Source organism: Lathamus discolor, chromosome 5 (genome assembly GCF_037157495.1).
Source record: "Lathamus discolor isolate bLatDis1 chromosome 5, bLatDis1.hap1, whole genome shotgun sequence".
Taxonomy (NCBI): domain Eukaryota; kingdom Metazoa; phylum Chordata; class Aves; order Psittaciformes; family Psittacidae; genus Lathamus; species Lathamus discolor.
The window spans coordinates 101,438,077-101,558,155 of NC_088888.1; the positions used below are offsets into that span (position 1 = coordinate 101,438,077).

At 40.5% G+C, this 120,079-nt stretch overlaps 2 long non-coding RNA genes across 3 annotated transcripts; both read right to left on the reverse strand.

The window, feature by feature from the left end:
• Window positions 1-16,289: 16,289 nt before the first annotated feature.
• Window positions 16,290-23,098, reverse strand: LOC136014438 (uncharacterized). Its single transcript, XR_010612703.1, has 3 exons — window positions 22,999-23,098; window positions 21,264-21,452; window positions 16,290-16,667 (listed from the first exon to the last, which is right to left on the reverse strand). It is a non-coding gene; the product is annotated as an uncharacterized LOC136014438 (long non-coding RNA).
• A 12,804-nt stretch (window positions 23,099-35,902) lies between these two features.
• On the reverse strand, window positions 35,903-119,103 carry LOC136014437 (uncharacterized). Of its 2 annotated transcripts, none has more exons than XR_010612702.1 (5): window positions 118,848-119,103; window positions 95,176-95,263; window positions 90,869-90,999; window positions 40,315-40,423; window positions 35,903-36,943 (listed from the first exon to the last, which is right to left on the reverse strand). It is a non-coding gene; the product is annotated as an uncharacterized LOC136014437 (long non-coding RNA). The 2 variants fall into 2 exon arrangements; XR_010612701.1 differs by lacking the exon at window positions 118,848-119,103 and adding an exon at window positions 95,408-95,740.
• Window positions 119,104-120,079: the final 976 nt, after the last annotated feature.

The following is a 120,079-nucleotide window of genomic DNA, read 5'->3' on the forward strand; positions in this document are numbered from 1 at the left end:
AAGATCAGAGACCTACTTTATTGCTGTCATCCGTCTGCCAGCTCAGATGGACAACTTCATAGGGCAAGCTAAGCAATACTCAAATCTTTTTTATACTGAGAGTGTCCTGCACTGAAGATATGCACCTCAGAATTTCAAAGGAAGTGTTTTACAGGTAAAAACTGGAAGAAAAAAGGTAACTAAAAATGGCCTTCATTTCATTAAGATTTCCAGTCCACACCTTTTCTGCTGCTAGCCCAATCTGAAGGAAATTAGCAGCTCATAATGTCTAGAACAGCTTCAAGCGTCCCATCGCAATAACGCCATGCTTTCTTTAGTAAAACATCCCATACAAGAAGCAGGCTTGGCTGGGGCTTACCTTTCCCAGTATAGTGGGTCATGGTTATGTTTTTGTGTAAGTTACCAAAGAAAAATGTTATTAACTGTTATTATACTTGTACATACATAAACAGAATTATCCTTTGTTACCTTCCTTTCAAATTTACTGACACTTTCTACAGAAGCTTAAACAATGTCTCTCAGGACTTGTCAAAATTCAAGGGAAGGAGTAAACAGCAGCTTTAAGATTCTGGGTACTTAAGATTCTGGTGCACACAGTGCACAATTCCTAGCTTCTGTAACAGTTTCATAAGCCTCCAGAAGTTCAAAGTGATAAAGTAACTAGACTATTCCACAGTTGTCGGCACAATGCGGTATCAAAGTCCTATATTAAAATGAACAACCATCAAAATAGAGGAATGAATTTTAAGTTGTAGCCCACAGGAATTTCTGCATCGAGATCCCACTAATCTTCAGAGTTCTGCATGGAGTTCCTTGTACAAAACCTTTGACATTTAGCTTAGTATGGTAAGTTATGACAAGCAGAGAGGCATGGCTAAATTCTGCCCTCAGTTATGTCTCAGCAATACCATTAGCTTCTGTCAACTTGCACAGCCACAGTCAAAATCAGATCTGATCATTTGACCAGTGTGTAACTCTCACAGCACATCAGTTTCAATGCGTCCATTTATATGCTTTAAAACCAAACACATAACTAGCACTTGGATAAATTTGGAACCAAAATGAAGTTTGAGATGTGTCTTCTTACGCTAGGAAGAGTTCAACATTTAGATTACTGCCAGAATACACAATTCTGACACTATCAGATGAAGAATGTCATGAGATGTTTAATTACCAAAATTAGCCAGAAATACTCAGGTTTTGGGTCTCAACAGAAAAACATGTGAAAACTATACTGAGTGTTTAGATTTCGTGAACAGCTTCTCTTTATTTTTCATAAGTTTTGATTTTTTAGTGCTTTGGAATAAATATGTGGGTTGTTTTTGGGTTTTTTGTTTTTTTTTTTTTGCATTCCAAATGACAGAAGGAACCATTTAAAGTGTTGTGGTGAGCTTAAAAGACTAAATCAAGTTCAGTTTTCTTCCATAGCTGGCTAGAAATAATATTTGCTACCCAGTTTAAGTAGCAGTTTAATTTCAGAAAAAGTTGCACACAAAACATTTGGCTCTATGAAATATTCACAACCATTTTTCTTGGCTTCTGTTCACTGGCGGGCAAAAGGGCTTGGTTTAAACATAAAGCATGGATTTCATGGTACCTCTTTGCCATACATGGACAATGATGGAGACGTACTTATTTACAGTGCAATCAAGACTTGAAAGCTACAATTTACAATAAGTGATAGAACACAAAAGGCAAACATTGTATCTGCTGCCTTTACCACAAAGATTTGTCCATGGTATTTTCCTGCTGAGCACTTGAGCTAAAGCTCAACCAATGAATCATCTACTGTTGCTTCTGTAAGTTGTGCAGTTTGAAATGTGCTACTTTTTGGCAGTAAATTTCTGATGGCTAAAAAAAGAATGCAAACCAGACACAGTGAGGCCATATCAGTGAATTTAATAAGAGGTAAGAGAGCTAGTGCTTCTGGGAGGCATGGCATTTGTGAACCGTGTCAAAATCAAAATCAGAAATACAAAACCAGTGTTACCTGGCAGGTTTCCATGCAAACTTTTGATATTTATAAGCAAAAATATCTCAAAAGAAGCATGCCAACTTGGATAAAGACATACATAAATATAAATGCACTCATACAGTGTAAAACTCCATAAATCTGAAACAGAATTGTGTTGGCTTTGTTCAGGCACTCACTTGGCACCTAAATTTTAGGCACCTAGTGACATTAAGTGCTTAAATTCCCTTTACAGTCAGAAAGAGAAATACAGGTGTCTTTGAAGGGCTGCAGAGAGAAAGGATCTGACCATTAAGCAGACTTTTTTCTGGAAACCTTCAAAGTCACCTGTCCTTTTCTGTTGACTACAACAGAAAGTGGCACAGTTACTCTAGGAAAGCTACTTCACGAGATTCATAAAATACAGGAACAAGTTAGATGTCTAAGTACAGCTAACTAGATCTAACCTTGATTTCTGATCAAGATAGGGAAACTAATTAAGCTGCAGACTCTTACTGAGCTGCCTGTGTAGTACAGGAAAAAGAAAGTAATCTATGAAATCAAGTCCAACAGAAACACCACTAATCAGTGGACTATTTACCAAGAGTATCACAAGGTATGACAGATGCCAGAAACTCAGGGATTCCAGGCTGGTTAGAGCTGCAACTGCACAATGAGAGTATCCATGCTTATAAAACACCGAAATCACTTCTATCCAACTCAAAGAATTTACATTCTCAACCATCAATAGTACCAACTATCATTAAGTTTGTCCAGCAATTTCTCCACCATGTTTTCAGTAGCTCAGAAAATCATTAAGCTTTGACCACTTAAGCTGCTTCAGACTGAATTTTGAGCTGCCTCTAACAAAATATTCTTTCAAAACTTCTTAGCCAAAACCCATCAAGGATTTCCAAGAGTTCAGCCAGAAGAGAATACATATTTTTGTCCATTTTTTAAAAAATCTGGCAGATTTTATTCTTTCAGTAGTTGACCTCCCCTCCCTGTGAAAAGACATAATACCAGACAGGGACCCTTTATGTCAAGAACAGGCTATCAACTCCCCCTAAGAAAATCTACTCTCACAACAGCGCTGATTGTCCTCTAGGGATATAGGACCCCCTCTGTGACTACAAACACCTTTCAAACCAGCTAAGACCATGCTGATACTAATATTTAGCTGTTTCAAGTTGGAAAAGTTGGACAAGCTATTTTGATATGCCACCTATTTTCTGTTTAAATTAGCCTAGAGAAACTCATTGCATAGCTGATGAAAAAAAAAGCACTCTGTAGTAAACTGGTGATACATTCAGAACGCTCTAGTTTGGCAGCAGTGGTTATGCTCATAACTTTGAAATGTTCAGTCACTTTCTAGATGCGCTCACCTGACCTCAGAGTCTTTCTAGGGCAGCTGGGCTCCTAACTTTATCAGCTCTGTAAAGGCGTCCATGCTCAGAGATTAGGGGTACTCCTTTAATACAATATCAATGTGAATTTTTCAGGTTTAGCCTAAGCAGAGGTATAGGATAAACTGAAAAGGTTACTTTTACACTCAAAGGAGCCTCCACAGGCTCAAAGATATTCAGGGTGTGGTTACACCAGCTTAACTTTGTCTATATAACCAGTAAAACTTTCCCATGTCAACGGGGCTTTATCTTCAGGAAATCTAACTGCATGAGGGAATGTGAGTTCAAGGGACTCTAAATTACTGTATGAGCATCTTAGATTACAGTGAACCATGAATTTGGCTGAAGTGCATTGAGTACAGGAAGCATTATAGTCCTGCTTAGCTATGGTGCTTTTTTCTGTCAGTGCTCAAGCCTAGCCTACTGAGGGATAGCACAGACAGATCAAGTATGCAGCACTTTGGCAGAAGGAAGCCAGACAAAAATTGGTTTCAGTGGTGAAGGATAACAGGGCTCAAGAAACGTCTCCCTGGAGTGCCACAAACTGAATCACCAGCTTGGCTCTCAGCTCACCAGCTTTTACTACTGCAGCTTTGCTCTTCCCTCACTGGGGCAGTGCAGGCAGGTGTGTCGTGTGTGTCCAGATTACAGCCTTTGCCCTCACAACTTGATTTCCTCTTTTACACAGGCTCTGCTTTAGTACCTAATCTTGTGTTTAGGACATCATGCTCTGTTGCTATGGAAGTTCATGAGATGTCAGAGATTTAGAATAATGACTTCACTATAGGTCTAGAGCTGGGGGTAAGGGAGGAGATTTACCATGAGAGAAAACAGGGCTGTAGCTGTGACTACTTGATTGCCAGCATAAATGGAGATGTTTTCTGAGCCCAAAATACAGCCCTAAGGAAAGATCAGAATGTGGTCTGAGGAATGTTTTGTGTTTCATCTTCTCATGAGTTTTTCTGAAAGACATAGCTTACACTCCTACTTACTTTTTCAGGTTTCTCAGAGCATTACGTTTCCTTACCTCCTCCCGTCCAGCCCCTCACACACTTTTCAAATGAACTACATTTGTATCTATGGTAAAGCAAGTTAAATTCCAGAGCACTTTTCTATAGCCAAGCCATCAGTTTTCCTTCTTCCTTGCTGGAATCTGGTGTTTAAGGCCTTATTGATTGTCCTGGTTTGTAGAAGTGACATCTGTAAGTCCCTATCTTGTTTGGTAATTTTCAGTCTAAATCTCAACTCAAATCATCTCATGATAAATCCTTTCCCTCTTCATTCTCACCCCATCTGCTTTCCCTAAGGAGACCATAATTTTCCGTCTTCCAAGCTCATCTCTTCGAACAGCAAGGAAGCTGTCAGCTGTTGTGAAGATTTGTAGGGCACTAAATCTTATACATTAAACATTTAAATACATTTATCCAGGTAAAACATTTTGAAGCAAATATATAAACTCTGAAGGTTCATATGGCATAATGATTAGCAACCAGATACCAGTGAATTTCATCTTCTTTATTATCATTATTTTAGCACTATAAAATCTCTTTTCCATATATCAGAATGCTTGGAAAAATGCTCTACTCAGTTTATCTTTCATCAGCTTCATCATTTTCATTACTGATGTAATGGCTGAATCCAGAAGTCATCAATTTCATTAGCTTAAACACCCCACAACACGGATTCTGACCCTCACCTGTCTACAAGAACATTTCTGATGAAGTTTCCTTTCTAAGCAGATATAGCATCAGAACTATCAAAACTATTCACCAAAGAAGTACAATGTGTAAAAAATAGCTAGACTGCATTCTCCTGAATGTCCTGAGTTTCATTTCAAGGGATAATTCACAACATGGATTTATTCTTTGTTCATGCAACTTCGTTTGCCCATTGCCTGAGTGCAGTATGAGTTGTTCACCAAATCTGCATGCCAGGATTCCTGCCTACTGGAAGCTTTTAATATCTGCCAGCATATCAAAACAAAATTGTTTATTTGTTTTTTTTTTTTTTTCCAAACAGACTACTCTTTATTAGTTAGGAAAGAAAAGGCTCAGAAATTTTCTGGTATAGGTTATATAAGTGTCAAGCCTGCATTACTGACTGTTTTGTGAGCTGTTATTTGTATCACACAGCTGGGTGCTGGCAGGGTTAACAGGAAAATACACAGAAGAAATTGCAGGAATCTGGGATAGAAAGGGACTATGAAGTCATCTGGTCCATCTTTTTGCCAATATAAGTCTGTTCCCTACAGTATATTAAAGTACAAGCACTTTAAATAGGCTTTCTTAAAATGAAGAGGAAGCATCTAAAGTTAACAGCCACAGGTGTGACCCCAGAAGGAGGAATAGGTGGCTTACAGTGATCCAGGGTAACCCTGTGTTGTTGCTGTATGGAAGGATGGCTGGAGAGCCTCCCTGAGACCAGCTAATTATAACTGGATTACTGTGTCCTGAAATGTATAGGCTTTCTCAGTCTATTTGTTCTCAGTCTGCTCTCCCTTTGGGAGGAGCAGTGGGATGTTAGCTTATTCCAGTTTCTGAAACTGGAATATTTCCTCTTATTTCCAGCCAGGCCTTTCTTGAAGCTGTAGGATTGTGCTGTTAATTGAAAGTTTTTCTTCCTGGAGGGACAAATTCAGCATCCTTGTCCTACGGCACAGGAATGAACCTGCTGGCTTTGGCTCCCTAGTACTTTAGTCAGACTTCTGTGCAGAAGGCTTCTCCACAGGTACTAGTGCAATCAAGGACTGCAGAATCAGGCCTTGAGGTAGTAAGTCTAAATTTAACTGCACAACACATCTCATGTGCAGAGAAATACATGTGGTAAACCACCAATGATTCATCATTTGCTTATTGCAGAAAACAAACAGGTTTTCTTCTGAGTCACACACATGCTAAGAATTTTTTCCTTCTCAAGCAAAACGAAATCCAGTGTTATTTTTAGGCCGGGTGAAAAAAGTTCAGATAAAACAAGAGCTCCTTGAAGCTGCTCAAATCAGGAACTGGAACATAAGCTTATTTGATGTCCTATGATGTTTGGAAATTTCATTTTCCACCAGATGCTGTTGCAGAACATGTTATTATATAACTGGGGGCCACAGAAGATGATAGAGTATGGATATATCAGGATCTATTTGAAAGTCATGAGACTATTTTCCTCTTTCCCCTCCCACTTTCAGAGAATCTGAGTGAGCTGCTGATAATAATACAAACATGTTACATTCAAAACTGACCTCAGTTCTAATGAAATGTGCCCACTTGGTCATCATATGCCAGCATAAGAGATTGTTCACTTTTTTAAATGGGCAAAGTATCATTGATCTTGTTTCTGGAAAGTGACAAGAGCACAAGAGGGAAAAAAACCATAAATAATTAAATAAAGAGACAACTGAAATGACTGGAGAAAGCATTTTGTTTTATCCAACATTGGAGCAACTTTGGAACTTAATTTTTTTTTTTTTTTAATTTTTTTTTTTTAATAAGAAAGCACTATTTTAGACCTGCATGCTTTTGGGCTTCAGACTCTGAATTGGACACAGATTCTTTTGCCATTAGTTTAAGAAACATCTGTACTGCCTGTCACAGACTTCGATCTTAAAGCAGATAGAGGTGTGTGATACATATCACCCCAAGAAATTCCACGTTCTATACTGAGGGATGCTGAAGAAGAATAGCAGATAAAGTTGTCAGCAGGTTCATATGAAAAATCCTTGAAAAACTGCAGACTCCCAACTTCAGCTGGAATTCAGGATCTGTTTCAATGACACATTCAGTATAACTATTGCTGAGAACATCCAAGTCTATGACATAAGCAGTATAGTGTAGGCTCTAACTAGAAATGTGTCATAGAGATGTAAGTTAATTAACAAATTTCATCATTTTGTTCAGGTTCACTCAGCACAGGCCAAGCTGTTTCCCTTCGTAGAAAACTTTTGAGATCTGTGTTGCTGCATTTGGCTACTGTCATCTTTCCATATATTGTGTTTTCTATATCATCCGTTAACTGACACATCATGACAGCTAGTATATATCATTAATGTAGTGCTCTGTTAATACACAAACTGGGGAGTAGACTTGGCAAATGGGGAGGAGGAAGAAGTAGAAATGTTCAGCTGAAGCATGGAAGAGAGAACTTAGTGGCAGAAAGGGATTCAAATTGCTGTCTGTGGCAATGAAGTGAAGTTTGAGACAGCAAGTTGTGCTGAGGTGGCAGCCAACCTCCTAACTAAGACAGCAGTGGTAAATGAAATGACAGATGAAATCACATAACATGGAATCTCAACATAGAGACAACTTTGAAAGCCCTAAAAATAGTGTTTTGCTACATCTCTGGGGTAAAATTATGTCTCCAAATGAAAGGAGAAAGGTAAAGAGCAAGAGGAAGGCAATAATTTGACAATGCCTTCTGAGAAGGTTCAGGAGAAGTGAGGAGATGAGAGAGCAAGAGCTACAAAGGTGGAAGGCAACCAAGAGGAGAGTGATGGAAGACAAGGAGGAGCATATATCAAGGGAGGATATCAACAACAGCAAAAAGTTGAAGAGAGTTAAAAACCAGTTCAGATGTTCAATAGTTCCCCAAGGAAAGAGCTTTGAAGAATGGAGTGTTTGAAGAGCAGAAGAGGGGAGGGAGGGCTCTGGATTTTAGTCAGACTTCCTGAGTCAGGGTAGTCCATAGGTGTGTCTAGAAAGGAACCTGTGGTGCAGAAGTTAGCAGGGAAGTTATGTGAAGAGTTAAGTGCAGAGGAAAATAAAAAATAAGAATTAACAATGGACTATGGATATAGCGGTCTGAGGAGCAGGTGGAATTTCAACAATATACCTTCAGGGTGTTATGCAATAGTGAGAGAGATGGAGGAATAGGTAGCCAGAAATTAAGAGTCCCAGTGAAGGCAAAAGATATAGAATTAGGCAATAGGCTTGGAATTAGCCTGAGCAAATGTACATATTTCTAGGACACAGCTAGTCTTATCCTAATGCGAAGAGCTACATGCATTGATGAATCACACTCTACAAGTGCCACTTTCCTTTCATTAACTACAGAAGAAGCCCAGATACAAGGTTGTATGGGGCCTTGGGTGACATGGTCTAATGTGAGGCGTCCCTGTCCACGGAAGGACAGACAGAACTAGATGATCTTAAGGTCCTTTCCAACCCAAACCATTTTATGATTCTATGATTCATGTCAGAATCATAGAGTGGGCAGGTGGGAAGTGAAGAGACAGACAACCTGATCAGACAAAACCCATTTCTGCTCCAGGTGCAAGCACACTTCCACTTGTGCAGTACTGTGCCCAAGCAATGCAGGTCCAGATGAGAGATTAAATAGCTCAAATTCAGCCCCAAGTGAAAATGATTAAACTGTTTCCAGACTCCAGCTTATAAGTCCCCATTCAGCCGATGGGCTGGAACATGTGGATTCACTGCTCGGGTCCTGGAATCTCTGCATCTGGTTGACATGACCTAAACTACACCATCTGGATACTTGAGAAAAAGCAATGCTTCCCCACTCGTAAGCAATATTTTTAAACTAACAAGACTTTCTTGGGGGAGCAGGCCAAAACAGAACACTAGCTTGGAAAAGCTGAATAATTAACAGTTGAAAAAGCTCTCATCTTTCACAGTGCTATGGCAACGGCTCTGAACCTTTCCTTCTACTGTAGCTGGGACTGGCTACTGAGGAAGTCATGATTATACCTTCCTTGTTGTACCACTTCCAGCTCAGTGTCCAAGCTCGGAGGCATTCAGGGACATGCAATTTCCATGACTTTTACTACTAAGCCTAGCTGAAATCACCAGACAGGAGACACAAGCAAGGACAGAGAAAACAGAGCAGCTCCATTTCCTGCCATTACTGGTCTGCTGAGAGTTTAGCAGACAGGGGTGTAGCTCAACGCGATCAGTCAGGAATAAGAAGAGATGGCAATAGTTTCACTAGAGACTAAAAGTTCCCCTGTACTGGTTGGAAGTGGAGGTTCATGCCTCAGATCCTAAGCAGGACTGCTCTGGACTCAGCCTCATATCACCACCCCTCTGACACTTTGGCAACACCTAAGCAATGGAGTTGGAGCCTGTAGCACAGAGACGCACTCCCTCCTCTCTGCTAAAGGGAGAATCCTCCTATGCCTTCTTCCCTCCCCTTATCCTTCTCCTCTGTGCCTTTTCTGAGAGTCCCTCAACCTGCTGCAGGGTCTTTTGCCCAGGCATTTGAAAAGTTGTGCTATCAATAAAATCATTCTAGAACAAAGAGTTTTAGCCTGTTATGTAAAAGAAATGCAAATAAGGCCTTGGCTAGCCAGCAAAATTTTCACTTGTTCCTTTCCCTGAAGGCATTTCTGCCTACTTGGACCTTCTCATGGTTTTCATCTTTCCAACAGGTGTTAACAATGCTGTGCACTCTTTTGTGGTTTCACACACCTTAGGGCTTCAAGCCCTGAGCACATGGATTAGGCATGGAGCAGAAAGAAGGAACATGGCAATGCTGAAGGGAGAGCGGGCAGCAAAGCATGAAGGAAGCATTCAAAATGAATGTCATTGTCTTTCAGTTACTTTAACACTTAGATACAACATAAAAAGTCCATTTCATCCTCTTGCTGTACGAGGTGAACAGCACAGATGGCACATGCAATGGTTAGTCTGTGGGAGACTCCAGCAGGCTCAGCAACTGCATTTAAATGCCACAGGTGGAAGACTGGATTTAAATGGGAGCCACATTTGCTGGAGCCACAGATAAATAACATTGTAGGAGTCAGCAACAGGGATACAGAAGTGTTTGCAAACATAAGCAGAGAGCATCGACATTTAAAGGCAGGTATGCTGGTTGTGAAGCAAGTGTCTAGATGTCATTGGAGCGCCTGGAACAGCAACAGGGGCAGGCAGCAGGCCCCATCCCAGGTGCTGCATGCTTGGCACCTGCTGACGTCAGTGGAAGTTCAAGGCATTTAACACCTCCCAGGACCAGGCTGTGAGAATGACTTCCAGAAGGAAACTATCTTGGAAACAGATCATGCGCTGTTAAATGTAGCATAAATGCAAAAAGGGCAGAGCAGCGCATGTTGCAGAATGTATCTTCTTCAGTGCAGTATCCCCAAGCTGTGAGCTTATTCACTCTTGGCTTTCTCTTTCCGCTGTCTTATCTGTTATGTTGTTGGCACAGAGCTGAGTCCATTGGGACTGCAGAGCTGGAACAAAACGGTAAATGTTCTCCAGGTTTTCTTTACTTACAGAATTCCCTAACTCCCAACCTACTTAAGGGGGAGCCATGAGCTAAAGTAAAATTATAGTTTTGTCTTCTTCTCAAGCCAGATACCTCCAGAGGGAATTCTGCTCTTACTGTACTTTTTCTCCAGAATTACTACCACCACCAAAGCACCTTGCAAAGAAAACAGGCTCTTTCTGCTCCCTGATGAAGGTTTCAATTAACAAAGTTAGATTAAATGAACGTTTAGTCAATTCAGTTCTGTTCTTCCTTATACCGGTTGTTCTATGCACTGGAATTTTATATTTAATCTTTTATAGCCAGTCTGAACATTTATATAATGTTATAAAGTCTGCAGCTGTTATATGTGATTTGGCAAAGAAAGAAGCATGATTGAGAAAATAAAAAAAAAAAAAAAAAAAGAGAGGGTTAGGTCCTTTTATTTATTTTTAAAAATACAGAGTTTCTAGTTAGTAAAAATAGTACTAAATGAAGCAGCCTCAATTTCAAACTTTTGTGGCTTTCTGAATTATTTCAAAGGTTTGTAATCTTTTCTAGCAGGAAAATTAAGCAAGTATTGCTTATTGCACCAGGCATAGTGAAAACATTCAGTAATTCAGTGGCTTTCAGGGGTCTATTCTCTCTGTTGTGTTTTAACACCCTGGACTGCTGCTTTTTGGATACCACAGACAAAGCAATCTTCTTTTCTTAAATCAGGAAAGAGGTTTTAAATACATATATGTATGATCAACCCATAGGATGTCATATCTTACATATGGACAATTATCCTAAATCCGTGTATCCTACTGGATACATACAAACAGGATATTGCATCAATTGGACCTCAAAGCTGCCTTTAGTGTTAAGAACTGAAACAGACTGAACCTCCAGAGCTTGATAATTTTGCATTACATGTCATCATTGTATTCACTGCAGGTCAGTATATTTGCCTTGTTTGTTAATTCACTCTATATACAAGTAAAATCCCAGTGGATGTTGCCTTCTCTTTTACTATGGTAAAGAAGGCTACTATGATAATAGCCATAAAAACAAAACAAAACAAAACAACAGCTTTAATTTTCTTCTGAGATACTTCTTATTTACAGCCTGGCTTTACTTGAGTTTAGTAGAGGTCAAAGCTGCTCGGTACAAAACAGAGTTGCTGCCCTATGGCATAAATGTATAAATCCCTTTTGAGAGGTAGGACAAGACCTCCGGGTCCAGCACAGAACATGAGATGAGCGGGTCTACTAGAGGCTATGCCCTTGGTCCTTTGGTCCTAGAAAAATGTTTTAATCAGGCAAGAAATAAAACAGCCCTAGCATCTGCTCTGCGTCAGGAGGAATAGTTGACTATGTAATGTTCTACCCAACTTGCCATAATAAGAGCAAAAGACAACTCAAGCCTCCTTCAGTGCTGTGGAAACATTCTGTGAAGACAAGAGAGCTGGGAATCAGTGACATCAACCATGGCAGCTAACAAAGGGTTCGCTACTTTAAGAAGCTCCCCAGTCTCCATTCTCTTTGCGTCCCTGGAAGACGGAATGAAGAACAGGACAAGAGACTCATAAATACTCAACAAACAAAATTTTAGCACTGCAGAAAATAAAATCTGAGTTCCGGTGTTAGAAATGCTGGCAAAGTTTCTCGTGGATGTTCAGTTCTGTCTGACCAATATTCACATGAGTAGCCTAGAGGATAGAGGGAGTATTCCAGCAGAGGCAGGAGGTATTTCATAATTCATTATTTAATTAAGGGATTTTAGTCTAGTCTCATGGGAAGCACAGTGGAAGATTAAATAGCTGCATCCCGTATCTGTTCACATTCAGTTTTTTTTCGCATATGAATTGTTTGTAACATGCTGGACTTATGTAAAAAAATAACATTGAATGGAGGGAAAACAAGAAAGGGTCAGATGGACTCAGCTTCATGTTCTTCTTTTCTTTTTTTTTTTTTAATAAGCTAATACTTGTGTGTTTGGGAACAATGAACTAAATATGGATTTTGCTCAGACAAAGACAGATTCAAGGTTAAGGGGGAGACTTTTGTTGTATTACACAATGCTCTGGGATAGATTATTGTTGGTCCTTGTTGTGCAGATGTAGCCATGGCTGATTATCCCTACTCCCAAACCTCTTTACTCACCCGCACTGTTTGGTTTCCAAGAGAATGATTCTCTAGTGACTGATTTGTTTCTGCAGAAACGTGTATGTAAAGTAACTTATTTTACAACTGTTCACAACTGCGCATCCTGTACCCTTAGCAACAGGCAAAAAAGGGTTTTACAAAGCATACAGTATTCTGCAGTAGGGTTTGTTGGTTTTGTTTTTTTTTTTTTTTTTGTAAATATTGTGGATAATGTGAACATTTTGTACCTTGTCGACATGAGGATAAAAACCAGAATGGAAGTTATGAAAGGAAAATTAGCAGTGGGACATCCCTTAGTATTACTGAAACAAATCCAGAAAAATACGTTTTATAATCTTTTATATCCTTGAGTTTCTGTAGCGCTTATAAAATTGTACATTCAGTTTTAAATTTGTCGTAGTTAGTGCTGTGGGCACCAAGGAACTAGCTCTAGAGTAAGGAAGTTACTAGCACTGAGTACCTGCTATGTAGTGGGATAGAGGAGGGGAATGATGTGAATCAACAAAAAGACAGGTAAAAGAGTTCATAAAAAGAGAGACATACATTGTCTTCTTCCTGGATGAAGTGACAGCTCTGCGTTTCTTATATAGTGGACTGAGTAGTTCCCAAAGAAGTTAAAGGTTGGTCCCAGAAGTGTACTGTGTTTGCAGGATGCTCCTCGAGAAGAATAAAATTAAGTGACCCTATATAAAATGATATCACAAAGAAACGGTATTCAAAATTGCTGAGTCTGAACACTGGTACAGACACTTTGGGAAAAAAAAGTTAGAAATGAGCCAAATTCCTTTTTACACAAGGAACAAGCAAACATCTTTACTCTGAAATCCAAGAGAAGGCAAGAAACAGATCTGAATGTCTCTCGTGTTTCTTGGTGAAAAGAAGGGCAACAAAGAAAGGGGGGGTATCAAAATCCCAACATACTATAAATATGTCATAAGAAGGAAGAGGCGGATACTTCCTGATGGCACACTCCTGGAGCATTCAAAAAGCAAGATCACTGCTGTAGACCAGTGACTTTATTAGACTTACTGTCAGGTGAAAGGGAGTCATAGAAACTGAGATCCAGGAAAATCAGATAAGGATGGGAACAAAAAACGCATGGCTAAAACTAGAAAATGTAAGGCAAGAATATACAGGAAACAAGAACAAAATGTAGCTACACATTATAAATCAGAGGAAGACAGAATTTCACTATTTAGAAAGAAGAAAATTCCACAGAAGTCTGTTAATTGTTCCACTGTTTCCATTTCTTGTTAATTATGACAGCACTAAACACATACTTAACCAGATGCTTATGTTTGGTTGAGTTTTTTTGATTGAAAGATAAGATGGGGGAAAATACGTTTAAAGAATGGAAGATGTTTCATACTGCCAAGTTCACTGCTAAGAACTTAGCTAGAGCAACCTGAACCAGTCCTGATTATTTTTGAGAATTCATGGATGACTAGGAATCTTAGAAAAGCCCATCCCATCATACTTTAAAAGTAGGATTTAGAAGGCCAGGGAGCCTAACTGTCAGTCATTATTTAAAGTAATCAAAAGATACAAAGAAAATAGTTAAAAGAAAAATTTGAAAGGAGAATTCTGTAGGTGTTTCAAAAAGAAACCATATCAAGAACACCAAATTTCTTTTCCAGATATGATTGCCAGCCTCCTGGGTATAGAGATTGCAGAAATAGTCCTTGCAAGATGTCCTGAACAGGCACTACTTCTTAGAAACAACTAAGGAAGCAGAATTTAGATAAAACACCCATAAGTTCTTATAGAACTAATTGGAAGCCCTACCCTAAACATACCTATCAGTAAAGGGGAACACTTAAAGATAGGGGTTATAAACATGATCTTTATCTCCTACATGTATGACATTAAGGTGAAAAGGTTGACAAGCACTTGGGCTAAAAGCTGAGAATTCAGTGTGATCTTGGGAAGAGGAAATAGTCCAAACAGGATAAGTTCTTGAAAGGCAAGTTGCAATAGTTTATGTGAAATCCAGGCATCTAGGACAGATGGGGTGAATTGCCCTCTAGAGACATCTGTGTCTCTGCATTACAACTAGATGAAGCCCAGGGAACTGCATAGACAAAATGCTTAGGTTTTGAGTGGCTTTTTTAAGGTGAGATAAATTCCGGTTCCTAAGAACTGAAATGCAGATACGAAGGGAGAATTTTTGTGGTTAGGCAGCAGTTCAGCAGGAAAGATCTCGGAATTACTGCAGATCTCAAACTCATGATGAGTCAAACATGGTGTTTTGCAGAAGAAGCAATCCTCATTCTAGGCTGTACAAAGAGGATAGTTCCATAAAATAAATTGACTATTTATTTAGCCCTTTTCAGAATTGACAAGGCCACATGTTAAATTCTATGCCCAGTTTTGGAGGGATAGCAGAAAGAATCCAGAAGGGAGAGCTTCAGAAAACATCACCCGTTGATATTCCCTTCAACCTTGCCGCTGTATACTTCTTTAGCACAAAAAACTTCTGTCAGCTGCATGATTCACTGAATAAAATATTACTGGATATTAAATAGTTCTAGTAAAATAATGTATGTAACAGAGAAAACTGGTGTTTGAACTGTGGAAACCAGTTGTAAAGAGTCAATCTTGGCTTCCCTACGCAGGAAAGCTTCCTCCAAAGGCTATATTTACCCTGCTTGAAAACTATCTTGCTGGCTCCTGAGCAGATTTCTCATAGCTTGGGGAGAAGTCTGTGTATGCAGATGTTGAAGATAGGGATGGGATCAAATTCTTGCTTTGTGTCCACATGAAAAAGAAGAACGAAGCTCACAGGCTGCAGCTCTCCAGATCTGTCAGACTGGCATCTCTCGCCATCATTACACTTGCATTACAATTGCTGTCAGAAATTATTTATGCCAGAACATGAATTCTGTGGGTGAAGACAGAATTCTGGGGATGCTCAGTGTTGTATCAAAATCTGCTCACAGCTACAGTGGAGTTGTCTTACAGTTGGTCCCTTGGTGGGGTCAGCCTAAGGCCAAGGATGTGCTCTGTCCAAAATTCTCCATTCATCCTACTAGGAAAATGAGGGAACAAGTCATCTAAACAAGGTAAGGCTTTTACTATCCCAAATAGAGTTCAGCACATGGACTGCTGCCTGTACTGGAAAATTTGAAGAGAAAAGCAGCAACTGAGAGAAGTAGGATGCCTGATGCTGATGACATTATATATGTCATCTTGATGACCTGATGAGGGAATACTAATTGCCTTGATACATAAAAATGTTGAAAGCTTTTAGATCTGAAATACTGGAACTGGGTGGGAATCTGACCAGAAGTTGCAGTACTTTGGGTTAGTTTGGATTTCTTCCAAGGAATATTTCAAGACTTTACAATCAAAGTACAGAGCCTTTGAAACATCTCGCAACACAGTGATGGCAGTCATTCCCTCTGTGAGGCACAACCACCATACAAAGCACTGCGATTCTGAATTATTCATCAGTTATCTCATAAAAGCTGCAGAGAATACACACTGTGCCAGCTCATCAGCTGGTGTAAATCAATACAAATCCAGTGTCTCCCACATGAAGCCCACTAAAAGCATTAAAAGCCACTTAACTAACATTTCTGCAGTACAGATTTGTTTATTTAATAGAGCCAAAATACAGGCGAAATGAAATATTTGTACAGGATGTAAAGCCAGAGGTGAAGCGTGCTATGGCTTTTAGCTCCCCTTTTTCTCACCAATGTTTAGCACACAGTGGAGAATGGCTGGAATGACATTGTGGGGCTAATCTTGCTTTCTTGATCCAGGGTGCTGGTGATCTCCATATGTGCTTTGACGATACTGGGCTCCGAGAGTTCTTCTGCTCCCTGAGAGCAGGGAGAAGCTGCAGAGCTTTGGGAGTCTCAGTCTTTCTCTTCCCTTCCATTCTCCTGGTCATAAAAGGATTTTTCTCTTTCAGATAAGCTCCATATATCACAAAGCACAACCCTTCAAAACATACAGGTTTTTCTCCTGTATTAAAAAAAAAAAAGGAGAAAAAAAATAGACAGGTGTCCACAAAAAATTTCCATGCATTTTTTTCTCTTAAAACCCCATTAGTTGAACATTTCTCCAAGACCAAACATAATAAACTAGAACATAAAATAGCTAAGCTCTGATTCACCAAGGCATTCAGTCACATGCCAGACTTAAGGTGCATGAAATGACTGTGCTTTTTGCATGTTAAAATACAAACTCATGCATTTGAAACACAAACATTTTAAAAAGAATTAGAAGGGAACTTGCAATGGCGGTATTCATAGGTTGCTAGATACATACTGGAGTTTAATCTTTATGTAAATCTAAAACAGGTCTCTGATCTTAAACTGAATTACTCTCATTTTACATCATGGTTCATTACTTTAACACAATCGATACTCAATGTTAGAAGCCTCTTAGTGGATGTAAATCAGTTTTCCGTACATCAATTACTCTTTCCTGAAGTCTTTTCAGCTGGGCTGACCTTTTTACTAGAAGATAAACTGTTATATATTTGAATATTTGCATTTTACAGTCTTATATAAACAAATATTTTCAATGTAATACTTGTTAAAGCTGTAAGATCACAAGTTCAATACTTTATAAAACAGCTGTTCTTTTAATACAGTGCTTTAGACACTTCAGGCATTTAAAGAGAACATAAAGTACTAGCCAAAGAAAAGAAAAGAAAAATAGTTAATATTCACTTTCTGTTGCCGCAGATGTGTACAACATAAATTTTCAGTCTTACAATAAGAGTTTTTTTGAACAGCTTTTTTTTTTTTTTTAACTATTGGTTAATAGCAATGATTTTTGCAGAGCTCTCAGTAGCAACACATTTCATAGAGTGCAAGTAGATAAATTAAATAGCAAGAGATTAATTGATGAAGAATTTTTGGCTATGGGTATGTGAATATGGATAACAGAAGTAAATCTTGATGGGCTTCTTCCTTCTTTTTCATGCTTTTTCCTAGCAACCTGCCTTTTTCTCTCTTGGATGTAGGAGTTGCAGTTGTTTTGTACATTTCTGCGTAAATTTTGCTGCTTCGTCACAGAAATGTACAACCACCATTTTAGAAGACTTTGACCCATACAACAGAAAGGTATATAGTCGTATATTGCCTGGCCAGAAAATTAGTGGTCTAGGTCAGACAGTGGGTCCTGGTTGTTAATAGAAGGACAGAAGCTCCAGAAGGGTCTCTGGAAGTGCTCAGCACCACACTGACAAAAATACACCTTGTGATTTTTTGTTTCGTTTTCTCATTTAAGATATCAGCCTAAAATCAAATGGCAGAATGGGCATGTCCAAATAAGGTGAACTATTGAATATTAGTTGAAGATAAAATGTTCTTTAATTACATTTATTTCAATGTCAAGTATTTGAAAAAGATTATAAACTCAGTCAGTCATAGATAGATTCGTGGACTTTTGTTACTCTTTCTTCATTATTGTTAACTCAAACCATATCTTCCAGAAACATCCTCAAGGTTAATTTTCACACCATAGTTGCTGAAGCATCCATCTTTGCCCTTGTTCTCTATTTTTTGTGTCTATACACACATCCATACTCCCTAAGGCCTGAAATCTTTGGAGCTAGAACAACCACCTCTTCAATCATGTCCCATCATTATGAATACTTTAAGGACAGTCTGTTCATCTTTCATCTGTCTGTAACTTGACACAAGTAATCAAGTTGGAAAAGCAGAGCTTGCTGCTTCAAGCCATGCCCTGCCACATGTTGCATGTACTATATATGGGCAAAGCAGCCATCTACTGAAAATCCCAACTGTAATAATTGAGATCATTAAATCAACTATGCAAAGGAACATGAAGTTCAAGACCCTTAGAGACACTGGTAAATATTTCCCCACCCACCCCATCTTGCTCATTACTGAAAATTCATGAGAACTGTCTGAGTGGAATGCTTTGGTTTGAAGCCTGATTGAATCTTGGACAAGATGCTGCACAAAAAGCATTTTCTTCCAGCAAACTACCAATCATACTAACAGTTGTTGATTTCAGATTTATCACTCCTCTTAAGTGAAAAACTATCGTTACAGCTTCCAACACTAAGAAAATCTGCCAGAGGTAAGAGACATAGTGAAGATAATTAGGATTGAAGGAAATTGATTTTATTTTTAATGAATTTTGATCATGCATATATTTATTTCCCTACAGTTATTCCCATTTTATTGATGCCAATCTTTCCATCAGCAGTAAATAACAATCTGTATTTTAATTGTTCTTTTTCTTACTAGCTCAGTTATAGGAGTCACGATTCTTAACAGATTCATAAATAAAATAGCATTTTATAACATTCAGTTCTGATAGCTTGCCAGATAAGTCTTCAGGAAAGGATACCAGTTGTCTACAAGTGCTACATTTCATATGTTTTCAACTATCCCTTCTCTGAAAAATTTTATATATTGATGATGGCATTCTTGAATTTGTTTTAGATGGAAGGAAAAAAGTCAATGATTATTTTCAGTTGCAGGTTCAAATATAATCTTTACAAGCTTTTTAAAATTAAGAAACCAATAAAATTGATTGTATCCTTGCTGATTCCAAAGTCCAAATTAAAGGAGTTTAGCAATAAAGTTAAAAGCATAGAACAAAGTGATCAGATTTCATAAAACATGAATTGATAAAACCTGTTAAAATATTAAACTGTAAAATTTTCCCTATGACTTTAAAGAACGCTTCATTCCACTTAAAACTGGTGGGAATTTCTATTGCTTTCTGTGGGTAGAGATGGACTTTGCAGTTTCCAAGTGTGATTTTGTTCTTTTATGAAAAGAAACCACCAGTAAGGCACTGAACTGAAAGAGGAGGGGTTGTATGTTATTAAAGTACCATGATATGTTACCTAGTTTTCAGCCAGAACTCATTTAAATGTACACAAAAGTGTAAAGGTAATTATTTCAAAATCAGACTCTGAAATTCAGCCTTAATTTGGCCACTAAGAGAGGTGTCCTGCTATTACAAAACATTAGGTGCTCTTCAGCTCCCTTTTTTTTTCATAAATAACAACTGGTAAGTTTCTTGCAAAATAAGACTCATGAAAAATCCACCTTTGGAACATAACTGTTAAATAGGACAAAAGAAATCATTCCAGCTTTCTGATTCTCTCCAGGAAATGGCTGTTTTGACACCACCACCTTCCAAAGTGAAGAAGTGATAGACACTTTATAAAACCTTATTAGCTTATTACTATTGCTTTACTTGAAAGGCACTTAGATACTATAGTGACAGTTACATCACCTTAACCAAGACGTAACATAGATATTTGTGTGACCTGAAGTGACCAAATCCCAAGATAATAGGCTCTCGGAGCTGCAATTTGGGTTATTTTACTTTGTTTACAGATGGTAGCATTTCAGTAAGATTTTCCAAAGGGAAAAGAACTATTTTAGCATGCAAAGTGTTTTGGGTTAGGCTCAGAATTACCTCATCCAACACAGATACAAAAGCAGCTATGATGAGAAGTTTCATAATGTTCCTTCCACATAAATGTTTCTTTTTTTCGGTTTTCATAACTTGGATTTTTCTCAAGCCACCTGTAACCCAGTCCTCTCAGAAGTCTCCTTTCCTCTCTTGTAGGTGAGTTCATTTCAGCACATCACTGTTAGAGGGCATCAAGGTTGGTTTGGGGCAATTGTGTATCTCCTTGGTTACAACAGGAAGCCTCTTACAGATGCTAATCATGTTGGCTTCCAAAAGGTACTCAAGTAAAATAAAGAAAGCAGGAGGATGTGAGCACCACCTGCAACTAAGTGCTTTGCTGAGCAAAGCAATGTATTTGTTTCAACTATGTTACTACCTGCATGCTGAAGTAATGAGAGACACAGCTATAAAATCAGGAGGGGAATGAGTTTCTCTCCCCAGCAAGTAATAAAATTATCCTGAGATTCCTAGTATATAATAGGGGGGGATGGAGCCAATTCTAACCTGTAAGCACATATATACAGGGGAGACAATGGCAATTCTGCCAGTGTAGGAACTAGTTTGTTCCCACCTTATGCACCCCCTTTTTGCAGGATAGCCAAGGAGGATAAGAGCTCTTTGTCCCTTCTCCCAGCCTCAGCTATCCAGAAAGGGGCAACCATAAATAGACTCCAAGCTTTTACCAGTAACTCATCTGACTTCTGGACCTTTCCTTACAGAAATGGGCTTGGTATTTAAAGGAAAATCCCCCATGTTTTCTAATCATTTGCAGCAACTAGAACTTGAAGATCATTATAAACATCAGGCTTGGCAGCATACTAAAATCTCTTTCCCCTATAATATAGCTCATGCTGGAGGCCTGATCCATTGGCTTCTATTTTGGGAGGTGAAAGAAGGTAGTCACTGGAGCACTATTAAAAACAGAATTTCTTCAAGATATTCACATCACTTAAATAGGTCATAAACAAAGGCAGAAGGAGTATTTACAGTGCTATTAAAGTAAACAAAAATAGTAACCCACAGGTAATTATGAAACAGATTGAGTCTGGCAGGTGAGCTCCAGCAGTCTGGTTTTGATTTCCAAATGAGGGATTAGAGCCAAGCTATAGACCTGCCATAATAAATTAACTATATTCCCATACTTACATGGCTTGTTTCTTTTCACTTCTACTTTCATTTTACATTAGCAGCATTTGGCACTCTGATGTAGAAACAGGCCTTCTCATTTCTTAATCATCTCTGAGCCCAGAATTGGTTTTATGGTGGAGCTACAGCCACTGCACAGCATCCAGCTTGGGCCCATCCTGTTAGTCCATACCTGTCATCCATACGCAGCTCAAGAGGAACAGAGAAGATTCACTTACATTTTTGAGAAGAAACTGCTTGTTAGTGAAATTATCAGTCCCAGGAGCAGAAACTGCGCAGGAAACAAAGTAAAAACCGGCATAAAAACATTATGATAGGACCAGAAAGTGGTACCACTCAAGTGGATGGAACATGGAGGAACAAAGAGGAAAGGTATCAGCAAGTTTGTGGAACATATTTACAAAAGAAATCTGTTTGATTTTATTTTCTACTGCCATCTTGAATATAAGCTGGAATGTCTCTTCAAGGGATGTTCTTGGTAGCAACACAGGCACCAAAGATGTCTGGCTTCATTGCAATCCACCTCTGAAGTAGTCTGCATGTGAGGGATGAAGATGCCAATAGCTCAGGACCCCTTCATACAACCTTCATATTGGCATACCCACCCTACTGACTGCCAGGGCTTCATCCTGCATGCACTGCTGCTGCCCTTGCTGCCACTGCCTGGCTCCAAACACAGTGACTGTAGGTGTGAGTACCTATATTGTGAACACAGCCTAGCTAATAAATCCCAAAAAGCCAGAAGTGCTTCCAGAACTGGGGACTTACAGACTTGTAGTAGTGATGTGCCCTTGGGAGATTTACTCACTGCAATTGGCATTGTTTTTTGAAAAATGTATTAGCTGTGAAGACAGCAGGCAGGGAGACAGTCTGACCCTGGGGTCCAAGGTGAAAATCATCAATCCTGTGCAAACAGTAGCACTGAGAACAAGTGCTAGCTACTTGGATAGCAAGTAACCCATGCCAAAAGAAGGAGCAAAGGAAAGGACAGCAGGTATGATTTACCCTTTTGACAGACAACTGACATGTGGTCTTTGCACTGAAACGCCTGCTTGAACTTAATGTGCATCTACTTCGATTCTTTTTGCTTAGACCAAAATCCATTAACAAGGCCCAAGAAGTTAAAAACTGAAAAATTACCTAAATTAATTACTACTGCCAATTTTCAGTAGTAGAATCATTAAAAAAAAAAAAAAAGCAAAATGGTGATTTTTTTTTAATTTAAATTTTACTACAGTTAAAATTTTAATGGATAATCTAAGCTTATATGAAGATTTTGCCAAACATTTTGTTGCATTTGTAGTTTCAGAGCTTCTCATTTTTATAAGCAAGTATCAGAATTCAAAATTATATTTAGAAGTACAAATATGTTGCTCATATAAACTCTAGTTTTGATCAGCAGCAACTGGCTCTGCCCAATGCAAAGTTCTTATTTTCAAAAAATGACAGAACTTGGAAAAAGAAAATGTCATACCTATAGACCTTTCTAACCTACCAACCTTGCAGCAAGGTCAAAAACACATCCCTAAGAGGCTTTTTTAACTACCCACCAGGACCAGTTTCAAAGACTCCTTATTCACAAAACCTTACAAACCCACATCTTCTTCAGCGACAGCTGCACCAACAAAGTTCCTGGCTGAACTTTGTAGATCAGAGCAGTGTGCCTGGCTGCCCATCGTGCTTGGCAACACTGTCCTAGCTTTCCACAGCCTCCCCCCTTTCTGTTTATACCTACCTACCATCTCCTGTGCAACACCTAGACTGTAAACTCTTCGAGACACGGAGCAATTCTTCTGCTGCATATTTCTACTACATCCAGCACACTGGGCTGCCAATCCACAGATACCTCCTAGGTGACATGATACAAATACAGACTGTGGTCACAGTGTTGTTTCCACCAAAAATATGTGTCATGCTCCTACTGAATATGAAGGATGAGAGAAAGAACTTATTAAATTAGTGCCCAAAGATACATGCTCTTTACTACCTAAAAGTAGAGTGATGATCTTATTAAAGCATTTGTCAGTTCATTCCATGTTAAGAGAACAGGCTACGATCCAGTAAATAGTTTTTAAAAAAAAAAAAAAAGACACAAACTAAACCACTCTACCTTGTGTGAACTGGTACAGGTTCATTACCATCTTCATCACTTTTGTAGACTGAGCTGAAACTAAACACATTTTATCTTTGTGCCTGATACTGTTTACATTTGAGGCAGAAAACATTAATAATGTAAATTTTCCTTGAAAAAGCCAAAGTGCTGTATTAATACATTATTATTACATAACACCTGAAAGTGCAGTAAATAAAAATAAGTAATAGAGCAGAAAATTGTTCCCCAGGAAAGGAAAGAGAGGTCTTCTTTCCAGAATGGAGCTCTGTGCTGGCACTGTCTGTGGATCTCAGCAGTGACAGTGGAAAAAGCATTGGAAACCCACACTGATCATTTAGAGAAAGTTTTCTCCTACCGGGAATTAAGGGAGAAGAGTTCAGATTTTCCACTGGAGTGTAGACAGACTACAAAAGCCAGCATCTGCTTCCTGGTGCTCACAGCAAAATGGGAATAGAAAAAATGACCATCTCAACATTGAAGAAAGGCAATGGGTTTTGTCACAATATATCTTCCTGGTGTAATCTGATGTCACAGGAAAGGTGGCTTAGAAAGTTAACAAAAATAACCAAAGTTACAACAGCTAAAGCTAAACTGGTGATACAGTCAGTGTTTAATGTCCGCTACATGAGATTAAGAATTTGTACTGTGTGATAAACACCTTGTCTCTAACTGTGGGGTTTATGCATCCCCTTCTGAAGCATCAGGTGCTGATCACACTCAGCCTGGTGAACTGAAGAGACTATGAGGCTGAGCCAGCAAGAAAGGCACTGTGTTCCTATTTAGAAGCCAGAGCTGGGGGAAATCCCATTGCAAAACAAATGCAAACTGAGCACAGAAGTCATCTGTTCACACTCATGCTGCTGAACACCAGCTTACTGTGGATGCCAGCTTGAAAACATACGCTCCCACATCTAATTTCCTGCCATAGATGGGCATCTCTGCTGACAGCTCTGAAGATGCAGTATTGCACCCTGAAAGAATGCCTGTCTTCTTTTTGTACACAAAATATGACAGCTTAGTCATGTATTTCATACATGTTGTGGCTCAGCTTTTGAAATCTTTGGTACTGCCTATGGTCACTCTGTGTGATGACTGACCCTGCTCTTGGAAGATACCAAGTCCATGCACATGTATATAAGCACCCTCTTTTCCTTCCTATAGAAATCCCTATCTGAGCAAGAAACACCAGTTTTCTTAGGATCACAGAAACCTTTCTCAAGGCTTTAGCAGACACTTTTCCAAGGCATTTGTTCCATGTCTGGAGAATGCTAAAACGGCATGAAAGTATAGTCTTCATAGAAACAGGTTCTCCATTAATGCAGCAGGCACCTTAAACTAAGGATACATAAATAAGGAATCCAATAGGAGATTCATTATGAAAAGCCCAGACAAATCCAGTGTTAGCATAATTGGACAAATGGATAATCTATACAGGAATAAGGTCATGAAACTTTTTTAGGTAGCTGGAAACAGATTTGAACTCCTTCACAGTCACTCTATCATGGTTTTCCAGACCTCTTTCTGTGTGACAGGGAAAAGAGTTTTACCTCCTTGGATAAGCACCTTCCATGCCTTTCATGTGATAGCTAATGGCAGGCAGCTCTCTAACCTAGAGGCTGTCAGTCATGAGGTTCAATTCTTTAAGAGAGAAAATTTTGTTGCAAATATGATAAATTTACTTCTAAAAGAACCCTCAGATTTATTTTTGTTGCTGAGGACTAAAATATCTATGAGATATTTTGCATGACCTCTAAGTCTGCTACTGCAAGCAAGTTTGGTTCTTCCTGACAACTCTGAACTTAATCTGTAACAACTAGAAATACATCTCCCAACTTGTAGCCTTACACTCATGTCTGCTGTAGTTTCTCTGCTAAATGTTCCTCATGAAACAGATCATTGTAAGACTTGATCTTTTCCACCCAACAGAGCCAAGTCCAAATTCCTGATTCTTGCTTCAGTACCGTTTTTCTGGTGTGGGAACAAAACTGAGTGACAAGTGTTAAAAATTTAGCAGATGTAGCACTTCTCCTGAGCTAGTGTAATGTATTTCATGGCTGCTACCCCACCTCAGACAGGGACAGTGGGTACCACCTGTCCTGGGTTCAGCAGGTGACAGTGGAATTAGTCATCCAGATTTGGGGTCAGTCACTGGATAATTGTGTAATGGTGCTTAAATGTTGCATAGGCCATCTGCTTTCAGGGGGAAAATTGACTTGCCATATTTGATACTGCTGACGGCCCTAATCTGTTGCGTAACATGGTGGGAATAAAGACTGAAGTTATACTCTGGAAAATCAGGAATCAATGTATGCAGTTTTCCTCCCTCATATGTTATTACAACAGGCAAAGAAAGCGGTTCTGTAGCAACCATGCTGCAGATCGCTTTGCAGATGAAGCAATTCACAGAGATTGTCTGACTTGCAGTAGGATTTTTTTTGCAAATTATGGTAAGTAACTCCAAAGGAAGAAGGAGGAAAGGAAGCGATGGCTGACATAACCATTTTGGTCTGTACAAAGAGAGAGTGAAACATTATCTAAAACTATGCTCTTCTCCAGTCTTAAACACAGGCAATGATCTATTGGATGGAGCTCTCTAACACTCCATCTGGTCAGACTCCTGCAGACTGTGAACACATTTGTACTGGTAACAGACACATTTTTTTTTTTCCATGTTTTGTTTGTAAATGCTAGTAGGAGAAGGCAAGTGCCCAATAAAATAGATTATTTGATTATTTTCATTGAGCTGTTAACAAAGATGTGATTACAAGCTCAATGCTTTCTAGAACACAGCCAGTAAGGGAAAGAAAATTAAATCTGGAGTCAGAACTGCAAGAGTAAAACAGAAAGGGAGTTTGCTGTCCTTATTTTTTTCATGGATAAGGTTGGATGAGGGCTTCTTTCTGCTAAATATGCAGTTGGGCAGATCCTGTCATCAGCAAAGCTTCACCAAGTTCAGTATATAGAATTATAGAATCATAGAATAGTTAGGGTTGGAAAGGACCTCAAGGTCATCTAGTTCCAACCCCCGTGCCATGGGCAGGGACACCTCACACTAAACCATCCCACGCAAGGCTTCGTCCAACCTGGCCTTGAACACTGCCAGGGATGGAGCACTCACAACCTCCCTGGGCAACTGATTCCAGTGCCTCACCACCCTAACAGGAAAGAATTTCCTCCTTATATCCTATCTAAACTTCCCCTGTTTAAGTTTTAACCCATTACCCCTTGTTCTGTCACTACAGTCCCTGATGAAGAGTCCCTCCCCAGCATCCCTATAGGCCCCTTTCAGACACTGGAAGGCTGCTATGAGGTCTCCACGCATATGGCCACTCTTCTGCTAACTTCATCTGAAATTTCCTCTAGGGAATCTTTTTTAAACTCTAAATATGTAGAAAATAAATAGCTTTCAGGTTTCCATAGATCTACTCTATGTGTCATTTGTTTTTGTGGAGAAGGCAGGCACTATTCACCTGCAATTTGGGCAAAACTAAAAGAAGTGTGATGCTTGAAATTAAAGTTCTTGCTGCAGCCTGGGAAGTTTACTTTGCAGGGCAGCATGACTGCGTGCTTATTTTACATTTCCCTAAGATGTACTAAAGCACACACAACTACAAAAAGATTGAAAAGCTACTACCCTTCACAGTGTTTCAGTTGACCTCACCTGTTCCTATAGCAATATTGATGAAGAACCAAAAATAAGCAAAGGGTTATAATGTTCTGCAGCTTTTGACCACAGTAAATACGAAAAGCTACCTTTCAGATCACTGGAAATGCCTTTTGAATAGCTAAGACATGATGATTAATTAACTCATTTTTCAAGTGTTCATTTTTCATTTCATCACAAAAATAGCTAAATCAGAGTGTATTTTAACCCATTACCTTTTCACCGTCACCCATGGCAAAACCATCCTCTCTTGACCTTACCTTTTCAACTTCCTGCTAAGATGTGTGTTTAATGAAACAAAAAACTGCCTAATTTTCAAGCTCAGATCCAGCTCTTTCCCTATTACAGTCATCAATTTCCTTAAAACATCATCACAAAATCAAAAGGGACCCTGGGGACCAGTGTCCTAACCCTGTCTTGTCTGACAGATGGAAGATTCCTTTCTTACAAGTCCAAAGCTCAAGGTTGACATGGGTCCTTCAGGGAACAACACTTTTTTTTCCAAGCCAGTACCAGCTCCAGGTCAATGTGGCACTAACTATAAAAAAACTAAAGTCTTTTCCTGTTCCTCTGTCAATTCTCTTTAATGTTAACCTGAAGGGACTGCCCATTCCTCATACAATTGAACTAAAACCAACAAAAGTGCATCCACGCATGCTATTTTATGAGCTGAACGTTTGACCTCCTTCATTGTTGCCTGGTTTACTCTGGACAGAAATATCCAAGTTATTTGTGTTTGGCCAGTTTCCCCCTCCTAGTTCCTTCAATGCTCTAACTAGATGTTAAAGAACAAACTGGTAACCTTCACTGGTGCAGCTACTTACCTCTAAAACTCAATAATTAATCCCGCGTGGATGACAAATGCAATGCAATATATTCTCTACTTGGCTGCAGTTTGAAGGAGCATGGACTCCAAATTAGTGAGCTCTTTGGGTTCATTCTGGAAAGCATATGTTTCCCTTCCATCATTCAATCCATCAAAATGCAGAAAAGGCCTGGGAAAGGCACATGGCATGTTTTGATATTATTCATTAACATTAATGTCCTTGTTATAAAGATATGTTTCATTTGCAGGTAACAACAGCCTTATGGGCATCTGGGAACACTTTGAATGATTGCCAAAAAAAAGAAATTTGGGTCATAACTAATGATCAACATCCCCTTTTAATCAAATGAAGCCATCATAATGTGTCAGTCCTCAGGGGGAACAAGGACCTTTCACCTTGCTGGGGCCTGCTGAGGCCAGCAGTAGCTACAAGCAACCCTGGCAAGTGGTCTTTTACTTTAGAGAGGGGAAAAATGGAATCTATCCATCAATACACTCACATAATGTATAAAAGAAACCATGTCTGATCAATGGGGTAGTGATGTTGCCTTCAAGTTAACCTGTGCATTATGGAGCACCCATTTAGGGCTTTCCTGATATCACTGCAGATCTCCCTTGGCACTACTGCTGGGTGGCCGTTGCTCTAACACTCAGAAGCCTCCTCTTGGAACAGGTCTTCAGTAAAAATATGGAGTTCTGGCTGTAGCTCCAGTGGTTGTGCAAACAAGACTTAAAGGCATACCCTGGAGCTCTGCAAGGACTGCTTTCCCTCTGCAGTGTTGGTTCTACAAAGGGAAAGTGTCGTCAGGTGAATGGGTCAAAATTTTCCAACTTTTTTTATTCTGTAATCAGGTCACAATTTTTTTGTAAATAGCTTTTGAGTGGATTTAGAAACAAAACCAAAACCAGTATATACCTAAATGACACCAAAATAAGACAAAGAAGTTGATGATTTTTCAGGAAAAACAAACAAACAAACAGACAAACAAAACAACAGAGCCCATAGCTACAAACATGACATTCAGAAATGAGAGCTTCAGGTGACTCCTGGTCACTGCTGTCAGACAAACCACTCACTGAACTTCTGCCATTCTGAAGAGCTCCTGCTGCTGTCAGGCTCCCACAAGACAGTGTAGATGCCCTACAGAGGCAGACAAACCCAGGGCAGACAGCCCATCCTGCAAGAAAATAGAAGTACGAAGCAACTGAATGTTTTCAAGTGGACAGCCTTCTGCCAAAAATAATGATTGGTAAAAAAAAAGCACCACATAATTTCATTGATGAACACTTCTTTTTTAAGTATTCTGACAATGCAGCTCACTGCTGCAAGGGAAAAATAAAAATAAAAATAAATTTAAAAATAAAACCTGAACCAAGTCCCTTAATTACAAATGAACCCACAATGAACATGCATCTCATGGAGATGAGAAAGGAGAAAGCCGTGCTCGGACCACACGTCCCAGACTCTTGCTGCCGTTGCCTTGAATAATTTTTAGCCATTAAAAATGGCTAAAACATATTTTTTTCTTTTACATCCCTTAAAATTAATGTAAAAGAGAGATTGCTGATGTGTCATTGCACTTCACAATGCAATGAAGGAAGGAACAACTGCCCTACAGGTACCCAAAAGCTGCAGAGCAAATGTTTTGGTTTTTTCTGAGGCATCAGAGAAAAAGGTTAATTAAGTACTGTGCTCCGTATTTTGCTGTGAGATTTTAGGTAACTGCATTCTGGCTTTTTTCACTGCCACTCAGAGCCCCTTCAGTGAACTATAATATTTAATCTGCAGCATTGCTCCATCTGAAATTGTTCCCTAGATCTGCGTGAACCTACTGTATATCTCAGATCGCTCCCTCGATAATCCCCCGTCTATCAAGGAAAGCAGCCTTCTGGTGAGAGCTTTTCTATTAATTTACCCTGGGAGGTGGGCATGGGTTTTTAAAACCCATACTTCTAAGCAGCTCGGTGCCCCTTTTCCTGCACCATCAGATCACTGCCTATGCTGTCATATATTCACGGCCATCACATTTCTGCTAGGTGAAGCTGGGCTGTCACCACTGTTAGACATAAATGAGATCTAAGCACACATATATTAAGCATGTTGTTTAATGAACAATTTTATCCAACTGCTGCTGCCAAGAGGTGGCTCATGTCATCTTGCTGAGGTGGCTCACATACAGTCTCAAATTTCCCCACCTCCCTATAGGTGTGTGGCAAACAGGACTGGTAATGCTTTTGCCAGCAAAAGGAGGGATGTTTCCTAGAGACAAGACTCCATTTCTCAGTAGCCATGACCCCTCTCAACCTCTGGTTTGAATGAAGCCTCTGGGGCTTTTCCAGAGGAAAAGGCACTGGAGGTGCCTGGCAGGAGCTGGCAGTCCTGCTCCAGGCGCTGGCATTGTCTCAGAAAGGCAGAACAATTTTGTTAGTCATAAGGCTTTCTAGCATCAGGTGTTGAACTCACCAATCATGTCTTTATTTTAATTACTGAAAAATAAACCAGCTACCAACATTATAAGTGATGATTAGCCTGACTCAGACTGCACTGAGCCAGTGCAGAGACCCCAGTACAAAGCCCCCATCTGCTTCCCTCTGGCTTGAGCTTAGTTTCTGAATAAACTAAGGGGCAGGCAGCTCTTTTTAAGATCCCTTCCCAAGTTATTGCATTTTCTAACTAAGCATGACATTAACCACCCTGTCAGCACTGTGTTAGCTCACAGCATTTTTACGTTATGTCTCCTAGCACGGCAAGAGCAGCACAATATGGGAGTTTAATATTTGGAGGAAGGTATGAAGCGGCACATGCTAGATTTGACAGGTTTGGATTTGGCACTGTTTCTCAATAGTGGTGCTTTCTAACAGTCCCTTAAAAAACACTGATTTGGAGAGAAAGTACGCAGGCCTGCCCTTACGCCCAAGGCACTAAAGCCAGTTGGCAGGCCTGTCCTCCGGACTACTAGTACTCTTGAACATGAGAAGGCTATTGCATTTACTTATGTCTCCTTTCCAAACTGGAAATGTTTTTGAGCTTCATTCTATGCCTGGCTTTTGTTTCAGTTAGAAACTCGGGAAATCAAAAGAAGAAACATTTAGCATTTGCAGCACACAGCAGAGATGGGGGCCTGAATGAGAAAGGACAAGAAATGATGGCAAAGCTCATGCACTCAGTAAAATCTCCCAATTACACTTCCAATCCCCTGCCTTCACAACATGGTGACAGTTTGCCCACTGAGTATTTTCAGTGCAAAAAGTCCCACAGGAAAAAAGAACATTTGTATTAAATAGCTGCTCTGAAGAGAAAAAAAAAATCCCTGGCTGAGTGATAAAATCAATAAATGTTAAAGCATTGCAGATAATTGCAAAATGATGTTTGCTTTATTTAAAACCACTCCTATATTTTGGAAATTAATTCTGCAAATGTTGCATGTGAAAGAATAAGCTTCCCCAGGAGCATCACTGAATATGATGGACGGGACTAGGAAAGAATGCACAATCATGTTTTCTTCCTCCCAGAGAGAGGGCATAAATCACAAGTTCCTCTATAATCCTCCTACCAAGGCCCCAGAAGGAAAGGTAAGAACTTGTCATACCTTTAAAACTGGGTTTTTCTGGTCTTCAGCATGGTTGTTTCCACTGGGCTTGCAACAGGCTTGAATGCATCCTTGAATTTCTGAGCACAGCAGAGGAAACTCAGGCTGTATTTTTGAGCTGGGGCTATCCACAGGGCTTATACCTGTGCTTTTCCCCATCCAGCAATCTTCCTTTCCACTTCAGTCACTGCCAGGCCCGTATTTCAGAAAGAGAACATCTTTTTAAACCACCTTGCCTCTGATTTTGGGCACCTCCCATTTCCATTTCTTGGTAGCATTTCTCTGCAAGGCAGAGGTCAATGCAGGCATGAGGGCAAGGCAAAGTCCAGGTCAAGATGCAGTGCATCTACAGGACATAGCACAGCAGTATGCTTTATCACACCTTCCCAACATGGACCAGTTTCTGAGTCAGATGACACTATAAACCAGGTTAGCATCTCCTCAGCATCCATAGTTGGTGAGTTTGGAGCTCAGCTCCAGTCACAGGCTGAAGCAGAAGCATAGCCAGAGCAATTTTCAAGAGTGGAAAGAGGCAAAAGAAAGAGCACAAGAAAGGTTTTGCTCTGTAATATGTCTGAATATTTTGAAGGTCTCTATTAACAACTGTAGTCTCCCTGCTGCAGCAATTGAGTTGAGGAAATAATAGTGGAGATTAAAAGGCATTTACCATTCAACCTCCTGCAACCCTGACATTCTTCAGTAGAATATGATTGGAACTGGGCACATCTGCTCTCAATAACAAACATAAAAATGTCCCGCAGCATCAAGGCCTGAAAAACTTATAGTTGGGCTAAAAGAAGAGCATAAATATGTATATCTGTAGACTTAATATAAATTTAATAGTTCAGTAATACTCTGTGATTGGGACCACACCATGTTTTGTAGTGCTTTGTCTCTTGGAAATGCTCAGGAAATGCAGGGAGGTAGAAAGTCAATCTCCACCTGAGGTTAAGTACAGCCAGCCTCAGGTGACATGCAGGTGCAACAGCAGAGCCATCTCCTAGCCACCTCCTAGCCACCACCAAGCACAGCATAGACCAGCAGCTGAGCCCTCACACCTTTAGACACCTTCCCCAGGGCTGGGGTGGCACTGCGTGAGGACACCTGAGCTGTAACCCTGCACTTCTGGGTGCAATTTGCTGTGAGAAGCGTGTGTTGATACTGAAGAGAACTGAAAATATAACCAGTGCTGGCTTGGCATAGGTTCTTCTGCACCTTGCAATTCAGTGAGCCCCTTGGCTTTGTTTGCCAACAAAAGAAGCCTGTCATTCTGGGGACAAGACTGCAACAGACTGAAAGATGGAGCATGTCCAGTCTCTTTGGACACAGCTGCTTGAGCTGAGGCTGTGCTATGAATTAAAGGGTGTTGCTGATTCATCCCATTCCCACTAACAAATGAGAGTCATCTGTCTATCCTGGACTGTTCACTGAACAAAAGTTTATTTTTAACAGGTACTGGTTAAAAATAAATGCATACATCGTACAAATGAGTAAAGCACTAAGTCCCAAATTGGTATGAATGTGCCCTGAGAAAAATTAGCTAGCTTGGATGCAGCAGGAAACCTGAGAGCCAGTCCTTCCCTTACACTGGAATAAATCAGGAATAACCCCACTGAGATCAGTTACTGTTTCTACGAGGAAGAATTTTTAAGGCTCTGATTGAGACCATGCTCCATTAACCTAGTAGGACAATCCCTTCAGAGTTTTTATTGCTATCCAGTGTTCACAAAAAGAGAACTCTGACAGCAAGGGTTTCAATGCAGGGTTTGTACCACCTTTAGTGTTATAAAAGTCTAATGCAAGCTCCTTGTTCAACCTCCCACTTAAATAAAATGAGAGAAATGATCATGTCCAGCCCACCCTCTTATCGGTCTCAACAGCTGGGTAAAAGTGTCCCTTGCAGGTGCAGATATCTCTGCACTGACCATAGACTTGGACCAGACACCTGAAGTTTGGCAAGATGAGCAATATCTTAAGTGATCACAGCAGACACAAGAACTGAACTCTGTTCCTCTCAGCAATGATAAGAGGCTCCATGTGGCTGAAGTAAAGACTGTCTAAAAAAGGCTGCTAACAGAGCATTTGGGTAAAAGTCAGTGACATGCAGCAGAACTAACTAATAGTCTTGCATGGCCTGGAAATAACACATCAAGGGCACCTACTCTGCAGTTACTCTGAGCTGCATTATGGCTTACAACCGTCAGGAAAGCTGCACAATATCAGCCACTGGATTTAGTCTGCTTCAACAGAAAACACATTTGTACCACATGGAACCTGACAATTGCCCTCCCTGGGCTTTGTCATGGACGCTGTGGTCCTTTTACATACACGAGCAGAGCGGTGCAGGCACATGTGGTCTCCTACCCCAAGAGTTGACATCCCTAGAAGATGTGCAGCATAAGAAGCATGGAGGGGTGGGAGACAACTGAACGTGTCTGTTTAAAACAAAAATAAATAATTGGCACATACATTTGGATCAGAGAAACAAGGCAGAAGCACCAGTAATTTCCCTTGAACATTTCTAATGAGCAGATGGCATGTGGTAATTTTGTAGTGGGACTTTGAAGTGACCTGCTCTTTCAAAACATGAGACTGAAACAAACTTTTAAGAGCAGAGCACTTCCTTCCTGTTGTCTTTCACTTCAGGCAAGCAGGCCACAGAGAGAGATGTGCTCCGCTTTCTCACCAAGCGCTAAAAAAGTCCCAGCTGTGTTGCTCTTTGCACTAAGAATTAGTGTGGGGAGCCTTTCAGGGCAGGCACCGTCTACTGTTCTGCCTGTGAGCTCTGCCTCCACTCTAGGAGCATGGCCTCACGGCACTACCACACTCAATCTCGTACAATAATGAGGAAAGATCAAACTGTGGCAGCGTGGCTGGTGTTTCCTGAAGACCCCAGATGCCTCTGCTTCCCACCCTAGAGGATAGGCCTTCCTCTCCTGCACCCACCTCCCCTGCTACTCAGGTGACCCCATCATCTGCCCCTTCGCTCCATAGGCTGCTCCACACAACATGCTAGGAATGGGGGATTTGTTGTTCTGGAGATGGTTGCTCTGGAGACCTGCCACAGATAGGTGCAGGCGCTCCTATTACCAACAGAGCTCTGCCCAGGGGAGCAAACTCTGCACATGGGAGCTATATGAGAAGAAAGGAGAAGACTTGTGATATGGGCAAGGAGAGCCTCACATGCCCCTGGTAGTGGACCAGCCTTCTCTGGACAGGGAAAGGGGCCACAGTTTTTGCGCATCCTGGTAGGCAGTCGCCACACATTTACTTGCTTTTCTCCATGTTGGACAAATGTTTTCCCACATTTTTCACTCCTAATTCCCTGCATTCAGATATTCACAGGGGTCATTCAGTCCTTCTCTTGCTGCAATACTAGGAGTGAATTTCACCCATAGAAAATGCGTCTAGGAAAACCTTTTATCAACCGAAAACAAGCCAACCTCCAGTACACAAGGTGGTCAGTAAACGCATATGTCCTTGATTTGGAGTAGACCAAAGCATTAATTTGCTGTTGTTAATTACTTAATGCAACATTTTGTCCTTAACTGCTTACAAAGAGTAATAGCCAGTAACTACAACTTAAAAGGGGGCAACTTTGGGTAGAGAGAAAATGTTCTTTATGAAGCATTTCCTGTGTCCTTCTGAGTGCCTTATCTGACCAGCATCTTTCACTTTTATTTACATTTTATCTTCTTTAAGAACACTTGTGGTACGGACTGAGTCATCAATAAGGGCACAACATGAAAGGAGGGATGAAAAATAAGCTGTCTTAAGAGCACTACTCTGCAGGAAACTTATTAGCATTTATTGTGCTGTATCAGGTTACCAGAGTTGAATGGAAAGAGCAGAGTTTATTTAAGTGGCACAAAACACAACTCCCTGGAAGTCACATCCAGTATTTTGAAAGTACATGATGGAAAAGGACATAGGAGAAATCCCTTAGATTTTGCAGGAGCAAGTAACAGGTACAAGTTGGGGGTTGAGGGGCAGTGTTAAGGCTCATGAGAGCCTTAAGAAACAACTCTTGGATAAGGGAAATGCCACGGAATTAGGGAAGAAGGTGTAATTTACAGTGGGAGAATTCCCAGGGCTATCACATTTATAACCTACTTGCACAAAGTCTACATCTTATCATTCACCCCCCAGCTCCTCCCCCCAAATAAGAAAAAGAGACATACTTAAGAAACAGCTCAGTAGATTTCCAAAACTGATTTCTGCATCTGGAAGACTTCTGAGCTTTTTCAATGGCCAAGTCACAGACCTCACTCCCACATTAATAGAAGCTGATTGCTACTGATGTAGACTGCAGGAAAACCTTAGAAGCCTCTCTTTAGGGGTAAAGCAGGATATATACTTACAGATGACATGCATGTGCTGCCATAAGCAAGTTATACAACTAGAAATGAGGCTGGATTTACAGTTTTGAGCTCCCCTTTTCTTGGATAATGATAAAGCGTGCATGGGCGACATTCGACTCTGAGAAAGCAAAAATAACATGCAGAGAGACGACTTCACCTTGCTGTAGGAGAAGATTTTATTCCTCCCTGACTTTGTTCTCTCTAAGCAGAAGGTCATGATCCGAACTTCCATTATGGCTGTTCAAAAATGCATCAAAGGTTCTATGGATAAAAGAATGTTATTTTCCAAAACCACTGGGACACTTCCTGTCAGTTCACATAATTGAGTATTACAGTATTTAAATTACAAATTGAAGATTATTTTTACAGGTGTCATTTTAAATATAATATGAAATTTCTTGACATTACCTCAGCCATGCTACACAACCCAGCTGCACTTGGACTTGCATGTGTGATGCACATGGCTGAAATTTTGTCATATTACATCATGGGCTACAAAAACACACAGTATAAATAGACGATGTAATATTTGAGAGAGCAAAAACACATAGTGCTGGCCTCGCTTTGTGGAACTCCAGATCTAATACGGACGTGGAAATGTAAACTGTTACTAGAGTTCAGATCAAAAACCTTTAGGAAGGAACGGTCGTGGAGAAGAGCAGAGGAGAGCAGATAGACGGTCCTAGGTTGCCCTCCAGTGGGCTCCCACCCAACCTGCCTCCCACTGCACACTGGCTGATGAGGAAAACCAGCCCGCAGGATTTCACCAAGCCGAGCAAACGGGACAGCTGTAGCCCATGAAGAAGACACACGCTATTCACACTGGCAGATCTGCAGACCGACGAGAAAAACGTTAACTTAATTAAGAAAGAGATCTTTAAGAATGCTTTTGGCTTTCTATCCGCAAATTGAAGCTAGCAGCTGCAAAGAATTTGCCTTCAACTGTTCTAATTTAATGTGGCTTTCTAAAATGCTATTATCTCCACTCTGTAATTTGTTATTTCATTTTTATGGTTTCCAGCAAACGCCATGTCTGGAAAGGAAAAATCCACCTTTTCTTGTTCTCTGTTGTGACTTGCAATTTGCTTTCATTCTGCATGAAAAACTCAGTCCCCATCGAAGAATTCTAAGCGAAACAAGAAAAATAAAGAAAACAAACTGTCAGCAACTTCCTAATGTTGGTAACACAAAAAATGTCAACAATACTCACTAGGTAAATTAAAACTCCTCTGCCCTTTTTCTACTCTCCTCCTAAAGAGGAACATGAAGCTTTTAGTCAATTCCAACGTTTTTAAGCAGTTCCAGATCCAATACTTGGTGACCACAAGCTAGGCTGAGTGGCCGGGCAATAACTTACAGAAATTGCCAAACTCAGAAGCAAGCAGATGACATTTCATCTGAGGTCTGTCCACACAGAATAAGACTCTGATAATTGTAAGATTAACTAAGCAATTTTTGGTTTCTTTATGGCTGGGCTACTCCTCAAAAAACGAGCATAATTTCAGTGATTCAAGGAATAGATTTGTAATAGAAAAGGCACTAAAATATTGTGAATTAACTTTCAGGTGTTAGCATTTCAATGCATATATGGCTACTAAAATAAAGGACCATAGAAAATGACCACCTTTGTCTCTTAAGACAGAGCATTACACGTAAGTGATTTCAGTGCAAATATCCTTATTCCGTTCACTACCTATGTCTTTTTCATTTTTTCTTCCTACAAAGAGGCATAAAATGAAAAATAAAAAAAGTTCTAATTTCTCTTCAATTTTTTTATGTTTTTTGGGGGGAGGTTAATACAATCACTTAAGTAAAATGAAAAAAAAATCTTGTAACGGTCCCATTCTATACTAAAAGATATTTTTAAGAAAAACTATGCTTTTTAGTGCTAGGAAGTTAGGGCTGTCTCCATGAACAAAGTTTACTCTTTAATTGAAGACAGAAATAAAAACTATGCAAAAATAAGAGATTGAAACAGTTTCTTGTTGTGAAAGGAAGGTAACTCGAGGCTACCCTGGGTCTAACCTGGAAAATGAGCATACTGAGATGGGTCTGATATTAGGAAAGCCCAGCTGGCGATATGTGGGGGTCACAACCGAGGCCACAGTCTAAAACAGAATAAAACAGGAGAGGGAGCTCTCATCCATCCTGTCAAGGCGGGAAGGTGCTTTCGGGTACTACACTGCAGGTTGAAAAAATAAGCCAGGAACCCCTTAAACAGGTGAAATGTTTAGATCATAAAACTGAAGCACTGATTTTCTGGGACTGAAGATTCATTATTGGCAGGTAACCACTGATGTGATAATTTTGACTGCACGGTTTTACCCAAAACCAAACAAAATTGGGGTGGTTTGGGGGTTGTTTGGGTTTTTAATTGTTCGTTTCAAGGGTTCCTAACATTGAATCACTGGAGCTGAGTCTGAGCTCAGTGATGTTTGGCTTGTTCACATCTGAAGTTCAAAGTGAAAAATATCAAGGAATGGGAGTTCATATGGATGAAACCCAAAGCAAATGTTTGCAGGAACCTCTGAGAAATGGAAGTGCTGTGTTCACATAGTTCTAATTATAACACTGCATTTGTAGGATTCGTATGAGTTAGGGCCCATGGAAGAAAAAAATAAAGGAAAGCTGACTTAAAGGGAAGGCAAAATACCATATGGAATTTGGATTGGAATCTTCTAATGTGAAGGAAATCTCCTGCAGAAAAGTGGGAACTACTTAAAAAACAGCTGGAGAGACCACAAGTGAAAGTCATCCTGGTTATAATCTAAACACAGAAAAGGGCAACAAAGGCCATTTCAGTTAAGCAAGGATATAAAGTCTTATACTCTGTGTGCAAAAAAAAAAAAAGCCTAATAAGGGGTCTTTAAAATATAAATAGCACTGGGAACTACATACAAAGTAGACAGAAGCTAGTCAAAATGAGTAAGATATGAAGTTCTAATGAAAGGTAAACTGCAAAGGATAGTTCTGTTAATCATAAAAGCCTCTTACACAGTCCCGTGGCAAAGACAAGGGAAGGCAGAAAACCACACTATTTAAAATTATAATGAAAGAGATGGTGCATTAGACCCACTTTTCATGTTGAAATTATATTGCTCTTGATTTAAAGCATAGTACAGCTTTCAATATTTTCCATCATGAGAACATTTGTTTTCTGCTCACAATATGAGGGACTTTTCTCATCGCACTGTATCCACATAGAAAAAGGGACAAGCTATCCAGTTACTCATTCAGACACCCCGGACAGCCAATAAAGGTAGGCATTAAAGCTAAGCAAGGTGAGGCACCTCTTTTGAGGTGCCTGTCTCCCACCTTAAGCTATGGAAAGCTATGAGGTACCTAACATTAGGTATGAGGACATGACCCTGTGTCTTCACAGATATAGTTTTAATCCAGTTATAGATTTTCAAGGAAATAACCTAATGACTTGAAATTAATGAACCTTACTGGTTTACAGAAGCCAGGGGTATCACAACCTCAGAGTAGCAAATGGCAGTTGAAAGAGTAATGGGAAATTTGTACCCAGATGAAAAAAAAAAAAAAAAAAGAGAGAAAACAAAACAAAACAAAAAAAAGATCAGCCTATAAATGGCATTCTTCCACAGCAAGCTGATGAATTGCATCTGTGAGTCATTTTTCATGGAATGGTAAAGCTACAAGGGGTAAATGGCTTGTTAGGCTGCAGACATGCTCAAAGAACATAGCTGGAAAAAGGCTCCTAGGTAGTCTTTGCAGTTGCAGTGGTTAGTTCTAGAGCTCTCATTATTTTCAACCGTTCAGTGTTATGCCTTTCCGCATCAATTGCATGGATTTCAAAGAGTAACAACATCTTTGCACAGCAAAGGCCAACCTTCAGGTCTATCTTCTTATATTTCTGAAGTACAAATATGCATTACATGAAGTGTAACCTACGTGATTTGCAAGAAGGACCTTGCAATGATCTGCTCTGAGACCACCAATAGGGAGAAAAGCATTTGACAACCCAGACTAGGGCTTAACCCAATATCTGATGAAAGCCAATTTTTTATAAAATTTCTCCATTTCATTTTAGTGTTGTAATTAAAAGACTTTTGAAAGCAAAATTGCAAAGAAGCTTGACACCTGCTCCAAAACAGAGTCCATTTTGTGGGAAAGCTCTTCAGTATTTCAGTGAGCAAAAAGCTTTTATTTTGAAGTTGCAACACGAGATTGTTGACCTGTGGAATCCTGGCTTTCAGTGACACTGTAAGAGTATTTTGCACTTGAGCAGGGATGCCCAGAGTCAGTGTGACAGAGTTGTCTGCACAGTGTGGGAGGTGGCACTTTCCTATCATCTGTAGAAAGTGTAATATGGAGGATGCTCAAAATGTTCTCCAACTCAGCTGTGGGCCATTTTTGTGAGGTCTTATTGTTAAGAACTCACAAATCTTGAACAACTGTAGCAATTACTTTCACCAGTGTATTGAGTCCTGTATCTGGCCTAGGAGCCCAGAAGCAAAAAGTTCATACACTTACATACTTTCTTCACAGGCAGCCATGGTCTAGCTGAGCAGCTCCCTGAAGGCTGAGCAGTGTTCCTGGATGGTGCTTCTTAAAAGACAGTCCTTTTGAAATAGTGACATGACTGAGATAGATTAACAAAATATTCTGTTATCTTACATGTCCATATAAAATAATAATAAATGTTGTTTACTAAGTACTTGCTATCAAAATCCTTAAGGCTCTTGAAAACACATCTCAAACAAAAGATAACAGAGCTGGTTTCACAAAAGCCCTCTTTCATGAACTACCAAGACAAAACTATTAAATTCCTCTGAAACAAGAGTTTTGAGAGCTCCTACTGTGTAAGGTCTACCCACAAGTCCTCAACGTCTGTGGGAAACTTTCCACTGACATGCAGGTTCCTTTCATAGGGCACAGAGAAGGAAAATGTCCCAGATATACAGGCAACATTTGTGCTAAAAGAAGTAAAATTTGCAGTTCTAAAGCCAAGGAAGTAGAAAGGCCAAATTCAGGGCACACCTAAGTCACAGCTCAGCTGATGATTTTCTCAAAAGCTGGATATCACTGGAATGAATAAGTCAAATGGGATACATCAGTGGTGTTATCAGTCTTGTGGCTACACACTGAAATGCGCAGTTTGCAGTAGAAATTCAAGTAAATGATCTTTCAGGTGCAATGTGATTTCTTTTTTTCCTTTTTTTTTTTTTCAGAAGACTTTTTTGTATTTGTTTTGCATAGCCATTAATCAGTGCAATGGAGAGGAAAAAAATCAACCAGAAATGGAATATCACGTAACAAGCCTGCAATTAGCAGAGTAAAGAGTTTGTTATTTTTGTACTTTTTCCCACTGTATGACCTAACGGAACACTAGCAAGCATTAACACACCACAGTTCTAGCAAGAGCACTGTGGTCTTTCACAACGCGCAGAACCATACTGGAAGTCTCTGCAAATTTAGCTGTTGTAGAGCTAAAATGCACTTGATGGCTTGTCCATCTCAATTTGTCATGAATCGTACGTCAAGAGCTCAGTATTGATGAAGACAACTTATGAGCAGTCATGTGCTTGGACATGTTCCAGTGCTTAAGCATAATAGGACTTTTAAGGAATTTAGTTCTATCTTGATATTTGAAGAACAATGCAAATAATATCAAGTTTCAGAACCACAAGGAATGCTTAACACAGAGCCAAACCAGAGAAATGTACAGGTGTCTTTTCCTGATCATTTCCAAAACCACCCTGTCCCTCTACATTTCTAGGTTTTGCGCATTTGAGAAAAAAGGGGGAAGGCAAATGCTTTTTGATTAGCAAAACTAAGAAGTTGTGCAACAATGCAAAGGGAAGATCAGAGCTCAAATTCAACATGCTGGATTGCTTGTCTCCTTCAATCCTATTCACTAAATCAGCAGCACTGAATTGTTATGATGACAGGAAGAACTTGGAAAAGGAGGAAGGTTGTGCTAGTATTGAAGACAAAAAATAAGTCTATAAAGTGATTGTCAATCTCTTTCCAAAGGCAGAAGAATCTGTCCATTAGAAGAATTAATAACTTCTACCTTCACTGAAAAAGGATTAATTTGTGCATATTATACTGTCAACTATGAATACACATTGTTGGGGCTTGTTTGATTCTAACCCAAAATCTGTGTCAGATAGGAAACTTTTCCCAGCAATAAAATGCTTCTCACATAAAATATCCATTACCACAAGCAAATATTCTCCCTGGATGTTTGCAATTCGAATTATGCCATTATGAGAGCTTGCTACAAAACCGACTACACATTGACTCTTGCCCAGATTACCAAAAGCATTTATGCGCTTGGCTTGCATTGAAAATTAGAAGCTTAGATCCCTTTGAGACCCTGAATTCATAATAAAGTCAGATCTGAAAAACAGTTCTTACTGAGAAATCAGAACATGTCATGAGATTAAGGCATACTCCTATTGAGAAAATAAATACGATCTCACTGAGATATTAGCAAAGCAACTTAAACACAAAACAATTGAAATTGTGCAGTTCTTTAAATAATTTTGATTTTTAAAAGCCTTAGCAATCGTCAAGCCATAAATCTCAGTAATAGCCTTACCTTGTCTGAGTCCTTGAAAATATTAAGTATAGTTTGCAAAAATGTTTTAGACTTATAGCCAAGCTATGTGCTTAGGGAACTTAACATCAATACCCAGGAGAGCTAAAAAGCAGACTAGTGACTCAGAAGGAGTTAGGTTAGGAACTGAGGTTTAGCAGATATAATGAGGTTTCTCTGGAGCTTCAGAATGGTTCATCCATGCAATACTGAAATTTATCTCCATCCATGGATCTTAGGTAATGCTACATACAGCATGTTCTAGTTCACCTGGCCCTACATGGGGAAGAGATAGAGACAGGGCCATGGCTGAGTGACCCTTCATTCAAAACTGCAAAATAGGTGTCTCCTTCCCCAGAGAGTTCCTGGTATAGGAAAAACAGTGGTGAAAGTGATCTCATCCTTCTCTCAAAAGTAGGTCGATAGACAGCAAAATCTGCAAGACCTTTGTTGGTGGGGTAGGGTCTAGTGCAGCCATTGGTACTACAGGACTATTATTATAGATACACCCTGGAGAGTAAGAGTCACTGGACTGAATGCGGGCATCCCATGACAGGGAACAGTGTCAGAGAAAAGTCTCAAGCATAACAGTTGTACAAGATGTCTAAAAGAGTGTCTGAGATTTAGGTATCTAATGTCCACATATTTACACAGCTTGGGCAGCCTGAAGGCTGTTTTAAGTGACTTGGCACCTTTGGGAGGAGCACCTAACTCCCTTTGATTTCAATAGTGATAACTGCCTGGGTATTTCTCCTTCAAGTCTTGAAGATATTCAGTGCCCAGAAACCAGCTCCAGCACACAACCAGACACCTTGGCTGAGATATACCCCATTCATTTTAAACCTTTTAAAGTTACGTGCCTAGTCTAAACTAGCCACCAACCTCCTTTCTGAAGTCTGTATGAAGAGATAAATCTGTCCAGGGAGGAATTCACTCCATTTATCCTAGACATTTCTCTTCATTTATTTTTTGAGAAATGGTTTGTGTACTGCTTTGCTGGAGTGTGGCCCTATCTGTTAGTACTGTTTCAGCTCCTGCAGATCTCAGAATATTGACTCCTGAAAGTATATTCAGCTGCTGAATGCAGAGGTGCTTTTGAATCATGAGTACAAGATTTTTTCACTCTGTCAGAATCTTGCTTGTAAATTATCAGCAGAATGAACATATTTTTAACTGTTTTTCTCTTAGTTCAAGAGTTAAATAAACTTTTCTGTGATCTGTAAGTATCTATCAAGCTCCTATTGTCAGTGAAAAATTCCTTGACAAAAAACCTAAAACTTCTATTTTTTAACAATTAGCTGTCTTGTCTTCTTTTTTCCACAGTAGACAAGAGAAGATCTAGAAAGTTAGAGGTGCTCTTAACCTCAAGGTTACTAAAAAGCAAATGAATGCATACAAAAAAACTAAGAAAAAAAACTGAACTGAAATTGTGCTACAAGGAATAATCCAAGCAGCATTTTCAATGTAAACCTTGACAACCTTATGTTGTCTTACAGTACAATGTTTTATATATGCAGCTGATATGCATTCAATGTGTCATATTTTTGGATGTGATAGAAAGAAATTCCAAGAATCGTTCAGCCAAAGGTAACTGTAAGTATAATATGATGTGTGGGTATAAAAACTGAAACCCCTTATTTTGTGAAGCACTTCACAGAAGATTTGAAAAATCCATCTTCCATTAGAGCCAAATTCCAACCTCAGATACACACTCAGGGCTCTCATTAAAGGCACTGGGAGCCAGAAGTACTTTGTCGAGGACAGACTTCAACCGATTTTGGTATTTATCCTCACAGAGCAACTCTACTGAAACCTTGATTAGCCAAATGGAACAGAGACATGAAAGTAGTTTAGATTAACAGGGTTTGGATAAGTAGGAGAGGTTTTAATGTTTTGTTATACACTTTAATAGATGTGACCTTAGGCCACAAATCAGCAAGGCTCCTGGGCACATGCATAACATTAACCATATGAGTAGTTGAGTGAAGTCAGCAGAAGTATTTGCGCTCTTGAACACAGGCGTATGTGTAAATACAAGGTAAAACTTGTAACCGGTTTTCAAGACTGGTGGCAACTAAGGACTGTGTATTGCTCTGATTTATTTTTTACTCTAAACACAAGCATAAAGCAAGTCCCCCAAGACAGATACTGCCTATTTACAAACAAGTGACCCATTCATGCCAGCTGAGTAAATGACGCTAAACCAACTAACTTTGGGTACAGGTGAGGAAAATCTTAGCAACAATTTAAAACCTCTGCCAATACTTAGAAAAGAAACACCAACAGGTCTGGTGGGGTGGGCTGAAATGCTCAGAAGAAATTCATTCTTCTCCTGAACCTCCAGACCAGAGTATTGAATTCACACTGATCTTTATCCCAGTTTCCAAGGAGAATGAGGCTATTGGAGGACCTGTCTATATTCCAGCCTCACTCTAATAACATTTGCACCAAGCTGTTGAGGTCCAGAAAGTTTCACAATGCCAAATGCTGTGGTAATGGGACAATAAAGTAATAAAGTAATTTTAAGTTTACACACTCTTTTATCCTGAAAACCCCAAACTTGCCTTCCATTGATAACTACCACATTAAAAAACATTAAGGAGCATTTGTATGTGCTAGAAAAGGCACATGGTAACCCTATGAAATCTAAAACAGGGATGACACAGAGCTGTAACAAACTGAACCTTACCCCAGCATTAGCTGGTAGCTTTTCCTTACAATTAATAATAATAATAATAATAATGATACTAGGAGTTGTAGTTTCCCATTTGAAGACCTAGATTATTTGCACTGATTCTTTAACATGTTTCATGCTTCACAGCAGTGTGCATAGGAGTTCACTCCTCCCCACACCATGCTGTGGGATGCAGCCACATTCCCCCCCCTACATAGCACTTGGAAGATCGTACTTGGAAGATGTGCCAGGAGAGTCTGTCACACTGGCATAAGGCTGGGGTATTACATGATGAAAAATCTTGGTCTAGATCTATTCAACTTCATCTGATCAGTAGGAGGGAAAGATTGAAAACAGAAACAGATCTCCTTGTGGACATTTCCAATTGCTAACAAAATAGGTATGTGCACAAACCAGCACATCTAAAGTTTGGAGAGATGTCCCTTTTTTTTCTGTTGTATTACTCCAGTCATACCAATGCTTTACTAGTAATACTTTTAATAAAGCTTCTGGAAAAAAAAAAGGAAGATAAGAATCCAATATTAATCTATTTTGGAAGAATAAACATCTGTGCCTTATGGGACACATGCATCAAGCTTAGTTTAGCTGCATGACAGCAGGATGGTCAATCTGCCTTTTCAATCTTAACTCCCACTGTGAGGTTATTACTGAGAAGGAACTGAGGAGAAAGGCTATTCCTTTATTAAGGGAAAGCAACTCTGTATGTTTTAACAAATATGGAGATACAACAGAAAAAAAAAGGGAAGTCCTTTTGTTAAAAACCCATGAGTTGAACCCCTATATAAGGACCTTTTATTGGAGCAAAAGCATGTCAGGGAAATTGGGAGCACTGCAGTGAAAGCAAGTCATCTGGGGGAGTATCCGAAGGGGACCTACAAGGATGCTGGGGAGGGACTCTTTGTTAGGGACTGTAGTGATAGGACAAGGGGTAATGTGTTAAAACTTAAACAGGGGAAGTTCAAGTTAGACATAAGGAAGAAGCTCTTTACTGTGAGGGTGGTGAGGCACTGGAATGGGTTGCCCAAGGATGTTGTGAATGCTCCATCCCTGCCGGTGTTCAAGGCCAGGTTGGACAGAGCCTTGGGTGACGTGGTCTAGTGTGAGGTGTCCCTGCCCATGGCAGGGGGGTTGGAACTAGATGATCTTAAAGTCCTTTCCAAACCTAACTATGCTATGATTCTATGTAACAATTTGGTGTTGGTAACAGCAGAACCATAACAGAGAGAGGCAATGCATGCCCTGCCTGTGTGCAGGCTACATCCTCACATCCCTCTGCCTTCAGCAGAAACTCGGTGTGAAAATACACAGGAAAGCTTCTTGCCTGAGCTAAGAGGGAAGTTGTAAAATTTCAAGGAAAAAAAAAAAAAAAAGGTCCTGGGGCTGCAATGAAGAGAGAATGAGGAAAAAAGTGTTAATGGAGCGATAGCAGTGACAAATAGGAGAAGCAGATGACAGTAAGTGCAGGTAATATAAGCCCTCAAAAAAAAACAGCGGTATTCAGTCACGTGTTTAATTTCTGCACTGCTTTCTTTTCAAGTCATCCTGTCACTGAATTCAAACATCTGTATACCTGTCACAGATCTGTATCAGGTATAAACCTGACACAGGTCTGCAGCCCTGTGTCACTGGGGAATGAAACAACCACGTCCCTGTATTTGCGAGCTCTCTCCCCTCATCGCAGCTCCCATTGGGATAATTTGCGTCACTGATTCTGCTTCAAGTTTTGGGGAGAGCAATAATGAAAGAAGCAAGAATGGAGCCCCTGGAAGTGCTCCCAGAATGTTGCAACTTCAGTGCTTTGGGGGAAAGGGAGCAGGAGGGAGGCATGAAAACAACACTAAGCCAGGAACCATTTGTGTGAAAAGCTGGAAAGCAGCTCATTACTATTGTCAAAGAAATTTTTGTGATTATCTACACACAAAGGATTTCATTTTTTTCCTTTTACATATTAGACAGCGCTTTGTGATGGAAGGCATTGATTGGGAAAGGCACAGAAACTGCTTCTTTCCCCCCCTGGGTTTCTAGATAGGGATCTTGAGCAGTAGCATTTGCAAATTTTATGGGGAATCTTATTATTCCATCTGACCCTCCTTTGCTGCTGATAGCACTTCACAGAAGAGTCACATGTGAATGCAGGAAATCAACCCCATAGACCGCTAATCAAACAGCTCTTGAATTAGATTTTGATACAGCGTCACAGAAGATTAGTCAATTATTGTTTCATAGAATTCTGTGACACTGTCCAAAAGGGAAAGCCTGTTAGCTCAAGCATCTATACATAACGCAGCAGATATACAGATATAAATCTCTCACTATATATATAGAGAGAGAGAAATATAGATATAATTTAAATAGGATTTAAAAAACTGCAGGGATAGCAGAATAGTATGTTAGAAAAAATGTCTACCCTGACAGAAAGGTCAATCAATTTTTATTATACTTGCACAACATGTAAGATCTTAGACCTTCAGGCTACATCTGCAACGTTTTATACATTAAATGTACCCTGGACTGTTTTCTATCTCAGGGGCCAACTGGCATGGGCTGTTCCACATCCATGTTCTCCAAATCTCCTGTCCTCTGAATCAGGATGGTTACATCCAGACTGTCTGCTGGGATTAATCCTGACCTAATTCCTGAAATGCCTGGGAATTGCTCAGGGTAGTACCAGTCGGCTTGGGTTGAAAGCACGTAACAGATTTACTCTGACTAAACACTATATCTAAAGTTCCAGTGCACAAGCAAAGTTCTTGGCATGGTTTGATTTACTAGTATACACATATCCAAGGAAAGCCCAAAATCAGGACCTTACGTAACTTTACTGGATACAGCAGTTTCTGAGAAATGAAACATCATAAAGGTCCTGAATCTCACACTGAGAAGTGTGCAGTTTCCCTGGGGCTTTTATGATCTTCAGGAGGAAAGCTAGCTGCTCTTCAGTGAAAAATCCTCCTCAAGTATTTCTGAGGCCCTCAGGATAAAAGTATATAACTATTTTACCTTGATTCATGGATGTAGTACTGCACACTGCTGACCTTTGATATTATAATATGTGTAGCTAAACCATAATTCTTAGATTAGCCATCTATTGCCTACATGAATGTACATCTGAGCTCTTCAGTTCGTTCTCAAGGAAGTGCCATCAATTTCATTTTATGGTAAAGAAACTGAAGTAAAGAACACACTAAGCTCTGTGTGAAGGAATTTGGTGACTTTGCCTCCATGTCACAAGTGATCTGGGCACCCTCAAACCCCATGTCCAGTTGAGTCTCCAAAATAACCCTGTTACCCTTGAAAGTGCAATCCACATCACCTGCCTAGAACATGACAAATTTGGAAACAGAAATGCCAGGTCTCAAGTCAGAGCCTTAGCCGTAGAACAAGCTTCCTGCCGTCTTACTCTCTCAGACAGATTTTAGGAGGAAACAGGTGTCACAAGCAGTTTTCAAGCAAATTTTAAAACACTGTCATTTCTAGTGTTTTGTACAACTGGAGCAACAGCCCAAAGCTGATTTCAGACTTTGTAGAAATAAGGTCCTCCACACCAAGCATGAAAATCAGACTCCTGTATGTAGGATCGTTTCCAAATGAAGCTTCATCATGCCACCTCTCATCCATCTAACCCAAGAACACAAAGTACTATTTGCTATCCTCCTTTTCAGCCTGCACAACTGTTTTTTCTGGCCTGTATCCACAAAGGGGAAACATAACAAAAGAAAAATCAAGGATGGGTTATAGCTCTGAAAGAGATTTAATGACAAACACATTGGCATTTTCTCTTTTATTTTTACATTTTATTTTGGCAGTTTCATTACAGCATTCTGCTAGGTGACATGCTGGACTTTGTTTAGTACAAAATAGCCAAAATCTATGATGTGCTTCTGCAGTGCTGTACTGCTCCAATAGTACTTCGTGACTTCCTCTCTCCACCCTCTTTTGTCATTCCTGATCTTGAGGAGAAATGTCCAAACTTTATAAAAGAGGTTTTGTTAATTGTTAAATGCTCTTTTTTTTAATTTCTTTTTTTTCTCTTGTCCCCCACACTAAATGAATGCACTTGGAGGTGCGAATATTTCAGTGGGTCACATTAGTTTACAGGGAAACGAAAGAAATGAGATGTGGCTGATTTTCTAGGAAAGGTTAGTACCTCTTGCCTGGGAAGCTGCTTTTGGTCATGGAAATTAGGATTATAGATTATTCTTCTGCTTCATCTTGCATTACTTGAACATTAAAGTGAGATAGCTAAATTGGAGCCTATTCTTCATCTATAACCAACAAATGCAGACAGACACACTCATTGCCTGTATAGGGAGCTGAGGAGTATGAACCCTTAGGCAAGTTGGTCTCATGCCTAAAGTTAGATAGAATGAATCCAAGCTGAAGGTCTTTATTTTGCAGTTTGTATTATTTTAATATGATTAAAGCATCCAAGGCACAGGACATGTATTTTTTCCTGACAATGGGAATAAAAGAATGCAAAGACAATGGGATCTTTTGAGATATAAACAGGGGGACATGGAAGAAAAGTCCTAGTAAGACCATCCCAAGAGCTTTGATAAAAAGGTAGAAAATAAATTTTAAAAAATAAGGTATGGAAAGAAAGCTGTAAGAGTATTTCAGGGGTCTGAGAAGTCTATCTCTATTAAAAAAAACAAAAGTTCACCAATGACCTATGCAACACATTTACTATATATTACTCATAAGCTTTTTGTAGATGGAGACCTCACAGCAGCCTTCCAGTATCTGAATGAGGCCTATAGGGATGCTGGGGAGGGACTCTTTGTCAGGGACTGTAGTGACAGAACAAGGGCTAACGGGTTAAAACTTAAACAGGGGAAGTCTAGATTGGATATAAGGAGGAAGTTCTTCACTGTGAGGGTGGTTGAGGCACTGGAATGGGTTGCCCAAGGATGTTGTGAATGCTCCATCCCTGGAGGTGTTCAAGGCCAGGTTGGACAGAGCTTTGGGTGACATGGCTTAATGTGAGGTGTCCCTGCCCATGGCAGGGGGGTTGCAACTAGATGATCTTGAGGTCCTTTCCAACCCTAACTATTCTATGATTCTATGATTCTACAAAGAAGCTCTTCCCTGTGAGGGTGGTGAGGCACAGGCACAGGTTGCCCAGAGAAGCTGTGGCTGCCCCATCCCTGGCAGTGTTCAAGGCCAGGTTGGATGTGACTTTGATCAACCTGGTCTAGTGGAAGGTGTTTCTCCCCATGGCAGGGGGTTGGAATTAGGTGATCTTTAAGGTCCCTTCCTACCCAAACCACTCTATGATTCTGTGTTTCTATGATCCCCTTGGAATACACTGACCAACTTTTAAGCATTAACTAAAGATGTGCTTGCATTAAAGCTTTAGTGATATACACAGCAAGAAGGTAAAGAGTGGCCAGAAGCTATGGCAAGCCTAGTTTGGAGCTTATTTTGACCTGGAGCAAACTTTGGAGCACACTGCAAAGCACCTTCATCATGAGTTGTTACTCATTGGCTGCTGAAGTGCCATGGTTCACTTATGAGTATATTCATTTGCTGGAGTTTGTATGTATCAAGACCACGCGGTTCATAGGGATAAACAATCCTTTTACTTAGTGTATAGATCTACCGGAGCAATTTTATCTTTACATTTTGCTTAAGTTAGTTGCTTCTTTAGAATCAGTAGTGAGTGTGGAATGAGAAAAAGTGAGCTCTATTTCTTTTTATTCCAGGAAACCAGTTGAAGCAAGAAAACAACTGTTCCAAAAGAATTTTTCCACATATATATATATTTAATTTGTATTTACTAATTCAAATAAAGGACAATTTAAGCCCTGTTCTTCTAGCTTTAGAATTAGATGTATGAAAAAGAAATTCAATACAAGTGCTGATAAAACCAGGACATTTAAGATTAAAAACACCTTTGGTCTCTCCATCATTGGATATCTTTTTATTTTGAAGGGGTTTTTTTGTAACTCTGATCCTGCTATGTCCTTGAAATTCTCTCCCCAATTAAAGAATCAACAATGGTGAAAAACTGTGCTAGGATAAAAGGTTCTTTTATTAGAATAAGTCATCTGTTCAGCATGGTGGAATTTTCATTTCATAACATCATGTAACTCTTTAAGTCTTTGGTACTTAATGCAAGGCAGCTGTGCCAGTGGGTTCCTGGAAATTAAAAAGATCAATGAGACAGTTTTCAGCACCAGAGTGTAAGCTGGTTAAAGCAACTATAATAAAAGTAGAAAATCAAACAACTAAGTGAGTGGATTATGTTATATTTCTCAGACAGTTTTGTACCTCTCTAAAAAGTGTATCATGACAAAGAATTATAAAGAAAAGAATGTGTGGAGGCATGGAACAGAAGCTAAAGGACAGAATGAAATGCGTGTGGATGTATCTGAAACAGGTTTTTACAGGCAAAACTCATCTCTGATTATCAGATAAATTGTTTATGGCTAAGGGAAATATAGTGAGCTAAACGATTTAGTTTTCACAAAATAATTAAAAAAATTAACCAACGGAGCCACACTGAGGATTACTATTTACAAGAGAAATAATAGAGATTACCGTGACTTTTACCTGCTTAGCTGAAAAGAGGATTACATCCTGGGAAGGGGGAGCTGTTGGTTTTATTCTTCCACCAAGCATCTTCAAGAATAAGTCTTAATACCTATTTTATTTCCATTAGTCATTAACTACCTGAAAGCTGACTTAGAGTTGCAAGTGACAGAGCTGAGGACTTCACCAATGCAAATTTTCACAAGAGGTGATTCTCAGCAATAGGAGAAAAAGGATGAAAGTTAGCAGTAGTAATTTTAAGCCACATATGAGCAAGGACGTTGCTCTTGGATGCTCATGTTAACTGTCTAAACTGAGATTCTGAATCAGCCTGGGAGGCTGCCGCTTCTCTTTACTTTAAAAAAGCCTTGTAGACCCAAGATTATAGTTTCTAGACCTTAGAAACAACTTAAAGCCATCCATACGACTATAGCTAAAGGAGCTGTGCAGCAGAACCGCTTGCTTGAAGTTGTAGGCCCATTGGCTGGAAAAGATTAATATGAAAAAGATCTGGATAAGTTGCTAAATGGCAATATTGAAGAGCTAGGATGTAGATGGGGAGGTATTTCATGCAAGAATAGGGACACATAAACACCACTGTCAAAAGCAGCATCAGGACAATATTTACTGTACTATATTGTATAGTCTACAGTTCTGCTGACCCAAAACCATAGTTTGAGTTCTTGACAGGTGACTTATGACTGGAGAAGAGAGGAAAGGAAAGTCATTAGGACATTAAGAGGGAAAGAAGAACATGTCTTATGAGATGAAATTAAAAAACTTAATTTGTTTAGTCTAGCAAGTAAAGTCTGAGAGTGGCGTGCTCCATAAATACATCAAAAGAGTAAGCCCAGAGAGGAATAAGTACTATTTAACCTGAAAGCCAGATTTAGCACAAGAATTAATTAGCAACAAGTACATGACATTTGGCAAGTAGAAGAAAGTTTGTAAATGGATTGGGGTTCTGTGACAGTTTTCAGTAGCAAGAAACCTAGCTAATTTCAGGATGAAGCTTGATCCTCTTAAGAAACGTTGGCTAAATTGTTAGGGGACAAGGGATCATGAGCCAGGCGTTTCTTCCAGGCCTATTTCTTTATTTCCCCTCTACCTAAATCAGAAGTGGTTTCTCTAGAATTCTTTCAGCATGATGACAAACTGATGGTTAAAGAAGAAACAGCCAATATTGTTTATTGGGATGTTCAAATAATAATGAGTGACCTTTACAGAAGACTACCATGTAAGCTTCATACCTATAGCAAAGACTACCATGTAAGCTTCATATCTTTAGTAAGATACACTAAAATTCTAGTTTTCAGAATATAATTACCCATTTGTGCTCTTTCTCTTTTATATATGAAGTATCTGGCAGAAGACATGTTGAGAAAGGATACCAGACTAGATAGGCCACTTCATTAATAGTACTTTGCCTATATGTTAAGTGCTGCATTCTTCTATTTCCGAAGGTTATACAGCTGAAATATATTATCTTAGTCTTGGATTCTTTGCTCTTTCTGTTGTGATTTTCTCTGACATAAACCATAGCAAAAGAGCCTACATGATTTCAACACTAGGAGATTGCAAAGTAAACCATTTTTACATACCATGTCTGGTAACACTTTAAAATAATAGCCCAGTTAATTAATGATGAACTGCAGTGAATGTTCTTATACCAATACATATGACATTCCTATTAGTGCCAAATGAGTTCATCATGATTAATATTATTACAGTACATACCAGTGGAATTCATAAAGGCCATTACGCTGAACAGTTACCCAGCACCAAAAAAGCAGTCCTCCAGCCAGCAGCCCACACTCAGTAAGGAAGATGAACAAAGTTCTATTCTAAGACTTGTGGAGTTGCATTATAATCAGCTTGGTAAGAGACAGAGGCCTTTAAAGGAGATCTTCAGAGGAACCTTCTGGTTTAGGAATTCATTCACAGCCAAGCGTGGTGGCTAATGAGCTTAAAATTCGGGCAACTAAATTAGGTAGTGCAGTGCTTGACTTCTTAGTAGTGCAGGTAAAGCCTATGGAGTTGCGCATGCTCATCCTCTTTAGACAATGTTTTGGTTTTTTTTATCATGATGTAAAAGATTAAATATGCCTGACTGATATCAGAGGTCACCACAGGACCTGTATGAAGAAGGGTGTTTAGTCCCATTGCCCTCTCTTTCCATCAGTTGCATGGCAGGGATCAGCAATACTGCCTCCTTGGGACTTGTAAGGACAGTTCTTAACGGCCAGATTTTACAACACAAGAGCCACAGAAGCAGTATCTCCATCTATAAACTCAACAGGATGAGGGCATGGAGCAGAGGTCTGGCAGACATTTATTCATACTGCTAACCACCGGCAGCACTCCCTGGTGTAATTTGGTCTGTGCCAGCTAAGATTCTCCTAGGCACCACAGCAGCGTGGTCCAGGGATTAGCATAGCCAGGAACCATTCCTCACAGGCAGTTTGGAAGTAGCCATTCAGCTTTGGAGTAAGGTCAGCAAGTTTAAGTTTATGCACACGAGCTATATGACAGCACATGAACATAGTGCCACCATGATTCATTTCTCTACTTCCAGCAGAAATAGTCAGAGAAGCAGTGCCTCCTAAGACCCATACCAACATTGGCTCACCACAGCTGCAGAGAATACTTTTGGCTTTCTCACACTCATGGGAAATTGAAACTCATGGTAGAAACTGAAGACAACTTCTGGGAGTAGAAATATGGGACAGTACCAGTGCAGTCTTGTGCAGAATGTCCTACACTGTCAAATGTTTAACCATCAATTTAGCTTTAAGCTTGTGAGTAGTTCCAGTGTGATCTGTAGCTCTAATCATGATGATTATGAACACATGTTTAAACACATAAGCTTTGGTAAAGTTTGCCTTTAGTCTCCTCTGCAGTTCCTCTCTTTTCAGGCTGAATCAAGCCTTCAGTTTCTCTATGTCCTGCAAAATTTTCTTGCAGGCTTAGATACAATAGTGAGGGTTTAACTCATAAGAAAGAATTTACTTTTTAGCTAACCCAGAAAGAACTCTCAGGAAAGACTCCTTAAATTCTTAAACCTCAAAACCAGTATTCCTTATATGAGACCACATATCACCAGTTTCAGGACCTCCTATGTTAAGGCTTATTGAAAACACCCAATGTCATCTTTAGCATCCTGTTAATTTCCAACGACATAGCACCATAAAATGAGGTATCTCAGGTCAGGAGAACCAACATGACTTAATGCTTTATATGTCAAAACCAGCCAGTAACTCGCAACCAGAAATGAATCCACAAACCATACAGTTGGCCATGTTTACTTCCAGAGAGGCATTTTGGAACACAGATAACACAAAATCTGGATACGCTTGATGCTGTTGGAGAAGGTAGCTGGAAAAGGGTGACAGCTAGGGAACCTGATCTAAATTCTCATCTTGATTCAGTCATTTATTCATTCTAGCCCATGTGTGGCTCAGTTTTCCCAAGGGCAAAGCATGAGTGATTCTTTTCCATTTAAGTAAAGTGCTATGATCACATGGATGATCATGCAAATGCATTATTTTTAGGATATACGGCAATGTTGGAGTCACAGAATTTTTCAAGCTAGAAGAATAATAAGAACCAAGCAAACACAAAGGAGGGGCATACATTGTCAGTCAGCTCCAGATTAAGCTCTGAATCCATATGTGTGGCTGGTGACACTGCCTACTAAGAAACTTGCCCCAGATTTCCCGTTTTAAGTCCCTCTTCAGTGTCATTTAAACACAGTTCAACTGTTTTGACAGCTTCTTATACACAACAGGTGTCCAAAACAAAATTCCTTTAATTTTCAGCTAACATGGTTAGCAATTCTGAAAAATGAAAATAGGGGAAATGTACCTAGCAACTCAGTTTCAATAAAGAAATTCTTTCTTTCTTTCATTTAAGAAACATGAAATGTGGCATAAAAGAGAGCTTTGTATATTAGGTGTATGACTTTGCCCTCTCAAAGAAACAGAAATGGTCCAATAGTAAGATTCAGAAAATAGTCTGCATTTGGCCTCACTTTTAATACAAGCATCTTGTAAGTCTCCATACTCCATGACCACCTGAATCTTCTCATAACTCCTAGATAGAAGAAGTAGGATCAGATGGACCTTTGTTCTCACCAACATGACCATTCTTAGATTTTTATTTTATGTGTCCTGCAAAACATTTTAGCCTTATGTCTGTTACAGAAGGCAAGCTATATATTCCAAGCTTTATCTAGGCAGTTGCTGTTAGCGTAGTCTTCATTCTATGAGTGACCACATGAGTTTCATAACTGATCCATTCAGTGAGGGCTCAGAACTGTCAATAAGGTCAACAAGACTTGTATTTTGAACATATACTGTCATATGCAAGGCTGAAATTTGCAATAGATCAAACTCAGGGTATCTCGAATCAGGCATTAGATTTTGGCATATAATGTTAACGCTCAAAACTTTCGTGATAGTACTGCCCTGTACCTAACAGGGGCATGGGGAAGATTATTAACTCACAAAGTTTAGTCATATGAAGCCTCAGATTTTAAAGTCATGGACAAGACAGAAAATACCATGAGGAAGTTACTAATTCTGACTTCATGGTTTGAATAGATATTTAACCACATGATAAAGAATAATTGTTCCCTATGTCAGTAGCATTCATTCCCTCCCCTAAAAGTGGCAAAGGTCCCACTGAAACAAAACACACTGGACCATGCAATTAGTAACTGTATCGTATGCACATGAGATTTTAATTCACATTGCGTGGACAAGCAATTTCCAAACACTTGAGTACTTGATATTACAACCTGAATAATATATTTTTAATGTAACTTTGGGCAGTTAATTTGCATTTAAAGACTCTAGAGCATTTCGGGAAAATGATGGATTGGCACATTGTTCAGGCTTTTCCTTTGATGAGTGGGATTTTATTTTCTAGTACATATAGACTTAGTACTACACTAACATTTATTCTCCATTTTTCCATACTTACACCTTCATGTCAAGCCACTTTTAAATTTATTTCCAGAGGCAAGCAGCCCAAAGTTCGACCAGAGCAAGCTTTATAAAAAAATTATGGAACGTAGAAATTAATTCTGACACATCTGATCAGCAATTTGTGGCATCATTCATCCCCAACTCCGTAGACAACTGAAACCAGCAAAAGATTATAATCATTTTTAAGTACAATATTCAACTGGAAATAATTTTCTATCTTCCCCAGATCCTCTGCTCCCCACCCCCAAAATATAAAGTGTTTTACACAGTAACATCTTTAATCTTTTCTTTTGTCTCCCTAGCACATAACACAGATGGGCTGTGATAGGAAAACCTGGCCACAGTCCACTTCTCTCCTAAAGAATGAGAAACAAAAAATGATTGAAACTAACCCAACCTGCTCAATGTGCTAGTTTCAAAAGAAGAGAACACAAACTACTAACGTTTCAATTTTTTGACCAGTTTTGTTTGTGTGTTATTTTTACTTGTGCTATTGACATTATAATAATTCAGGGCCCTGAAACAGATCGAAATGGCTTCAGGCTAGTCACCGTGGGAGAGAGGCTGCCATCCCCTCAAAGAAATGCGATATACTATAGTGCATCCCAAGGCATCTTGTAATCACATTCACATTATGGAAGTGGAGAGGGGGGGTGTGCAGGTGAAAGCAGTGGAGGAGGAGGGGAGGGTAAGCAGAGGTACTGCAGAGGAAAGGTACGTATTTCTTTCCCTTGAGGTTAAATGGATGGAGGGTGACAAACTGGATATAGCTATATACTGCTGAAGTCTGAAATCAAGTGGGATTCACAGGTCTTCTCAATATTTTGTAAAGAAGGATATGTGATGAAATTATGGCTTAAAACAAGTAAATCAAACATTTGGCAACAATGAGTAAAATTTCAGAAAGTGCGTAGTCCCTGATGAGTATAAAAAAGCACATTGGTTTTATCTACATTTATATTTATCTACACTCTAATAAAGGCCTCTTTTTATACTGAGCTATTCCTCTACTCTTGATAGATAGCACAGCGATTAACATTCCTTGGCAGATCTTAGAGAAGTTCTGGTGTCAATAAATTCTTGCTAAATTGAGTTGAGTTCAGATGATAAATGTCTCATTCTTTTGTATCCCAGTTCCGTTATCAATAAGGCAGAAGTACAGTTGGCAAATAACTTATCCCAGGTTAAACTGCCAACTTCCCGAGCTCCTTTCACCTCAGAAGAAAGGGCATGGTAATTTGAGTGAACTTACCCAAAACCACTGGGATACCTGGTTACTACACGCAACCTCCAAGTCTTAATATGGCTTATGTAGCATAGGCTAGTTGTACAAACATGCTAGTAAGATTTAAAACATATTCTATTTTGAATACCACAGTTTCCTTAAGGGCAGTTTAATGCAGCATATTTTTCAGATTTCCTGTGTGTTGCATGCCACTGTGATGTAATCTATTGAGATGCTCCAAACTGTGACAGACATTTTCAAATGTGGAAAATATGTTTCCAAAAAACAAGGTTACTATCATATCAGACTTCAACAACCAAGAAAAGGTGGGCTGACAGGTTTGAACTACATTTTATGCTATCTCAAACCTCTAACGGCATGTAACTCTGGTAATCTGTGCATTATAAGAACTTAAATGCATACTAACAAGAGATATATGAAGATTTGTTTGAAGAGATCATACTCTTTATTTAGAGAACAGTGACAACTATCTGAATGGACAACTTCTGAAAAGTCATTTATCAGTAGGAATACATCTAAAATTTAAGCAATACTCCATTCAGCCTTAGCAAGACTTTAGCTAGTGCACTAGTTTGGAGCACTCTGTGGAAAGCCAAGCCTATTGAAAAGGAGAGGACTATGCAAAGGTCATGGAGCCATCACCTATAAAGGGAAGATTGCCAGAACTATCATTGTTTAGTATAGGTAAGTTTAAAAAATTACCAACTTATGATATTGGAAGTATTGCGAAGAGGACAGTAATACTCAGCTCTCCTTGTCTTCAAGAAAGAAAAGTAATGGACTCTAACTGCAGTGAGGAAGACTCATGTCAGGTATTATGGAAAATTCCCTAATGGTAAGGATAATGAAGCACCGGAATAGATTTTCTAGGGAAGCTACAGAATCTCTGGAGGATTTTAAGAGCAGATTATGTAAGCATGTGACAGGAATGACATAAGCTTAATTGATTTTGCCCTGAGTCACATGACAAAATATCCCCTGGAGGTCTGTCCCACGTAGCTTTATTTTCAATTAATGTGTATTATTGAGACCTGCAGCAGAAGGCATCCAAAGTCCCTGGTTTCAAATAACACTTCTCTTTATGCAAAACCTGGCCACAATGTCTTCACTTCAGCTTTGACTGCCTTTTTGGGTTGCAAGGCTAATTGAAGGGGCAACTTGGCTACAGTACATAAAAACGTATGTGGTAGAGAAAACCAGCAAGTTTTAAAGGACTAGTTTAACATAGTAATTTCATAAGAAAAGTCAAGAGTTGCATACAACGGGCAGATGTTGTCAAAGTAGAAGTACATCTGACTAAAAGTATGAGTGAATTATCATTGAAATTAGCTACCTAGGAAATTATGGATTACTCCCTCTCAAAGACATTGACCCAAAACTGAATATTTTCCAGAAGCTAAACTGTAGTCATATAAATTATCGGATTCAATACAGAAAAATAAGTTAAAATACTATGGCTGTGTTTTACAAAAGATCAGCTTTTTGTCATGTAAATAACTCTTTTCATCTTTCTCTCCTAGAACTGTATTCTTTTTTGAAATTATTCGTATTCTATAACCAAGTAACCTCTCTCTTACATAATCAAACAATGATTTTCTGATCTACTTTTTTCTTCTTTTTCAAAACATATCTTTTCCACCTAAGATATTCAAAAATGCTCACAAGTAAAATTCTGAGAACACTAAGATCTTCCTAATTCTTTGGACTTTTGGATGGGAAGAATATACCATTTTCTGGTTTTATGACTGCCTATTACTAGAATTAGCTTACATTTCATAACAATGAGCAATTTTAAAGAATAAAATTGGCCTTTAAGGTTTCAAAAATGTTAATATGAATTATATCAGCATCTTCAAAATACTGTTCTGAAGATTCTGCCAAATAAAAAAAAAAAATCAGTCAAGTGAAAGAAAAATTAACAGAGCTTTGATTCACAAAGCAGCTTTTTCCAATAAAAAAATCTATTGTTGAATGTTCCCATCCTACTTTAACTTTTTTTTTTTTTTTAATAAAATAAGCCGCTCTTTTACTTCAGTTCTGCCACTAGAAGTCTTTTTCTCCATCATTTTTATAACTTGGGTTGCTTTGGGGTTTTTTTCAAAACCTCCAACTAATCGTATTTCTTTTCAGAAACAATAGGGTGATACTAAACAGAAGAGAACAAAGAGGAAAAAATACCTTCCTATCTTCGGCTCAACTAGGTAAATTATTTCTTATTGGACCAGATGATCTGGATTACTCTGTGTAACCATCATAAGAAATCACTCCAACAGTATTTGTGCCTTCCACAAATGTTCGCAGCAACAGATCCACACTTATTTCCACTGCACTGAGGGAAAATTCACATGGCTTTTGAGCCAGAAGCCACCATTCTGGAGCTCTACTGAAATCATTTCTATTTAATGAAGTTACCCACTGATAAGTCTTTTAAGATTTTGTCAGGTGGATCATAATAGACTTAGAGCTCACCTTGCTGATATCATGTAGTGCTTTAGTCAGAATAATACTTGGCACAGATCAAAATACTCTGTAACACATAGTCTGTGCTGATACCAAACAAAATCTGTCTAATTTGTCATTTCAAAAAGTAAGACCCACGTTGTTTCCCTAAACCATTTGTTCAGATTTTGATTATATTCATGTGAAAATTAATTTCTTATCAATTGAATCCTGTATCAGACTGCCCATTATTTGACTGGAAGGTAAACCATGCCATGTAAACCAGCCTACAACTGTCAGTCAGCTCACTCCTGCTATTTGATTGCTGGCACAATATTGCAATTCTTCCTCTGTTCTGGAGGTTCCCCAAGATTTCAGGACTTATTAAAAATGAACATCTGTGAAACAGAGATGTCCTCAGCCAACTCTTTCACGATTCTTGAGTGTAAGTTAGCCAAGACAGATAATATAAAAATATTTATCCCTAGCAAATCTCCATTGTTTTCCTTTGTTACTGATGAGCTAGGAAGGTGGTAAAGTATGTCACAGTATATATTTTCAGATGGAGATGAAAAATCCTTATTACTTCTGCCTTTTTTATTTCATCACTGTCAGTTTTGTCTGGCTCCTCCAGCATTAAGCCTAACTCTACCCAAAGGTTTCTTCTGTTCTTAGTAGCCTTATTGCTATACTGTCACCAGGATTCTATAATAGGTGTAATTTCTCTTAACAATGAGGTTTACTTCCCCTTAACAATTTCACAATTTCTATTTTATACAGGTTGTATTCACCTTTCTCTCTTTCTTCCTATATATCAGTTATTTGGGGAAGATTATAGCCTTGTTTCTCCACTAGACCAGAATTTATTCTAGCAAATTACATCCTCTGAACGTGGAATCAGAACCTACTAACCAAGCTAGCAGAGGAACTCTCTGGTTTGATTCAGATTTTTCCATCTCCAATTTTCTTTTGAAGCAAATTTATTCATCACTTCTACCTAACTTCAACGAATGAGCTAGTTGTTGGGACTGTTCTATTTTAATATATTAAGTTACATAATACTTGCAATCAGATTGTGATCATCAGACCCATAGGCACTAAATGCTGCTGCACAGTGTTTAATTCATCTATAACCATCAGAACAACATCCAGCATAAAATTACTCATTGTCAAACCCAGTATGTTTTGTGTTAGAAAACCATCATCTATCATCCATCATTTTTAGGAGCTTTCCTACCCTCTGCACGAAGCAGAGCTTCCATCATTGGATCCTGGACTCAAGTCTCTCATGACAATTATTCTTTCTATATATTAAAGGCAGGTGTTGCTATGGCTGGATTCAGTGGGCTGTAACTAACATTAGTGCACAGTTAATTAGTTTGTAGATTCATAGGCGTTCAAGACTGCACATTTCAGGTCTCCCTGTAGCCTCCCAGATTTCAAAACTTCAACTCACCACATTCAACATTTTTTCCATTTATATTTTTTTCTATATTGTCCATTTAGTTCTATAGAAAGCTTTACTCACAGAAAAAGGAAGATGGCTCTTTCTTGAATCAATGAGAAACATACATGGAAATTAATCTGTAACTATGAAAAGATACATTTTACACCTGTAAATTATTTACTTGTAATACATTTCCATGTATGAATTTGGAGACCTTAAAGGACTATTATTATTCTCCCTCCAACCTGCTGAATAATACAGGCTGTTAAAACCCACTGCCTGTTCCTCTTTGGATCAAGTTTGTTCCTGACTGAAATATTTTAAAGGGACTGATGATCCTAGTATTGGTAATGAACACTTCGCACCAACTTCATCTCCATTCTGACATGAAAGATTAGATGACATCATGCTATGAAAGCTTGGCATCCTTTCTTTAAAATTGTGTCAGCCAAAAGCCTGCCTGATTATTGTACTCCAGAGTTACCCCCTTTAAGGACTTTCTGTAACTTGTTTATATTAAAGGTATCTGTCTTCCATACATGATTCTAAGGGTGAACTCTAAATTCTACCTACATTGTGCTGAGGATTTCATCCTCTAATACTATGATGATGGACAACAAAGGAGTTTCTTTGTAAATGAGTAATACCATCAAATAAAATGTAACTTGTGTCAATACTTTCTCATTAAATCCTTTTAGCTTTTCTTAACTGGAATTATCATACTTCACATGAATATTATTTTAACCATAATATAATTGTACAGCAAGAGCCTTGGATCCCTACATTCAATAGAATTTATTTTTTTTTAAATGCCATGGATTTGTACCTTGGAACAGCATACATATTTGACAGCCTCTTAATTAAAAAAGCCTGCAAGGCTCCATCATTTCACAAGCTAAGAAACAATTTTCATAATTATAATTACACAGAAGCATGCACATAAACTTGGCAATCCCCATCTAAGCAACTAGCTCAAACTAAACTTAAATTGTTAATGCTCCTTTGCATTGAACCAAGCCAAAGGGAGCTGTAAAACCTGATTTTGCTAATAAAGCTGATTATCTGAGATAACACCCACTAAACTGCCAGCTTCGTTGCAGTTACAATGTTCATTAAGGGCAAGAACATACATAAAAATTCTCCAGAAAGAACAACGCCTAAAAGTATTTTTCTTGTTGAAAATGGTTGTACCCACACTGCAGACAATGTATCCAGACACTTTAAGCCCAAGTTAGTTCCACTGATGAAGCATCTTGCTTTTGTGATAACAAGCAATGGGTCTGAACCAACCACCATGAACTGGAGCAATGTGAAGTTGTTCATGTCATGAGCACATGCCTGACTTGTGCTGGCCAAGGACAACGAAAGGAGACTCCACGCCAGGGCTCCATATCTGAAAGCACCAACTATGCTGAAGTGATGGGGCCAGATATGCTGGCTTGAGAGTCAGACTGCACTACAAGTTCAGCAAAAAACATCCAGAGCACCCTAGGGAGTCTGGCTGCAGTTATCCTGTTATGGGACCGAATCCAAACCCTAATGCTATCCACACTTGTGCTGCGGGTAGAAGTATGCACTCCTTGCCCACTATTCCCTGCAAGAATAGGTCAAGTCAAAACCTAAATATTTGCAAAGCTCCAAAGCCCTGTAAAGCTGCAAAGCTTTGGTGTAAATTAAGAAGTTTAAACTGATGCTTCTGTATAACGACATGAGGCAGAAACCTTTGGTAGTTTGAGCCTCTGGTTTAGCACCAATTTGTGTTGCTTCCATCATCTCTATGGTATCAGTGCAATGTGAAAGCCCCTAGTACTCAGAGGTCACAAGACATGCAGGTACAAGGCTATCACAGTATGACAAATACATGTTTCACCCTGAAAAATAATATTTTCATTTCTTTTCTCACCCATGCAAGGAGTCTGACTTGGTTCTCTTAGTCCCTAAGTTTCAAGTGAACTGAAAAACAGAATAAAATTATTAAATTTTCAGAAAAAATATCACAGCTCTCATTTGTACCCTGCAAACAGAGGAAATCAAGGTCATGGAGCACTGCCAAGTGACATTTTTTCCTTTTTCACAGTTAGAATGGGTTTTCAGCATGGATCTTGGAAGGAAAAAGGCTACCAATGAACCAAACTGATGCCAAAACTCATATATCAAAATGAAAGATCCTAAGCTACAGTGTATGAACTTTACTATCACAGAGGATGCCCCAGCCAGATTCTCTCTATAATAGGACAATCCTAGATGCTTTTCTGATGCATATCCACTATGCGCCACATCCACTCCTTTGCTTTGCATTGTCTTCCTTCTGGAGCAGGCAGAACATCTTTCAAGCAGTTAAATTATATTTTAAAAAACCCAACAAAATAACCAAGAACCCACACAATTACACAAATAAAGAAACCCCAAACAATACTTGTGTTTGTTGTTTATTTTTATGGTTGCAAGATGTCATGGAGCTTGTTTCTGAGTCCTCAGCAGACACTGCACAGTCTAAGTAAGCATTGATGAAACAGAGATTTTATTAGAGTACTGGTGCTGGAATATTTCTTTCAGCAAATAACATATTTTAATGAGCTGTATGATTTTCCATACCTGGAATAATTGCACAATACCACTGTTAAAATTGGGCAGTGCACTTTTTGAAGCAGATTGTCAAGGGATTTTTTTGACTTGAAGCAATCAAGTCAATCAAGAAAAGAGTTATTTCACTATCCTGAAACACTAGCCATTATCAATAGCTCAGCCAGACCTCACTGATCCTTAAAGCATTCCCCAAAGACTTAGTCATTCTGCAAATATCCTCTCTACTCTCAGACATGCAGTTCTACTCAGTGGGGTCAGCACTTCTAGGCTAGCAAAAAGTCATCATGTTGGTTACCATGGAGCTGTACTGTAAAAAGACTGGAGTGGAATAAAAACAAAAACTATCATGTGTTCACTTACCATGAACATGCAATGGTGTCAAAGGAACACATAGCTGGATGCAGCTGGCACTCCCTGACCTATCCAAGACTCTCCTGCATTTCACTGGGGCTGTTTTGAATGATGCATGGATCAAGATCTGTTTGAAGGTCTGTAAAATTCTCAAGAATTTCAAATTTCAAAACAAGCCATGTATCTGAAACGCAGCAGCAGCATTCTAATCCTACACATGACCCAGCTGAGTGATTTCTGCTTGTAGCAATTTAACTAAATTCAGGACAAATGAAGTTTGTGTTTTCTGTAGCAGGTTTATGGGGATTGCAGAAATAAGCCTTCCAAAATCATATAAAACAATTCTGAAATCTGTTTCTAGTGAATTAATGTATCTCACTGCATGAAAGAGACATTTTAGAAGTTCATGAAGACAGAACTCATTGCAATGCACTGTTGGCTGACCTTCATATGCTTCTTCTATTCTGTGCCCCAAAAGGCATTATATGCATGTAATTTCCAATATGGGAACAATTTGAGTTGTAATTAGGCAAATCTCAGAAGGTTCCGCCACTGATTTGTTCATTCTTTCAATATTATTCTATAAGACACACCAAAAACACTACACTAGGTTCAAGCAGGAGACAATTAAGAAAACTTTAATCCTGTTACAAGGGTATGTAAACATATCATCACTTCATAATGGTGTTATTATACTTTACATATTGGGCAGATGGGTCCTATTGGTGTTCTGGCATTTAGAATTGCACATGCTGTCTCCAAATACAACTTGCCATATTAACAGATACATTTCCCATTGTCGGACACATAGGATGATAGTTTTCTGCTAGAAACTGAATTAGCAAATATGGATCTGTCAAAAGAAGCAGTGACAAAGTTAAGATATTGGGACAACTTCAGTAAGCCTTTTGCTATAATGAAAAAAGTCAACAGATTAATATTATGTTGAAAATATTGACACTATGTAATTTTTTATTTTAGAAATCCTTTTCATGATGAGGTGAAAGTGTCATTTGCCTTCTCTAATATACAATAATTTTTCATTTTCTTTTCAGGTTTTCAATTTTCTTTTCAGGTTTTCAATTTGTATATCACTTCTATACCATTCATATACATTCAGGGTAGGTATAAAAAATATGTCCATGTGCTTAAACACATCAACACCTATATATATGTATATGTGTGTGTAAGGTAAGGGATAAATAAGTTGCATCACTATATGCACTAGTTGAAGATTAACTGAAAGTCAGACCTTAGCATACTGCTTAACATTGTTGGATTTAAGTTCAAGATATTGCGAAGCCTTACAGGATTTACTGACATCTGTTACTGTAGAATGTTTTATCTAGTCCTTAAACTCAAAAAGACAATTTCTTCTTCAAATGATATTTAATTACCCTAAAGCAGTTTCCACATTCAGGAATAAAAAAAATAATTAAAAAAAAAAAACCCAAAAAACAACAACCTAATTGAGTAAGTATTATGTTCCTCTGTCAGATGATGTAATATCATAAATCTAGAGAGAATCTTTCACCTTTATTTGAATTCCAAAGTGATTAATCTCTCAAGGCATCTCTTTTAACAACAGAAAAAAATTAGAAAACAGCTTACTTAAAAAAATGTGCGGAGGAATTTGGTATCAACTCCAAATTTATGTTCTACTTGACGCAACTTTAACACTAGTTTATATTGACTGTTGTGCAAAATTTTGCAAAATGAGGACAAAGATTTATCTGGGTCTGTGGACTGTTGAAGATGACTAAAATGCAGAATAACAGGGGAAACAAATCTTGATGCTACTCCTGGTGTTTCTTTCCTGCTGCCAATAACCAGAGGTGTAAGGGCTTCTTAAGCCAGAGATTATTTCTTCATGTTCATAGCCTCTCAGTACCTTTTTTTTCCATGAATTCATCTAATTGCTTGCTTAAATTCACATAAACTTTCAGGATTGTAACTGCTGCAGTTTAACTATGCACTGTTTATTTTGAACTTGCCACCCCACAACCTTCTCAGAAGCCCCTTCATATTTTCTTTATGATAAACAGTGAATAATTATTCCCTGTTCACTAAAATCATGCCACTTCTGAGTCCTAACATGTCTTCTACTTTCCTCAATCATCTAGCACACTAAATAAGCAAAACTGTGTGCTAAGAGGACATTGAAGTCTTAGAGCTAACATTCACTGACTGCATAATTAGATTGTCTTTTAAAGTGAAAAGTATTTACACCTTTTCTCTGGAAGAAGTCTGTATTTTTCTAGGTTGTTGTCCAAAAAGATATGCCTCCTTTCTTGGGGCTGTGCTCAACAAACTTCTGAGCAAAGTGATAGCAAGGACAATCAACAGCACCACAGCATGGTTAGAATTCAGAGAGTGTAAGGCAAACCTCAATTAATTTTGCAGCACATATGGGTATGTGACAAGCATCAAAAACACTTTTAGAAAGAGAACAGGTTGTGCAGATTTAGCAGGTGAAACCTTCTCTGTTACAGGCGTCCTTCAGGCATAAACCAGCCAGTGATTCAAACAAACCACTCTGCTCCTCAGCAGAGTGAATCACATCACATAGCTGGTATTTGGGCACCACTAGTTGAAATGTGTCTGTTTTTCCAGCTGAATCTGTCAAAGTCAATGCAATGGTAGCATTCAGAAACCAGAGACAGCATAAGATGGTGAAAACAAAAGAACATGTTCTCCTTACCAACCAAAACAAAACACAAACAAACAAACAAAACCTGTTACTGATTAGTCTGATGCATGATTCACAGCTTAAAAAAAAAGAAAAAAGGTTTAGTTCCATTTTCATTGCTGAACTCTGACATGGACTGTCATATACAATTACACTCTGCAGATGTTTGACAAAACATTACTTCTTTCTGAAAAAGAAGACATTTGCTATCTCTACCAGCTAGCCTTTAAAAGGGCTTTGTGTCTTCTCACATTTTTGTTCTTTTTAATACACAGCTCCAATTAAAATGTTTTTAGGAGAGAAGTCTTCCATTGTATTGGTATATTTGCAGATGGGCTTAAGCTATACCCTTGACAGAAGCAGACAGAGTATGGAAGTGATTAAACTTTCAGTCTTACTCAGGTCTGTGGCAGAACGTAATGTTTAATTACCAGCTCTGAAGAGCAGAAGCAGAAGGGAAAACCGTTATTCCCTGAACTGCTTGGGACCAGGGCCTCATGGGTGTCATGGAAAAGATGTGCTATGAATTAAGGGCAGCAAATTGCAGTTGCCTCCTTTGGGCTCTGCTTCGAGTTAGCTGGTGTGAGCAGAGAATGTGATGTGTGGTATGAGCTCTCCTGGAGAAGATATCTGCTGGAGATCACACATGCACCCCTGCAGCCCAGCCTGCTCCTCTCTGCTGCCTCAATACCCACAGTGTGTCCCCCCACAAGCACACACAGGATTCACTGCATGAGTTCTCACATACACTGACAGAAGAGAAAAACTAAAGGTCAGTCAGATGAGTAGGGAATAGTGATGGGAAGAAAGATGAGGTCTGGCAACCCAGAATGAAGCTTGCCCAGAGACTGCCATCCAGCACAAGGAGATGTGGGAAGGAAAGGGAGTGCTTAGAAGTGCCATCCAAAGTTTCAAACTTTGCCTTTCAGGTGGAAGTCTTGGAGGTTCACTTTGCAGAAAAAAAAAAAAAAAAAGAGAGAGAGAATCAGAGTCTTTGTTTTATTTTATTGCAGTGTGAAAGCACAAAGTGACCCTGATCTACATAGACCCCCATCAAGTCCAATAGATGTCACAGTCCAAAACCAAGGTCATCATCTGTTCCCAACACTCCACTGTTGTCACAGAAGGAAAAAATGGATAAATCAGAGGTATCTCTGCCACTGTCCCATTTAATGGTCAGATCTCTAGTAGCTGAATAGACCTTATAGTCGTATTGGCCACACCATACCATGGCTATACCTCCTAAGTTGTCAGATTTACACAGTGCTCAAGTTTAATGACAAAACTAACACAGCAATGTCCTAGTTATTAGAGTATTTTGATCAACATAAATGTTCTTCCATTGATAGACTCAGGCACCTGCAAAACATATTCATTTGTAAAGGTTACCTAAAATTTCAGATCTTCCAGATTTACATTATCAAACATGTTGACTTTTACATATTGACTTTCTGTTGCTTCTTATTTTCTGCATCTTTCTTAATTTTCATTTTCTTTGAGTTCCTCTGACCTCTAAATTCCTCTGCCTTGTTCTCTGCTTAATAAAAATGTAATTTTTAAAGAATTGACCTTTTAAATCATATTATCAGTGGCTGCTTGGTCTTATATCATCTGTTCTTTACATCACAGGGGAAGAAACAAGAGCCTTGTGGTTGCAGGAGGCTCTCAGATGCAATGACTACATCCCTACCAATAAACCAGTTAGCTCCAGGCCCTGTTCTCTGGCCCTGGGAGCAGAAGCATGCTGTCATAACATGGCCACATGCATTTATTAAACTCTCCTGGCCTCTAAAATAGGGAGGCTGCATCCAAACTGTCTTTTCGATGGTCCCTGGCCCAGCCTAACTCCTGAACGTGGACCAGGAATAGTATTAAAGGCTTTCCATAAACCCAAGCCAAAACCATGCCAAGGACAGCTCTAACAATTTAATGACAGAAACGTCATTCACAGCCAAGGCAAGACCTCTGGCACTGCTAATTTATTAGAATAGACACCGCAAAGGGAGATGGCTCATTGCCCGAGAAAGAGGTGATTCTTGGCCATACCCTGCAGCCTACACTAACACAAATAGCTCCCCAAAGGCCATGCAGGCTCCCCTGGGAATGCTGTACTGGGAACCTGGGGATTCCTCTGCCTTCAGCATGCTGCATCCTTAATCCCACCTCAAGTATGTTGTTATACACTCACACCACAACCTTGCTATTGACCCTTTTTATTTCTCAGTCAGATCAGCTGCTGCTCCCCCGTTCCTCCATGGTGCCCCTCAGGCCACGTCATTAACTGCAGTCCTCTTTCAGAATCTCTGAGCCTACAAATTTAGGCTAACAGAGACAGCACTATGCAAAAATTAACAAGGCTAAGCATATTCACAGTATGTGGGCACGTATCCCACTGACGCCAAGAAGAACTGCAGGAAAATAACCAAAGAAAGAATTCACTGCAACAAGATTTGGATCTGCAGCATACTCTATTATGGCAACATCATGAGATTATGTTACTAACAGTGCCTGAAATATCTGCTGCTGAAAGATAGATTCATATTAACAGCATGTGCCATTTGTTGGGAGCATTGTGATAAAAACAACTATCATATTGCTAGAAGTTTTATGCTTTATAAAGGCTATGTGTCATGCAGCAGTCTTGTATCACCAGTAGGAGAGACCAAAATGATACTTCGTGGCTTTAGAAAGGAAAGTCTATCACTTAAACTCGAAAAGGTACAAAATCCCAGCATTTCACAATGTAGTATCTACTTTTCTGCCTTTATTCTCTTGTCTTCCCCTGTCTGCTGTTGACACCTGTCCTTTACCAGCTCAGAAGGTCACTCCTGATAGATTCAGCTAGACAAATCTGTCATCACTGTCACTTTTAGAATGTCACAGGTCTTGCCAAGTGCCTGATGTATCTCCAAGGCCCTCCACAATTTGTTTCACCTATGTGCTATCACCCTTTGTGCTAACATGACATCTTGACTTGAGCCCTACAGCCCAACTCACACGCAGGTAAATCAGAGGGCCAGTAACTCATTTGGGGCAACTCTTTATAGGGACCAATGAACATGACTCTCCAATCCAGTCAGCAGACCATTTGTGCGGATGAAATGGTAAATTCTGGGTTCTGTCCACTACTTGTGAACATCAGCACAAACCACTGCAATAGCCCATGGAAGATCAGGATGCACTCACCACCTGCTTTCTCTCTCCTTTTTTAGTCTTTTCCTGCTGAATACAGCATTCTTATTATCCTTATTAGGAATCTCACTTATCATAATGACATTTCTTTTGATAGTAACAAATAATAATTCTCTCCTCAATTCTAAATTATTTTGGTTTTTATTCTAACAGTTTGCTTACAGGATTACTAAGTAGCATTGGTTTGGGGTTTTTTCACCCAGAAAATTACTTCTCCGAAGGTGTCTATTTTAGAACTATCATCTTTTCCATTAGAACAGGGCAGATCTAAATTCTAAATCACTGCACTGACTCCAGTTGGTTTTGGATCAAGAACTAGCAGCCCTTACAGCTGTCTGTTCAGGGAGACAATCTACTGAGATAAGTGCTTTCGAATTGACTGTCTTCCCAATGACTGAAAAGAAGTGCCCAGTAATTCTCTTTAGAACTTGCAAAAAGCTACTACTGGCAATAGAAAGCAGTAAGATAGAACAATTGTCCAGAGCAAACCAGAACTGCATAATCCCTAAAACCCCTTACTTACTCGGTTCCACTAACCTGGTCAGATACTTTCCCATTCTTTTGTTTGGACACATTTCAGAACCTCGGTTCTGATTGTTGGTCTTCACCACGCCACAGCTCTGTGCCATGCACGATTTCACGGTTCTTTTCCAGTAATTAACATAATACCAAAGGGCAAGGAGGGGTTGCGGCTGAAAATTAATGCTATAGAAAAGGCCCATTAATCACGGCTTTCTGCAAGCCAAATTAACTACAGAAAGTAGTGCTGATAACATAACAGAAATTAACTACAGAAGGCTGCTGAAAATATGTAAATACAGCCTAAGCTTTTGGAATTTTTGCCTTAAAAAGATTTTAAAAGAACAAAACAATTCTTTTGCTTATAGGAAACAACTTGTCAACTTTTTTTTACACAGTTTTAGAAACAGATCAGCCCAACAATATCTGGGTGGGTTTTAGATTCTGTTTATTGGTTTCTAACCAGGATCTAATCTGTGAATAAAAAGAAAAAAAATGCTTTAATTTCTGATGTAATTCTGTTGCCTACAGATGTGCGTTTATTAATAAATGTGAACTGCTAGACGTACAAAGCTTGAGGAGGTGAAAAAAAACTTTCCCAGTGTAATGAACTGCACTACTTTTTAGTTAAAAATCACAATGTCCTTAACATTTGACAACAGTATATTGAATACTATGATATTGAATACTATAATATGAATTACGTAAAAATTCACTTTTGGGGTTTCATGCTAAAAAAAGGTGTTATACACTTTTGACCATAATTCAGAAGTTACTGAATTTAGTGGAAAGACTTGGACTTTGGATCATGTTGCAACTTTTCCCAGGAGAAGTATCTCTCTTTCTGAGGTGAAAAAAAACAACCACCATTTATAAAATTCAGTTATAGGGTAGGCATAAAGCAGGTGCACTCCTCTCTGAAAAGAAACAATGTGAGACACAAAGGATCTTTAGTTTGCCATATCATGCTTCCAAGAATGTCATATAGTAACTAAATAAACCAAAACACTTCATCAAGTGGAAGATATAAGCAAACACTTCCAAGGACTTTATGTAGGATTTATCTCCCATAACTCACGTCTGAGATTTAGGTGCTGAAATCTGAACTAATCCCTAAATTCCCTTTAGAGTTGAAGAAAGAAGCAGCTACCTCCAAGAAGCTAGTTATCCTGTGGTAGACACAACAGTCAGGGCTATATGCTGGAGATGCTGAAGGCGAATATTTCCATTTTCAGATACAACTTTAGGTCTTTGCAGCTGGGCTCACTGTAAGAGTGAGCACTCATGCTTAGATGAATAAACCATACATGGATATATCAGTCGAAACACAACAGATCTGTGGTTTTCCTCAGCAGGAAGCTCCGAATTAATGCAAATTCTAAAAAGCCCGCTTGGATGCTCCCTATTTTTATAGACACTCGGGGGAAACTATGAAGGAAAATGTGGAAGGAAAAGGGAAAAAATTGAGAAAAATGGAAGATTCCTACGGAACATTTTCACTTTTGGAGTGAAACTCGCTAAAAATCAATTCTTCGCTGAAATTAATTTCCATGTTTCTTCAACTTCAGACAGGTTAATTTGAAGCTAATTTCTTCAGTGGGTTTAAACATTTTTTATAAAATTTCTTCAAATTTAAAAAACATTTTTGATGTGAAAGTTTCTGAAATCCAACATAGGTAGTCTTAGTGTGAAGATGTGCAAGAGAAAGAGGTAAAGAGAGACAGTCCATCTGCCTTATCAAAAAACTGTGCAAAAGATTCAAATCATGCCTCTACAAGGGAGGCAAAAACCAGATGTTTCAGCCCACAAAAACTTTTTCATAAAATGCTTGAGGTTTTGTTCTACTTTCAATGCAAAAAGAAAACAAAAATAGTCACATTTTGATATTTATGAGGGTAAACAGAATCCACCAGAAAGGCTACTTTTAGACTGAATAGTTCTGGTTATACCACAGGCACTTAGATCGTCACAACTGCAGTGATGGTGAATAGTGGAGACAACTGACTGTCACTGGAACCAATACATCATATAAAACACTTTTTGCCCGAGGTTATCAAATCCAAACAGTGAAAGGGAGAAGAGGAAGGAGGAAACAGCCTGGCAGAGTCCATCATCATTCACTCAGTGCAAATGCAGAACAGCTCTCCTGCCCTTGGAAACATTCCCCTGGATTTACACTGGAGTAAATTAGAGAAGAATTCACTGCAATAATATAAAACTGTTTACAGTTTTAATAGGGAAGAAGGTTAAAAATACAAAGGCAACAGTGAAGCATCTTTTTCACATTACCAATGTTTTCAAAACTTTATCAGACTTAAATTTAGTTTTTAAATGTAGGTCAGAATCAGAACCAGGATTCAAGTTCGCCAACCCTCCCATGTTTTGTGTTTTCTACTACAAAGAGGTCTAAGTTTATTAAATCAAAGTTCATGGAACTGGAATCTATAAACAAAAACTTACATATCCTTGTTGTTGTCCACTATTGATTTGTTTTGTGATGATTTTAAATCACCACAAGGCAAAACAGTGTCTTAAAAAAAACAACTGGGAAAAAAAAAAAAAAAAGAAAAGGAGCGAGCTTCTTAGCACCCCAAATGCTTCAGGAGAAGAAATGTGTAGAAATTTATCTAGCTCAGAGGAACCTTATTAGTGCTTGGAGAAGGGAACACAAGTGCTATATTCCTATAAAATTCGGAGGTGACTGAATAACCTCATGCTGGACCAAATACAGGCCCATTAAAATTCCTGGGAATCTCTCCATTGACTACAATAGGCTTTGGATTAGGTCTCTTTTCCTTTTTTAGGCAAGGCAACACAAAATGGAGTGAAATCCTATACCCACTGAAGTCAACGGGAGTTTCGTCACTGACTTCATTTGGAGCAGGATTTCACTCCTCCTCTGTTATCAGAATATAGAGTGTGTTTTCCAGATCTAATCTTCTGGTTACAAAAGAAGAGAGGAACAAAAATAAATGCAATTATCCAAACACAGCGTACATCATGAAATGGCAATAATACCGTGTTTCCAATGGCGTAAGGTACTCAAAATGATGATGGAACATGAAGCAGCATGAGTGCATACTAGAGGCTAAATTACCTGTCAGTACTTCTTCATTACTGCAAACTGCAGCATAGAGATTTTGTGGTAAATGAAAAATCAAGAGTCACGTGTCCAAAAAGACTGACCTACCTACCCAGTCCTGCTGGCATTTCTGTGGTTGGTTATCTTGTTAAAGTTGCACAAAAGATCTCAGAAGCAAAATGTTTATATCTGATTTTCCATGCTTGAATTTCACTCACCATGACCAAATGAAAAAAAAAAAAAAAAAAAAAAAGAAAGAAAATATTCTTTTTCCTGTAGTTGTTCTTGGATGTGTATACATAAAAAAAGGAGAAACACCAAGTGGATGCCATCCAATTTTGCTAGTAGCTAGGTCTGGTGATTTTCGGGTGTAACAGAAGGGTTGTGTTCCTTTCAGAGCAGCTCATCACAGGGTCACATAGCTGTTAGTCTGGAATGAGGGAGGCAGGGACTGGGGGCACACTTTTTAATTTCTTCACTGAAAGGGTGATCAGGCATTGGAACAGGCTTCCCAGGGAAGTGGTGGAATCACTGTCCATAGAAGATGAGGCTCTCAGTGATATGGTTTAGGGGTGGACTTGGCAGTCCTGGGGTAGCAGTTGGACTTGATGATCTTAAAGGTCTTTTTCAACTTAGCTGATTCGATGATTCTACAACTTTGGAGATCTCCCCCACCAGTGTAATGCTCTTGTGAAAGCACAGATCCAGCTCAGAACCAGCAGCTGTTCTGAAGAGAGGAAGATGTTCAGGAGCACCTGCCCCAAGAGGTCACCTCCCTCAGCCTCCCAAAGGATTTTGAATCTGGCCTGCTCATTCACTAGGAGCCAACCTAGGAAACACACTGGAAAGTAAAGAAGGCACATAATGAAATTAAACATCTGAAATCTCTCGCGGTCCAGAGGCAGGCACATGAAAAAGGAAATAATAAGGAGTGCTGTCTGTTTCATCATAGATTGCAGATCAGAGCCTCAAGACTGGGCCCCAGATGAGAAGGCAGGATGCAGCTGACAATGTACTGACTCATGTATCCACTGACAAGTAGCAGTATTAAAACAGGGTGTAAAGATGCCACAACTCTGCATGAGCGATTCGTCAGCCAAAGCAGACTCAAGTGCGCTAGCAAAGCCAGCGGTTCCCAGCTGGTAAGGCACGAGCCTAAAGCAGAGGCAGGACTGTGCTGAGATCCAGCATATCTATACCAGTAAAATAAACCAGGTCTATGGCTCCCCCCACCAAATTGTGCCTAGGAGAGGAGGCTGGCATATGCCAGGGACCACACTGGCAGTTTCATTGAAGGGATTCACTGTGAACCAGGTGGTCTCAGGCTCCTTAAAACCCTCCTGACTGCCTGCCAGACCCTCATCCCACTATTGCTATCACCAAACTGAATGGTAATGCCTGAGGCTAAGGGCAAAAGAAGCATAAATGAAGACAGCAATAAGGTTCCCTGAGGTGCAGAGCACAGAATCTCTGAAGGGAGAGTTGGTGGCAGCAAGTCTGGGAAAGGCTGAGCAAAATCAGGAGAGCAGAGTCGAGAGGCCAAAACAAAACATGAGGCAAGACAGGAGGAATAAGAAGTCCAAGAAACAGCTTGAGGGCATGCTAGAAGTTGTGCTGAAAGCAGCCAGTTTGAAGCGATTTCAGTATTTGCCACATGCAGAGTTGTGGTTAATGGCTCAATGTCCAGCTGGAGACCAGTAACGAGTGGTGTCCCTCAGGGATCGATGTTGGGACCAGTCTTGTTCAACATCTTTGCTGCTGACATGGACAGTGGGATTGAGTGCACCCTCAGCAAGTTTGCCGATGACACCAAGCTGTGTGGTCCGGTTGATATGCTGGAGGGACGGGATGTCATCCAGAGGCATCCCTTGTAAGGGATCCCTTGACACGCTTGTAAGGTGGGCTGATGCCAACCTTATGAAGTTCAACCATGACAAGTGCAAGGTCCTACACCTGGATCGGAGCAATCCCAGGCACAGCTACAGGTTGGGCAGAGAAGAGGTCCAGAGCGGCCCTAAGGAGAAGGACTTGGGGGTGTTGGTTGATGAGAAAATGAACATGAATCGGCTTCAGTGTGCGCTCGCAGCCCAGAAAGCCAACCGTATCCTGGGCTGCATCAAAAGGAGGTGATCCTGCCCCTCTACTCTGCTCTTATGAGACCTCACTTGGAACATTGTGTGCGGTTCTGGTGTCCTCAACATAAAAAGGACATGGAACTGTTGGAACAAGTCCAGAGAAGGGCCACGAGGATGATCAGGGGACTGGAGCACCTCCCATATGAAGACAGGCTGAGAAAGTTGGGGCTGTTCAGCCTGGAGAAGAGAAGGCTGTGTGGAGACCTCACAGCAGCCTTCCAGTATCTGAAGGGGGCCTATAGGGATGCTGGAGAGGGACTCTTTGTCAGGGACTGTAGTGACAGGACAAGGGGTAATGGGTTAAGACTTAAACAGGGGAAGTTTAGATTGGATATAAGGAGGAAGTTCTTTACTGTAAGGGTGGTGAGGCACTGGAATGGGTTGCCCAAGGAAGTTGTGAATGCTCCATCCCTGGAGGTGTTCAAGGCCAAGTTGGACAGAGCCTTGGGTGACATTGTTTAGTGTGAGGTGTCCCTGTCCATGGCAGGGGGGTTGGAACTAGATGATCTTGAGGTTCTTTCCAACCCTAACTATTTTATGATTCTATGATTCGAATCAAGAGCAAGTTCCGAAGGTAAGGCAGTGATTTTAGTTGGTTTGCTTTGACATCCTGGACCCCCAGGGCTCACAAAAAAACAGACTGAAGACATCCACAGGGGGAAAAGCATTTATTATTTAAATCTGAGATGGCAAGTGGTACTAGGGCAGGCCACGTCAAAATGAAACAGGGGACAAACTGTACTGTTCATCAGAATTGTGTCTTTGTAGAAAAACAGACAAAGGTTTAAACACCAAGGGCTGGAATATCAAGGGCAAGCTTCAAACACTGCTAGGTGACAGTGGGCAGAGTTTTTCAAGTACTTTAAACTGCATTGGGTATTTAAGTCCTCAGGCTTTATCATGGTGCCCTGCAGCATCTCAGGAATGACACAAATGAAGAGCAGACCTGGCTGGAAAGAGGATGGAGACAGGCAGCACAGGGGACAGCTGAGAAAGTTGTGCCACAGCCACCACTGGCATGAGACCAGGATGAGCAAGCACACAGAACCATGTTTCAAAGCTCCAAAGGCACCAGGAGTGCAGCACTGGGCTGTGCCTACCAGCAAAACCATACCCCAGACTTCAACAAGGGGGACGCAAACCAAGGCACAAGTATCTGAGGGACACAGAGGGCTGCACAAGTCCATCCAAGGCCGAGCCAGCATGCACAGCAGTTTGCTGGTATTACTAATTGTGGATTCACAAATATGCAGGCCAGCCTGAAAGATTTCCCCCCCCACCCCCCCCCCCTTTTTTTTCTTGGATGCAATTTTGGCACCTAGTTCCCTGATACTCAGATCTCTTAGTCACTGTCTGTCACTATTAAGCCAGTGTTCTTTCATGCTGCAATTGCATCCCATATGTAAAATTATTCTTAAAAGCTGCCTTTGATAATTGCTTTTTCTTCTTTGTATCGGGTAATCATCAAAGACACAGGCACAAGTGAAACAATAGACTGTTAGGATTTCTTTCTGACGCACTCATGTGGATGTGATCCAGTTGGCCATTCACAGTATTTCAAAGACAGTGTATATTTACTCACCCAGCTCAGCTCCAAGGTAAGCACCTAGGCTCATTGCTAGAGTGGTGACAGGCTTTATTTATTTTTGCTGTAGTGAAGTGAATTCTGCCACAAAAACAACCTTTCTTAACTGCAGGGGTATGCACAGGAGAAAGATTGACACCACAGTGATGGACTGTGGATCACAGGAATCCACTACAGGCATCATGATGTGACAGCAAGAAGCAGAGGGAAAAAAAAAATCACTTTAATTCCATGCTAAAAATAGTGATGCTTTGGGTTAAACATAGCAGTACTGCCTCCACACATGGTTTGGTAAGAACCCTATGCAATGTGTCCAGCTCTGGAATTCACATTTTAAAACACATCAAAAGTTGGAAAGGTTCTGGAAAATATATCTTTTAACAAGAAATGCAAAGAGTTCAATGAGGTTTGGCAGTCAAAGAAACAGAGACCAGTTTTTAAAGCTTCTGAGGTGGAGAGGCATGATATGAGCAGTCTCTTAACTGTATCAGAGAAAAGTCCTGCAAGATCAATTGGCTGAAAGTGCAAAGAAGAAAAATATAAACTGAAAATAGGACACAAATTCTTTACAGCGACAGAGTAATTAATCACTGAAACATATTACCTAGGGAAGTGGTAAATTCATCATTGCTTGGAGCCTTTAAATGCAGATTGGATGTTTAAGTGACATGCTGTAGCAGTCCAACAGTAAGTTCACAGGCACAGGATGATTCAATGGTCTAAGTGTAAAAGTATTCCAGTTCCTCACACTGCAAAAGTGCTACCTGGAATTAGGTGGCCCTTGTCACGCAGTAGGTCAGAGAAACTGGGACAGTGGCCCATTTCAGGCCCCAAATCTATGAACACCAAATCTCATTAGCCTGTGAACATTTAAATTGTTTTATTTGTCAGTTCATCTCTAACTTGATTATGTTACACATCATGTGCCTTTAATATGTTACAGTTATGCTGCAAGTAAAGTTTGCAGGTAAAGAGAAACTGGGAAAGAAAATGTGTATGTGCAGGCAACAGAGTTAATTTGCAACAGCAATTTGAGCTCTGGAATGCCTTACACCTTCTGCGCGCCAGCTACTCAGTCTTGGCACTTCAGTAATTAATTATAGGAAGTTTTTGCTTACTTTATTTTTTAAACCTATGAATCAAGTCTCACTGCTTCAGCTGATAGAATATAAAGGTTTCTGTACTTTGTTAATCATAAAGATCCAACAGGCTTAACAGAGACATCTTAAATTTAGCTTTCCCTAGCTGACTGAGTACATTGCCTTAAATGGGAATTTTCAGTCTGTGGAGCTGCAGTCCTTATTGACCATACCAGAAGAAAGTAATTTTATAATGGAAGTATTGCTGGATAATATTATAAGATAAATCAGATAATATTGTAATATAAATCAGATAAGTCAACTCAGATCCTGAATGGCTGAGTTTTGATATGTCAGAAATGCAGGATCCTGAGCATTAATGGCTCAACAAAATTAGTAAGGTCCAAAAGAAGCTTTTGAGGAGAGGATAGCAGGCTGTGAGCCACCAGAAATGTCAAAGTGAAAAATGGAATGACATAACAGCTGCCTGTCAGTCACCAAGGGAAACAAGTCCGTGAGGCACTTGTATGTGGTAACCCTTTATGATGGATAAAGGTGAATTGAATTCTGAACAGTAAACCAATACTTGATCAGGAACTGCAGGTCATGACCAGTTTCTATTTCTTTCATGTAGGCAAACACAGTGCAATCCAAATAACAAAAATACTTAGGTATTTCCAAACAGTTACATTATGACATTGGGAAAATACAAGAAAAATTTGCTAATAGGAAAATTGTAGACAAAAAAGATGTCAGACAGTGGAGACATCTTCAAGAACTTGTTAGGTGACCGGATAGCATATGATCAACAAAAAAGACAACACTGTCTGAAAGATTGCCTTGGATCACTGATGTACTGAATGCTTGCAATTTCAGAAAAATGCAGATATCAAACACAAAACGAACCTTACAAATTAGCAGTTGTAAAGAGTAGTAGGAGTGTAAAAAAGGTAAAAGATCCTAAAGGAAAATTCATGGCTGGCAAAACTAACTGCAGAATATACTGAGATCAAAGTAAGGCAGATTTCTTAGTGACAAAGGCAAAATTCTTAATAGCAATACTGAAAACAAAGAAAAATTAAATAAATATCTGTTTTCTGTTTGGCCAGGATGTGTTTTAATCACCTAATTATGATTAGACATTTTTTTTTTTATTTCAAAGAGAAAAAAAAAAAGGGTCCAAAAGAGGGAATTAGATAATATCTACTAAAGATGCACATTTTAAAGCCATCAGCCCGGATAACTTGAACCCAGGAGCCCTAAAGGACTTGCCTAAAGAAATCTCCGCTCACTTGCTGATTATTTTTACTAAATCCCGGAATAACACAGAAGTCTGAAAACACCAGATGAATGATCACCTTGTGCAAACACTCGAGAGGGGCAAACTGTACCTACCAGAGCTACAATATTGATTATCCTGACATCAACCTCAAACAAAAGAATAAAAAAAGCACATATGGAATTTAACTGATAACAAAATAAAGGAGAATAATATAATGAATACCAGACAACATGAAACGCTTTATGGAAAATAGTGTTGCTTAAACAAACTTGAGTTCATTCTCTAAGAAGTTTTTTTTGGATAGATGTAACTGTGTGGATGTAATAAAGTTTTATAGGGTGTTTGACTTGGTACCACACAACATTCTGATATAAAAATCAGCAGTATATAGTACCAAGAAACTGCATACAAAATATATTGAGGATTAGCTAACAGATATAACTCAAAGTATTTTGTCAAATATTTTAGTAATGTCACTAAATAAGGCTGTTCCTACCAGGGTCACAAAATGATAGCTATAATCCTGAGACACCATACTATCCTCAAATATTTGAAAGGAAATATAAAATTACTGTGGGTAATATTTGTTAAATGTAAAGATAGTTGGAATGGCAGACAAAATTGGGAAGAGGACAACCAAAGTGAACTGAACTCCTAGGTAATCTGGGGCTACTCAAAGAAAAGGCTTTCCATAAATTCATATGCCTAAGAAGGAAATAACAAAACAAAACAAACAAACAACAGAAAAAGTGCACCTCTTATAAAACAGGAATTGTCTTCTGGAAAGCAGCAGTTCTGAGATGGATTTTAAATCTGTAATGGGCCAGGCTGAGATCCCAGCATCAAGCTGTGGCAAAAAAATATTGCTGCAGCCCTGAGAAACCTATTAAAGCGATGTTTTCTAAGAAGATTAAATTCCTCCTGTATCTTTGCTGGGGCCAAAGCCACTACACTGAGTAAAATTCTGACATTTTTTGAGATCGTTGCATTACCCTTTTCCCCATGCCTCCCACACCCAACAAGCACACACAGAGACTGAAGAACTCTACTGCATATACCATCAATTAGTATTAACAATCATTAAAATTTCAGTAATTTGATAATAGTATTCCACAACTTTATAAGAATAAAGTAATGGCTTTCACAGTGACCTTTAATCTACCAGAACACGCAAGGACAACTATTGTCAATAGCTAAAATAAATATTCAGTTAAATATTTAATTAATTTTAACATTTAGGGAAATCAAACAGCAGAAGAAACAACATACCAAAAAGGTGAACTGCCTGAAAGTGAAGTTTAGGTACTTTTCTGCTGTGTGTGATTTGGCCAATCACAAGACTCAGAAAGGGGTTAACTGCATGTAAAGAGGCCAAACTAGATGATCTCACAGTCTCTACTGACTTTAAACACTATGGAAAAGGACTTTGCAATCAGAATGAGATGTTCTCAGATAGGCAATCCCAAACTGAGGCATTAAAACCACATCACTGGAGAGGTTCTAATAAGCTCATGAAAAGCTGCTGAATTTAAACTCTTGTAACTTCAAAATTACTGATCCAAATTTCTTAGGTTTTTGTCCGTTTATATTATATTCCCTTTGAGACAGGGTTACCTCTTGCCTATCTATAACATACATCATGATGAAGCTACTTGGAACTTCCTTTCTCACCATGTAAAATTCTGACTTTTTGTGAAAAAATTTAAAATGAAAAAGAAAAAAAATCCATTTTTAGCCAAAATGCTATTTTCAGGGGAAACTTTTTCCCAAGAGTGATAGTTTTTTCACCAAAATAAATTGCTCTGTCAAAAGAGAAACTTTCATCCAAAAACGATTTTGACAGAGAATTTTCAACCCACCATATCTACAATACTGGAGGTGCTATAAATGAGCAGAACAAAAACATATGCACTTCAATCAGTTACATGCCAGATAAAATAAACTATTCCTTCATTTTATCTTCAAGCTTATTAAATTTGAGCTGTGGGGGATGGTTTTAGGAAAAAAAAATATTATCTCTGGTTTTATTCTGTAGGTGTGGAACTGGATCATCTTTTTATCTTCTGCAAGTCTACAGTGGTAATTGACATTTGGACTTTAGCTTAATATGAGACAAAGTAGATTTGATTTGTTTCCTACACTTGGAAAAGCTAAATAATCTAAGTGTGCAGATCTCATCTATGATATCTTACCGCTATTGATTGAGTTGTGAGGTTCCTGGGATCGGGAAGGAGGCTCAAAGTTATATCCCACACTGTAAGGATAACCACACAACTTTGTGCCAAACAAAGGCTGCGCTTGCAGGCACTCACAACAAATGCATTCACTGAGACAGGTTGTTATGAAATATACTGTAGGTTGAAAGAAACTACAGTCACTTGCAGTATGGAAAGAACTGGACAAAATCCCTCCATGCTTATTTTCAATTTGATTTCCAATTTTCTTGCTTTGACTAATTTGTGTCAGAATTCATATCATTTACTCTATGGTTCGTCTTTCATTTCAGTTGCTGCTGAATGAATAACCATTTTATTCTGCAGATAATCTGGAGGCAACACAGTATATTTCCAGACTGAAGTGTTTATAATCATAATTTTACTCCTGCTAGACAATATAGGTTACCCCATGACCTTTTCTTCTATGTAACAAAAACCTTTTTAACTGAAGAGTGACAAGAATTTTCTAAGGCAGCAGCTCCTTGTCTTAAGGTCACACATTTTACCTATGCACACAAGTCACGTGTAACATAGTACAGCACACAGAACGTCACCTGTTAGAAGTCACTCAACCATCATCCCTCCAAACCAGTCTGGATCCCACTCTCTGTTCCTATAGGACAAAAGTCAGTGTCACTTGAAGAGTCATTGTTACAGGCTCCAAGGAAAACCCACAGGAAAAAAAAAAAAATTAGAAGCACATGTAGACATCTCTGGGAGAACATGCAGGAAGATAACTGCTGCTAGATCTCAGTAGTTAAGACTATTGGAACTGACTAGCAGAAAGGAGAAGAAATCAGGGTTTGCCACTCCTTCAAGTAAAAGTAAATAACAACACTGTTGGAAACACAACTCTTTTTCTAAAGTTAATCATACCAGAGCACAGCTTGTCCTTCAGCGACATGTGATGTCTGGTGATTTAAAATCAGTTTGTAAGTGGCCAGGACAAAATAGGTCTCAGCCCAGGATTTTCAGAGTCCCATGTGGAGAGGTGGAGGACCTCTTTACTCCATCTTACAGAAGGTCATGGCTCCTATAATTGACGAGGACAGGTAAGCTCTGAGGGACACTGGAACAACTGCACTCCCTGAAGAGGTGGCTCTGAGCTCTGCCCCCTTCTTTCTCATCCTCCTTCTCTGATCTTTTCTACACTATTTCCAAACCTCTCATATTTTCCAGTAGGTGTCCATTGCAAGGGATCCAGCAGCCTGCAGGTTACACTGCAGCAATGATTGATGCTCCAGCCCAGACTCTTGTTGGCAGCACTGGTTTTCCACAGCAGCAACTATACATGCAGCACTCACTGAAGGCAGAGCTCACATCCCACCCACAAAATGAAGCATCCTGAAAGGAAGTGAGAAAGTTTTGGAGAGGCAGAAGAGAAAAGGTTTCTGAAAGGAGAAGAAAGTAAAAGGGATAAAATCTTGGCCTCTTCCTAGTGGGAGGCTTGCTACTAGTTTCAGCTGTTTCCTGGGCTGCAGTGAGAAGTGCTCGCTGAACCTTTGTCCTTTTGAGGAAGCAGCTGCCCACAGATGAGCACTGGAGGCATCAGAAAATCTCACTTCCCTTCCCAACTGTTTTTCCAGGTGCTAATTTATTCTTCATAAAAGATAAGATCCTGAGGACACAGACATCATTATCGAAGGACTCCAAACAGTGCACAATTCGGTGACAACTGACACAGGAGGATGAACAGTATGTTGCAATAAGCAGCTGAAGTGCTTGGGACATGGGATAGCAAAGCAAGAAGCCACGCTTGCGGTCATGCGCGGGGTCAACCCTACTCTTTTTAGGCTCCTTAGTTAACACCATCTGGCTATAGGCCCAGTGTACTCCCCTGAAATTCAGACTGCCAGTGTAAATACAGAGAAGAAAGTAATCCCAGTCACCAGTCATGAGAGCTCACAGCTAGGATAGAAACCTCAGCATCACCACTCACGTCAGCACAAAGGCTTGGCTATTTTTTTCAAACCAACCCACATCTGTCCTTCACAAGCAACTTTCACCAACAGCCCATCTCTCTGAAACAACACCTTCCTTGGCTTCTGCCAGGGATTTTTTTGCCTCAAGAAACCAGGATGAAGTCCTTAAAGTTTTCTCTGCAGTTACTCACTCTACTGCCAGTTAATGCTCAGTACAAATTGCAGACCTCAAAATTCTGGATGGATTCAAACACACGAAGTCAAAGTAAGGGAAAAAGAAAAAATGTTCTGGCAACCATCCAGTCACCAATGGAACTGGAGGAAACCCTATCATATGAATCATTTAAAAACAAGATCAGTCTGGACACAGCACTGGAAAATGTACCGTGGGGAACAGACTTGTATTGGCGGGGGAATGAACAGGATGAGCTAATCTTGTAGGTCTCTTCCATCTCTAGTTTCTAAGGGCCCAGTCCTCAAGGGACCTTGCAGGTTGGGCTCACGCCACGTCAGATTGCTTCAAAGAGCATTAGAACAAGATCTACGATAAAGCTAGGACCACATGATCACAGATCTACTGTTCAGCTTGACACAGTAAGCACCTTTGCAGAGGTCTCCCAGGCAATAAGGCCTGGTCTAAAAGGTCAGAGTAATTTTGAAAATACTTCATGAAGAGTATTTGAGAAATCGTCTCTTCTTTGACCAGACAGAGGCTCAAGGCTCAAAATCCCTGATACTGTGCCTGTTTGGAGCTGGGGTTCTTGTTCAATGTATCAGTAGAGACAAGGCACAGCTGTGAAGCTTGGAGCTGGAGTCAGTCTACTATGGTATCTGTTTACATCCAGCTATTTGGTTTGGGACGTTATCTAGACAGACTATATTGGCAACCTGCCTCATCCTATTCAAAACAAATGCCCTGGATATTGCTAAGTCCAAACATCAATAAGGAATCATTTTGGGGGGGGAAGATGATAGAGTAGAAAAGGACTCCAAGCATTCTTCCCAGTCACCACTTCAATAAACTGAAGTGTCAAGGAATTGCTGTGACTAGTATCAAAACCTCAGATCCACCCTTCTCTTCTCTGCTCATTTTCAACTCCCTGCATATAAATTTTACTGGAGAGGTGAGAACAGGCTTTTATCTGTAAAGGCCATGAAACGAGTTAGGAGATGTGAGTTTCATGTCTGCTTCTAGTCATCACTCACTTTCTCTCCCAGCCCCTTAACTTCCTTTTTCAATGACTATAAAGGAAGCGATAGTGTCTGCTTCTTGGAAAACGCTTTTGAATTCTCAGCTAGCTGGTTCTTTAGCAGTGTGAAGTGCTAGTGCTGCTAACAAGGAGGAAGGAGAGGAACTGTTGAGGGTGGTGCAAGTGGGTAATGGGACAAAACTAGCAAACGGATATTTAGGCTGGAAATCAGGAAAAAATTAACAATGAAGCCCATTAGGCTGTGGAATAGGCTCCCAGAGGGAACTGCTGGCAGCCCCACCACTTGAGTCATTTCAAATAAGACTGGACAAAGCCTTAGAAAATAGACTGTAGGGAACAGCCCTGGGCTGACCTTCAGGGAACGGAGGGGAAGGAGGGGGGAAAAAGGACTGCGTGACCTAACGGGTCTTTTCCATCCTTAACTTCTATGAATCTCTTACTGGCTAGTGAAAAATGTGATGTAAGGGCAGCCTGCAGTGATTGGCAGACTAAATGAAGGTCAGGAGTAATTTTTTGGATGCCTTCAGCTCAGTGCGTGTCCCAAGCACTGACCACACTCACTCGGCATGTTTAGCCACCTGGCAGCTCCGCTGTAGCCAACCCAAATAGTTCATATAAAATTGAAGCGAATTAGCAAACAACCATCATTCTCAGAAATGTTCACTTTTCCTGGGATTTCTTTTTCTCTCTCTCTTTCTTTTTTTTTTTTTTTTTCCTCTTTTCCTCAGACAAACCAAAAACAAGTGATTGAGTTGAGGTACTTGCTGAGTGAACTCTGCCTGGTCAGGGCTGACTGGTGTCTGGTGGAGCCATTGTGGGAAATAAATAAGCATTTACAAAAGGAAAGTCCACCTGCTGTATTTGGATTCAGCACTGAATCTGGCTCAGGCTACTCTTGGGGCCACAGACTGCTCCTTAAACTTGACAGATAAGTCATTGCAAAGACAGGCTAGAAAATGGCAGTCGTGCCCCTGTAGACAGACATGTATCACCCCAGGCTGTCCAAGTTCCCTCCTGTGTCTTCTTTTCACAGAGCCTTTAGATAAAGATATACGTCACAAGAACCTGGAAAACCTAGACCTCATTCCAATACACTGCTAAAAACAGTCTGTATCTTGTGATTACCAGTGCCTTCTTGTTCCAGAGTCTGGTGGCAAAACTATTTACTGATTCATATGTACTAGTTTTGTGTGTTTTGCTGGCGCACTTGGATTGTTATTCTTGATCTTTCCTCGGCCTCTTCCAGGCTTGTCTGCTGGAAGAAGGCAAGATGAGTGTCGGGTGTTGCTAATGAAGTGAGCACTCTAACTGGCAAAGGATCTTGGTAGGGCACGAGAGCAAAGATGGGATGTAAAACATGGGCAAGGAGAGTTGGGGGAAGTGGAATCATCCAGTAAAAGAAAAAGAGGCATGACTAACTGGAGCAAATGGAGAGGAAAGAGTGAATAATCACCAGTGAAAGGAGCATCTACTGAAGCAGTGAAAAAAATAGAGGTGTAGAGTTAATGTGCAAGTGGTCACACACAGCTGAAATGCAGCTTTTCACCTCAGGAGGATTTACTTTGCCCTAGCTTTGGAAGGCTGCCCAAATTTTATGCCAGTTTTTATTAAAGCATTTTTATGGACTCCAAGCAGTAAAAACTCACTATATGGGAAGCATTCAGCACTTGGGGCATGACCTGAGGGACCTGCATGATCCCTGTGTACAGCCCGAAAGGCCCTTGGCATATGCTGGAGCTGCTGTGCAGGGAGTCAGATTTTAGGAGGAAGCAGCAATTCTGAGCTCTCTCTGAACAGTCTGAGGACAATCAGGAAAGTAGCCCCCCTCCATTTACCACCAAAAGCAAACACCACAGCTGGCTCCACATCATCTCAGAAAGTTGAGGTCTCTCTCTTTGATAGTCCCTTTCTATGGTACTCAAACCTAGGCAGGGCAATGAATGTTGCCCTCTTTGTCTATGTGCCATACGGTGCTTTCACTGACTCACAGCTCTCTGAAAGTCTTCTTTTCATTTGCAAGAAGAGGAAAGCAAGGAACAGGGCAGCTTTACTTTCTTGTTTGCTTACCTGGCAAAGTATCCGCTGGTTTATTTTTCTTACCTTTGATTTTATTTGTCAGTCCAAGTATATCAAATCAAACATAGGTTTTGGTCAGGATGGATCTTGACGGGAAAATGACACTTTCTCTCAATATTTTGTAGATCAAAAGAAATTAAGCAATGGCTGCAATTTCAGTGGTATAAGCAGCAAGTGATTTGGGAGAGGGATCAGATGTTTACAGACAAAATTAATTATGTGCAATAAGACCAATAGACCAGAGGCTGCTATGGGAAAGAATGAGCCAATTTGCACTGCAAGCTACACGAACTGGAGAGCATACTCTGCAAATTTAGCAGTGGGAAAAGGTAATATTGCCTTTAAAAATGCATAAATGGAGGGTGTGACTGACTCTTGTCCACCACCTGCTGATGTTTGTATTTTAACTATTTGTTTGTCATAGAGCAGCCAAAACAAGGAGCAAAACGGCTCCTGGTAAACCCAGGACAAGCCCGCATGAAGTCATCATCTAAAGTACCTTTAGTCATTTCCTAAAATTAAAAAGCCAGGTTTAATTAATTCTGTTAGTCTGTTCAATTTACAAAAAAAAAAAGAAAAAAGATCCTTTGGAGTCCCTCATAGGGGCTCTTCATGAAGATTCCCATTTTAGTTTGGGCCTGCCTTATACCTCTCAAATACAAAGGGAGAAGTTTACAACCATACTGGTGGTTTTCAAGCTTTTGTGACCTGGAGATCCCTAAAACTTTCCCAGCAGAGGCATGGATCTTATCCAGAAAATGTATACCTAACGCATTGCAACCTACAGAGAGGAGGATGAAAATGACAGTGCTTGACAATGGAGAGAAACAGGAACTGCCTCCTTACCAAAGTGCGCTTTGAGGGTGAGCACATTCAAATATTGAGGTCAGGTTTATTCATAGAATCATAGAATAGCTAGGGTTAGAAAGGACCTCAAGATCATCTAGTTCCAACCCCCCAGCCACGGGCAGGGACACCTCACACTAAACCATCCCACGCAAGGCTTCATCCAACCTGGCCTTGAACACTGCCAGGGATGGACCACTCACAACCTCACTGGGCAACCCATTCCAGTGTCTCACCACCCTAACAGGAAAGAATTTCCTCCTTATATCCAATCTAAACTTCCCCTGTTTAAGTTTTACCCCATTACCCCTTGTCCTGTCACTACAGTCCCTGATGAAGAGTCCCTCCCCAGCATCCCTATGCTGTTCCCAAGCTTGGTCTTCTTTCTGTCAGACAATATCAACGTCTTTGGCCTATATGACAGAAACCAGCTTGCACCAGCCTTCACTTCAGACACAAGCTCAGGGCTCTGAGCTCAGACCTTCAGTGAGCATATTTGGCACCAGTCTCAGTCCTGTTATTAACTTCCAGCCAAATCACATCAACTCAGTATCTCCTGCAGAACCAAGGATATGATTTCTCCTTTTTCTCATACCTCTCATAGCCACCACCAGCATCTCCAGCCACTTTCTGTTCACAAAAAGCCTTCCCCTGGACCAAGCTTTCTCAAAAAAGGTTCAGACTTTTGGTAGAGAACACCTGAGGTCCTGTCCCCACTGGCCAGGGGGCCCTTTGCACACACCTGCAGTTTGCTCCTCTTGTGCACAGTTTCAGTGCAAGAATCAGATGTTGTTTCTGTCAGGTCAAGTGCAGGATATGAGCGCAAACATGAAACTCTGTCTGCCCAAGACTTAACAAGCAATTCAGTTTAAATGTATTAATATTCAAAAGGGCAGAGGAAGAGGTCACTAAGCTGTTTCCCATGGTGTTCTCTTTCTACCTGAAGACAAGGCTCAGAGACATTTTGATAGCAAAACTCCCCTTTTTCCTTTTCAAGCAACTAAATGTAAGACTTGCTCATCAGTGAACTATGTCGGAGCAGGCTGTTTTGCATCTGATAATGAATTGCATACTATCTTCAGATAGAGATCTTTTGGACTCGTTTTTGGCATCTCGAAGGAAATATGCTCTCCACCTGCTGCTCTGTCTCTTGCAAACACCATCCCACAGCGTGCTGCGGGCAGACCCTGCCACCTAGTGCATCCAGATGTGTACTGGCCCTACGGCACGCCTGAAACAGCTGGCCGGACCCCCAGTCCTCACCTAGGGCAACCTGATTTCTCCATTAATGTTCTTTCCTTCAGTCGCTGAAGGAAGCACGCTGAAGGAAGCAACAGTGCTTTTCTCAAGAGATGGGGCCGTGCAAATGTTCTCCTAGGACCAGATCAGTTCTTAAGAAAAGCCATTTTGAATTTATTCCAGTTAGAAAATGACATCTCTATATTTCTCTGCTACCAATAAAACAGGTAAGCAGACACTGGGCTATCTGTTTTGTTCTCCTATACTTTCTAGGTAAGCCCCCTTGCTCAAGCTTATTCAGTCCAGCATCCAACAAGCTGCTGTAATGTCTAGCTTTATGGTCTCTTCTTGCACCATTATTCTGCGGGGTTTGCTCTGTGTCATGAAAGGAACAGAAAGCCCTCAGAAACTCCTCAACGCACTATGACTCCACTCACAGGTCAAGCAGCATGGCTAACAGAAAAGGAGAGAGTACAAAGCCAGCGGCTGTACTTTTAGATTTAGGTGGCCTGACTCCGCTCCACAAGACTGAGCTACTCCCTCTATGTGTTATACAAAACACTGACTTCCTCTGAAAAATCAGGTCTGGGCCAGTGTCAGAGAGCGACTACTAAAGTGGACACAGAAGATACAATATTTGACAAACTCTGGTTATCAAAGCAAAATTCTCCTTTGTTTTTTCAAGAACAGTTTATAAATCTTTAGTCCCGGTTTGAAAGTCTTAAGTCTTCCCCCCTCACGGAGCCAACAATCCTGTTTCCAACAGGACAACCACCAGTTTTTTGCACTCCACACTGAATAAATATCCACTTCTTTCCTCATCTCTCATCTCTGGGAAGAAGGTATTTGTTTTGCTCCACAGTAGCAATATAATATATTGCTTCAATCCTTCATTAGCTGCCTAATCCAATTCGTGTCAGCTTTTTCTCTCTGCCCTGTATTTCTAACCCTGTGTCTAGAGAAAAGCCCTCTTTGCCATTCATTTTTCCAGCAGTTGACCAGCCTTGCCAAACTTGGCACTTTTCTTCTGCTCCCTTTCTTTTTCTCCCAAGCTTCTGGTGGCAAATAGATTCAAACTAGTAAAGTCGTGTGTGTTTTTCACAACACTCATAGAAAGGACTTACCAAGAGCATTGATTGATAGACTCTTCACCACTTGTGTGGCTTTTATTTAAGATCAGGGCCAAATCATAACAGCAGGTGAGTAGGGCTGAGCCTCAAGCAGTGGGAAGAAGGGATCCACAAGCTGCCTTCTCCTAAAGTGCCAGAAAACAGATGGAGCTTAGCTGGATACTGGGGTAATGCCCTGATCCTGCCCCAGGGGAAGAATTGGGATTGGTAATGGGGCACAAGTGGAGTGGGAAGCAGTTCATGCCCCATCCTGAGGCTTCTAGCAGCAGAAGTGTATAAGACTTCTCCCCAGGTCTCTCTTCAGCCTCATGCCTCCTCCCCATCCATTTGCTTTAGTCCCCTGAGGCATGGTAGGACAAAAAGGAACTGTAAAACAGGGATGGGTTTCTCATCCAGAGGGGTCAGCTGCTGTGTGAAGCACAGCTGGGGCTTCACACCCCTCCAAAGTGGGCGAGCTTTAAGGCAAAACCAGAGGGAAAGGGGTCAGATTGGGTGAGGGAGGAAGCAGAGAGATCTCTGCCTCCAATCACAGTCCCCTCAAACTTCCCACATCTCTCAAATCCTTCCTGGCCCCCCACTTGGACCTCGCACAAAAATTTCCCCTCTTCTATCCCTTCTCTGGAAACCATGACCTTTCTTCTCCATCTATGTGAAAAGCTTCTACCTCAAAGCACCTTGTCCTGTGACCTCCTCCTAAATCATACACCTGCCAAAAACTAACCTTAATCACCTCCATATCTCCTCTTCAGTCCTCTGTGATTTTTCCTAAGCTGTTTGACACTTGTGGCGTCCAAAAGCTCACTGATCTCACATTTGCCTTATGGAGTCTTCCTGACCAGTCCCAGATCCTCACCCCCACCTCCTGAAATCCCCTGGCCCCTTCCAGCCCTTTTCCTCTCACAACCAATTCTGCTGCTGCCCTGAAAGGAAACTTTGCCTACACTGCCAAAAAGCCTTCAGCCACCTCTGATCACAATGGAAAACTTTCTTCAAGTACTCTCTCTCCCAGCTGCAGGAAATCCTGTGGGGGCTATTCAGTGACCTCCATAATGAAATAGGTCAGATTAGATAACCACAATAAGCTTTCCTGGCCCTGAAGGCCTCCTGCAAAACAAATTGCATGATCTAGCGCATGTGAGAACACGGATTAACAAGGACATTCAGGGAGGTTAAACCCAGTGTTCCTAAAGCCTCTAAAACTACAGATGCCAACAGCAGTCTAAACCTATAGATCTAAAGAGGGAGGAAAACAAGTGTAAGTGCAAAGGAACAATCTATGTAGCCCTGATAATACCAGCATTACACCCATATCATTTGTTTTGTATTATTAGACAAGTTACATAGACATTCCGTATTCCCCAGTTTGAACTAGCAAAATGCCAGTGGACAAGGAAAAAAAACACAGAAGTTTATTTTTGAAGGAATAATGCGATGACACATTTTCAGCAATATATACTATATTGTCAAGCCCTCATTAGACAAGCCAAATATTTTTGTGTAATTTCTGCAATAAAATACGAAAGCAGCAACATTCAGACAGAGAGGCTGGCTTTTGTTAAATTGGGGTTCCAAGAATAACAGCTTGTGAATTACCAACACCGTTGTTTGGAGGAAGAAAGTTGCTTGATATTAACAAATTCATTAAGCCAAATCTGACATGCCTGTTAAAACAGCCATTAGCACTCTCAATCTTTATGGACTTGTGTCCCAAATGTACCAAACAACACCCATTGTGGATATTGTGTCAAGTGGTCCGACAGAGTAACCTACAACCGCTGGGGCACAGATATGTTTTCCAGCAGATGTTAATGATGATTTATAACTCAGATTTCTTCCGTGTACTGTGGCACTCATACAAGTCATTTGTGCTACATGCTTGCAAGAGTCATTTCACCCATCCATAATGCTAGTGAAATGTAACTGCTTCGAAGGAAAAAAAGCAAGCAAGGGCTGGAGTTATTACAGTAGCAGCATGCAGATATCTAGAACAGGGGATGAGGAAGTCTGTCACCTGCTAAGGCCTGCCTCCATAATTCATTCCCTGATCATCCATTCCAAGTTATCAGCCCAGTGGCCAACTGACCCACAGAGCTTGGCACAACTGCCTTTCTCAGACAGGGACTATGCACTGAGACAGAAGATGAGGCCAGACCTAAGCGCAGTCCAGGGCCTCAGCACATGGCAAACCTTTTTTCTTTCTCCGCTAGAAAACACCAAGAGAATTTAGAAAGATGGATAGCAATTTGCCCAGGAGAAATTTGGCAATGAAGCCAATGTAAGAGTTCCAAGTCCTCTGATAAACTTCATGTGATATTACGCAGTTTGAGTGTCTGACTACACAAGTGCGAAGTTTATTTATTTGTTGCTTGATCTATTTTTATTTAAATCTGATGGACAGTTTCTCCTTCTCTCCATCCGGTATCCTTGAGAGATGTAATCCCAGATAACATGAAGAAGAAATGTCTCAACAGAATTAACAATATAAATTACAACAAAATATGTGGGAATCTGTATTTGAAGCACCTTGATGTTGAACTTTGATTTTCCTAGTTATCTATTTCTTTTCCAAAGGAAGTGTTTCAGTCTTCCACTTCAGCTCAAATTCCCATTAGCATAGGACACTTCTGAAATCTCAGTTTTGCTGTGTAAGGCTATCAGGTTAAACAGTCAGATTTGGATCTGGAATGTCACAAACTTGAGTGAATATCAAAATATGATGCTATTATGGTGGAAATGCTCTTTCCACTCCTTAAAATTTGTAGGAACATTAACAGATATTGAACTATTAAAAGATTAAAGCTTTTACAGATATATCTAATGGAAGCAAAATATTTAAGGTTTGGGTTAGCCCAGGTTTAGGCCAGTTCACCAATAAATCTTTTTTGAAGCTCAGATAAATCTGTTTTAGACAAGAATCATGTTAACTTTAACCTCCTTACCTGTCAACATGAGTTCCATTTCTCTCGGAAGTAACACTTCATTCACAAAAGAGATCCCATATAGAGATGTGCAACACATCACACATAATTAACATCCTGCTACACCATTCATGGACAACTGTCATTTAGAAAACATTTGTTCCCTGCAGTAGTTTATGGCTTATAAAGAAGAAAAATGTCAAGTTTGGAGTGAGGGAGACTTTTAAGTAAGAAAGAAACTCAAGGTTCACTTTAATCCCTAGGTCCCTGGGTAACTCATCTGCCAAATATCTGTCCTACCCAACAAAGAAAGCCAAAGAAGCCTTACTTCTACATGTCACTGTCTTTTACCAGTCAAACAGAGCTAAGCTTTAGCTGGATTAAAGCAAAACTGTATAAACCACCAGAGACACATTATCAAACAAACCCTTAGACAGCATGGAGACTACTATGACAGGATCAGATAGGAAAGACAGATCAGCGTATTATGTTTTTGTGTAACCAAAGAGTAGTACGAAGTAGCAGCAAATCATCTGTGTTATTCTTTCACCTTCCTTGGGGAACACGTCCCATTGAATCCATATCCATTTTTTTCTGCAGAATTTTCAAAAAGCCAGCAGCAAACCCGTCTCTTCCCTCTTCCTCTGTGACCAATGACACAACCTGACACCAAAGCACCCACTCCCCCAGGAGCCAGTGGGAACGGGAGTAGGTAAGGAACAGGAGCAGGATGCAGACACCTATCACATTAAGCCTGCCCTGTACCAATATTGATTGATAACCTATGCAATGCGCCTGTGATCTGTATACAGACCCTAGTGCCCACAAAAAGTCAGCACGATATTTACAACTTATGCTGTCACTGTCAAAAGAATTTCCCCCATTTCCCCACAGGGACCAAAGACCAAACCACAGTAGCCACCATTAAAAGCCCATCACATTTTTTAAAGAAATGCTCCGTTGCAATTGAGAACAGAAAGAGGAATCAATAATAAGGTGCAGTCCTTTATGCTGTATAACATTATACAGGAAAACATAGGAAAATACTGTCATGGAAGGAAGTTCACGCTACTGCTGCCCCTTTATTGAACTTTTTCTGTGTGTTCATTAAAGCTTATGGCACACAGGATGCTTGCCTCACTAGCAAAAACTCTTGCAAAATAACACTATCAGTTACAGTCATACCAGAAAACAAATGAGCAAATTAATTGCATAAGAGGGAAGCTTGTTATGAAAGGACTGAAGATGATGCTCTAGAACTTCTCAAGGGCATATGGTTTGTAGCACTGAGCTTAAATAGCCACAGAAAATTCTGGTTTTCTGGAAATGTGGGTAAGGTTCCCAGTTTGTCTCCCATTTTACTGAACCCCTCCATTTACTCACTCTCTCTGCTTTCAGTCCCACATGTAGCCGCTGAGTTCTGGCACCCTGTCCAAATCTCTCCATCCTGGGAATACCGACCCCATTGGTTCTGGAATCAGAACGACCACACGGCACTTATAACATTTCCAGACAGACATAAATACACAGATTAGTCTTTTCTGCATTTTTCCTCATAAAAACAACAGCAGCTTCGAAGCGCATTGGCACAAGCACTGAGATTAAGTATTGCAACCTGCTATTGTTGGCAGGATTGTTCTGGCTTCTTCTGCTTTCCCCACCTCCTTGTAATTCTCTCTCCTCTTGGAGAGTAGTTAAATGCTATGTCCATTCATGTCACCACGGAGTAGTCTTGGCAGATGCATGCCCCAAGGCTGGGATGTTTTTACGAGAACCGTTTTCATATTTCACTGTTTGCCTGACTGATCCTTTATCTGTTCTAGCAGTTACACAACTAAACATACTGAACCCTCTGTCAGATGATTACATATTCCATGCTGAATTGGAGGATATGGAAATACTGCCAAACACAGTCCTGGTCTAACTCTGTTGACTTCAGTGCACAGCAAAGAATGAATTCAGCCCTTAAACTCCTTCACATTGGTCTTTGAGAATAAATAGAAGCAAATCATCTCTAATATGTCTTGCATTCTATGCATATATGCCTTTCTAGATCCAAAAGCTCCTGTGGATACCCTCCAGCTCTGAGTGACAAGCTTGTATATACTACCCCTCTGCTCACATACATGTATTTAAAGCTCAAAACTTTTAAGTCTAGAAACAATGGTTGTCAGGCTCTAATGAAAAAGGAAAGATGGCAGCTGATGGAGCCCTTTGCTCCTTGCTGCTGACCCAGCAGAGCCAGGAGGGAGGTGGAGGTGAGGGAGGCAGGAGCAGAGAGGAGCTTATTTCCCTTCTCCACTTGACAGAAGCCTCCCTGTGCTGCCTGCTCCCGGCTACACAGCAAGAGCTCTCTGTTCTGGCAGCAGCTGCCTGCAAAGAGTCATTTGCTTTTTGTAGAAAAGTTCAGGGGATTTTTCAGGTTGCTTTTAAACATCCCCACGCCCAAGGAAAACATGGGGTGTTTGTTTTCTTGCATAAGTTATCATTACTTTTTAATCTCATGATTCCCCAAAAAAACTGTTTCAGGAGAAAAATGCTGACCTGATCTGTTCCTGTATCATTCAGCTATTGCTACTGTATCAAGACATTAATATAGTTTGAGGGTCTGGTTTGCACATGATCAGAAGTGAAGCAGAAGACAGCTCTCTAATGACAACTGCCCACATGGAACCAGCATTCTTTTGTATCAAACGCCTAAAAGGTTTATTTACTTATGTGTTCATGTGTTTTGAGAAGAGTGGCAGCCCCATCTCCTACCAGTGAACAAAACAACATAAAAAAGGCCAAAGTAAAGGAAAACACGATCATAAAAAGGTGGAAGGAAAGTTTTCAGCGGGAAAGCACTTCAAAAAGTGTCACAGATAGTGGCTGAATAATTGTCCTTAGCATTTCTGGGTGACTCATTAATTGAACTGCTAAAAAATATAGACTGGTTCTGGTAATATTAGTGTTTCATCTCCTTGGACCACAAAGATGGGGGTCCATAGAATGGCTCCTCAACCTTGAATCATTTTCCCCCTGCATGACTTCTGTCCAGCCCCTCTCTATCCCAGCTTATCTGGACCCTAATAATTTCTGTGCACAGCAGATCTAATGAGGACTGCATGTTGCTGCCATTTAGTTGGCTGCAGCTATAATTAGACAGCTGACAAAGACTGGCTTGTTGTGTGCTCTTTTTCCTGTGATTACATATCATATTTGGTCTATGTGCAAGATGAAAGATGTTTTTTCTTCTTTGTCACTCTCCAAAATCCTCAAGGGATTTGATAAGCATATTGGCTGCTTTCTGCCACTTACTTCACTACTTGTAATAAGACATTGTCATCATTACTAAGCTGATAAATGCATCGAAGTGACATGTCAAGGAATGCAGTCAGCCTCCTAGCTATGTGTGGTTTTCCCCCTTCTTGCAAGCGTTGCCTTTTGGGGGAAAAAAGCTGATGAACAAATATTTTAATTATGAATTGTTATGCTGCTTGTTTCATGACAGTAGTTGGTTGAGTTTCATCTCCCAGTACACCGTGATGTCTTCATACAGCAAAGGGAAGCAGGACGAGGCACTATGACTACAGCAAGACACACAGATGGGGATCAGGCCATATGAGAAAGTGAGAACATGAGGGTGGCCTGAAATAGCAACTTCTAAGATGTTTTTCACCTGCAATATCCTGGGTTTACTCAAATCTTTGCATTTTTCATGTGGAAGACCCAATCTTCCAGTGAAAGTAGAGCCTTTTAAGGCAAAAGTCCATTTACATGTTTTCAAACAAAACATGCTAGTAGAACGTTTGTTAGTTCACTGAAATAAAGACATTACGTTTAGTAATCACTGGCAATAATAACTTCAACTCAGAATCAACCCAGAGCAGATATTTTGAGTGAGAAGGGGGCATTTCCAAGACAGTTACTTTTCTAACCACAGTTCAGGACAACAGACTCTGAGAACTATCTGTAGAAGTACATAAAGCCATTCTTCATCTTCAGTTCACCAAGAAGAGCTAGCAGAGTATCATTACAAGATAAATGAGTAAAACAAATTCCCAAAAAATAAAGCACAAGTAAAAAATAAAATAAACAAGCAAGAAAAGACTTTTGGTCCCTAGTCTGTGAAATCTCCCAAGTGAAGGCAACAGAAATTATACTCATATTAGGACAAGGTTTCTGTCCTACCAAAAAAGGCCATAAATACAGAGAAAAGTTGGGTGACAGAACTTGCACGCCTCATGACCTGGAGGTGCTGTGGACCACACCACACCTCTCCAACCAGAACCCGAATGGAAAAGTAACGCCTTTGTGGACACTAGTCAGTAATGGCATCATTAACACTAGGCTTAATTTCAGGGCATCAGAGGGGCAGTGGAGGAATGAAAGTGAAGCCTACGAAGCTTCAAGAAAATCTTCATTGTAATTCCATGATGACCAACCTAACTTACTCTGTTACATGCTTCCTATCAGGTTGCTGCTCACAAGCAAGCAACAAAAAGTAACTTACTCATTTTAGCAGCTGCCACTAGTTTCTACCTTTCTTCCTCTGTTAAGAACGCCCTTCCTATTGCTTAGCACATGAAAAGCTTTCCCATTGTCTTTTCTTCTTCCTTCCCCCTGTTCTGTAATTCAGCACAGCCCAAGCACCTTGTAACGCTCAGAAATGATACCTCAGGGTATTTTTCCTAGCACCTTCCCACTCCCCCAGTCCCCCTCACCAGCTGCCCCCACTTGCCTTTTGGGCAGACCTCCTCCTAAGTCAAGAGGATTGGTAAAAATAGTTCTCCCTGTCTGCCCCATTTCTGATTCATGGTCCACTTAGGTAACGTCTCTTTCAGTTACATGGAATGGCTGGGGCCTCCTGGACCCTAGGGACATTACATCTTCATAAATAAGGAGATTTATTTACAGATATAAATCAAGACACAACATTTAGAACATGCTACAGGGAAACAGTAAAATGCAAGGAGAAGTTAAAAAGAATAATCAAAAGTCAAGGATTCTGGCCAAATTCTTCTTAAAATAGCTCTTCCAACACATAGTGAACATTGTATCAAACTCACACATGATCTCTAGCCAGCATTTTGCCTTCTTTCATGACTCATTTCACTTGGGCTGGGGAGTAACGATTTCCTCCCTAGCCACTGACCAGCATGGCTAAGACTAGGTAGACAGAGATCAACCTATTGTGATTGATCAGGTCCCTCTTTAGGGGAAATGATGCATTTCATCAAACACTACCATGCATAAAAATGTCAGCATCAAGAAAGTCATCCTCTTTCACACATACCCCTGCACATACACACATGCACAGGCACGATCATCCTGGTGGTCAGATCATCACCTGCTAGTGTTAACATGCACACAAGCAATTACAGAGTAGACATCTGTTCAGGATGTTGCTCACTGGATTAGCATCTTCGTGCTGAGATGTCTGCAAGTCTTTGAAGCATTTACAGTCTAACCCTGTGCTGTCTACAAGTGCACGATGGTTCGTCTGTAAATGCTCCTCGTGCTGGCACGGCATCCATTGGCAGAAATTATTCTTGTTCAGTGCTAAAGCAATGATGCTAATAGGGGAAAGTCAGCCTGGTGCAGGCAGGCAAGATGAAGCTCACTTCTTTCAACTACTGATAAGTGGGGATTATGGCGTACTACACGAGCCCCCTGCATGGGAGAGGTTTTGCAGGTTTTCCTATATAAATAAAATAGTGTATGTACCATGTTCTGTTGGGCAAGACAGTCACTACTTCAGAGAAATCAAATAATGGTTTGGAAATAAAAAAAAAAAAACAAAACACACAAAACACAGGGTTTCATCTCAATTATGCCAAACTTTTAAAATGTTCATCAGAATGAATGCCAAAGCAAAGTTTGAGTTTTCAGGGTGATTTCTGAATGCAGGCTGACGCAACTCCCTCCGAGGGCATTGGTGATATCTTGAGATTGGCCCCAGAGGCAATTAAAAATTAAACTGGACAGTGGCTGTCAAGCGGTGGCAAACGCCCTTGCCAAGTCCCGGATCCTCTGTCCCCACACACGGGTAGCCTGGGCAGGACACTGCAGAGGTCATCGCGTCCAGACTCCTGCAACTGTGCAAGATCACACAAATGCCAATTATTCCTAAACCCATCATTTCGGTAAAAAAAAAAAAAAAAAAAAAAAAAAGGAAAAAACATTTGAAACACGTGTGAGCAAGACATTATTCTGAACTTCCAGTATCTGAAGGGGGCCTATAGGGATGCTGGGGAGGGACTCTTCGTTAGGGACTGTAGTGACAGGGCAAGGGGTAATGGGTTCAAACTTAAACAGGGGAAGTTTAGATTGGATATAAGGAGGAAATTCTTTCCTGTTAGGGTGGTGAGGCACTGGAATGGGTTGCCCAGGGAGGTTGTGAGTGCTCCATCCCTGGCGGTGTTCAAGGCCAGGTTGGATGAAGCCTTGTGTGGGATGGTTTAGTGTGAGGTGTCCCTGCCCATGGCAGGGGGGTTGGAACTAGATGATCTTGAGGTCCTTTCCAACCCTAACTATTCTATGATTCTAACTTCACCACCCTGGACCTGGATTAACCAACAGGGATCCCAGCATCTTCATACATTCAGCATAGTGGCCCTGTCTCGTGTGGACTAAGGGCCAGACAGACTGGTGTGATTTTCAGGATGGTCTTTGCTACATGCCCAACTTGGACCCCTTCTCTGTGTTGCTGCCACTGTGCTGTCTGGGTGCCTTTCGGGATGTCTCCTCAGGTGCACAGAAGATGTTGCAAAAAAGGGAGACAGAGTGGGAGGGAAGAAAGGAAGAGACAGAGAGAGAATGGACATACCTACCAAATATGCACACAAATTATATACCTACGTAGCTGGCTAACGCTGCCCATGTCAGGAGCTGAAGCACACATGCTGGAGTTAGACACAGTGGTGGGCTACACCTTCCTGTAGTGCAGCCCCCAGTGGTGCAGCTGGCAGCAGTTCATGCACCAGACAGTGTGGGCAGCATCTTGGGAGGACCATATCCTACCCCTTGGGAGGACCCACGTGTCCCCAGACTACCCTGCGGAAAAGGCTGATCCGCAAAAGTTCTTGGATCCATTGAGTCAACAACAGAGCATCCTCCATGTGTAGGAGGTCATGCACTGGAACATGTGACTAGCACATGTGTTTGCCCCACGTTGGGATGGAGGCAAAGCCTGCAGCCAGCTGAACCAGCTGCTGCAGAGCAGCCAGGCACTCTCTCACATTTATTGCCCATGCTGTATTCTTAATCTGAGCTGATATTTCATGCCTCCTAGCCATCGTGCTGTGGTGGCTGTGGTTTGCAGCTCGCTGGGCTGCCGCGGAGCCAGGAGCACGGTGGGAGGAGGGAGGGATGGCCGACACTTCATTCAGTGATTGCAGGCCTCCTCCAAAGCTCAGACTTTGAAACAAGACATTGGCAGGCCTGTTTAGAAAAATGATTTCATCCATATATGAATTAAGCCAAAGAACACAGTACTTGTCCCTTTGGTGTTTATTTTAAAATAATTATTACATGTTCCCTTTTCTTTCAGGAACATTAAACACAATGCTGCACATGATTTTGTTCGGGAGGGCTGCAGATGGCTGCGATGAGGGAAAGTTAGTGGCAAATACTGACATATGCATTATGGCAAGCACTCAAAAATTAATTTCTCATTCCCTTCAGCTTGAGGAATGCTGAAGTCCAATACCATTTTTGGGGAAACTAAGATCAATAGCAGCTAGCTGATTTACAGGGTTGCTGATTTTTCCAGTGCTGGGCCACAAGTCCTGTTGTATTTCTACTCTTTAAATCGAGTGCAGACCTTTACAACAAAGTGCTAGCATTTGGTAGTGAGAGGCTTCCCTCAAGCAGCTGTCCTCTGAAAAACATGCAGTGGTTTGAAAATGTGGTTGCAAAATGTGGACAATGTGCACAGGAGTTATTAATGTTCACAAGAAAATGTGCTGCTTCATCACCATTACAGTCATTAACCACAGCTGTGGTTTTGCAAGTGAGGAAATCTACTCCCATTCTTAGAGCTCAGATTTGGACGCTTGGAAGCAGAGACACAGGTAGTTCCTAGAATTCCTTTCCCAGCTACAATAAGAACATATACAGACACTGGAAAAAGACTTACCTTTATCTTTAGACCTAGCACACAAACTGCAGAAGAAATTTAAAACAGGCTTTAAAGTCAAATGTTTAGTATGGACCACATTTCTCACTGTGAAAAAGGAATAAAAATATATATATTAAAAATAAAATAAAAAATAAAAAGACAATACACTGTCCAGGAAAGCAAAGCAAGCCAGCCAGCTCTACAACCATTTGACTAGGAGACAGCTCAAGAGTCATTCCAGTACTGGCAGTACAGCTAAGCCAGAGTTCTCCTATAAGCCAGATGACACAGTTGGAAAAATATATTCCAGAGCTTGTTATCCATCCCCTGGACCTGCCAAATTTGCCCATATGGGACCACAGGTGTTGGCTCAAACCAAGGAGGAAAAGGATAGAAAAAGGCAGCAAGATGAAGAATATAAAGGACTTGAGCACTAAGTATCATCAAGCCAGTGCAGAAGTTACTACAAGCGCCAATTTCTGATGAAAGGACTGTGATCTTCATAGAGTCCAGTCCAGGTAAGAGGATGTTTATAGGTACATGCATGGGTAGATATTTAAAAGCTCAAGATATAACTTGCACATCCAGTCTGGGACACTCCATTTTTGCACATGTATCAACATGGCACTTCTCAAACATTTGCAGGTACAGTGTGTTAGAAAGCACAGCCTTCAGCTTCACTCAGAAAGAAAGAGCCTCTTTTTGTCAGTGTATCATGAAGAAGCAATTCCCCGAGCACTCTTAAGATAAGTCTACTTCCAGTGGTGTGGACAGGCCAATGCACTCAACCCTGAATTCCAAACTGGCCAGCTGCAACCCAGCTCCTGTCTGGAAGCTGTCTAGCTGTATTAGTGCAGCAGAGTGCCCAGACTAACCACCATGCTGAAAAGCAGGATATATTAACCGGAGAACATTGCTGTGTTAACATGGCTGTGTGGCTTCTGGAGCTGAGGTCTTTCTGAGTCCCTCAGATGTAGTCAGGGAGGAATTTGCTTAGCACCTGCACAGGTCTGATCTTTCTTCCAAGCCAAAGAACTAAAGCAGAGTTGTCTTTGACCAAGTGCAACATACCTGGATTTCAGCTCAAGAGGCTAGCCTGGGGCTGCTGGCTGCAGATGAGACAAACCCCGAGCTTCACAGAGATCGGCACTATATTTGTCATTGGGAATCAAGCATGGGAATTTTACCATCAAAAGTATAAAAGCCTAGCACTTGAACAGAAACAGCATCTCTTACATTGCCAGCTTGAGCCATCCAAAAGTTACAGACAGGTTCCCATACTCATGAACTTATCTTTAGATAAAAATTACACCATAAGATATGATTTTAATAACACATTTGGGGTTGGTTGCATTTACTGTCTAGGGTTTTAACCACTGGGGTCCACTTCCAAACACTTTCACAACAGGAAGGCTCAGAATATGTTATTTTATGTTATTTTTCAAATGAAAGCTGACGTTCTTATACATTCAACTCCAGGAGCTGTGTTTTTTAAGGCACACACCAAACATCAAGGGACTCACAAAATCACAATAATTGGCAAGACTGCCTTCATTGGCTTTGGGGAATGAGCAGGTTGTTGTTGGAGCCACACATTAGAGAGAAACATATTCACATGTTCTTAACCGGTGAATTATGCACAAAGGTATAATGGCAATCTGCCCAGCACTGACATACAGCAACAAGAACAGGATGCACAAAATTCCCAAGCCTCTTAAGCTAATGGAGAAGCTTTGTTAGTTTCCCTAACAAGGGAACCAATGACATAACCTGTCATAAACATGCTGGGACCATTATACACACAGGCATGAGATATATTTAAACTATAAAACCCCATTTAATAATCAAAAATACAGCTGCGTAATCTGCACATTACACTCACATAAAGGAAATAAAAGTAAAATTAACTGGAACACTTGTGTCTGGAGACAAAAGGGGTGAGAGAGGCCTGAAGACCTCTCAGAGAAATCTTCTAGGACCTGCTTCAGTGGGAAAGCACTCCTATCCTCCATTCTCTATGGTACTTTTTCAAGCAGGGAGAGGAAGCTGGGACCAGGAATTCATCTTCTCCACTGACAAGGAAAACTGCATCTCTGTGTCCAGACTTGCTGGGTACCATCACCTGGGATCAAGACAAAGTCCAGTGAAGTCAGTGAACTGGTCCTTGTGTTTCTTGCATTGAAGTGCAAACACTGAAGTGGCAGGCACAGTATGACAGAAAAGAAGGATCTACTCTCTTCATCGCTCTCTGCCTTTGGTCTTAAAGGCGCTATAGATTAATGTGCAACACAAAAACTGACTCAAACCTATTTAGCACTATGCTCACAATGTATTTGGGGAGCCAGTACTATGGGGTATGGAGGTTTTCATAAATCATATAACTTTTGTTTTGCCATCTCTATGGAGGACATATTCAGCTGCATAATAACACACTGAGGTTTTGTCAGGATCAATTTACATTTGTCAGATGCTCCAGTCTTCAAACAAAAGCCATAAATAATGGCACTGCACCAGTATTTAATCTTTTTAAATGTTATGATTTATAGCCCATAGTACGGGAAGAAGAGGCAGTGAAGTGATGTATTTCTTACTCAGCTGCAAGTACTGATCTTCTCAAGAGAGGAACCAATGAACAAAACTCAGCAACATCTATCCCTAATACCAAAATAGAGATTGAAAAACCCCTCCAAGGTGCCTTAATGTCTGTATCTAATTTATGGGTAATTTACAATGGAAATAGACTATATAAAAATGTGTACAAATTTGTAGCCTTGCACATTGGGGCAGATAGATAGTTTAACTACAAAATAATGAACATGAAGTGTCTCTTGTGAGCTGCCAGGTAGACATTTTGATTGCCCAGATTTCATTAAACTCAAACCAGAGAGCTTGAAGTCTTCCAAACATTCTTTATCAAGTGTGTCGGTGCTCTACAACTGATGACAATATATTTCACCAGAGTTGCCAAAAAAATGTTTAATTTTAAGGCGATGGATGCCTGTACTGCATTACTTTTTACAAGCTGAGCCAGCATGTGGGGCACGATCAACTCCATAGACGGGTAAGCACATTGTCAATGTTTTCTTTGCATCCGACAAACCAATTTCACACAGACATTCCTTAAAACTGGGAAAAAGACAACAAAACCAACAATAAAACCTCTGTTGTGTCCTTCTCTTCTCTAGCCCTCAAGTGAGCTTTGCTTTTCCCAACTTTGATAATCAGACTCCAGAAAGTGAAGAGTTACAGAGAGCGCCTGTGCTGCCAAGAGCTATTTCCAGTGGACTTTGATCAAATGATGCTGTAATCCCTAATGGGAAGCATACTTCATTTATAAGGTATTCTTTGGTGTCATTCCCAAGGAGCAGGCATACAAGGTTTTGAGCAGCAAAGCTCTTTGTCCACCGAAAGTGCTACATTTGTGTGAGGGTAGCACTGCCATGTTCAGTGCAGGTGCACAGGACTGCCTAGAGAAGTGGGCTTTAGGCGTTAGTCATTGCTACAGTACAAAAAGGTGGTCAGAGGCTAGAATTTCTCCAGCCACAGCCCTTTACCAACAGCAATAACTAACACACTGCAGTGCTTTTCAGTTTTATCATTTCCAGCAAGGAGCACAACAGCATGGCTGTTCTGATACTTACATTTTGCTGCAACTTTGTTGGACTTAAGAGGCTCGGGTTATTCAGAACAGTATTTTATTTTCCCTGAAGTTTTATTCCAAGACCAAAGACAATTAGCTCACATTTTAACAAGGAAGCAATTAAAGAGCATGACATTCATAAAAATGATTTATTGTGCTATTAAATTAGAATGAAAATCATCAAAGTTCATAATAGCCAAGGAAAAACAAATATAAATTATCTTCATACTCAGTTTGTACCCCGATGCTTATCAGCCTGAAATGCCTGTATTTATTCTCCAGTGCTGCTGTGCAATTCCAGTCATTGCATCTCGCTGTTTGGAAAATTCATCATTTTCATTCTGTGCTGAATAGCAGCCCTTTAAATTGAAAAGGTTTAAACAGCCCTCATCTGCTTAAAACTTCCCCTAAAAGCATGTTAAGCTTCCAGAGTAAAGGCATTTTGGGTACTCCCAGGGCAAACCTCACAGAGCCAAGTATCTTACTAGGCAGGAGCAGAGCCCCTTGCTCAGTAAATCCTCTGCTTCTTCCATCTATCCAGTTGTCTATGCATTTATGGAAAAGTCTGCTTCCATAAATACTAAAAACTTTCTTGGTTTTGTTGTGCCTTCACTTTTTTCCATTAACTTTTCCACTGTTTTTACATGCAAACCAAAAAGACTAAGATGTTTCTACTTAAATGGCTTAGAACCATCACAGAATGGTTTGTGCTGGAAAAGACCTTAAATATCATCTAGTTCTAATCCCCCTGCCATGGCAGTGACACCTTCCACTAGACCAGGTTTCTCAAAGCCCCAGGTAACCTGGCCTTGAACATTTGAGCATTCACAACTTCCTTGGGCAACCTGTCCCAGTGCCTCACCCCTCTTACAGTAAAGAATTTCTTTGTTATACCTAATTAACTAACACACTCTGCTTCCATTTTCTTCCCTAGCATATTTAAAAATACCATAAATATCTATTTATTACAAGATAGAAATATGTCAATAACTCCACGAGAAAAGAAACCGCAATGAGAACATGTCCCATTACAGAACCAGAGATCAAGAGTCTTTCTACCACTGGCTGTCTCTGTGATACTAAGAAAAAAAAATTCTGTGCCTTAGTTTTCTTATGGAATAACAACACACTAACTCCTCCATAGGACTCTAGTCTCTAAAATATCTAGGCACCTTCTATAAAGAAGAATATGTTCTCTTTAAGTCCAAAAAATCTGGGTTTTCCTTTCACACCAATATACAGAAATCCACTCTAGGAGCCTTCTACTCTTCACTATCATCTTTCATGGAAATCCTTCCAGCACCTCACTTCACATTTTGACTAGAGAGCAGCTTTCAAAGCCGGCAAAAGATGCATACCTGCAAAAGGTCCAGTATGCACAAAGTTTATGGATCCCCTGATCTTACAGAAGTTGCAAGCTTGCTAGCCCTTTTTGATGCTGCAATGTGATAAGAAGATCCACCTGACAGAACTGCAAATAAGGGCTCCTCAGCAGTAAAATCATCAGGAAAAATCTGTCTCTGAAGTTAATAGGTAAGAGCCAGCTGAGAAAACCTATGACCCTATCCAGGACCTAAATTTGGAGCATGTGGGAAAGCAGGACTTACTTATTTACTAATCACTGGAAAGATTCCTGGTTTAGATGTCTGAACTTTATGGCAGTGGCAGAGTTCATTATACATTTAATTTAAGTGAATTGCTCATCTACTAAATACGTGCTAAATCGATTTGCTGAACTGGGACCTGTGTTTTAAAGTCATAATAAATCTCTATTAGTCTGGACACTATTTCTCTTACTATAACTTGGTAAACATTTATTTATCAAAAATTTGAACTTTACAATTTGCAAGTAGTTTTTATAGGTTCCTTAAAAAGGTTTATTCATGGCTTGGAAAGCATCATGCATTATCACATCAATGCAAAGCAAGCTAGTAAGCCCTTAAGTACACCTGTTTTCTAGAAAATAAAATTTAAAAGAAATGTTTCAACTCCCCATTTCCTTAGTAAATCATCCTTACTCATTTGAAAAAGGAAAACATTAAATGCTCTGCCTCTATGATGAGTTTTAAATAGATACTTACAATGAATTATCCTGATTGAGCTGCCTGTCAAGGTAATGGTATAAATTGCTCCTTCAATCTACATTTACAAACTGATTTGAACAGCTTCAGTAATGACTCAGACAAAAAGTTAAAGGAATCTGATGTAAATCAATGAGATTAGTGTTCAGATCTCCTTTAACAGACAGGCTGTGATGCAGCTGAACAGACTCATGTTTCAGTTTCTTTTCTGTTTTGCTTTAATTTCCCTATTTCAACTCCGTTTAAATTTAAAAAGTATAAGTGACAGTCTAGAAAGAGTACTCTGAAATAGACAATGAAATAGTGGCAGAACCTCAGGTTCTGCGTCTGAAAAACTCTCATACACTGAATGAAGGGCTGAATCCTACATGCAGAAAGTATGTTCTACTGTTAAAATAAAAAAAAAAAAAACCCAAAACAAAATGGGATTTTAAAAAATGGGGATTTTAAAACACTTTACATGTGATATGGACTTAAAAGGCAAAAGTATTATTGATCTTATTAACAAACCTCAGTCTTGTATAAAGATGTTATATTTAGCTTTTCTCTTCACTGCTATAAAGAAATATTTTTCTTGATGTGTTTATTTTATTTTTTAAATCACTTGATCATTATAAGGATAGACATTTTATGTTGTTTGCAGTTAAGAAGATTTAGGTGTTCCAGTACTCGCTTACCTTTTCAATTATTTTCCAGACATTTATAGAAGAAAAAGAAACAATAATAACTGGATATAAAGTTGTAGTATTCATGTTCTTAAAAATTATTAGAAGCCTTGAAAAATGTTGACATACCTCACTATTCTGTTTTGCTCTGTTTTAAATATCGGTGTATTTATTAAAGCTGGTTGGAAAATTTAATCATATATAATATTTTTGTTTTTCATCAGATTTGAATTCTTTCCAGGTTTTTCAGGACTCTCATTTTTCTACACGTCTCAGAAAATCTGTATTAAATGAGGTAGGATTTATTCCAAGTTATCCAGTGCATATCTTCAAAGAAGTATGTTATGTATATATCTTGTACAATAACTTATTATGTAAATAGTTACTAATACAGAATAGCTGGAAAAAGATTACTTTAAAAAATGTTAATCTTTTAAAATGCTGCGTGAGAGAGATTTTGACGAACACACTGAATATCCTGAGTTATAGTTCATGCAGTATTTTGTACTAATCCGATTTAAATCTTGAGATTATTTTCTACCTTTTTTGTTGTGGATACACGTTATCTGTTATTTTCCATAGCTAGAAACTAATTTCTGAAGGGCAAGAGTTTTGCCTTTTTAACTTGCTGCGTGATACGTGATTCTTCACTGAAAATAATCTGGTTTGTACATACAGTGCAAAACCATCCGCGTGGAGAATGTGGATGCTCAGACTCTGATCTCACAGCTCTGGGCACAGAGGACAGACAGCTGCAGTCACCCACCCACAGCCCTGCTTGAGCCCGTGGCTCTGGTTCAGGACCCACTCAAGGAGATGCAGCAGGAGCAAGACCAGGTCAGTAACTTTGAACAACCAGCTCAAGGTCAGGGGGAGCTTTGAATGCAAGGGCTTTAGTAATAACCTTATAGGTGGTTCTTTGAAATTAATACCTGAGGGTATCCCTTTCTGCCCCCAGCTTTAGGGACCAAGGCCAGTTTTGGAGCCCAAGCACCATAAATACCCAATACAGTCCCAGAAGAAAAGACAGGCCTTGTTCCACTTCAAGAGTAACGTTGAGCTAAGATCAACGTGATGTCTGGAGAAGCTGACCTCTATTGAATGCTGCAGGAGTGTGACCTGAGGAGGTGCTTACTTAGGCACTTCAAAAAATTTCCTGAAGCTCGGCAGGATGGATCCAGGAATAGAGGTACTGCAAGAGAAGTGGCACAGCTGGGTGATGGATTTTGCCAAAGATGCTTATTATAAGAGTGTTTATATAATTTAAGCCTGGAATGAAATCCTGCTAGACATATGCTTCATTATTTTTTTTACCCTCTGAACAGACTTCCCCTCAGTCTCTGTGGTGGTAACCCAAGGTAAAGCCCGGTCAAGCACTGCATGTAAACACACGTAAGTTGAAGCACATGAGCAGTCCTTCTGGAGTCAGTGGGTTTGGCTTGTTGAAGTAGGATTACTTGGCATGTATGTAATGAGCAGAACTTAAGAATGGTGATGGACTTGACTGTCTTAAAGGTCTTTTCTAATCTAGTTGATTCTATGATTGGGTTATGCCCAAAAAAAGGGAGCGAGACAGGTAACAAGTAGCAGTTCAGTTCCTCTAGGCAAAAGGAGTGAGAAATGGTTGTAACTACTGCTCAAAACTGTTCCTCCTAACCATGAAGCTGCTAATTACCTGCCATTGCCTGAAGCTGCTGAAATCCCAGAGACCGGGGGGGGGGGGGGGGGGGGGACACGACATGGCCACTAATTATCATGATTTCTCCCTTGTCAAGGGAACTGAGCTGCTGCAGCTTCACGTGGGCTCACTCCAACAGAAAGAATATTCTCAAAATATTATCTGAATCAATTTGCCTTGAGATTTTGCTTTATGTTGGAGGACAGGGGCAAACCTTGCAAGTGCAAAGAAAAGCAATCTCAAACAACAAATTGTCAACTCTAGAGGTGCAAAGAAGGAAACAGTGATTATCAAGGTCTCAAAGTCTGGCCAGCACAGAAGAAGTTCTGTTGCAGATCTTGGATTCAGTATGATATTAAATGCAAGCAAGGGCAACCTTGCCTGAGCTAGTGTCAACTGAAGCTTTAGGCATGTCTGGTTGCAAATCCATTTTCCCCAGGTTGTTGCACATCACCAGTTTCCAGGGAGGATTACCCCTAGGTATAGCCTAGGCTCATCCTAGTAAAGCCTGCCCCTTTCTTTTTTCCTGTGTTTTACTCCTTAGAATACTGTATACTAAATATTCCCCTTGACCTCTATTAATTGGTCTCTTTTCTTCATATGTCACTTTTGGCCTTTCAGCAGCACAACTGTCTGGGGCACAACAACAACAGGAAAAACACTGCTGACAGATTGCTGTTTTCATCTGTGATTTAACATCAGTCCTGCCCAGGCTCTGAACTGTTCCATATTGCTCAGGAGCCTAAATCAACTCACAATGCAATCCTGCCTTGCTCAGCAGCAGGCATCCTCCTTGCTCGGGGCAACAGGAGAGCATGCCTAAGCACACCAAGGGGGATAGACTTAAGGACATACTGAAGTGATTCTCTGATTTGCAGCCTGAGGAAAACAGCTTTACTGCAACAGCATGGATCTGCCTATTAGTTCGATCAGTCTGGAATCAGTGGTAGAAATGAAGGCAAAATGAGGTCAGACACCACAGGAGTAATGGCTGTGTTAAAAGGTAAAGCAAGATCATGAAGAATACAAGGAAAGCCTGTAAGTCGAGGAGATGATCTAAAGTACATCCAAGAGACAAGATGCAGCAAAACCAGGGATCAGAAGGAAAGTAGTTTCAATGCAGAATGCATTGGGCAGGGAAACACAGCGGAATGGGAACAGGCAGGGCTGAAACAAGCTGCCTCTGCTAACTTTCAAACTATACATGGAAATGTAAAGTACACAAATTTGCCTGTGCTAGAAGTGTGCAATACCTGTGCCTGTACTCTGGCACAGTTTAGAATACCAATACAGATGTGCCCAGAAGCCCTTCCCCCAAGCACCCATTCACTAACCATTTGGTCTGCTGCCAGATTGATCTAGTCCAGGGTTCATTCCCCATGCGCACAGGAGCCAATGCCACTTACGCATTCCCTTCTTCATACTAATGAGACAATAGAGTTAATAATACAACATTGTGAGAGTTTCACTTTGCAGCCTTAATATTCTTCTAATACAAAAGGCTTCATGTCATTTTACCTTGTCAAACTACCTTGCCAAATTACCTTGTCGATATGTCTTTCTGGCAGCAGGGAAGATAACGTTTGTCAACTTTGCAAAGCATCTTGGTACTTAAACATGACCAGGGGCCATGGGGGAGGAAGGCCATCAAGGGACAGATTCCATCTCAAGGCTACCATGACCTTTTTGCAGCAACTACAGTTTCTAAACTCACCTTCCCCAAGGCTGAGGAAGGAAACTCAGCTTGACAAGTATGTTTCTCATCAGGCCATCAGGGTGTTTGTTAAGTGACAAAACCAAGCAGTCCTTTTTCATAGGGAGTTGTGTTGAAAAGTTACTTTCCTTTTATAAACTGGCCCAAGTTTCTCAGTCATGTCTGTTTTCTATGTGTGATCATTGCAGGGGAGAGAGAGGAGTCAAAGTGATTCAGCGCTTGGAGCCTCATCCAAGACTGTGCACAGCTTGGATCACCATCATGTTGGGAAGCTGAAAGATGACAGGAGACTCTGCTAGCAGAATGCCTCAGATTGTTTGTCCTTGCACTTAATCCACTTTATGCTCCCTCCCATGCCAACATTAGCAGCAACCAGCAGCTTTGAGACACTGGAGGTTTTGTATAGCTCTTGCACATTATTTTGCTTCAGTTTTTCCTCTCAGTGTTGGATATTTTTTTTTCCTCTTTTGTGACGTATGTGGTGGTTATGAAAGGTGTGCCTGTGAAAACAATACTGACAAAGGATTCAGTTCAATTCACTGGAGAATACAACAGGAATTATACCGAAAGTGTCCAGCTATTGTAGATGCATGGAATAAATTAGGTTGGAAGAGACCCCTTGAAGTCATCTGGTCAAAACTTGTGCTCAGAGTTAGATCAGGGTTATCCAGGCTTTGTTCAGCCATGTTTTGAAAACCTTTAGGGATGGAGATTGCACAGCATTTCTGGGCAGCTATGCCAGTGGTTAAACACTGACTGTGAATTTTTTTCCCTCATATTCAGTCAGGATTTCCCTTGCTGCAGATTGTGACTATTAACTCCTGTTCTTTTCCTATGAATATCTGAGTACAGTACAGCCACCCTCCTTTTGGCAGGTGGACACAACAGTGAGGTGAGATATCCCCTCCGCCCCTGTTCCTCACACTGAAGCCCCATAAGGCCACTTCTTCAACCTGTCATGTCTCTCTGAATAGCAGTCAAATCTGAAGCTCACTCAATGCACCCCTCAGCTAGGCATCATCCACTGAGGTGCCTGCCATCCCATTGCCTGGGGCCCTGGTGAAGGTGCCACTACTGGCAGCTGAGGAACACCACTGAGCCCTGACCACCAGCCAGGCTTCAGCTCATTAACCACTCACCTCCAAGCCCAGCACTCCAACCAGCTTTTCAGCCACCTCGTATTCCACATCTCCCAGGCTTGGCTACAGCTGTGTGGCCTCTTTTGCCTGGGGACATTAACATTGCTCTGTGGTGAAGGAAGCAGTTGCAAAACTTTGAGCACAGAGATCAGAGGCAGGGGAGCTGGGCTGTTTCCCAGTCTCTGCTGTGTGACCTCCAGTAAGTCACCCAAGCCACAGAGACCAGATGCTACATGTTGTTTAAATAAGTCAACCTATCCTAAAGATTATAGATGCAGCTGCATCGGGGGCAAAACTCTGCTTGTGTGACAGCTGAACCAACAGCACTGCCAACAACAGGAGCCCATGCCCAGAATTCATAAATACATAAAAATCAAAACAAAATTTTCAAAAGACTCCAGCACTCAAACCTCAGGACAGTGTCTTAGTCTCAAGCTTAAGTCCTCTCCTCTGCAAAATGGTGACAAGATAACCTTGTCAGGAGTGCCAGTGTTGTCACATCAGCGTTGCATGTGAAATAAGAATAAAATAATGCAACCAGCTATAAAACTTTCAGTGCCATAAAAATCCCCATGCAAAGTGATCTGCAGATGAGGAGCAAGCCATGGCAGCAACTGGATGATCTCTGTGAACTGCCTTCACAACCTGTAGTATTTTGTTCAACAAATAATATTGGATCAGCAGAAACTTGTGTCTAGTGTTGAGATACACAAAACCTGGACACCTTTAGATAGCTCGATGGGACGTCACAGAGGCTACACAGGGCCAGATTGATTACAGCAGAGGTAGGATCTGAAATCAGCTGCAGAAAGAGAGGCAAATCCTCACAGAAATTCCACTGCCAAAAGGGCCTTTTCCTCTCCACAATAAGGCTTAGGAGTATCATTGCCATCATTCCACACTGGGATTCAGGGATAGGGCAGGAATGTTTGTGCTATCAGGTGGCCATCTTTGCATGTTTTCTTCATGCATCTGTAACACAGGGCAACATCTTAGGCCCCAAACAGTGATGGCATATAGTACCTGCTACAAGCCAACCATCCTTCTCTAAGCCCTTCTCATACATTACTGGCTTGCTTTCCTGCCACCAGGAAATCTGGGCTCAGCCTGAAACTCCATCGAGGTGGGTTTGATGGAGCTGCAAAGTAAGTTGTATGGATACTCAGCGGTTTGCCACTGCCTGCAAATACACCTGCCTCCTCGGGCAGGAATGCCTTCTGCCCCAGAATGCAAAGAGCCTGAGGAGTGCAGTGCAATGGCCTGGGAGGTGGGAAAAGCAGGGGGCACAGACCTGCACAGTGGGGCTGGTGGCAGGGTCCCACTTCCTCATCCCACCAAGGAAATTTCCTGTGCAAAGATCCCAGAATATTATCCAGCAACATGGCCTGAGCCAGAAGTTCAGCCTCAGAGGGAAAGGTGGATGCCAAGCCGCAGTGACCTATTGATTGCCCCAGCTCAGGCCAGTACGTGAGGGGTGACCACTGCCAGAACATGCACAGCTCCAGCTAGCTCATAAGGAGGAAAAGGGAGACACCTAATGGGAACAGGCAAAAAAAGCACCCACAGCACAAGTGCACGAGGGACAGGAAAGCACAGGTGAAAGCCAAAGACCTGCAGTGCTGCCAGCAGTGTCCTAGGGAGGTGGAAAGGCATTTGGGAAGGGATTGGAGAGCAGCATCTGCACAGAATCTGATGCAAGGGTCCCAGCTGCACCATGGCTGTGCCACCAGGAGAGCAAATAGGGGCAAACAACCCTCAAAGCTGAGAGCAACTATTGCTCTTAACACTACTCTTTCAAATGCGGCCAGCCATGGCAGCAGTTGTACTACCCCTACACCAAAAATGTCGTGGCTGCAGGTGACAGCAGCATCATGCATAAGATCATCCTGGATAATTGGGGATAATCATTTCTGACAGCAACCAAACTCTCAAGGGAGTAAAATAGGACACTGCACCTTGTTCTCCCCTTTGCTGTGGACCACAAGGGCCAGATCCTACTGAGAAGAAGGGAAGTCTGATGGATCCAACAAAACACAGACAAACAACCAGTTTCTCCAGTGCAGCACCAATTTAATTCACCTATATCTGCCCATAGAAAGGCCACATACATGCCAGTAATATGTAGCAGTGACTCGACAAATCATCTTCCCAAACAGACCTCTACTCAAAAAGAGACCAATCCTGGAGAGTTATAGCTCCTCTTGAGCCTCCCTGAGAACGCTCCCTGCTACTCACTCATAATCATCCTGGGGACCAAGTGCTGTTCCCATTTTACAGATTTTAATCCCCCTAGGGGATGAGGGGGGCTGCAGCTCATCAGGCTGATAGAAACAGCATGCAGCCCCCCAGCTGCAAAACAAGAACAATCAGCCAGTGAGGCCGACCAGCAGATCACCTCTGCAGCCAAACGGGCAAGTGTGGAGATCTCACCAGAGAAGAGAGCAGCCATGCAAACCACCGAGTGAAACTGGGAAGAAACCTCACAGATCACTGTTAATGACAGCTGCTCAGCAAGGAACAAAGTGCTTCAGACTGGTCATGGGCCGAAGCCCATGGTTGTCCTCGCTGGCCGTCATCTTAGACAGATGTACAGCATTAGCTTGACAGGGATTTCAAGCTTTTGTAGCCCTAACCCATGCTGCGGTAACCCGAGATAGGAAATTAAAAGTGTCTTCTTGCCAGCATTCCTGGATGCACTTCAGAGTGAAAGCTGTCTGCTCCTCTCCGGCCAAGCCATGCCTATGACTGTGTGACTCTCAGGAAGCACATGAGTGATTTTGTGGTGAAAACGTGACTCAGCAAGTTCTGCACTCAGCTGGATCTTGGAGGGGGCCATTGGTGTCTGAGACAAAGGTGAAATACCCCCAACCAGCTGATGGTAGCCAACCTCCATGCCAAGCAGCTGCGCACCACCTGGTCTGCAGCCAGAACTGGTGCAGGTACCTGTTGGGAGCAGGTACCCACACTGCAGTACAAAGAACAGGGAGAGTGGAGATGATGTGGGAAGAACAGAGATGAATAACATGGGTGTTAAGGGTAGTCAAGGAAAAGGCCACGGAAAAGGAAGAAGCACAGGGCTCCTCTGCAAGAGAACGGAAGATAGGAAGAATACACTGGGATGGGGCATCTTAAGAGGGAGAAGTTATGCTGCTGATAGGTTGGTAGCTGTTGTAGCCCTGACTACAATAAGCATATCAACAAAATACCTGATTCTTTAACAAAGAGAAGCTTTTTTTCCCTCAGTTCTTGCCACACTTGGCACAGGACAGCAGAAGCAGCAGGAAGGGGAGAAGTAAAGGTATGCCTAGGGTCTGGAAAGGGTTTACTTGTGTTTAAATCTTAATGAAATAAGTGAGATATAAACAAAGTGCTGCACTCAATAGAGATGCTTTCTTGAATCAGGCCTTTCATCAAGAAATGTTAATTAGATGTACTTCCTTCCCAAGACATCTGCCTGTGAGGACAACATCATGATCTCTGAGGTCCTCAAGTACATAAGTGACAAAGCCATATAGCCACCCAGACAGGGAGAGTGCTGGACCTCTCAGACCTCAGTTCTGCCACCCATGCTCAATGATAAATAATGTGGTTTTTTTCTCTGAAATAACATCTAACTACTTTAGCAAGACTGCTGCTGAAAGCAGGGCTGCTCCTCTCAAGAAAGATGACAGATTCCTGTCTTGGGCTGCCAACTCCTTCATATCAGAACTTTGCAGACAATTCTGAAGACCACCATTGTGCCAGCATCACGGGCACTGCAGAAACAATGCAATGGATGCTCTACCTCCTCCACCTGCATGGAAAGGAAAGACACATGCCTTTGGTGGAAAATCAACCCATGTAGTCAAATACCAGAGTGAGGTGGGGGAAAAGTCAGACAAATTAAATAGATGGATCAGATTCCAGCATGCCCTGAAGGTCACTCCATGCAGGGTCTGCTGTAGGGAAGGTGGGAGCAGCATTGCTCCTCCAGGGAGGGTGCCAAGCTACCAGTTCCTTATCGATTAATCCTGGGGAGCAGGAGGCAGTTGAGAACACCCTGCCAATTGTAAATGTGGTGATGGAGCATTGGGGGCATATATACGCATCATTAGTCATCCACAGGAATTTTGTTTTTGTAACCTCTGCATTTTTATCTGTCACTTCGAGCAATAAATATGCACTCCTGCCAGTGATTTGACATTACACTTGCTTTGGATGGTTGCCTTTCCCAAATATTAATAGTAACTCATTGTGGACACAGCATTGGTATTTAGTTAGATCAGACCAGCTTCTTTTAAAAAACAACTTTTCGTATGAAGAGAACAGATGTTTTTAATTTACACAAAGAACAAAAACAAAGTCCTATTGTTCAGTTACAGTGAACACAAACATAACAGGCACACAAAAATTAACACCAATAGCACGTTAAAAAAAATTAAAAGCCCATCATTACACAGGTCTGCTTATTTGTGCTTTTTCCACCACTTTAACGATTCAGTGGCATGCAGTGATAGCAAGTGTTGCTTTTTGGAATTCATATGAATTTCAGTGTGGAGTATTTTAAAGACAAAAATGGCATAAACACAGAGACACTTTCTAAACACACATTATACATATAATAATAATAACAATAATAGTAATAGTTTTAGAATAACAAATGAGGAATGTAAACCCTTACAGTCCAGGGCATAAATCAACTACTAACTCATGGGGATAGAAACAAATTGCCTCTTTCAGCTTATAATTCTATAATTGTTCCTTACAGGGCATATTTTCCCCTGGACCATCCACACACAAGTGAGGCTTCAGCCCTCTGAATCATACAAAAATGGACTGAGCATTTTAGTTGCATCAGTGAGGTTATCTTGTAGCATTGTATTACATTAAACCAGAACTATCCTTATATGCTACTTTTCCCTGAGGATTTATAAGTCCCTTGAATGCACATACAAGCTCCTGGCACATGCAGGAGAGAGCAGAGCTCAGGTACATGCTCATGCCAAGGTGACCAAGCCCCTTCCAGAACAGGAGTGCTACCCTGCAGGTGGAGGTACATCTTGTACCTCTCTGTCTCTCACACACACATACCCTGAGAAAATGTTTCTCAGAGACGAAGATCAGCATCATTCCCATTTCTCACACACTGGACCCATAACCTGAATGTCTCATTCTCAGCTCACTCCAAGGCATAGCACTTCCCATGGAGAAGCATCTCCTCTAGCATCTCAGTTTTGAAGTTTCCCTAGTGGTTCTCTCCAGTTGGGTGTTACATCATAGGTCACCTTCTTGGGCAGCTACTTTAGGTTTAGAAATACTGACATACCAATATTTCTATCTGTATTTCAGATTTGCCAATCCTGCAGCTGCAAGAGAGCAAGGAGGGCAGGGATCCCTTATCTTGGCTCCTCCCAACTCTATACAAGCAAAAATTCTGCTTTCAGTACATTAAAACCAGACTTCACCCCGTTTCCTTCCCCACTGTTGACTAGTTTTAGTTTTGCACAAAAATGAGTACTATTTTACTTTATTCTACACTCAGATTAAGTATCAAAATACTTCCTTGCATTTGAACCAGCCAGAAAAAAATAAAGTTACAATTAAAAGACTTGGGACAGAAAAATGACAGTGTCTTTTTTCTGCAGCATTCAGATAACCTGGGAATTTCAGTGCCATAGGACAACAGAAAGACAAACACTATGACTCAAAGGGCTGGAGCCTTTTTCCACCACTTAAAGCAAGCCTCACTCAGCTGCTCCAAGTGGCCAGTTTTAAACTCTCAATCACACCATATAATACAAAATCCAGTTGCAGACCCATGCAGGAATAAGGAGAAACCAAAGCATTACAGTCATACGGTACCTTTCAGCCCAAAAGAACCCAAGCCATGAATCATCTTATCCATCACAGAATGAATCACCCCAGCATCGAAACACAGCAGCTGTTTATCACCCTACGAGAACATTAAGATGGGTTCTCTTATGCAGCCAAAACAGCAAGGAAAACTATGTAGACAAATGTAATAACCTGGAATGCACAAGTTTATCCTCCCTACCTTTATAATGAGTACCAGAGGGACTTTGGGGACCACAAGCAGCTGATGCTTCCAACCGCCCAATGCTAACAGTGCTTTCCACAGCACTTAAGCAATCCTTGAAAGCCAAAAGTGTTTGACCTGGACCTGTTTCGCTTTGCTCAGTTGACAGGGAGGCTAAGAGCCTGCTATTGCACACTGACCACAATTGCTATGTCACATCCAAAGTAATTTCTGCCACATTTAGAACCACAATTAATGCCAGAAACAGAGTAACAGCGATGCATACGTAAATTCATCCCTCCCTGCTTGTGCAAAGAATGCAGCTAATTGCAGTCATGTACCTGTCCTGATGGTTGGCTGTTCATTAATAAATTGCAATCGCGCTCTCTCAAACATGGCTCTCTCAAACATGGCTCTCTCAGACCTTGACTCTCAGTATCTCAGAGAGATGCTACATGGCTCTTGGAAGTGGCTTATCAAAATTGGAACCATTTTCTATCCAAATATACTGAAGTTTTCACTCAAAATCCAAAATCTCATTGTTACACCACACTCATCACTGTGGTATCTGAGTATTGCCATTTCCAGCCGAATTCCAGCCCCAGCTGGATTCAATGAAGAGCCACTTCGAGTCCGGGGACACAGAGTTAACACAGCCCAGGATCATGCAGCAAGTCCTGCGTGGGCTCATGAGAAGTTTGTTGCAGAAGTTGGACTTCAGCTCCTGCTGAATGAGAAGGGTCTTGTGGCCAAAGGACATTAATTAGGAAATTGCTAAAGCCCTGGGGCTCCACTCCAGAGCACTCACACAAGCATGACACTTGTATAAAGTGAGTGTATCTGGCAGGACAGTGGTGTGGGTTCTGCTGTTTTCTGCAGAGGTTCTGCGACAGAGGGGGACAGAGCAGGAGATTACACTGATTGCACTGTGTCCTGGGAGTGGACGTGCCCAATGGTTTCTTCTATCCCAAAGCAGTATGAAGTATACTGTAAAAACAATCTCATTTGTACAGCACTGCTCTGCTCATGCATGTGAACCAAAGTAAGTTAAGAATGGTTCAGTAATGCAGCAAAATGGGACAAAGAGGAGAATAAGCCCTGGGTTTCAATGGCTAAAACATCAACCTAAATGTCCTGTACTTCTCACCCCACCGTAACTCAGCTCATCCATACCACAAAAGCTGTATTTTTAGCTCACCAAACCTCTCAGCCTTTCTGCTTCTCCGGGCACTGGCAGTCCCAGAGCTCCC